Here is a 123,370-nt window from a genome sequence, read left to right on the forward strand (position 1 = left end):
TATTAATTCAATTATTAAAATGCGCTCTTAAAATAATCATTGTTCTTGAGACATTTCCCAATTGCATATTACAGATATAAGAATGCATGTAAGTATTAGAATACCATACAACTATTGTAGTTTCTCATATTTAGTTTATTTAGGTAATCAGGTAGTTTTTCTCCTTTAGCTCTTGTTTTCGAGATATTCAAGAAAATTCAGCTTTTGGAGTTTCCACAGTTTTACATCGAATATTAGATTTTCTCCAAAACGTTTTTTAAAACGATACGATAGATTTTTGGACACTATATGACAAAATGTCGAAACCGAATGTGAGTTCCTTCACTTTTCGAACTGGCTGTTCTCTAATTAATTGATTAATTAGATATAAACTCTTCTTGAGTGTAAGTCCTGACAATAGTAACATAGGTTGAATTCAGTGATCGGCACGACCCATTCCCCTGACTAGGGCCTAGCTCTGCCGCAGCGCTGCCGTCTCACATGCACTGTAAACGCTCGTGTATGTTCGGCAACTTAAAGTTAGTTTGTAAATGGTAGTTACACCTTCTTGATTCAAGTCCTAACAAATCCAATTAATTTTTAGACAATTTCAAACATATTTATTGTATCGTAACCAACCAATAAAAATGTCATAAGTATTTTCTTCAAAAATGCTGGGAAACGGAAACAATTCATATCATTTCCATTGCTATGGCATGATTTTTTCGTACAATTTTCGGGTTTTCTTGCTAATTTCTCTAATTTTTTTTCAACATATATTTAGAAGAGTAAAGAAAACTATTTAGAAGCTGTAACATCAACATATTACAAAGAAAATTGCAACTACTTTTCATTTCACTGACTAAAAGTCAACTGTTTTAAAATCGAGAAATTTGGCTATGCCAACAGTGTTATTCGATCAAGATTCTAAACTTAACAATGTCTTCTGTTCACTGTCTACTTTATTCGACCAAGTGTTTCATTTTCATATTTGTATAATTGCATTAGTAAAAAATCTAAATTCGAAGTTAAATATTAAGCTTACAGTGTACAGAACTGCAATTATATTTTTGTTAATTTTATCTTATGAAATCTCGAACTTCACTGAAATATATATGGCTGACTGGGTATTGTTGATCACTTCATAGGCTTTGAACCTATCTGTTATACTTATCTTGAAATTCACATCCTTTGCCAGCTTAAGAAGATATTCTTTTTCGCAGTCAGTAACTAAGATCTTCAGCAGACTGAATGGATCCCATGACTGCTACATATACAGATGCATATACGTACCTATAAGAGTGTACAATGTATTTCCTAAGCTCATTTAAGCAACTTAAGTTCACTTCTCACTCCTTTGGCGCCTGTCAACTTAAAATATCAGAACTGAAAAAGAAAAAGCCAAAGTTGTCCGAGCGGAAGAATTTTTTTTTTTTTTTGTATTCTTACTTACCTTTTTTGTTGGCTGCTTCTTTAATATTCTGTTGCTTTATAGCCAGATCCACTTTGTTTTTATCTGATGAACGTTTGCACATTTAGTGCATCATATTTCATGTGCAATTTTTGTGCTTTCATGAGATGAGACAACCTGTCTGAGTTGGGAGTTGCCGACTATCATGGACTATGCAAAATGCCTTGGGAACTTAGCAGAAAGAAAAAATAAAATATTTAAAAGAGGTGCTCATTAAAATTACATGGGCCTCTTATATAGCCCCATATAATATAATTGATTTTCAAACACCTTGTGGCTTCAGCTGCGTGTTATGGGTGCGTTCAGGTTCTTAGTTTCAGTTCTGACCATTAGATAAATGATAGTGTTAATCGGTGTTCCACATCGTCCATAAAACAGGCTATAAGAATTTTCTACTTATCATGATTTTTTTCATCTTCTTTTTTTTTATGTATTTAATACAATATAATAATTAAGCCATAATAGTAAACTACCGTTACTTTCTAATTTAAATGAACATTAAAAACTAGAGCTAACCAGTTGCCTACGGGCAAACGGAACAGCAGGCAACATTCAGCAGGCAGCAGGCGTCCCATCATTACTATCTGTCCTCCTCGTCAAAGTCACAAAGTCTTGGCGATCTTGGCGACAAAACCACAGAGCAAAATAGCCCGGGGGACAGGTTCACAACTGAGATTTAATGATGATGCCAGCCCAGTTGACTAAACTAAACTTGAGTCAAGATGAGTTGAGTCCAAACTGTTAGTCTATGTCTGGAGACATAGACGCAGTTAGCGTCTCGCAAACCTGTGAGTTTGAAAAATGCAACACCATTTCCAAACGACGTTGATATGGAAAAAGTACATAAACTTTATCGCTAAACTGGTTGGTCATATCCTCCCCGCCCCTCCCTAGTTACTCACTCCTTTTTTCTGATTTTTTAGTTGAGGCCGTTAATTACAACGTTTTTTGGGGTAAGAGATTTAATAACAATTCAACAAGACCATAAAATATGCCTTGCCTTGAATAGTTGTTATTGCTGCTGTTCGGACAAATGTGTAGGGGAAAGAGGAATGAGGAATTTAAATTGCTTTCTAATTTTACAAGCATCGTTTTGACCATTTATGGCCTCTGTGGCTCATTAGGCTTACACACACTCACACACACCATGTGTGGCCACATACACAGACAGGTGCATCCATTGAGCAACATTCTATTTGGTAGCAAATTGCTTTGTATTTGGCTTCTAATTTTTGCTCGCAATTCCTCGCACTTTGGGTCTTTGGCATTTTTCCCACCAAAACCTCAAAGAATTACAAAAAAAAAAACAAAAAAAAACTCATCACGTTTTTTGTTTCGTACTCTGTCTGTTCCTCCTGCTCCTTTCATTTCCCGTCCTTATGCTCTTGAACTGAACAATTTTCATTTCTTTTATCGCACATTAAATTTACAAAAAATAGTTTTAACACCTTTTAAGCTCAGCAAGCATGTGTTGTTCTGCTTCTTTTAACGTCGACGTCGACGTCTTCGTCGTTGATTTATCCTTGCTCTCGGTGCCTGACTGCTACATGATCTTTGCTGTAGACATGCCAAGACTCGTTGTTCTGACCATGGCCAAAAAGACACCACCACCACCAACAACAACAGCAACAACGTCGACATGATTCGTACATAATCCAGCCATTATTTCTTTTGGTCTTCTCCCTCTCTCTCTCTCTCTCTCTCTAGCTGAATGGCTGACTGAGTCTTACTCTTGGACTGGGAGCTGTCGACTTATCGCAAAAAATTGCGTCAAGATGTTTTAATGCCATGCCGCGGACCCGGGCCATAAAAATGAAAGCCCAAGGATGCCATGCCGAACATCCTTTTTAATTTAAAAACATTATCGTAAATTCTCTGGCAATTATGCGCTTGTTCAAACGTTTTCACATTTGCATTGCCATTGTCAGTCGGAGCAGTCACAACATATGAGGAGAACGAGCCACAGAGTAATGCTAATGAATGACTCTGGGAATCAGAGAATCATTTTCCTCTCGTTTCTCTCGTCTCTCGTTTCTCTCTCTCTCTCACTCTATCTCTCTGTTGGTCTGGCGTGTTGCCAGCAGATTAGCGTAAATTTTCTCAACTTACCACCTGAAGGCCAGGGCCAAGTGCATACATACATAGCTTCCTACCTACACATATACATACAAACATAGGTATATAAGTTTAGTTAGCTGGCTCTGACTAAATAGACAGGGCATATCTTATCGCCTGTTGGCCTGTCGACACGTCGTTTTGGGCCCAAAAGATATCACACAATATAGTTGGCAATGGCACTGCCAATGCAATTCCGTGTGCGTGCCTTCATGTTGTAAGTCATGTACGCAGAGTGCAGCCTTTAACATAAATCGCAGACACACGTCCAAGGAGGTGTAGATGAGTAACAAAATAATCAGTAACCCAGGCAAAAAAATAAAAGACCTTAAAGAATCGAGATATGGCATTATGACCTTTTAAGGGTTCCTACAAACAGACAAACATGCTTGGGCTAACAACTAAAGCCAACAAGCATAAGATAAAATAATGTGAATTATTTCCAAAGCAACTAGTTATTAACAACAACTTTGAGGTTAGTTATCATCAATTGAAAATTGTAAAATGTCGATGAGCTCTACTCCTATGGGATTTTGATTTACTACCCATAAAAACTCATTAGTTTTCTATCCCAAATGCTCTTTAAGTATTGAGTTCTGGCTTAATAGAAAATTTAATGTGAATTTTAAAGATTTTAGTAACTAGTTAGTGAATGGATTTGGTTCATAATCGTGTGTTTGGTTAAGAGAAACCAAGTTTACTTGCCTATTAAACATGCGAACAATTTCATTTGGAACTTCTATAGACATCAAAATCTTTGATTTGTTTTTACGACTCAGAAAACTATGCAGGAACTAATTTTCTTTTCAACTTCCGATTTATTTTATAATTCATCTCTGATTAGAACTATACGACTATCGTTATAAAGTATTTTAAGCATCCCTTTCAAGTTTTAACAACATTTATTTAAGAACATCCCTTTCCAGTTAATTTGAGCATCGCCTTCTAGTTTTGGGAAAATATGCCTCTCTAAAAAATATTAGGGTAAACTTTTCTTTGTGGCATAAAAAATAAAATTTAGTTTGAACTAAATTAGATAAAGTAAAGTTAAAATCACTAAATAGTTGATTATTTAATTAATGCTAACAAATGTTTCCAACTTGCAGGTCATGGCAATATAATATGAAGTTTCTCTAATGAACAGCAAATTGTCCTTGCTAAAGCAATTAAAGTGGCCAGCTGAGCAAACAAAAAAAAAAAGTTGTGGAAAACTTTTTGTTTATCCTTTTCCACTAATGTGTTTTTTCTACTCATTTTTTTTTCATTCACAATTTTTCTTTTGCAATAGCTCGACGACTGAGTGCAATTTTCAATGGCATTTTCCATTTATTTCGCACTTTGCATATTTTACGAACTGCAAAGTAGACAACTTTTGTTTTAAAACTGTCAACGCCTACAATGCGCCTTATAAAAAACGAAGGGAGAAAAAAAGGGGGTAGAAAATTGGAGAAAAAAGGGGGAGCAAAGGCAATTGATGCTGCGTTTCAAAAGGGCAAGGGGAAAATCCCTAATAAAATAAATTGTTTCAATGCACGAAAAGTAATCCGCTTTACGGTCTCAGTCTCCCATTCGCAGTTGTTTCATTCCTTGCGGTTTAAGATTTATGCACTGCAAAGACTTTTCTTTTCCTTTTTTCTCTATTTTCCATTTCTTTCAGATTTCTTTCGTTTCGTTTTCGCTTGGTGAAAGCGAAAGGGGTAAGAGCAGGGCCATTATTTTGGGATGGGCCACCGACACGGTGTGCCCATAAATTAGCTACACGGAATGTTTTCTTTTTGCCCTGTTTTCTTTTTGTTCTTCTCCTTTTGTTGCCTTGGAACTTAAACACAGTTAATCCTTGCATTGCTGGCAAAACAAAGTTTGGCAATTTCTTTGGGCCTTCCTTGCGGTTTTTATTCTGCCTAAATTTTCAATTAAAGTGTTGAAAATTTAAAGTCTCTGTAGCTTAACGGTATGCGAAACACATGACAAATTAGCTTTCTAATGAGCTGAGACATAAATCTTGACATGTTTTCAGTCGCTTTCCTTCTCCTTCTCCCTTTACATATCTCTTTGTGTGCGTTGCCGCGACACGTGTTCCTTTACCTTGATGTTAGGCATAAGACATTAAGACTTCATTACAAGGACATGTCGTAATTCCACCCTGTATTATGTTACCCAAGTGTTACCCAGGCCTGAAGTGTTAATACAAAAACAAGTGACTCAGAATGTTTAAATAGTTGAAGTGATTTCACTAATGATTCAAAGTAAATTTCAAGAACATAAAATTTACTTTGGAAACTTGAGCCAGTTTTTGTAAAGTGCTCAAACTTTTACCGAATGAATATATTTCTGATTTCATTTCAGGATTAATTTGTCAAGCCAAGGTGAGGGTTCAGGATATAAAGTATTCTGAAGATGTGGTGCTCTCACCAGGAAACATCATAACAACACTTTCTACTCACAGGTTTCAGAGTCGTTTTCGCAAAAAAAACGGATTAACATGATTAAATTAAATAAATTCTTACTTATTTGATGTGGTTTTCTATTTCATTCTTGATGAAACTTATTCCCAACATTTTTTTTGCTGTATATGCATAACACCCTTTACTTACATCTCACCTAGAAGGTTTCAACAGTTGTCTGGCTAAAATAAGGAAGAAAAGTCATATAAGATGTTACTTTTTTTAAAAATGAATTTGATTTTGTTATGTTAAACATTGATTTTAGTTAAATTAAACGAAATCTATCGCATATTTAGGACTAAAGATAATCAAATCAAAAACAATCTTGTTAACTATACGCTAAAATATTATGACTTAAACAGTTCGACAAAGATTTTCTCGGCTGGAAATAACATTTATCATGTAATCCTTATTCAATCGGTTCTAATCAGTCATTTTCCAATTAAAATTTTCTTTTTGAAATGGTAGCATGAAGGTGTTATCTATTTAGAAATTGTCTATTATTAAACCACCCACTAGGATAAGTCCACTTCCTTTACAACGTAGTAGCAAAACATAGCAAAACCAAATGCCTCTTATCACTTTTCCTACTCTTACTTATATATTTTCCAAATGCACCTAAAAATGCTTAAAAGGGACTTACCCCGTCCAAAAAACGAAACTTAAGCTAAAATTATGAGTTTTGCCATTTAATATTCATCATTTTTCCCATAAAATCTTTTAAAAGACATTTTCAGTTTGCAAGTTATATATATTATATATAAAACCTCATCTAATTGAAGTCAATGACGCAACTCTAGACGACTTAAAGGTCAATGCCGTGAAATAACTTGTAAATATTTTAAAAGCCACTTGAATATGCCCACATAAATCTGTGAAGCAGCTGTTATAAATAATAAAAGAAATATATATACATATACATATACATATACATATACATACATATATGTATTGTGTGCATACATATATTTATATTTAAATGCACATAAATTTGACTTAAGGGGACTGTTGGTTATTAAACTGTAGTAAAACTGGCAACAAAACTGGCTCAAATCGCTGCCTACTTCTTGGCGGCATAGCCAATGAAGTCAAAGCTAAAAGTTGAAGCTCATGCTAGGCAGTAAAAGGCCTAACACTCAGACTATTATTAGCATAATAAAAATACTCACACACACACACACATGATGGCAATGGCCAAACGGAATGGCAATGGCCATGACTACGATGATGATGACGATGATGATGAGGGCTAAGCCTAGAGGGGATTGTCAGAAGTCAGTTACAGTTCCAGTTACTGTTTGCTGTTCTTTGGATGGACAATATAATTTTATGGTCACAATTTTTATGATTGCTGAAAAGGGGCGGTTGGTCTCAATCTGTATCTGTATCTTTTAGGTAAGGCGTTGAAAGACTAAGGCTAACATAAAATTTAAATGTTATGGTCAATGATTTTCCCTACACGTGTATGGATAAATGCACAAAACAAATTTCTGCCCGTGTTATTCCACATTAAAAAATTTTTCAAAATGGCCATGGAAAATGCAGATGATATTAAATGATTCCCAACCTCCCGCATTCCGTTTTTAGACCATTCTGACCGCAAATGGCAAATGGTGTGCGTCTGGTTCGCCCTCACTTACCTGGTTACAGGTGCCAACTGCTGTTACGGATGCCTTTGTCTGGGGTGCATGTTTTAATTAAATATTCCATTTGCCTAAACCTCGAAAACCAGCAAACCAGCAAGAGCAGTTAGTTCCCAGTTAGAGGTGGCATAGACTGAAGTGGACTCTAGTGCATAAATTCCAGCTCCATGGGCGCCATGTGCTGCTATATTCACATATGCGTTTGCATAAAGGATTAAATTCTGAATCGCAGAGAGTGATTGAGAGAGCATTGGGCATTGCTTTAATATTGTTAAAGTTATATCAACTCATCATATATCGAATTTCAATTAGCCATAAAAATCACAATTTTTGTTCATTCCAGCGGAAATGTAAATGCATTTTGAAATGCCATGGCCAATAATGAACCACAAACATTTTAACAACTGAATAAATAAAGCAATGTTTATTGTATGCCATTAATTGCCGTTGGCCATGTATTTAATGTAATCTTTTAATTACGTATACGCCGCATTGTTTCCATGACTCTCTCTCTCTTTCTCTCTCTACATTTTAAAATACAGTTTTTGGCAGTGTTTTTAATGACTTTATTTGATTTTTTGTTTCTTCTTTTTTGGTAAATTAATTTTCCAAATATTTGTAGTTGGCTAATGAAATGTAAAAATAACTTTAAATATTATTTTAATTAAAAGAAGCTATTAAATGAATCGTTGACTTCTGTAATAGTATTTTTGGTATATTTTAATATTTATTAAAAAGTTGAGTTTGTAATGTCAAAGTTGTGGAAAACTCTAATTGAAATACCTTCACATAAAATATTCTGCGTTAATTTTTTAATTTATTTCTTTGTTTGTCATGTAGTGATATGATATATCAAACAACAATAAACTTGGTTATAAATTATAAAGCTTTATATGGGAATATAAGAATTATACCAACTTGAAAAAGTAATTAACAAATTTGTTAGATAATATGTCATTCACAAAGGAAAGGATTTAAAATTTAGTTGTCTGCATCTCCTAAGAAACAGCTGGAAAATTGCATCAACAATACGCAAAAGTGACATCGACACTTTTAGAAATATGCAGTCTGATAATCCTGAATAATTTCTTCAAATGACCTTGGAGTAAATGGCAATTTGATTTCCATTTGTTTTATCCTTTCTTTTTGAGAACTATCTTTACAGCTGTAGGTAAAATAGAAATTGAATGATTAACCAAAATATAAATGAAGAACAGAATATACTAAAGGATTAAATAAATACATATATTCAATCCTTTTTAAAACATTTTGACAGACAAACGGGTTTGCCTGGTTCATCTCGACTTAAGTCAAGAATGCTGATCCAGTACATTTATTTCTCAAAAGATTTCAAAAACTTCCTTCTGCCTTTTACAAAAATTTTGGAGACCTTAATATACCATTTCACCATCTGGAGCATGGTATAAGGATAACAAAAAAATATTGCAAATTGTATATATTTTTGAATACTTCTTTAGCTCAATAAAGGACTCTATTCTATAATTAGCATTAAAATTACAAATTCGTTTAGAACTTAATTTCGTGGAAGGCCTTTCAACATTTTCGCCGATATATTAATGGAAATCAAAGTCATTAAAATTCAATGAAATCAAACATAAATTAAAATTATTCCAATTTACATTTGAGTGTAGGCAAGGCAACACAACGTGACACATAATTCACTTTGCGCATAAAAATTTTTAATGAAAAAAATGTCAAAAGAAAAGCGAAAAAGTTTTCCACGAGTCCTGTAACCCCGAGGGGGCAAGAAGGTGTATGAACAATGGGACAAGGCGGCAAGGGAAGCGGAAGTAATGCCAAATAGGAAAACGAACCCAGGCGCCAACACATAATAATGCCATCATCATCTCCATCATCGTCATCATCATCATCGGGGCCATTGATGGCAAGAAAAGGAAACCGGCAGGAAAATGGAAAAGGAAAGAAAAACCCCCAAACAAATAACAACAAAAAAAAAAAAGAGCAATGTATCGACAAGAGAGTGAGCAACAAATGATGAAAGATGCTTTAAATTAACAAGAAGCACCAAGGACATCGACATGGACACGAGGCTGGCAAATGCAAATACAAGTCAGGCAAATAAATTAGATTCCTGGGGGCAACAGGAGGACAATGAGCCACAGCAGCCACAGCACGCGCAGGATTACGCAAAAGAAGAAGAATAAGACGAACAGCCAAAAAGGACACTAACCATTCCTTGGCTTGAACTTGTTCAGTCTTTCTTTTGTATTTTTGCTGGTTCGTTAGCCATTTTGGTTATGTTTTTTTTTTGTACATTGGGACCGTCCTCTATTTTGAAGGCCAAATGTCAATAAGTTAAGTGGGCATGGTCACAGTTAACGCCCACAGCCAAGAGACTATGTGTGACTGGAATGAGCAATAACAAAAGTCTTTGCCTGGTATCCCATAAATATGATTAAAACATCTTTGCCAAAGCGCCAAGTGATAAATGCTCAAAGTTTTGTCTTTCAGCTTAAAGTTATATATCTCTCTCTTACTCTCTCTATCGCTATCTCTCTCAATTTTTAGCCCTTAGCCTTAGAGATGCCTGATATAAATCCAATTTAGTAGAGCCCATAAAATTGTGAGGAGTTTCGCCCACTTAACTATTTGCATGATAAAAATCTTTCATCAAGTCGAAAACAATCTCAGCGTTCAAAACGAAACTCAAAGTCAGCTTCTGCTGCATAATTCGACAATTCCAGGATTTCGCTTTTGTGTGGTAAACACCTAAAGTAGTAAACTGGGATTTAAGCATCCACACACACACACACACTGAGACACACACACAAACACACTGGGTTGAGGGGAATCTCTTGGTGCTCACCTACGTGTCTATAAAAATTTTACGTTGTTGCCAACAAACGGCAGGGACAAAAAGTTTCTCTACAGTAGCAACAGCAGCAGCAGCAGCCAATGGGTTTCTTCTTTTTTTCCTGGGTGGAAGGGAAAAACCTTATACTATATACAGGATATGCCTTTTATTGCTATGCGAGCATGGGAAATTGTGATGCCCGAATACATACATAAATTGTTCGTTATATGCGGGTGGCTAAGGAGAAAAAGAGAGAAAGAGAGAGAGAGAAAAGACGAAGGGCAACAGTTTGGTTGGTTGCATCCATTGAAGCAGCTAAAACCCAATAGGGACATTATGTCGTCAGAAAGAATCTATAGAATATGTAAAATACTTTTGCCAAAAAAGATTAAAAAATTTTGCAATTTTAATATCCCAAGCTCAGGCAAAGAAAAGAGAAACAAAAAGTAAATGCAAAATTGAAAGAAAACCTTAGCCCAACTTGGCTTTGCCGAACAGACAAAGTCGCTGAGCAAACAAACAAAATAAAGTTACTTTGCAAAAAAAAGAAAAAAATCGAAGGGTTAGTTTTGTGATGGGATGAAATACCCCATAATGTTTGCTTGTTTGTTTGTTGATCTCTGCTGGGGTGCTGTAATTGTTTTTCACAGAAAAAGTTTACCAAAAAAATGTCCCAGCTGGTCTTTAGGAAAACTATATAATTTGAAAAAATCGGACTTTAAATTGAAATTCACAGTATTTAAATATGAAACTAGGAAATAAGCATCAAAGGCCTTAGGTATTCTGTATATACCATTATCGTAAAGAATTTTCAAGTTTCTTTTACTACGTTGAAATCTTTTCTAGGGGTTAAATTCAGCTATTAAATTGTTTTACAATTTATTGTTTCATTTATAAAATTATGAAATGAATTAAGTACACACTTACCTGTTTTGAAAGAATTAACATAAATGTATTGCAATTCAAAAACAATCTTATCACTCTATATCACTTTACGTCTGAATTTATTTCGAATATCTTTTATAATGCTCAGAGCTAGTCCACAAATGTTTGTATTCGTTTCGCTATCATTTCAAAAACTTCGTACTGTCAAAAGACACGACTTAGAATACTGAGATCAAAAAGATATAAATTCGGTCAAAAGTTAGATAGGGGTGCCCGAAACCAGAACGTGCCCACAACAAGTACACATACCCTATATAAACTCTAATCACTTCTGAAGCTAAGAAGGCCATGAATAGAGATACGTGGTTCAAATGACACTTATGATTATTTGAATGTAACTTCAGATTATAGGCTAATAAAATCCTTCGGAACTAGATTCTACTGACTTCAACATCTTGATTTTATATAGCGCAAAACTGTTATCAAAATCGAGAAAGAATAATTCTTTTTTCTATAAATTTTTCACATAAGTTTACCGAAAAGTCGAAGCTTCTTAAAATTTGTGTGGGATATCTAACCAAATTTATTTTAAAAATTCAAGTAACAGGCAATTTGTTTTTCTATGCTATATAAGTTCTTAAGCATTCTTTGAAGTGGAGCTACATTTCATCAAATTAAATTTCAGAATTTTTCATAAAAGTATTTCTTACAATGCTGATTATTAAATGATCTAAATGACAAGTGACTTCATACCCATTTCCATAAAAATAAGCAAAAATTGTAAAGTTCTTAAATTCAATATTTAGTCAACAGCACTGGGCAGTGTCCTGCCAAAAAAAAAAGGGAGAAATGAAGAAGGAAAAAAGAAGCCCATAAGCCCCTTAGTATTGTGGCGTCCATTAGCATTCGCTTATTAGGCAGCCCGCGTGCACCTTGCCAACCAACAGGAACAACAGCATCTTCCGGTTACCCCGAGAAACCAAGACAAAGACGAAGCCCCAAGACGAAGAGGTTGTAGGTTGCCTAGCCAAAAAATACATAATATGATGGGAGGCACCCCCAACTCTTAGCCAGGCAAACGGGAAAAAAGAAGACGTTAGCACACACACAAGGAAAGGAACCCCAACCCTAGGATAGGTATCCATGCCTTGGCATTTAAGATAAATGATCGCCTGCCAACAATGCACAAAGAGTCACAAAAAGTTTGGTCACGTTTGTGCTATTTGGCGGCCCGGGCATATGCTCCAAATGCTAACTGTGTGGGGAGTGGGCGATTGAGATGGCCGAAATGATGGGGATGGTTGGATGAGGGTGTTGTCTAGCATCATGCATTTACCTTGGCGCCATTTTAATATATTTCGGTTTAAAATTCAAGACACATGCAGCAGCTTAAACGTTTTAGAAATCTATTTTTCAAAAAATACCAAGGACACCGTAACGGGGGGAGTCTGCAGGTTGACAGGCACGAATGGAACAGTCATCATGTGTGTGTTGTGTGTGTGTGTGTGTGTGTGTTTATATTATAATTGAAACGTCTGGCACGGTCTGGTCTATTTTGCAGGTGAAAGCAAAGTTTTCGCTTTTCATTCCATTCGATACAATAGCAACAAGAAGTAGCCCAAAACTAATATTGCCGTATAGTGCAAGATTAATCCAACATTTATGTCGGATGGCAGACGCATGTGACTCATTACTTGCTGGGCCATCTTCATCTTAAGGCACTGTTCATAGAGATAGATATTGTGCTCGATTATCGTATGTTCCACCCTTTGCCAGTTCTGCAGTTGCTTATAGAACTTTTCATAGCTCAATGTAATCGCTTGCTCATAGATTTGGGCTACTAGATGGGGCGGTATTTTTGAATCCAAATGAGGGAATGTGATTTCAGTCAGAGGCTGCAATTGGCCCAGTCCATGTTCACCGTTGTCATTCTGCAAACGTAAGACTATGCACCGCAAGATGTTCTCCTGAAGCGGTGGCAAGGATATATTATTCAATTGTTTCGCTAAAGTCATCGTTCTTAATGCATCGATATAATTTCCACGAAATATTTGTAATATGACTGTATCGGCCAATTTGCGTTGCTGTCGTGTCAAACGTATGGATATTGTGGACATGACTAAAAGAAATTGAAGAAAACTAAAATTATTCAAATTTTCTTCTATTTGGTTTTCTCAAATTTTAAATTTACATTCATGGAATGTAAGAATTTTTTCAGTAAGAATTTTTTGTCTACGCTTGCTTTATTTTAAAAGTTTTTCCTTTCCTATTATAATTTTTTTTTTTTTTTTTGTCAACATAAATCGAGTGTAGCAGCCACATATGGTTGCAACATTACAAGTGGCGTCTGCCTCGGCAATTGAAATGGAAATCAAAGTAGGCGTTCATGAGTTAAACACTCGAGAAGCGCACAGCGCACATGGAACACAAAAATGGCGAACGTAAAACGGAACGGAAGTAGCAATGTGACAAAGTCGCCTGCCACCAGTGAACACTTGTGGTTTACGACCTGAAGGCTTTGGCTCTAGCTCCATCTTGCGTGGAGAAATAAAATCACAGGACGACTGCCAGGACGAAAGAAGAGTGCTGTTGCCTGCTGTTTGATACAGAGCGCTTCTAGCTCAAGTGTTTTTTTTGCCATTTTGATGCCCTGTCTTCGGAGAGAAGCATGAAGAAGGATATATTAAGTTCTTCAAAATGCATGAGTATTAGCAGCAGTGAGAAGTATTTCCGGCTACAAACATAATTTACACATGTACATACATTCCAACATTATATATTTATAACCAGATATTCTTATTCAACAGCATGACTTATGTTTACAATGTGAGACCTTCGACTGCTTGTGAATTTAATGGCTAAGATAATCAGTTATAGATTTATTGTAGATCAATTTATGGAGAACTTGAATCCATTGAACCATAAATATCACTTTACATAGCTTTTGGCAAACTTTTAGGAAAGGTTGTTTAGTTGACATGTTTAACTGTCGTTGAATCAGATTATTTCCTAATTTTGGAGCTTAAATAATCTAGTATATAGACATGTTATAAATTTTAAAACTCTTTCCAAAATTAGTAAACAAAAATCGAATAAAAAGTTATACATTTTACTTAAGTTGTAGTTTATCTCTTATGAGAGAAGTTTGTATCATACCACTTTTTTACCAATTGCTATTGAAAAAAGTGTTTAAAGTTGGGCACTTTTAAAGGAAACATTTCAAAATAATAATAAAAAATAAAAAATAAAAAAAAATTATAAAATAATGAAGAATATATAAATACAAATCTTCCCTTTACAAAATATGAGTTTCTGCTGAACAAATGCTTTACCAAAAAAAATATATTCACATCTAAGGTCTGATAGTCCCAATTGTTATTATAATTGGGTGCTCAGATTGAAGCACAATCTAATTAGTTTTATAATGATTAATAAAAACTTAGATTTAATTAAATTAGGCACTTTGGTCTGTTGAACCTTTTCCTTATTGCTCTTGATAAACTTTTACTGCAAGGTGTAATAAAAGCGTCTACTTATGGTCTTCCTATTGGAGATCATGCTAAGGAAGAGTTGCCTTTTTGTAGATCCACCTTAATAAAGCTTCGTTTGCAAAGGTAAGATAAATTTGACATAGGCCAATGCGGAAATTAAAGAAACTGAACTCTAAAAGATCGCATAAAATATTCTGCGAATGCAAGTTATAGATAAAATTGTATATAAGATGAAATTAAACCAACTAAAATGGCAAGCTTCACATAAATGAAATTAAAGATTTTATAGATCTAATAAATAAGAAGATTTTACACCGATAACTCAAATTATATATGGCACTATGACTACTCCCTCTACTAGCCAATAAACATCTTGTAACATGGGTAACCTCCAGTCGAATAATCCTTTATTTTTTTGTTTTTGCTTTTTATGATATGCTGCATCACTGTGCTTTTCGCATTTTTCGCTCTGCCACATTGCTCAAAAATTTATTATTCTCGTCTAGATGAGTTCATTATTCCAGCAGCGGTTGTCGAATGCGAAAACAATTTAATTTTATTGTTTTGCACATAAATATAAATTTCTGTGAAACGGAATTATGCATTGTAAAACAAAAGGAATGAAATATCATATGAAATTTTCAAAAGGACAAACACACACACAGACGCACACTCGCACACACAGACGTATGTGAGGAGGATTGCTTGGCCATATAATTGAGTCACGTTTGCTCAGGGATTATTCTTGTTTGCCTTAGAGAAATATTCAGATTTATGCCGCGTGGGAAATTATATGAAATTGGCTTTTTGTTGTGATTTATGCTAGAAGGATAAAATATGAAATCGATGCGTGTACTTTTAAGCCAGGTCAATATATATTAATCGAGTGCTTTAACGAAAAACTAAAACTATATGCAAACCAAAACTTTAACCTGCATTATGAACACAAATAAACGTATTTTGTATGATATTATATGAAAAGGGGGGGGGCGCTACGTGTTTATAATGCCAATAACCTTTTCTATCCCCTCTTTCACTCTCTATCCCACTCTTTTTCTCTTGTCATGTCAACAGGAAAGAAACTAATACAGAATGAAGGACACGAAACATAGAAAAATCAAAATTCGTGTTGGCATGCAAGTTCAATGCCTTCTTCTGAGCTGGCAACTGACAACTGCCCTGGCAACTCTAGACCAACTTGTAAACAGGCAAACGAAAATTTAATTTATCTGTATCAGTTCACCCAGAGTAACATTGCCACTCCCCCATTTTCCAATAGGACAGAGGCAAGTGCCGTCAGCTGGAGAGTTAGATAGACAGAACACATGTTTCAACAAATTCATCTGCCATGTCACAATGCGCAACGGTATGCAGAAATATTTCTATGAAGAAGGGAAAAAGGACTTTACTAGGCAGCTAGAAATATGAAGGGAGTCGGTAAAGGAATGGAGTTTCTACCCAGGCTGCTGCTGCTGCTGCACGTGACAAGACTCTAGGAAAAAGTGAAACTGGGCAAAAATGTATATGTTTCTTGGAGTCAGCTGGGCGGGCTTTTAAAGTGAAAGATGATCCCACCCCCAAGCTCCTCCCTTCCCATCTCCTGATGCATTAAAGATGGGCCAGTCCCTTGTGCTGACGGCTGTCAGCGCTTGAACGAGGCAAGTGTCATTAATCAAATGATGCCCAATAAGTTTCAACCCCTTCATTCTCAGCACCTCCTACTCTCAGCCATCTCTGTTAACCCATTTTTGAAATATGAACTTTTTTCCCGTTTATTTTTTTTCTTCTTGTTGTTGTTGTTGGTTTTTTGGTTTTTGGAGCCCGGCAGTCATTAATAAATTAGGGGTTAAAATGCCATAACAACAGGAAGAGCGGATGAAAAGTTATTTATTTAATTGAAAGCGAAACCCAAGCGAAAGGATTTGTTTAACTCAATTAAATTAGTGGGCACGAGGGAGACAGAGAAGGAAGTTAAATTTAGATTTAACTTTGATTTTACGATCCAAACAGTTGGCTTCTCGTATAATGTTTATTTTCAGTTTTGATTTCATTTTGATTATACTACAAAAAGTTAATAAAGTTTCTATGAAATTTAATTTAGAATATGTGGAATTCTGGAAAATGCTGCGCCTTGGGTTTACCCAAAATCCTTGAGAATGAGAGTGAAATACTAACAGTTAGCGAATTGCCAGCAAATACTAGTTTCAATGAAGAAGAGGAAACCGATTTGGATTCCATCTATGATGAACTAGAGACTATGAAACAGAAGTTGCTAACATTACGCAGTAAATTGATAATAACACCAATGGACAAATGTCAACAAAAGATGGAGAAGGAGGAGCAGGAGGAGCAGGAGGACAGCGTAGATGAAATGCTCACACCTGTTCAGCAGCAACTCAATACATTGAGGCGCCAAAATTGTATCCTTAGATGTCAACTACACGAAATGGCTAAGCATCTGTATGCCACACGAAAGGACATCGAGGAGTATAAAGCCTTGCAATGTCAACTCACACAAAATTTGCAAAAATTTTGCAAAGAATTGAAGATCTTTGATGCCTTTAAAGCAAATGCCATACATCATTTTGGCTTATGCATTGAACGTTGGGAACAGCATAAAAATAGTAAAATCTTGGCGAAAACCTTTATGGATATGATGTGCAAATTTCGTATATCTTCCACGGGAATGCATCGTGGTCATGTGACCCTAAATTGCCATCAGCAAGTACGTAATGATGCGATAATGGAATTAGTATTGATTCGTGTCTTGCTATGCCATATATATGAGACTCTGATGGATAATTTCAATTTCTTTGCCAGGCGTATGAGTTCAAAGTGTGTTCCTAGCCCCTAGGATAGGAGAAACGTATTTAAACTGTGATCAACTAATGAAATCTCTATTAACAAATGATTAGTTGAAAACTGTTTGAAAATGCTTCCCCATCTCCCCCATTTACATATATATATATATTTTAAAATACTTTTGCAGAATGACTGACGATAGCTGGAACTCCTTTTTGGACCATGGCAGCATGTATATTAAATCACCAAACAATTCTTTTATATCCCATTATTCCCTTTTGCGCGATTAAAAGAAATCTCTGCACTTGGTTTAATTTATTTAGATTGCTTTATTTTTAATTACTTTTGAATTGTGGCTCAATTAAATTGATGGCCATGATTTTGTTGGTGGTGGCATCAATTTCAAAGTCCAAACAGTATTAAACTTCCTATGTATGTACATTCGAAATGGCTTTATCAAATTCGTTGCCAAATCCGACTTAGTTACAACAAATGTGCACGCATTCCCACCAGGATAAGAGGCAAAAGGCAGGCGCCAAAGCAGCTAAATACGAAACAGCATCAGATAAAAACAAAAGCAGATTTGTCTTTTAGCCTGCCACAGGAATATATATCCTCCATACAGGAATGAGAGAAATAGAGGAAACAACAAAAAATCACAAAAAAGGAGGATGTGGAGCTGAGCGGATGACAGCCCAAGGGCTAAGCGCCAGCAGTCATAGATGACTTCCATATTATCCTTTTTGTTGGTGTTTTTTTTTCTCCTCTTTTTCGTTTTGTTTTTGGCGGCGAAGTTGTCGAAATGCGTAAAAACTCAATTGCTGCTCTAGGATGCCAGAAAAATCGACGGGCGACCTAGCTTGGGGTTGGGTTCAGTCAGATTGAGATAACTTGGGGCAGAAACGAATTTATTGGAGTCATGTGCTGATAAGCGGTGGCCTCCCAATGCCAAAGGCAATGGCCAAATTACAATGTAACAGCCTTAGTTCAAAGCTAAACTATTAACGACTTTGAAATACCCTTTTAAAGCGTGTTTGAGACTACATTCGTAGGAAAGAGCAGTAGGTGGAGAGAGGCTTTAAAGTGACTATTCTTTTAATTTACTTTCCACAACATCAAAAAACAGAAATGAGTAAGAAAATTGAAATGTTAGTGAAAAATTATCATTCATGATGAGCTTTTCAAAGTGGTAAAGCAGATTAGAGTCTCTCAGCGCTTAATACCTGAATAGACGCTTTACTTAGAACACAATTTAGATTTTTTATTAGTAAAATATAATTTTTTCTTTAGTTATTCGAGACATTTACATTTCTTATGTTACTTTTGGTAGAGGTTCTTGTCTCTCATATTTTGTTTGCTTATCGATTTTGCGCTACGAAAACGCTAAGAAAATCTAATTAAAAACTGATTACTCTGTTACTTTAAAAGCTTAATAACATCAAATTAAATTAAAAGTTTCCGAAATTAAGAAAATGTGTGAACTTCACGTACGCAAATATAATTAACTCAATATTTGGCTATCGATTCTCAGTTTACAGCGGTTAAAACACTTTGGAATTGGCTTACACTTAACCAACTTAAACAAGAACGGAACTTTATCCTCTCACTTCTGGTAGGGTATGAGATCTATGGTTAGAAACAAGTAGAGATACACGACTACAACACTCATACAGCGACCTCCGCTACATGGCTAAAAACACAGAAAACGCATTAGATACTTTGGCTGATTCGCTGGCAGGCCACACTTTAGTACAAGGAGATGGAGTTGGAGTCAGAGTGGGAGTTAAAGTTGGAGTTCCACTTTCATCCACCTCCAACACACACAGACAAACACACACACACACACTACTGATTCCCTTCTCCAATTGGGATGTGCGATAAAAATCTGCGTAAAATGATGCGGCAATTTGATGAGCAACTAAGTTCGGGCAATTAGTTTGGTAAACGTTTTCAACTACACGTTGTTGTCGTGCGTGTTGCTGTCGACCAAAACTGTTGCACGGTCGGGGCAAATATTCTGAACGAGGGAAATGAGCAAAAACCAAGCTGAGGTTGATATGGGTGGAATGTGGGGGTCCTGAATGATGATGCCGAAATGGCATTTAGTGCTAATGTGTTTAGTGGGGCTTGAAGTTTCGGTGATTTATTGGCTTCTAGCAATAAAAGTTATCCATGTATGATTCCAGGAGCAAATCCCCTTACTCCTTTTATGATTATCAGCAATTAGCATTTCCAATTCACGTGCCTCAAACATTATTCAAATGTATATGTATAACGGCATTCAAGATTGGCTTTATTCTCCTAGACTTCTAAGATTATTCCATGGCGTTTTTCTTGTTTCTGCTTTTTCTCTGTGCTCCACTGAACTCTTTGACAACTTGGAAAACGTTTTTCCCCATCTTGCTGCTAATAAGCCAATGTCTCTAACCAAAAAGGAACAACAAGGCAAGAAGAATATTGCCTTTGGGCTGTTTTCTAGCAATTTCAAAGATACATTTCAAGTGCCTAAGTTTTACGTCGACCGCAAAAGTACAAATAATTTCCATTTGTGCCAAAGCGGCAACATTTGCATTTTTCTTGATTTTTTTTTTTTTTTTTTGCCTCTTTTTCTTTAGATTTAGACACAAACATGCCTGCCAGGCTGCCAGGCTGCTTAACTTTAACTGTAACTTAACTTGGAACCGAGTTTCTCAATCGGAGTTGGAGTCACAGTCGTACAGTTTGAGATGAAGACAAAGTCTGTTTGTATTTAAACAGCATAAGAGCGAAAGATACTATTGTATATATACATATGTATGTATGTATGTGTCTATCTACTTATAAATAAGTAGTTTGTGGACTAGGCACAAGTTTAAGATAAATATGGCATAGAATATGCTACATACATACATGAGTAGTTCTTGGGAGCACATTGCAAAAGATACAAGAAGAGTGTATACAAATACATATCCCATATTTGCATTCAAAGGGAGGTCTTTTCAGTTGATTCTTCATATGAGCAAAAGCCAAATAGCTTCAAGATATTCGCAAACAGCTGTTTTCATTCACAGATGCTTTCAGCTACAAATGTTTGTAGATCTATGGGAATGTAAAATTTTCCTTTTAAACAATTCTTATCATTGAATCATTTGACAAAAAGTGTATGAAGAAATTTAAAAAGAGTTTGAAGATTTAGAGTATCATTACTTACTTATTTTTCTTTAAGACAACTATTTATAAAGTTCAGAATGTAAAAGGAAATGACCATTCTCTTAATTAATGCTGCCAAAGTATTTGCTTTCTTCCATCCTATGACTTATTTTAGCATTAGAATAACATATAAGCAGATCAGTTTATCTTTAATATGAAAGATATTTTTATAGATTTAATTAAAATAAAAAATAAGTTTTTTAATAATACTTATTTGCAAATTTTTGAAATCTAATAATCTGTGAAGATGACGACCTCTTTAAAATGGAAATTAAACCTTACATTTAAGCCAGCTCAAGGTCTCTTCTAAAGAAAAGTTTTTCAAAGGAGGTCTCTAGGAGGAATCTAGACAAATAGCAATAATGTGAACCCTTTATAGGAAGATATAAAGGGTTTATGGGTTTATATGAAATTTTTAGACACATGTTTATGTATAGCTTTAAGTTCGTCATTGTGTCAAGATAATGTACCGTGAATTTTTGTAAGTCCCCCAATTTGAGCTAGACGAACGGGACATATTTTTGCAAACATTTGAAATTAGTTAAACATCTTTGAACCTTTAAAGAAAGTTGCAAATATGGCTGAACTAAGAAAAACTGTATAGCACAAATTTTAAATGAATTAAAAATTTAAATTTTGTAAGCTTTTTTAGATCTTTCAACTTAACGGTACTAATTCAAAAAAAATATTTTTGTTCAACTGTGCAAGAAAGTGAATTAAATTCCTCATCAAATGAGATAATATTTATAAGAATTAGATAGACTCCCTTCCCTTGTTGGAAGTTCTACTAAAATTCTGACAATACAGGAATTTGGTGGCTCTTGAAATAGTCATACGAAGGTGAGCAGTTTACCTGCGAGTCTCCTTGATGCAATATTTGATTTAATTTCGAATACCTTGTATTCATTTCGCTTGCACATTTAGAATACAATTAAGACTACTCTTGCACATAATTCGTTTCTCCTTAGATTAAATTTATCTGATAAATTTATCACAACTTAAAATGGACTAATTAATAATAAATTATGAAGATTCAAAGCAAACAGATTAAATAAAGATTTTAAGAGATAAGTAGGTAAACACAATTACGTTTGTACATTTAGCCTAAAGCAAAATGCCTTAAGCTACTATTTTTAAATGTTCTTAATTCAGGGCTTCTTTGCCTGCCGTAGGGTTTATTTATGCTAATATCGTTATTGTTAAACTTCCTTTGGTCAGTTCTTTTTACTAATTTAGTACATTGGAAGTTTAAATTAATAAATAATTTCCAAATTGTAGTACGCTTCTTAAAAACACTTTACAGCTTTATATAAAAGCAAAAATTTTCAATTTATCCTTTTCAGTAAAGTCCTCCAACAACTTGCCACTTAAGATTTCCCTCATTATCAAATATGATTTATGGCAGATTTTTAGCTGCTGCTGCCTTTGCCATTAGCCAGTTATTGCTGTTTATACAATTTGGATTGCCTGTTTTAACGTTTTGGTTAATTTGTAGCAGACGGCGCGGCGTTTGCCCCCAAAAACTCATTAACATATCTCAATTGCCGCAATAATTGTTTCAATAATCATTTAAATAAAGGCAATTGAAAGCTAAAGAAAAGCTTTGCTTGAGCTTTTATTTGATTTACAATTTTTCTGGATTTTCCTAAGATATTTCGGTTTCTAACAATTTTGGTTTTTCACACTTAAACTAATTAAGGTAAATAATATAGAAAATAAAGAGCTAAAATTCCAATTCAGGAAATCAACGAGGTTTATGCCATGGCTAAATAACGGTAACTTTCATGCAAGCTTTGTAAGCTCTCACAGCTTTTGCAATGTCAAAGGCACTCAAACACTTTCTCTTTTTTCACTCTCTCTCTTTCTCTCTCTTTCTTTCACTCTCAATCCTTGTGGACCAAATACAGGACAACAATCATAAAATATGTGGGACGCTCGAAAACCATTTGAGTGAAATTATCACGTTTCTCGTCCATCAGATGGCACATCCTCTGATAGATGCCCTGATTCTGTTTCTCCACAATCGACAGCAGACAGACAATGCGATGCCTGAATTGTGGGGGGGTAATCACTCATTATGTTAAATCACAATCAAAAACTACTCGCTTGCTCACCTTCTGTGGTTTAACTTCTTGACCCGATCTCGTATCTCGGCCGCCAGACCTTCAACCAATTGCAGGGCACGCCATGAATCATAATTACGGCTAAAACGATCCCACAGCAGACGCTCTTCGATGCAATCCTCAATGATTTTATGCGCACGTTCCATATTGAAATTGGTGTGAAAAAATTTCCAATCATTCTTGGGTTTCTCCTTGCAGTCAGCTCCTTCGCCACCACCGCCAGCTCCGCCCTCACCCTCAGCACTTTGTAGGGCACGCCGTCGACTTAGCATGGACTCCGAGAGCAAGGCATTCATACGATTTGTGGTTCGCACGGATGCGGTAATCCTATTGGAAGATGAAAACCAAAAAAGGGAAAAGTAAGATAACATGGATTTATTTTTTTCTAGGTTTTATTCTGGGATACTACCGCGTTTTCATAGCGCCCCAAGTGGTGGTCATGTTGTCCTCTTGAATAAACTTATGCGAACACTAGCCAGCCGCTATAGGAAAAAGGAAAACAAATTTCTATCGCTGCTATCTGTACACTGACAGGAACGTCAACTAACACAATATGCCGACACGAGGCGGCCCAGTCTATCAACAATGTCTACCTATGTACATACCCATAGACATACCCCCTATGGATATCCACACATCATCAAAAGTTCGTCGAAGCTTTGTTGATTTTTTCGCCCACACTCTTGGAGTTCACCCACACTAGAGATGGCACCGAAGAACATATAACTGAGGCATGTTTCAAAGATCTAATGTAAAGATAGCAAATACACTTACATTGGCAATTTATCAATGGGTTAATAACCCGATCATTAGGATATATTGCTAACATATTTGTTTGACTTTCATCACGTTCACATCGCTAATTGCCGCTTCAATTTCCATTTTTGGCCTTCCTTCCTTGCGTGCCGCTTATCATAAATCCAAAGCCAATGGCAGCGCGCTCCAATTGCAGGCATGCGGTGCCGGAGACGTGGGTGTCATCGCCACCAGCCATCGTCGGAGGAGTAGCAGCAGGAGCAGCAGCAGCAGTAGTAGAAATAGCGATTCGCTGGCAAAGTGTTGCCATATGGCAATACCTTCATTCTTCTACTACTGTTCCATACTATACAAAAATACTTACTGTACTCTTGGCACGCGATTCCTCTTTGAAGTTGATGACTTTTGATCGGTTGCCTTGCGCGACACCTGTAAGGCGGCAAGTAAGTCTCTATGTCTTGGTTACCATCGCAAACTTCAAGCACTTTGATTACTTTTTATCGCAAAAGTTTTCATTTTTTTTTTTTTTTGGAGTTTCTACTAGTTATCTAGTTTGCTGCAGCGTATATAAACTTCGGGACTGACTTACAAAATTGATTTATTTCTGAAGTTATTGAATTAAAACAACTGTCTAGTCACGTGAAGAGAATGCAGTCGTTCACCCATTGTTGAAATGGCCAAAACCCAAAATTGAGCATTAAATTTGAGTACAGAAGTTGTAGCTATCATTACAGACAAGGGCATTGTTATAACATCAGTTAAGAGTGACTAGAAGAAGTTGCAACTGTTTTTTTTTTAATGCATTTTGATTTCAACTTTAACTTTGTGATAATTATTATTATAGCATTTCATGGCATATTTATGTTGTTAAAATGTAGGATCCTTTCAATATTTGGAGATATTGAGGATCATAAAGACTAGAGCTAACAAATTCCGTACTCAGACTACCAAAAATTTTTCCCCTTCATAATTTTCAAATAACTAAAACATTAAGTACAACAGAAGGTTATTTATAAATCGTTTAAAGTTAAAAAATATGTTACTTTTATTAACTATTTAAATTAATACCCTGAAGAAGATCTTGTACGGAGTTTAACATATACATATATTGGGAAGCCAAAAAGTTCAAAAGGGACTTTGTGTTGAAATATTTATTGAACTCGAATCGGCAATCAAAAGGTTTGATAACACTTAACTTTATATTGACTGTTGGCATGAATTGGCGAATAAAAAATAATTAAATTTTTTGTTTTTTTTTATAAATCGGTTCAGCCATTTAGGCTTGACAAATAAATATTTAATTTAAAAATAGGAAAGAATCCCTAAAATTCTCGTGTTTAAAATTACTATAAGAACTGATATTACATTTTCTCAAGTATCAAGTAGTTTTATGAAAACCAGAAACCACCTGAAGCTAAATGCGGACAACAAAAAATTTCCTTTTTTCGTGAAATTTATAAAAATTCTTTAGTAAGAAATTTTTTATGACGTTAAATGACATTAAGCAACATCAAATAGTTGATAACATTTTTTGTATTTGACTATACCCAACATTTATAAGCTTGAGCAGGAATTATTTCAACAAAATTGAATCATTTGGATGTTTGTGGTTAGCCATTTTCAAACTTATTCTTAGATTAATTAAGCTATTTATATTTTAACAAACTACAATATATATCAGTTTGAAATTCTTTCAAGTGAGCCATCAAGAAAAAAATTCTGCAAAAGCAACTAGTTCACTTCAAATAAATAAAGGAAAAAATTCGTTTTAAACATTTTTTTAAAATTCGAACTTGTTCTAAAGTTATTGTCAACAATTCTTTGTTACATGATACTCCTAACTCTTTTCTTACCTCTTACACGTTGTTTTTACTTCGAATGTATTGTAGCTTGTTTATTTGTTAATATATGCCTATTTAAAAACAAATTGTTTTATTTTGCCTAAACCAAAAGTTTTTCTTAAGTAAGTACTTTAGGATGTAATTTTATTGAATCTTTTACATCATGTCAATCTTTGTATCACGACACAAAAGAACAAATTATATGTTCGTCTTAACTTCAAAGCCTTCCTTTTCTATATCTGCTATGTATGCTCGATTGGGAGAGCTAAAAGGTTACTTTCTATGTTGAGAAATCGATGTCAGATTTGATTGATCTATTTTATTTAACTCTAAATGTATTTTCTCATAAACTGTATTATGAATTAAAATTTATAAAAAGTGTTTGAAAACTAAAAGATTTAATTTGGCATTATTAAAATTTTAATCACTGTTAATCTCTGTATTGTAAAATATGATTAATTTATTATTTCAAAATCAATGGATAAAAAACAAAACAATATTGAGGTCTAGTAATATTAATTTCATTCTCATCTTGTTCTTGCAATGTTAGACTTTAACAAAATTATTAATTTTCTTCTTATTCTCCCCTGCACCTGATGGAATTTGATTTGGTCTCGCCAAATAATTTTCCATCTACCATCTTGATGTATTTTCCTCTTAGGCTCTATGACAATTTTTGTGCAAGCAAAAAATAATTTTTTATGACAAACAACGGAAATTGTACATATTTTTCCCCAGTCTCCTAGACAACCTGTTTTATTAGGGCCACAAAATAATTTTTTCCTTTCCGTTTTATGAATGGAAATATGTGGCAAAAATTAGAGCGTAAAGCTAAACAAATTAAGCAATTTGTAGCCGCACAATTCCGCCCACAACACCTTAACAACCGAAACAGGTATGAAACTCATTAACACTACCAATGCACGAACGGTGAACCGAAAAAAAAATAACAGGCATAAACTTACATTTGCATGCGACTCATTTTGGGGCGCCTCAAAGTATGCTACAATTTGTTGGTTACAAATGGAAATTATTTCGTCGGGCAAAACTGCACGTAAGCTCGTCACAAATGAAACTGGTCTGAGACTTTTGGCTTTTCGGGGATTCCACAAAACATGAAGGCGTAAAAAAACAAAGGGGTAACACACACACACATACACCACCCACACTCCCACCCAATTTGTATGGTGTACACACATCCATATGTAGGACTAGTTAGTTAGCTTTCGACTTGATTGGGTTAGCATGTCTGAAGACAACTCTGCAACGACTTTTGTTTAGGCTCCACCAAAATGTGTGCCAATGCATTCTAAATTGTGTTTATTTTGGCGTAATTTACTTTATACTGGACTCGCGTGTGCTCAGTGTGTGCCAGTGTCAGGATGTTTTGGCAATTAAAATTGTAGGTTGAAAACTGTCGACACGCCGGCATGCAAGACTATTTAGTTGAACTCAGTTGGAACCTTCGTTTAGAAATTGGCAAGTTTTCACTTTTGATATATCGCGTGTGTCATACATTTTTCACAAGTGTTGATTGTGTCCACTTATGGATTCCAAGAAAAAAGAAAGGAAGTTGGAGTTATGTTTGGAAAAATTTATTGCCAATTTTTTTGTTGAGTTTCTTCTTTTTTCTTTTGCAAGTCATACTTTGTAAGTGCTTTGATAAGGGAAAAGTAGAACGCACACGTATGTAAATATATTGCATTTAATTGTTACTATGAATAGTAGTAGGAATAGTAGGAATAGTAGTAGTAGTAGAAACTAATGTATAATAGAAAGCTGACTTGTCAAAAAACTATTCAATAATCAAGACATTAAAAATTAAACAGGGAAACAAAAATTATGCTAAACTCGTGATTACCACTCTCAGACACAACTGGGTCTATCCTAGGTGTACGAGATCCAAAATGCTGATTATTTTTTAGGATATTTCCTATAAAAATGACTTTATTCTGTTTAAAAATTTTTCACCTGATTATCAGTTTAGGTCACTTTTGGATTTCCTCTTAACACACCTCCGAATCGTGGTTTCTCAACTCTCTAACTGAGAGCTATCTATTGGTAACCATTTAGTTTTTTTTTTTAGGTAAAGTCATCAATTTGACTGAAAAAAATTAGACTGTTTATCGGGACTGTCCTTTTAGGAGAACGTTTTCGAAGGAACAGTAGCCACACGACCCATTCATAGATTTGGTTCACCTTGGTACACACATACACATCCTTTTTTAGTTTCATACACATACATGATTCATCATGATTTGTGTCGAATGGTCGAACTTTTTCATCATTAGTCCGATCGAAGCGGGCCTTTAAAAGACGTCTAAAATCAAGCATCTAAAATCAAGTATCTAAAATCAAGTATCCACATAGGTTTAATAATATATTAAGACATAATTTTGCAAGTTAAGATCTCTTTGGACAATAATATATAAAATTATAATATATTTATACATCGTTGGTTTATTGTAATATCTCCAATCACTTTTCCTTAGTATTTTTCTTGTATTAGTTTTGATTTAGACAAAAGCATGTTTTTGGGTTTCTAGTTCTCTTTATTTAAAGTTCTTAGATTGTATTGTACAGCTAAAGAAATACATTTTTTTTTTTTTGGTTTTTTTTATATATGTAGGTATATACATATAGTGGAAAAAATTATTTTTATGTTTTTATAGATCCAATCAGAAAATATATTGTAGATGAATTTTTTTTTTTATATATGTTTATGGTTTGGTTCTTATTCTATATATGGGCATACTTGATAATATATATGAAAAAAGTAAAATGATTACGAAATAAAAATTGTTAACCTATATTTATGTACTATTTGTTTTTTGTTTTTATTATTTAAAATTATTATGTTTTCATTTTCTTCGATATTTTCTACCTTAGAGGGCATGAGCTAGATATATTTAAAATCTAGCTCATGACCTGTAAATTTTTTTAGTAAAAACTCATATTTATTTAAAATCAAAATTTAAAGTGTTTTTGTCGTAATTAATTTTCTGTTTTTCTTTATTCGCTTCTAACATTGATCTAGCTCTCTCATTTGCCAGTTCTAGTCTAAATTTAGATTCTTTAGCATATTCTTCTACATTATAAAGTGGTTTTATGCTGTCTATGCTATTAAATTGTTTTGGCAAATTGGCAGTTTTACCAAATACCAACTCATATGGACAATAGTCATGTGCCATAGAGGGTGTTGTGTTAAAACAATATTCGAAGTATTTTAGCCATACATCCCAATCTGTTTTGTCGACTGATATGTATGAACGAATGAACTCATAAAGTGTTCGATGGCTTCGCTTGACGGTACCTAAGGACTGCGATGAAGTTATCTTTTTTATATTCAGATTTTTGCATAAGTCTTCAATTATGGAATTTTCATATTCTGTTCCCATGTCCGTAATTAACGTCTTCATTGGACCGTAGTTCAGAATAAAATCTTCAAAAATAGCTTTGGCTATTGTTTTTGCACTTTTATCTTTAGTTGATATTACTACCAGGTATTTTGTGAAATCGCAGATTAAAGTTACTGCATATTGATTTCCTTGTTCGGATTTGGGTAGTGGACCAATCGTATCCACAATTACCGTGTCGAAAGCCACTTGTGTCGTTTCAGTAATGGTCAATGGAGTTTTATTGTGTTTAGTGGTTTTTGATTTTTGACAGTTTTGACATTTTCTTACATACATTGATATATCTCGTGTCATGTTTCGCCAATAATAATGCCTTTTTATTTTAGCTAATGTTTTAGCTATTCCAGTATGACCTCCTTGTATCGGGTCGTCATGGAATGTAAACATTACTGCTTCTTTCTCTTTATCATTATTTAATATGGTCACAGGCTTGAGTAGCGCTACTCTTAAGTAGTGTAATATTTTGTTACCCATTTTTTTAAAAGATTCTATTGAGATGGTCTCAAAGATCTTTTCGCTCGGTGCCACTTTGAGTTGTCTGATATTAAGTATACCAGCTTCTGTCTCAAGCCTTAGAAAGAATTGACCTAGGTCAAGAACATCATTGGTATACATATCGCTAAAATCAATTCTTGCTATAACATTTTTTCCATGTTTTAGTGTGCATAGATAATCTGTTATTCGCAAGGTCACTACATTTCGTACCTCGTCATTTACAATGACTTCAAATACGTTGGGCTGAGAAGTATTTCGATCTTCTTCTTTTCCTCTATAATTTCCTCTATTATTATTTCTGCCATTGGCTCTATTAGTTCCTCTATAACTATTATTGTAGTTATAGTTATAGTTCTGGCCCTTATTACGATTATTGTTATAATTGTTATAATAACCGCGACCATTTGCTCTACCGCTATAAGTATTTCTGTAATTAGCCCTTTGGCCCCTTTGCGCAAACAGTACTGAGTTTGAATTTCCAGTCATTTCTGCACTGTATTCTAAATACTTTGTAACGACTTCATTCATAGTTTTGAAGTTTCCTGCCTCAAGAATTAATTTGAGTGTTCCATGCTCGCAATTTTTAATCATTGTGTTGATGGCTTCTTTGGTACTGAATTTTTCAGCATGTTCTGCCGATAGGCCCTCGTCAATATACGAAAACTTCAAGAGTTTTCGTAAATTTTCGATTTCTGTTGTAAACTTAACGGCCGTTTTTCCTTTCTGTGTGATTTTTGACAATTTTGTTTTTACTACATCGGATGTTTCACCAACTATAGTATCTTGCAATTTTTGTATGATTCCATCAATTGTCGTTTCATCTTGGACTGTGTATAGTGTTGAGCCAATAATTTTTGATTTTATGACCTCAACAGCTATCTCTTCGAATGTGCCTTTTGTCAAATTTACTAACTTCAAAGCGCTTACAAATCTTTGAAGATGTAATTTTTGTCCATTGAATTTTGGAATCATATTCGAGATATCCCCTATGTATGCCATTTGGTCATTTATGTCTGCCATTATGTTTTCTTTTGTTTCTATTATACTCGTGTTTGATTATAATTTTTCTGTTCTATTTCAAATCAGATCGTTTAGATATTCTTCTATGTCTGGTCCTTTGTCTTCCTCTAAGCCTATTTCTTACTTATCTACCGATTCCTGTTATTCCCAAAGGTCTATTGTTAAGGATGTATTTGGGATTGTTGGAATAAATATGTTTAGCTGATATCTTTTTTGAATGGCTATTAAATTCGAATGTAACTTGATCAATAGTTTTGACATTTTTGACCAGTTCGTTTTGGTTATTATTTCCTAATTTTCTAGCATCGTTAATAATTCTATTAGAATTATTAGAATTATTAACGATGCTCTGCCTGTTTAGTGTATCTTTCTGTAGTTTTCTATTTTGGTTTACGTATTGGTAAGATTTTTGAAAAGTTTCTTTAATTTCATGAACATGGAGAATTAGTTCTTCCCAATTATTATAAGCTATTTTAGCTAGGGCTCTAATCTGCTCTGATCATGCGGATGAAGAGGTCTGTATAACATATCTGCCAAAAACTTATCATATATCTAATTTAATATATTTTTTGTTTTGTTGTTGACCTTTGAATGGACAACTTGCTAAATACTTTTGAAGCTTGCAAACAATTAAATTTGAGTTGATTGTTTTTTTTTTTATTTTTTTGTTTTGATGATATATGTATATAATAATCTTTTTTATCATTTTTCCTATTGGATAATTATGTAGGATTAATAATCCATAATCCTTATAATATTTGTGTTTTTTTGTTATTAATTTTTCCCTATTCGATCAACGCAGTGATCTCCTGTCTATTGGGCGTATGGCTTTACGGGCCACACTCTATACCGGGCAACGCAATTGTCGCTCAGTTTAACAGTTTACATAATTTTTTTCAAACATAATTTTTTTGTTTTTAAGATGTAATAAATACCTATAATATAGTAGGATGTAATGGGACTGTTGGGCGCTCTTCGTAGCGCTGCCGGTCCTGACTCTGCTGGTCTAGATTGTAGCGCTAGACGGTGTCGGTGCCGGTCTTCTTAATGCCAGCACAGTGGCATGTGACAATCCGCTGGCCACGTCTTCTCCAGTTTGGCTTTGATTATCTTTTTGGGTTCTGGTATTTGAAAATCGTACGAGTTTATTATTTGTATTTTGTTGTGTTCTATTTTGGTAGAGGTTGAGCTTTTTTGTTTTAATTCTTCTGAATCGACTCGATGTTGTCGAGTTTAGCTTGTAGTTTCTTGCTTTTTTTTCAACCAATTGTTGCGTTGGTGGAAAATAGTAATTTTCGGAGTTCGACTTTTCTGTCTTTTAGCCATTAATTAACTCCGCTACGTTTTTCTTTAAGGATTGCTCATAACCTCTACTCACTCAGTACGTTTTCCGAATCCGTTTCAGACAAGTCCTCCAGTTTAATTAGAGTAATCGGCCACCACCTCTTTGTATATCAATGGTTCAATTTTCTCGCCAAGTTTCACTTGTTGCCCACTAATTCAACATCATTGCTTTCGGCCAAACGGGAGCAAGATGTATTTGGGTGCTGCTTAGATTGGTTTTAATTGATTTTTCAGTGTTTAAATTTTCATTTCTCTTTACTTTATCTCTATGCTTTTAATATTGTTTTACCATTTAATATCTCTCCTTTAGTTGGTCGTCCTCCTTCTTTTTAAGTAGTTTCCGTGTGACTATATAACGGTCGCCATGTAATATCTCCACTTTCACTTTTCCTTTGTATTTTTCTTGAAATAATTTTCACTGAGACCAAAGCATGTCTTTAGGTTTTGAGTTCTCTTTATTTAATGTTCTTAGTTCTCTAACAATTTTATTGTACAGCCAAAGTCGAGCGGTCTGCTTATGTATAAATGTTTACATATACATATGTACATATAAGGATGGTGAAGAGTCGCCACGGGAGGGAGGAGGTATCGAGTTAAATATGCCGACTCAGCACTGTCCAGTCCCATGCACTCATGGGTGGTCATGTTACCGAAAATGCATGGTACTTGGATTTGTGTATTGAAACCAAGTGCAAGTGAGCATTCAATATGTGAACATGCTACATTATATTTGATGGCTAACCACAATTGTTTCTGGGTCAGCTATAAATACTATATAAATATATATATATTACTCAATATTAGTTGACTAATATATCTTATAAATAAAGCTATTTGTAAGTATCACTGAGTCAATGTTTTACGTCAATAAATTTTGATTGACTAGAGCGTATTTGAAGTGCCAGGAGGAATCCGCAACAGATTGAACAGGCCTGCCAAATATATATGTCAATCAAAAATAAATCAAAAATAATCAATATTATTTACATGTCGGATACCTCAATAACTATCATGCCAATGGTGAATAGTTTTAAATGTTTATATTCGTTTACTTGTGTTGTCTCCAATTTCATAGCACAGCCATCAAATTTATTTCCAACTCTATCGAAACAACTTCCAGGCAAAGTGTAGCCGCTATAATCATTTATTCCATTAATTCCACAACATTGATTCTAAAGCCATAAAAAAAAAACCACAAATAGTTTAAATTTGATTAATTATACATTAAATTTCTTACCTTTTTTTGAAATTCCACCATTTTATCACCTTCCGAAACATTTTTTCCTGATTGTGTATATACTTCAAAGGCTTTTTCCAATTCTTCTTTAGGATTACTTGCATTTTCATGTATTTTCAAATAGACAAAGTTAAAATGGCAGCTGCACACTAATAGAATTGTCATTATGATAACAAACTGAAAGGTAAGCCAGGCTTCAATTGAATTTTCATATGTAAAATGGAAACTAATTTGTAACTTACCAGCCAAATCATGCATATATTTTCCTTACTATTACCTAAGAAACCAAAAATTGAAGAGACAATCATACCAGCGCCCAATACAATGAGTATTATAAATACGATTTGTGGTACAGAGTTAATGTGCAGTAACGCCAGCGAGAACTTTATTATAACTATTACACCAATTAACTAAATAGAAAATAAATAGTTAGTATTCATAATGGTAACATTTAAATATCATCATTATCATTTTAAAGCCACTATAGTGTTTCGGTATTGAAAGTGTGGTATGTCCATTATAATTTTTGTCTGCCAATCATTAACTTTAAGTCGAGTAATTTGAAAGTTTAAAAAACACATTAGATTTTAATTCTCATTTTATAGTTTGAACACAAAAATCACGTTCATGTTTGTATTCACATCTTATTCAATTTCTTTTTCAAGAGCCAATTTCTTTATTTTAAACACAATCACATCATTTTGCATTGAAGTTTTGAAGAACAATTGAAATATCTTCATTTTCATATTAGCGGCACAATTTTATATTTTTTTTAAAGTTGTTGAACGTACCGCACTTAGCGCACTCATACAATACGTCTCCTGACGCATGGCTTCGACTTTCCACTTGACTGTACAGACTTTACAAGAGGACTACGATCAGGCAATGTTGCACGAAGCTTATAAATCTTTAGTAACATATAAAAATAGATTTGTATATGAATAATTACAAGTTTGTCAGAGTTTAGGGAAAGTGTGAATTCAGAAGGAAAACGAAATACACAATGTGTAATACCCTGTATCACGTAACAACGACAATTCAAAATTCAGAGCGATAAATTTATATTTTAAATATTATACATTACATGTCGTAATTGCATGAACATGCCAACTAGCACTTTGGCGCACCTAGCGGCCAGTGTACCCTTTTTTTACTTCTAAAAGAAGTATTTTTCGTGTTGACGGAAAATTTTAAAGAAGCTTCTTTATTTTCAACGCTTAATTCTGAAAAAGTTATTACTGTATTGCTTATTTTTCAACAGAATTAGGAATGTTAGTAAATGATTAAATTTTTCTCTGATTTCTATCGTAATAGTAACCCACCCAGCATTTTTGAGTTTAACAGAGCATAAGCCAGTCTTGAAAGATTCGCGCGACGATTGAAAATAGTCATATTTGCTCTCATTTTCTGATCATAAAAGACTGTTCTGTCGGGAGATCATGATAGCCTAGCCGCGACTCATCTTGATGAGTCGCCTATGACTCTTTTTTTAATCGCACTTGGATCAGCCAAGCAAGCAGGATATGAGTGCATAGTAACAAAGCAACACCAAGCAATGATCATATTTTAATTACCTGCTTGCTCATTTGGCGATTGCTTTGCATATCATTTTTGTATTTCAAACCAATAATACTTTGAGCATATGGAAGGGTCATTTATCAGTCTTCTTTCGATCGCCCAGGAGATAAGTTGTTTTTTAATCGTCAAGGGTTCTCAAAAAAGACTCATCAAGACGATTTCTGTTAAACCAGTCTTCCAAATGCTTGCAGGGAAGCTATCACCAATAGTAGACAGTTTTTACTTTTTTAGAACCTACTGTGTGTGGGTGTGTGATTAAACTATTGTTTACTCTAATCTAAGATTAGTAAAACTGTCTGTGAAAAGAGCTCATGCCCATACAAAAGTAAACGACGCTGTTATCTAGAAATGAATCTGACTGGAGTACATTGGCTATTATATCTACCAAGTAAGCTGGTAAATACCCATATATACATACCCAAATTTCCAAATTTTCAATCCGATTATTGTGCGGGTTGATGTACATGAATAACATATATTTAAGTTAAATTGTTAAAGAATATGCCCAATTTATTAAAAAACAAGAACTTAAATTACAGACAACAAGAAGCTCCTTTTACAATCCAAGATATAATTTCCAAAATTTCCAATACTTTCGAATATCTTCTATTAAGATAAAAATGAGAAAGAGTTAATAAATCTAAAAACTCGAAATGATTGACTATATGTATATTGTAATTAGTTCTTCTTCCTGGTTTTACTTTGTTCTTTCTTTGTCATTAACACCAAGTGGCGTATGTTTGTTAAAACTGATAAAAAATATATATACTTTACGAGGTACCCTTTCAAAAATCCATTTCACAGTGCCGGATTACTCCCTTGGCAAGGTGGTAGCAAAAGGATTTGTACTTTCTGCATTTTATGTATCTTTTTGCATATCAGCAAAGTCAGCCACTCCAGCTAAATTCAACACTTGGCAACCCACATAATAAAAACAATATTGAGTAGGTTATGAGTTGTGAATTCAACTGGGAAAACTGTGTGTATTACTCAACTGCGATAAAGACCACGATTTTACGCAAACAGCTAATGTTTATCTATAAAATGGAAAGTTTTTGCAACTTTTCATTGTAAAATTTATTATTTTAATAAAACGTATGTATGTAACCGGAAGTACAAAGAATGCTAATTGTTTAATTAATATCTAGAGCGACGTTGTTCATTGTTGAATGATATGGCCAAAATGCTGCCACTCATGAAGGTTCCAGCCTGTTGAATAACCAACCAATAAATTAAAATCTCTAAAAAGGGATTCTTCTAAAAGCACTTTTGACTTACCTCAATGGCAACTAATATCCAACCGAATGCTTTGACCAATTTCAGGGCCTGCTCATAGAAGTCTTCCAGTTTGGTCAAACAACCGACAGTGTAAGGTGTAGTTGTCGTGGAATTGGTATAACAACTTGTCGGTACAGTCAAATGCGCATTAGTATAATCATTGGTGCCATTCACGCCACAACAATGGAACTGCATATAATATAAAGATGAATGAGATTTATATAATTCATATTAAACTATTGTTATCTACATACGTTTGTCTGATAGAATGACATGCCATCTGTGCCATTCTTTTGCTTATTCCATGCATCATCAAGAACATTTTTGGCCACTTGTTCACCATCAATGCGTTTGGCATAGACAAAGACCAAAATGCATGTTAGTATAAGCAGAACCAACAACGAGATGGCATACTGTAAAGGAAAGATATTTTATCCATTTGTTTTGTTTTTAGTTTTATGATCAACTCACTGTCCAGGATAGGCAGACACTCTCCTTGATGGCACCACAGCAACCAAAGAATGAGATCAGGAATATCACAGAGCCAAGCACAATAAAGAATATCAATATGGGACGTGTTTCATCGGCCGCATCTTTCAGTGCAAGCGAATTGACCACAATTACAGCAATGCCAAGTAACTGAAATTTCGAAAAATATAATTGAACACACATAAATATCCAATAGTTTACGTGGCCACACCCCAATCCTATCAGATATTTAGGTTATACCCATACATCATACGAATAGATAACGAAAAGCGATTTCGGTAAACTTATAAACCTTTGAACAACAAATGACTCATATTTTTCCGATCGCACTTACCGCACACAGGGAGTTAAAAAGAAACACCAAGTATTTAATAATTGCCGTTGTACAACCCATTATGTTATTTTTATTTCACTTTTTTATGTTCTAATATTCAAATACGTTTCAACTAGTTTTGAGTGCCAACTAACTACGACCACTTCGCACAATGACTTCCCTAAGACTAAAAAATTTATGAAAAAATAAAGGGAGACAAATTCGATTTCGTTCCGCTTGTGACTGGGCTAGTCGTGATAATAATTGGTTGGAGCAATTTGTGTTTGTTTTTGTTTATTTTCCCCTGACTTTTTTGGCGTTGGAAAAATAAACAATAATAAAGTTAATCAGTAAAACTACACTGTGAGAAATTGAACTTACCGCCACGGATCAATTGGAATTAACTTATCAAAAAAACCAATATTTTTAGCAGCCTGGCAACTGGTTGAGTCATTGATAACATTTCTATACGAGTTGAATCATTTCTGTTGACCTGTTATTCCAATGTATGGCTTTTGTAGTTGGCCACTTCCTTTTAGTTTTTTGGAAACCAAATGAGTAAATCACATTGACTAGGAAAAGGTGTCGAAAACTCATTACAACTTTTCCCGTGTTTAACCCTGAGATAATAACCAGGTAAATTTACTGATAAGTAACCTGAGCAGCACTCGTATCTAATGCTGGCCTAGAAAAAGTATCACAATCTTGTTAGGAAATAGATGATATTAGGATGGTCAGTTGTGACCATAGAGAATCAATAAAAACTTTAGAGTGAAATATGAGGATGGACTTTTTCATGAAATAACTTTTACTTACCCAAAAATCTAAAGAGAACCTAGTCAAATAATCATATTTATTAACTAAAATTTCAATAATATTTTTATGCGTATACAACTAGAATCTTGTATTTAGTATTTTCCCAACCAATTTTGTCCAATATTATATAATCATTTGAAGTAATTTTTAACAAATTTATAGCAGTTAATAATGTATTCATGATATTGATTGTATTCATTATGATAACATAAAAAAATAATTATAATAAACTCTGCTCCATGATTCATGTGTGAAATTCAAGAAAGAATTCCTAAAAGGTTCGGTACAGTTAATTTTGAGCTTAGGGTAAACATTTTAAAAAAATTACATAAGCCGTACAATAAAAAAATTTAAAAAAAGACACACACACTGCTTTTATAGTATGTGAGTCTTTTTTTCTTCAAACTTCAAATTGGTAATTTGTCTGCAATTTATCTGAAATTTTTACATAATATTCTCTAAAACTATACAGATTCATATTAGAAATTTAAATTATAAAAACTATATTTTTATAATATTTTTAATGTTTGACTTTATTAATTTAAAACTGTTAAACCCACATAGTTTAGGATTCTAGTATATCGAGCTGCCTTTTGACCACAAAGTAAACAGTCAGAAAGAATATTTTTGAAGAATGACTCATCGTAGATTAGAAACTATACGTTGAGTTTTACTAGGGACTCCAAGTCTTTTTAGGTTTTTAGGAGTAATATATTTCCTATGATTTGTATATTACCTCTGTCTGTATAAACATGCATAATTAACAAAGTGAAAAATTAATATATAGAATTATAATTATTATTCAATTTTAAAAAAAAACAAGGGTATAAAAAACTTATAACAACTACGGTTTCTTGAAATTATGTTTAACTACATTAAAACTTAAACTTAAGTGAAAAACTTGATTTTTATTCAGAATTTAAATATTAAACTAATTATTTTTCCAATGTGTTTTTTTTCGTTTAAAAGTGGGTTATAAATATGATAGCACTGTATGTATAAGACTAGTTTGTTTTTATTAACTTATTTTATATTTGTAGCTATATTTATAAAGTAATAGCTAACATTAAAGATCTTATAGAATAAAGATATATAGATACAGATCTTATACATATTTATAGCACAGTCATTAGCATTATAGAGACATTTCTTTTCTCATTAAAACATTTTGAAAAGCTATTTAATTAAGCTATTATATAGTATTATCTTTTAACAATAATAGTTTGTGTTCAATCTTTCAAATGAGCAGTCACAATGTTACTCAGTTTGTGTTATTTTTGTTTTAGTTTTTCCAGTGATTTAACAATACATATGTATTCAATTATTTACAAGTAGTTAAAAATGTGTTCATATTTTGCGGTAAAGACGCGTTTGTAATACTAAGTATTTAAAGTTTTTTAGTTTCATATGTAAGTATACACAGTATTCAGTCAATTTGATCGGTATATTTTGTGTTCAAAAAATTTCCAACCAAAAAAAAAAATCCATCCCAAAAGACTATGTTTAGATAGTTTGCCACATTATCTGTTTTGAAGGGGGGTTTCCTTCACACTGATGAACCCTACCTATATACATATATCTGTAAGTATATATGTATGTGGAAACATGCATTTATTGATGGCTCGGCTCGAGTGCTTATCAAACAAGTTGCCTAATTAAGTACACGGGTGGGTGAGAGAATTACAATCGTATTCGAAACATGTATTCATATTCAGATGGTTGACTCTCATTTATTTGAATCGAAAAAACTGTTCCCAGCATGGCCGGCAAATCTTATCAGTCAGCTGCCTTAGCTCCAATGGTCTTTTCGGGTAGCTTGTTGTCATTTCAATGTTTTTTTGTTTTTGCCAAGTTTCAATAGTTAACTGAAAGCACTGAGAGTGGTCGAAACGTAACGTTGCAGTCGAAAATGAGTTGCGGCACAAAAACATTAAAAATCTCCTCATTTATTTTGGACTTCCTTTGCTGTGTGAGCATTCTTATCAAACAATAACAAATCCCTGGCTGATACGCGAAATTTATAAAAAATAAATATAGTATATATATTAATTTACTTCACTCCACACGCTCTCCCCCGCTCTTTCGTAGGTACTTGGCGCTCTGTCCATAGCCGCTTGCTCTTATGCCTTGATAAGCTTTAGTCATAGTCTGGCCATACGAGTACCCTGTATTTTGGGCATTGTCCTGGGGGTTTTAATCTTTGGTGGCACTATTTTCGGATGCATAGCAGCCTTAAGGGAAAGCATACGATTGACATGGGTTGTAAGTTTTGAAAAATACATATTTGTGTTTATTTTGAATTCACTTCAATGTTTTTTCTTTGAAAGTATTGTGCAATTTTATTGGCCCTGATCTGTGGACAAGTCACTGTGATATTCGCTCAGCCAATCAACTTTCAACTCCTGGCCAATGAGACTATAAACAATGCCTGGCAAAATCAACTTTATCAAAGGGGTAGTATGTCCTATTATGAGATCAAGGTAAGTCACACTTTCCCACAAATGCATTCATTTTATAATATTTCCCTATTTTAGTATCATTGCTGTGGCATGACTGGATCTGTTAATTATCCTGACAGTGGATTGACTATACCTTCTAGTTGCTATTACAATCAAAATTCTACCATTGTCACCGATCTTTATACCGTGGGCTGTAATCAACAGTTGGGTGCTGCCTTTGTGAAGGGTACACGTTATGAGCGTATCACAGATTGGTCAATTGTAGGGCTGGAGGTGAGTTTAAATAAACTCATTTGTTTATCTAGAAAAAATTGATTTTTAATTCTTGTTTTTTTTAGCTACTAACCGTAATTGTGGCTGGTTTATTGGCCATAACATTGCAGAATGCCGAGCGTAGACGTCTTTATCGTTAGAAATAAATAGCTAATGCAATTTCCAACAGTATTAGAAGCTGTACAAAATACATTTACAAACCAGGCTGATGGCAGAGTTTTAATGAAATTTTAAATAATTTCGATAGGCAATAACAAACCGCCAACTTATCGGTCAACAGCTGTAGTAATAAGTTAGCGATGGACCTTTTCATCGGCTGTTTTCCGTTTGCATTTTTTAAAAAACATTTTGAATAGTTTAATCACGAACAACCGTTTACAAAATAAATCAAAAAAATAGTATTAAACCTTAAATAATAAATATTTATGTTTTCCTTTGTATTTATTTATGAAATAATATTAATGGAGAGACGCCTCGGAAGTACGTGAAAGAAACGCAGTCACTAGTAGCAGACAGTGTGAACGGCTTTTAGTCACCAGCGATTAACCAACACTGTTATCTGCTTGCCTATCGATAACAATTGTTTTAGTTTTGTTTTGGTGAAAGTAAGAAGAAAAGAATGTTGTTATTTATTTGGATTATTGCAAAGTAAACAATAGTTTGGCTTGCCGCGCACCTGCCATTCCCCGCTTCAACCCACCGCCCCCGTAACGACAAACGAAACAAGCGATATGTATTCATTAGGAATATTTGACACAATTTGCAACGCGCGTATTTGAAAGCTGGCAATTGTTTTTTTCCTCCAACAACCTAGCAGCCCGGAGAAGTAACAAAAACAACAACTAATAGCAATATCTGGTTTAGTTGCCGTTAAACAGAGCTGGCGTACAGACCAGATCCCAATCGGGCCCAATACGTCGGGTCAATAGCCACCAAGCGAAGTTCAGACCAAAATATTATATATACATTATCGAGTTAGTTAAAGACCGACGATGGGCTTGCCCTTTCAGAAACTAAAGAAGCTCTGGCTTCTCTATCTGTTTTTGCTGTTCTTTGCATTCTTCATGTTTGCAATTAGCATAAATTTATATGTGGCAAGCATACAGAACACGGACCCACAGCAAAGGTGAGTAAGAACCAAAAAAGATAATAAAAATGTGTATGTATGCGTATGTATGGGCCATGATAGTGATTAGGTATCTTACTTCTAACACATCAAAAAACTAAAGAAACAGAAACCACTCTGATGTGACTCTTCTTCAGTTTGGCATTGCATAATTTCCTTTAGGCCATGTCTGTCCCTCGTTCAAGTGATGTTGTGTCTATGTTGCAAGTGCCTTTTTGATGTTGCCACACTCGAGTGACTTGCATGAAAGCCCAGGAGCGCATTACCTCGTCCCTTCATGGAGTATTTGATTTTATTGATGACTTGCTATTCAAAAATTTATAGTCTTCTCTCAGCCCAACCACAAAAACGTGTTTTAGTCTTCAGAATCTCATTAACTAAGTGACGTATACATAAACTTGCCGATTGTTTTTTTTAATGGTGCTAAATGTATTTACATTTGGCTTACCATTTCTTAATTATAAATTAAGCGTTTGCAAAACGGAAATAAAGCTAAGAATGCAAATAATAACTAAACTCAAAGTCGTTAAAAAGCTGTAAACGGTTTAAAAGTCATCGAAAATATGTCATGGTTCATATGAATATATATTTTATATGGCAAAATCGATTCTTTAATGGTAATTCGTGTTAAAGAATAGATAAATGCTTATAGAATTTGTAGTACTTTATTGAAAGATGATTTCAGTCAATTGTGAAATAAAGAAATTAACTTAAAACAGATTTAGGTAAAAACTTCGAAATAGATTTTGACGTGTTTAAAGAACCCTTGAAACAGATTTTTATAAATCAAACTGTTTTAATTCTAAGACCCATGTATCCTTACTATAAGGATATGTATTCTTATAGAACTTAGCTATTATTTGATAATATTGTTAAAGAATTTGCTCTACTAGTTGAAAACTACCTTCTAGAACAAGTTCTAATCGGTTTTCAATTATTTTAAGTCTAATATCTTAAACATTGTGATTAAATACTCTAACTGAAAGTGCAATGTAACTTTCCAGTGACGATCCAAGGGTATCTTCTTCTTTAACTTAGGCTTGAGGGTGCAGTGCATAGACCGGCCCTGGCCTCGGCTTTTGATTTTGATTTAAACCACTTTGCATTTAATTTATTTTTTTTTGTTTTTATTTTATGCGTTTGGGCATTTCTTCTTATTTGTTTACCTCGTATACGCTTCGCCTCTTGCCAAGTCTATTGTAAAATGCTAAAAATGTATATTTACCTATATATTTTATTATTCACCATTGTCATATATATCTTTTGTTGCTTGCTCTTTGTGGATCACTTGCCCTCGTCTTGACGATTTCGTGCATAGTCATCCAAAGCCAGCGCCCAAACGTCGCTCACTGTGGCCGCGTAAAAACATTGTGGCTCATTATATTGGCAAGGGAGACATCTTCGGCAACATGACTGCAGGTGAGTAGCAGCCCCGCCATCATTCAATGACACCACCAAAATCGAAACGAATTCATTTGCAGACGATTACAACATTAACCAGTTCAAGCCCATTGAAAATGAGGGAGCCGATGGCCGTCCCGTTGTGGTGCCGCCTCGAGATCGTTTTCGTATGCAGCGTTTCTTTCGCTTGAACAGCTTCAATTTGCTGGCCAGTGATCGGATACCACTCAATCGTACGCTCAAGGACTATCGGACACCAGAGTGGGTAGCAAAGATATTGATGATGTGTTTCTTTTAATTAAACATTTTGTTTTGATTTCGATTTGCAGATGCCGCGACCGAAAATATACCAAAAATTTGCCCAACACATCAGTGATCATTGTATTCCACAATGAGGCCTGGTCGGTGCTATTGAGAACCATAACGAGTGTGATAAATCGTTCACCAAAACATCTGCTCAAGGAAATTATATTGGTGGATGATGCCAGCGATCGCAGTGAGTGACCTGAAGACAAACTCCAATTTCAATCGAATTGTAATTGAAATCTTTCTCTCACCTTCTAGCCTATCTAAAGCGTCAATTGGAGAGTTATATTAAAGTTCTGGCGGTGCCTACACGTCTGTATCGCATGAAGGAGCGCAGTGGTTTAGTTCCTGCCCGTCTAATGGGTGCTCAGCATGCACGTGGTGATGTGCTTACCTTCTTGGATGCCCACTGCGAATGCTCACGCGGCTGGCTAGAGCCTTTGCTGGCGCGGATTAGGGAGTCACGCCAAGTTGTCATCTGCCCCGTCATCGATATAATCTCGGATGACAATTTCAGCTATACAAAAACCTTTGAGAACCATTGGGGAGCCTTTAATTGGCAATTGAGTTTCCGTTGGTTCTCCTCGGAGAGGAAGAGATCGACCACAGAAAGTAGTGTCAAGGATTTAACAGCTCCCATAGCTACACCAGGAATGGCTGGTGGCCTCTTTGCCATTGATCGCAAATACTTCTACGAGATGGGCTCCTATGACAGCGAAATGCGTGTCTGGGGTGGCGAAAATGTTGAAATGTCATTCCGGATCTGGCAATGCGGCGGCAGAATAGAGATAAGCCCGTGCTCTCATGTAGGTCATGTCTTTCGTAGCAGTACCCCTTACACATTCCCTGGAGGAATGAGTGAGGTTCTGACCAATAATTTAGCTCGTGCTGCCAGCGTTTGGATGGATGATTGGCAATACTTTGTTATGCTCTATACCTCGGGACTGACGCTGGGTGCCAAGGATAAGATTAATGTAACCGAACGTGTGGCTCTGCGTGAGAAACTGAAGTGTAAACCATTTTCATGGTATTTGGAGCACATTTGGCCAGAGCATTTCTTCCCGGCACCTGATCGTTTCTTTGGCAAAATCATATGGCTGGATGGTGAGACGGAATGTGCCCAGGCCTATAGCAGGCACATGAAAAACTTGCCCGGAAGGGCTCTGTCCCGCGAATGGAGTCGAGCTTTTGATGAGATTGACAACAAGGCAGCTGAATTTACATCTCTAATTGATTTGGAGCGGGACAAGTGTCTACGTCCGCTCAGAGATGATGTGCCACGTTCCTCCCTGCAGCCGGTAACCGTCGGCGATTGCACCTCGCACGCCCAGACCATGGATATGTTTGTTATTACACCCAAAGGGCAGATTATGACCAATGACAATGTCTGTCTTACCTATCGTCCGCCCAAGCAGGGTGTCATAAAGCTGCTCAAGAATCGAAATGCCACCACATCTAATATAATGCTGACACAATGCGCCAGCGAACCAAGTCAATTCTGGAGCTACGATATGGATGTAAGTATCGATTATATTAAAAATACAAATTGTAGACTAATATTTACTTTTCCTCATTTGTGTTGTAGACACAACAAATTTCGCATAGAGATACAAAACTTTGCCTTACCCTGAAGTCGGCCACAAATACACGTAGTCAGAAGGTGGAGAAAGTGGTGCTAAGCATGCAATGCGATTTCAAGGATATAACACAGAAATGGGGCCTAATACCATTGCCATGGCGCTTGTAGATGACCAAAATGCTTATGCCTGCCGTTAACCTTAGCAAAAACATTTCTACATATATATCTCTCTCTTTAACATAATGTGATATTTATTGAAATTGTCTGACGAATGCCACTCGTTGTTTTTTAAACCCAAACACACACACCCACACACATACACACTCACAACGACACCCACACCGAAAAACACCCACAAGAATTGTTTATAAAACATTTTTACTTTGAATGCATTTCCCATTGAATGCATTGCGACTTGATAGAACTCTATGTGCTATGTCTATGTCATAATTATTAGGAATATATACATACAAAACATATATAGTTATATATATGTGGAAATATATATATATATATATATATATATATATATATAGAAAGTTAAGTAGCTATAATGTACTTACTACTTTTGAACATGTTTATATAGAGCACCCTCTTCAATAAATTTAACAATTTTTAACTAGACAAAAAAAGAAGGTCATGTTGATATGCTGCAGCATCTCTCTCTTTGTCTTATCACTTATGCTTGGGGGTTATCTTTGGCCATTTCACAAAAGATCAGTGCAATTTCTTTTAAATCACAGCAGCTCAGTCAAGATTGCATTATTTGCAAAATGATCGGCTGCTACAACACAATCAAGTGCACCGGATTACTCTCCAATCTGCTATATATGGTAAATTATAAATTTAATTCATATTTGCTTGCCCAATCTAATCCATATAATCCTCTTCGTTTCAGTTGCTGGCAATTGGCATTATATCTGCAGCAGATTTGGGCTTAGAAATGGCTGAGCCAAATACACCGGAACATACATATTTTGTGGAAAGTTTAGTTTTAGGTGGCACTATTTGCATTATAGTGATTTTTGGGTGCTATGGTCTGGTCTGTAATCTTCTGAGTGTTAATATTATAGTGAGTAGCCATTTATCACAGACATTTAGCACTTTGTATACACTCTTTTAATTTTCAGTTCACCTTGTTCATCTTGATTATTCTGGGCGTGGAGTATCTGCAGCTGCATAATTATGGCTATTCACCACTTAAGCGCCACTCTGTTAGTCCGTGGCATCAATTGGAATTGGCCTGGCATGGTCTCAGCAAACAAAACGATTCGGAAACCATGCAGCTATATGAAAGTAGTCATCATTGTTGCGGCTACAACAATGCTGATGATTATAAAAATTTACATTTACTGATCCCAGCAAGTTGCTATCGCTATCAACCTTATAATGATGCCAATGACACTGTCTCCGATAGGCAGATAATCTATCCACATGGCTGCCTGGAGACTTTGACTAATAGCCAGCAATATGTACAGCAACGTGATAAAGTCTTTATGTGGTCCATTGTTGGCCTTGAGGTAGGCATTTGACAGCAGAGTTTCTTAAATCATTAATCTACCATTATCTTTTACAGATCTTCATACTCGTGCAAACGATTGCCCTCAGTTGGCTACTGTATAAGCTGAAACAGCGTCAGCGCATCCGTCGACAGGTGCCACCAGGTGTGAGGCGTGAACCGCGTGCCAATCATATAGCCGGCTCACGAGCTCAGCTATTGCAAAATGTTTAATTTCATTTAAGCTAGCAAATTTGTATAAAGTTTATTTAAAGAAATGCATTCGCATAAATTTTATCGATCTAGGTTGGGTTCAGTAGTTGTAGCGACGTGTTTTGTTGGTCAATTGGCAGCTCAATGTGATGCCTAATATAATGCCCAGTATCTGTAAGCAAAAAAACAATGAGAGAATAATGTAAACAATTGACTAAACTTGATTAAAAATAGATAAATATAAGGTATGGCAATTAATGTTGAGGTAGTTTACGATTTTTCATTGATTATAGACTATTTACAATCGTATTTAATGGCTAGTTAAAGTTTATTATTATTTTTGAATTAATTATTTAAATAACACTGAAATATATTCTTCATAACATTACACATTAGTTCAAGCGAATATTATTATACTATGCAGTGGAAAATATTTCACTTAAACTAATACAAATGCACTCTACTAATTACCCTTGTACCCTGCATAAATTTCAATAAGGTTTGGTTTTCTAAATTAATTAGTTAAGTTTTTTCTTGTAAACTATCAAAGCCCTACTTTTTTGCATAAGCTTTACATCCATATACCGGCCTGGGGTTCTCGTTGTTCATTTGCTTTTTGAACTTGACTATTTAGACAACAAATCTAACTAAGACTGCTAGTTTGCCAAATATTTTTGTATTTTTTGAGATCATAATATAGAATATTATGAGAAATTTCTCTTTTTACAGCAGACTTTATGTTTAATATTTACTAATTTATATCTCGTAAAGTAGGTTTTTCGATCGGTATGTCAGCTACATCCAAAATATAGTACCCTGACTATCCGGGACGGTCGGACCAGATCCATCACGGAAAATCGAAAAGCCCGGAAAATCGAAAGCAAAATTTCCACGTATTTCGTACTATATTATAATATATTTTATGTTAACAGTGACTATGGAACAAACTCAACTTCATCCCGTAATAAAGGGGTGTCCGGTTAATGGGAGCCCTGATAATCGGAGTCCAACTGTACATAGTTTTGTCTAGTCGAAATCGAACAATTATAATATCCTCTACAAAACTTAAATATTAATAATGATGAATTATTTATGCCGACAAATTTTAATGAATATCTTCATGAGATCTATGTTTCGAAATAGTTTGAATGATAGTTTTCCTGTCAGTTTATTTCTTTAACAAGTTTTGGACTTTAAAATCGGGATACTTCGTTAACTGATTACTACAAACTTGTGTGATTGTACAAAAGGATGATTGATATGCTTAATCATTAATATTAAGTAGATATAACAAATTATTCCATTTACTCACCTCATAGATTATGAGACCACAATGTGCCCATTTTTCATAGCGATAAATTTGAAGATAGGCTCGCTTAACAGCTGCCATACAACCCTCACTATAGGGATACAATGCATGGAGACCTTCTTGGACATGGAAACAACTGGATGGCACTGCAATGCTCAGACTGTTATAGTCCGCAGCTCCCTTATCGCCACAGCATTCGTACTACAAGCCAAACAAAAGCATAATCTTCCTCTTAAATGGTTCAAACATATTACTTACAGTACGCTGAAGTGTCTGCATTGCTCCTGGATGAACCAATTCCTCCATCCAAAGGGCCATCACATAAACCTCTGTGGCATCCAATTGTTTCGATTCATTGTAATGGGCCAAACGCCAAATGTGAGCTCCAATCAAGATTAGCAAAAATATCAAATGCTAAAAGAATAAAAACCAATTTTTAATTTTAAAGTTAATGTCAATTATTCAGTTAATTAGTTACTTACCACAACCATAACCTTTATGGAACCCAAAAAGGCACCCAGACAACCGATCAGAGAGGTCACAATCAATGTGCCAGCGATGCCCAGTTGTATATACTTTTCCAAGTGCTCAGTCGAACCCTCATCAAACTTCTGCAATTCATAGACACCCGCTAGGGCGGCCAGGATGCCGAGTATCTAAATAATCCAAAAACGAAAGAAAAAAAAACAAAAATTAAACTCAAATTATTTTGTTAATGGTCTATAAAAAGACAAAAATGAACCGAGAAAAACCGCTTCAAAGGCAACGTCATCCGTTCGTATCCATAATAACAACAACAACAAAATGTGAAATATAAAAATAAATTAAATTACTTTTGCTTGTATTTTTAAATGGCAAACGCAACATTTTTAGCTTGTTTTTTTTTCTGGCAAATATTGAATATTGAAATTGTGAATTGTGACATCTTGTCTGGTTAAAAGTTGGGAATTTGGAATGTTTGTTTGCTGCCAAATTGGCCATATATTGTACATAAATGTGACGATCTTACAGGCGAATGTCAAAGTAAGATTTAATTGCCAAATACACATATATCAAAAGTCGTTTTCATTAGTCATAAACATAAATCACTCATACGCCGAGTATGCACTTGAATGAATCTTACCAAAGTGACTAAACTAAACACAACTGAAGTCCATTGCAGGCAAACTCGTATTGTTGGCATAATGCAAACTAAAGGATATTTTAATTAATATAATTTTTAATATTAAGTGTTTTTGTTTTTTTTTTTGTATATATATTTTTTATGAATTAAATATATTCAACACATTTAACGGCACAAACGCGGGAATGTCCGACGCACGCTTCTCGTGACCCAAACTGTTAATGTTTTCGGTGGCGTCTGATGGCCAACAGAGAGTGAGAGAGTCTCAGTCAAGAAAAAAATAAAAGAAAATACAAATTTGAAAAAAAAAAACGACAATCAGCTCCGTGAAAATGTTTACAAATCCGTTGAGTGGCCGCCCGTCTTCGGTTTGGTCTCGGCCAGCCCGTCCGCCGGTCATTACTCAAGAGACGGCCAGCCAAACATCGGGCCAAAACAGCATCTCCATCTCCCGTCGAGCGACAGGCCTTGTGGATATATAGTGGTACGTATTTTTATATGCCTCTTTAATGGCCAGAAATATGTAGACACATCTCTGATCTGATGTGAGAGTAAAGTACATATACCTACACATATATCTTATATAGTTTGGAAAATGCCGAAAGAAAAATAGCAAAAAAAATAACAAACACAATATTATTAAAACACAAAACAGTAGCGGATTTTCTTTTAACAACTGGAGGGCAAATTGAAATTATTTAAACTAAACTAAATGCAAATAACAATGCACATAAATAAATACATAGATATCTATCCTTAAAAGTATAGAGATTTGTGATCAAATTTGAAGTACGATTTGGCAATCTCGATTTTCTAATTAACTTTAATTATAACGTTACAATACAACTGAATAGGGATTTCGAGAGAAGGAAAATAACCCAATCTCTATTCGTTGAATTCAAAATGTGAACTGATTTTATTTAAACAAGTGTTGTGTATATAAATCAACACTTAGACTCTAGGCTCGAGGCGACAATTGCGGATGCATGTTTGTGTGGTTTTAAGCAATACTTGCCATATGAATCATTATGACTTATTTTTGTTTATGTTTCGTTTTGTATAATTCTTTGGACAATCTGATTTGATGAAGCCATTTCAGCTGACCACGATGTTTAATCTTAAACAACAACCCTTTTGGATATCGAATTGAAAAATATTGTTATTCACTTAAAGTGAAACGGAAGTCTAAGTACACGAGGACTTAACATCTGAAAAAAGCCACAGTAAATTTTTTTCCAATGCTAAAAATTGTGAAATATATATCTTCAAGAAAAGCTAATTAATACAAGTTTCGTTAGAAAGAAATGTTTATGAATTTAGAAATTTAGAATCGAGAAAGAAATATACATAGAAACAGTTTATCAACTTTCAAATTATTTTTCAAAATTTTGCATACTTTTTTGAACTTTAACATCAAAAGAACACATATAAATAAAACTTCTAACTTACAGTATAAAAGGTCATTTCATAAATTCTACAAATTATTGTTATCCAACTTCTTTAAATTAATAAAATTATGCTGCTTGTCATAATAGAATTTATTTAAAATAATAAAGCCTTAAAGCAAGTACTTATTTCTAACAAAATAAACCAAAAGTTATGATTTCTTAAGAAATTGTTTAACAAATTCAAATTTTCAGGGAAAAAACATTATCTTGCCGATTTTAGTATTACTTCAATTACTTGCTAAAACAAATCAAAAAACCATAATAGTCACATTTAATATTAAATCCGCTACTGTCTCCCTGGTCATTGCGAGTATATGGTTGAATTAGTTTTCCATCTGGCCAAATTAATTTAAGGTGTTTTTATTTTTTTTGGTTACTGATCATTTATTTTCTCAATTGAAACTTGGTGATGCTACATTACAATTAACTAACTGAGTGAGAAATTGTCTGGTGTGGTGCTTAATGCGGGGTGGGGGAGTGGGAGTTGGGTTAAACCTTTTTTAGAATCTCTCGCGACGCAATTTGTTGCGCACTGTGATGCCCAAGTATGTGGCGGCACCCAAAGAGGCAAGCTGCGAATAAAAAATGGAAAATAAAATATTATTAATACAATCTATTTCTAGTCTCCCATTGACCTTGACTACTTAAGCCATCTATAAATTATGTTATGATTTTATCTAATTCTATATACTCGATATATGTATAATGATTATGAAACTTACTTCCACGATGAGGAGAAGCCATTTGATAATTAGTCCATTGATTACATTATCGGTGGCATGGGCCTGAACAGCCTCCAGGCAACCATTGCTAAAGAGTTTATTCTGCTGACGTTCCAGATTTTCAAAGCAATTAATTGGAATGCCACCACCCAGAAGTATATAGTCCTGAGGACCACCCTGACCGCAGCAGGAATACTAAAATGAAAGATAAACAGAGTAAAGTAAACATACTCTAGGAAATTTACCAACTGTCACTCACCTTTTGCTCAATGTAGGACAATCGTTCGCTACTGCGTCTGGGATCCGACCATAGGGCTAAGAAATCATTTCTGGCACGATCTACATAATTTGTGGAATGAGCCGCCACTATGATATACACTTGCAAGCAGAGCAAGATCAATAGGCAAATGACATACTGATCAAATGAAAGAAACATATATTTATATATATCCTGACCATCATATTTTTCGCATTGACTTTTAACTTACACTCCAGACCAAGCCTAGGGAAACGCGACCAGCAGCAAAACAGCCCAAAAACGATGTCAATACCACAAATGAGCCGACAAAGATCTGTACTATAATGGCTATATGTTCGAATGTGCCAGGCGTTGAGCTATTCAACTCATATACGGATAAAGCAATTAATGAGACACCAATTAGCTGAGAATATAATAAAAGTTATTTAATAAATTATAAATGAAAATTTCAAATATTACGTATACGCACCGAGAGTAGCACATTTAATATGATAAGCAAGACTTTTAGAAATGATAAACGACAAGCCATGTTTAAAAAACAAATCAAATGAAAAAAATATACTATTTTAGAAATTTTCAATCAATAAACCAATTTAATTACGCTGTAAAATAATTGTTTAGTTTAGTTGCGTTGCGTTTCTTTTCGTTTCGACGTATCCTTGAGTAAGTGAGAATATTTTATCAGAATATTGTCTATAGTCCTAAGCATTGAATGGAATGCCAGCCCTTGTGCCATAAACGTTGACGAGCGACTAACGAACGCAACGCATTTCATTTTGAAATTATGGCGCCGCCTATAGAAAGGGCAAGGCAAGCAAAGGCAAGGCATGGCATGGCAATTTGGTGGGTTTCACTTTGTTGTGGCTCGTTCTCCATGTTCCACTTTAGTTAGGTGTTCACCCACTGGGCCATTCATATTGGGTGGTATGATGTCACATGAGAGCTTTCTCTCCATTGCCTTGTCTACTACTATGCATTGAGCTTTTCCATTGATAAAGTGCGCCACAAAAATAATAATACCAGCAAAAAAAATCCACTAACACCAACAATAATAAATAAACTGCGGTAATGGCTAAGATAACTGACAGAAGGATAACAACAGATGTGAGTAGGAAATCAGAGGAACTGACGTCACTTTTTTGGTTGTTTTAGTATGTGAAGGAATTTTCTTTCATTATACGCAACTGGCAAATTAATTAGAATTGAAATCCAAAACAAAACAGATGATCAACAAGTTGCTTAGCATGCAAAATATATTACCATATGACCAGGCAGAGACCTAATATAAAATTATCAAACAAAAACAGGGGTAGACGGATTTCATTAAAATATAACAATTTGATAAATAGAATTTGTATATGATTGTTCTATGTTTCATGGAAATTCTTTTATACAATTTCAGACATTGAATTCTTGTAATTTTTGTTGCATCAAGCTAAATTTGCTCCCAAAAGTATGCAAAGGGCAGTACAAGCATTCGTTTTTTAAAATAGTCTGTGAATAAAAACGAAACGGAAAAGAAAATTTTGGTTCTACACAAGATTTTGGTTTTGACCTTTTTGCAAATGAAAACTTATAATTTTGTTGCAAATAATTGATACTTTTTTAAACTATTGCATACCCTTGAGAGCAAATTTTCCTGATTTCCCCACTATATCTTTGTGAGCACGAGAAGATGTGCCTAGTAAATTTACTTTATCATTAAGTTAAAAGCTTTGTTAAGATCATTTGTGAATCGATTCCTTGCTAAAATACAATACAAGAAATAAACATTTACATCGAAAACACATTTGCCGAAAAGTATGCAATGGCTTCTTTATTCTTTTATGTTAACCCCTGTTAGTTATACAAATTTCTTGCCACTGTCACTGTGATATGATTATTTTCCCTTTCTTGCGCCTTTGCCCATGGACCGATGGTGCTTTTTCTATTTATAATGGGCCTAGACAAACAAAAATTTTTGTAAGCCATTAAAAGCTTTGTCGAAATTCATAATCCAGAAGGCTCGTCAGTCTTTGGTCTTTTGCATAAGTAAACAAAAATTTGTTCAAATATATTTTTGGAGACACGCACATACACAAAATGAAGTTCGTTTTTTATTAGGTATTTAAAAAATAATTATAGTTATACATAAATTAACTATAGATTATAATTATAATTGCAGTTAATAGTAATAGGCATTTTGATGACTCTCTTGAAAAATGATTTTCCCATTTGATTATTAATTTTAAAAAATGTCATTTCGAGAAATACTTTTCGGAGACTCAAATACTAAAAGTCTTTAAACATTTTGTACTTAAGCCAGCACTGGTTAAGGTTATTGACTCATTTAAAATTGCATCCGCCGTTGCTTATTGCGAAAACTGATGGCCAAAAATACGGCCAAGGCACAGCAAATCAGCTGGAAAATGAATTAAATTATTCCATCATAATATATTAATAAACTGTGCCCAAAAAAGGGGGTGTCCAAGTGACTTACCTCGAAGGCCACCAACACCCAAGAGACAATAATAAAACGTTGTTTGTCATTCTCATAGAAACTCTGAATATTCTCAATGCAGCCTTCGATATAGAGATGATCCGAGGTCTGTTGCAAATCCTTGTAACAACTGGGTGGAATCAATTGATTGAGATGTATGTAATCCTGGGCACTGTATTTGCCACAACACTCATATTTCTGTTGCAATCCGTCCATATTGTTGGCCTGCCAGGCCACATCGACAATCTGTTGAGCATTCTTCAACTCATGACCATGAAGCACCAGACAAGTACTGACAATTTGTGGTATGGCCAGAACTAAAAGGAAAACGGCACTCTAAACAAAGGATACAAAGGAAACCATTAATATATGATCACTTGTTAATTGGCATCAATATTTTGACTCACCGTTGCAGTCAGCACCACGGATTCCCTTATGGCCGCAAATATACCAAGAAAGGCGAATATAACAATGATTGAACAGGCAATGTAGGAGGCTATGACAAATTCCTCGCTCTCCGAATCGGCATTGAAAGCAATCCAGCCAATGGCCCCAAAGGCCAAAAACTATAATACAAACAAAGGCAATTGAGTATTATTACACTTAGCGAAATAAAATGTCATAAATTAAATGCCTTTTTGAATTAAAATGACTCAATACACAAGTTTTTTTTTAGAACTTTAATAAACAACTAAATCTAATTTAATGTACTTCCTTAAGATAAAATCCTAAAAGTTTTTTAGAACAATTTTACTTAGTTTAATGCTCATGAGACCCAAACGAAGTTTAGTTTAGTTAAATTTATAAGAACTGTTTCATAATGAGTAAATGAGTTTACTTCTATCAAAAACCCTCTATCTATGGATAAAGATCCAAAGCAATCTAGAAACAATTTGTAATATTGGTTTTTCGGAATTTTCTAAATGCTTTGTTATTGGTTGTTAGGATATACGAAATATCATAGGTTCGAATTGGTTCCTATGATATTTAGTATAATAAAACATGAAAGGAATTTCGAAAACCAATTTTACAAATTGTTTAGAGCTTCATATTGGTTATGAGAAGAAAAATATACAAAAGTTACGATACATCAAATGCATCTATTTATATATAGTTCAACTCCTAATTTGTTATTACCATAGCTACTTAACTTCAACCCCATATCCGAAACAAAGTCAAAACTAAAGTAAATACTGATGAAACTGAACCACAAAAACCACGAAAACCACAATAATACCCGGCAATAAAATGTCTATATTGGATATATTACACTTAAGAATAAATTTTCCAAGTGCAGAATTATAGTATATAGCTTATTCATATGATGCAACTGCAATTCATTTGTGGGGCAATTAACATTTAAAATGATATATGGAATAGTATAATCATTTCCTGTCAATGATGAATTTTGCTTTTGTCTGCTTGCTCATAGTCTTTTTGATGCAATTGGAAAGCCCTGGATTTGTGCACACATAAAAACACACCCTCAAGTAATCAGTATTGTATATGTATGTGTGTATGTCGTATGGCTGTTCTTTCCTTAAGAGTATATAGGTCAAACTATAAACCAGAAAGTAAGTAACTGAATGTATGACATCATCATTGTTCTCCCTTATTCCTTCTTATTTTAGGGGAACGAACTAACAATTTGGTATCAAATTGGGTTAAAGCACTTCCTCCCGGCCAGGCTAACCGCATATACATATGTTTGTCATGGTAACCACCAACAATTCTCTCACCATGTATATTTTGAAGTGACATTCATTCAGGTGTGATGTGAAAATGACAAGTGACAAAATTTATTATTATTAAGAATATTTAAAGTTTAACAAGGACAAGTGAATATATTTTCACTAAACTTGCAAGGCCTGCACCTAAACATATATACACATTTTATAGAGTATATATGTTTTCTGGTCTATTCACTTTGAAATGAACTAATTTAAAAAAATTTTGGTTGCGTTTTTGTTTGAAGTGCTATATGACATCATTTGCTGCCTGTTTTGTCTTGTTTTTAAAATATACTCGAATTACAATTTGCTTTATACATTTCGTATATTATATGGAAAACTTACCGCCAAAATGGCATTCATTATAATCGAGGTAATCTTAACGCTTGTCGTGGCGCAGCCCATTTTGAGAGATCTGTTAAAAAAACACACAAAAAATTAAATAAAAGTCATAAAGAAAAATTGATTACACAAAATGCAGGCACTTAATTAGCTGCTTCTGTTGTTGATTCAATCACATTAAAGTATGTTAACCTTTTGACTTTTTCCGAGATGTTTATTTTCAAAAATAACAATAATAAATTTCCGTTAAATATGGCCTCTCGTTCAACCGATTTTTAGGTTTTCAAATTTATTTGAACTTTCTCGTTCTGCGTTCGCGTGCAAACTGAAAGCGGGAAAGCATTTTTGTTTTTGTTTTTCTCTTTATTTATTTTGGAGGGGAGAGAAATGAGAGATAGAGAGAGAGCATGAAACAAATTGAGAGCGAGAATGCCATTGAGAGTAGGCCAAAACAAACATAAGCTCTCTTTTGAATCCCATGCGCTTGCTCAGGTCAACAGTTCTCAAGGCGCAACAACAACAATGACGTCAGTTTTTATACCCCAAGAGAATGCGCCGAAATAAAACAAATATTTCGAAATTTGAACACCAATTTTTTTATTGTTTTTTCTTTTGGAAAATGCTACTAAGAGATTTTTTTTCAATTGTTAATATTGAGTTTCAGTTTTCAAAAAAAAATCTTTTACAAATTACCTAATTGATGAAATCGACACTGTTTGGTATTAGTTTTATAGAAAGTCTCTTATATTAGGAGCAAAATATTCTGTTTTTATTAAGGTATTGATACAGATATGACGTTTTGTTGATAACTTGTTTTTCTGCCCACAAAAGGCAGTGGAAACCTTTTAATGTCTTGACGATGTTAGCCTTTCAGGAAAAGAGTTCAATCTCTGTCAAATAAAAGTTTTATGAAAATAATTAATTCAAGAATATATTTTCTGTGATTAATCTTTATTACATATATTTCTATTCGTTTATATAGATACATATATTTACAGTGGACCTTCGGTTATCAAGCACAATTCGTTGCAGCATCTTCTTCGTTATACGATACCACAACGTTTTAAGCTAAATACATGCAAAATAATTACAAGGAATGCTAAAACGGTCACACTGGACAGAAATGTAATATATATTCGGGGTTTCCCTTGTTTTCTTGCTAAATATGGATATAAATTTCACTTACACATAAAGTTTCCAAAGTTTTTGGGGGAAATTTGTTCGTAAAGCAATTTTTATCCTCAAAATATTTGTTTGTTTTGTGTAATGTTCGTTAATCGAGTGTTCAATGTACCTGACTTAAGCTCACTATTTGTTCTTATTTTTTAAAAATATTTTTTTTTGTTTTAATTTTGCGTACTTTTAAAAATATTGCTGGGGGTTCTCATTTAAAAATATATAACTAAATGTATGTATGTATGTAGGTACATCCATATATCAAAAATTAGTGTTTGCCTAGATGTTTTCTCAAGCATATTACGTCCCCTATCTCCATACCAAAAATTACTCTATTTATGTATATATATATATATATTTATATAGATATACATATTTAGATAGTGAAAAATTTCCTAAAAATATATAAAGATATGTTTTTTTAAAACATTTCCATGTCAGGAACTCAATTGCTGAAGCGGCTTATACCCCAAAATTCACGGCACGTCAGCAAATTAAATTCTTAATTGGCTGCTATTGATATTCCTTAATAGGAATAATTGAAAACTATACGAAAAATATGGAAATTTTTTAATGAGTTGCTGCCACAAAGCATCTGCTGTTGATAGCAATTTTCTAAGAATACTAATAGTACTGAGAAAAAGTCAATTTGCGGTTTAATATTTTTCCTGATACTTACATATACTTATTACATTTCGTTGATAGTGCTTTCCATAGAATTGAAGTCAATTTCGTAGAAATCTAGTGCGTTAAACACTAGAAAATCATCAGATGCACAAAATGATTTTATTTTTAAATATAAAAACTATTATTTTGATGTACTGGTAGAACCGTCCTCTCGTTATATCGCCAAAATTATAAATAAATAAAACTTACAAATTTCATTTCAGAACTCTACATTTCGTCAATATCAGGAACTAGAGTCAAGTAAGGCAAAAGATTTTATTTTTGTTTTGAATTTTTATTTCAAACCGAAAAAAATGTTCTTTTATAAATATTTGACTCATGTTTCTTTAAAATAAAACCTTTTAGAAAAATTTGTGAATAAATGGGACAACATAAAACATAAATTTATAGAATAAATACAATTGCTGATTTGGTACTCTTGAACTCATGCATTCATTCAATGCTCGAATGAATTTGTGTGAATAGATAACTGAATTAAATAAAAGAGTCAAAAAAATACCTAAATAAATAAAAGAGCTCTATAAAATGACTCAACTTGTTGTGAGTAAAGCTCAAATTCGAAACCCAACTTGCCAGTAAAACGATATATAAAACCATTTTTAAATAAGGAATAAAAACATGTTAATTATGCTTTAAGTGGCTTCTGAACTCCCAATTCTTCGTTCTAGTCCTTTTTCCCACGAGCTAGCAAACCACTAGTAAGTCACTGTTAATGACCCTGTATATGCTAGTAGAAGACTAAAAAGAAGTTATCCTTTACAGCGCCAAAAATTCTTAAAATGATTTCAAATTTTTCAGTCAATTGATATAATTTATTTGGTAACGAACTTCATCTTTTTAGAAATGATTTTTCATTTATTTATTATATATTTTAAGGCATATAATTTTGAAAAGTGTTTTCGCTCGACTCAAAGACTAAAAGTTTTTGAAACATTTGGTACTTAGGCCAGCACTTGGTAAGGTCCTTGGCCCATTTAGCATTTCATCGACCGTTGCTTTTTGTTAAAACGAAGGACCAAAATTGCCGCAAAGGCACAGCGAATTATCTGAAAAGAGATTGTAATTATTATATATTTATACATTTGGTCAAAAAGGTTGCCAGTTAACTTACTTCGGAGGCTATCAATAAACATGAGACAACAAAAAGATGTTCTTTTTCGTTCTCATAAAAACTTGAAATCTTCGCATTGCAGCCCTTATCGAAGAGGTTATCGGAAGTCCGTTGGAAATTCAGATAACAACTGAGTGGAACCATTTCATTTAGTTCTACATAATCCATAGCACCAATCTTGCCACAGCATTTAAATGTCTGCTGCAGAATATCCATATCGCTGGTCTGCCAGGCCATATAAGGATTCCTAAACTTATGCAGATGAGGCACCCAATAAGTGCAGGCAATTTGTATTATAATTAGAACCAGAATAAATATAGCACTCTACGAGATAGAGGAGGATAGTTAAATCAGTTAACCATTTGTTAGTTGGACACATTATCCACATTTTTACCTACCGTTTTAGTTAGCACTGCGGATTCACATATTGCTGCAAATATACAGAGTAAGGCGAACAAGACAATGATTGAACAGGTTGTGAAAGTGAAATTAACAAAATCCTTGCTCATCAAATCAGCATTAAAGGCAATCCAACCAATGGCCACTAGGGCTGAAAGCTATAAAAAAGAAATTAAATCTAAATAAAAATATTTATTGAAAGTTTTTGATTTTTCTTATATTGGTATAATCGTCCTTTGTAACCCTGAGAAGCAGCTTAATCTTTAGTTAAACAGGAACATACAAAGAAAAAACTAAATTTCTTTGATGATTGATCTATAAAAATTATTGCGATTTGTGAAGTGAATCAAATGATTTGAGTTTGGATTATTTTTGTAAAGAGTAAACTTTAAAGTCAAGGGATATATGTAGCTTATTCATAAGTTGCAACTGCAATTTATTTAATCATATCATATAATCATTTCCGTCCATTGATGAATTTTGCTTTTGTCTGCTTGCTCATAGCCTTTTTGATGCAATTGGAAAGCACTGGATTTGTGCACACATAAAAACACACCCTCAAGTAATCAGAATTGTATATGTATGTGAATGGCTTTCCTTTCCTTATGAGTATATAGGTCAAACTATAAACCAGAAAGTAAGTGACATGACATCATCATTGTTCTCCCTTATTCCTTCTTATTTTAGGGGAACGAACTAACAATTTGGTATCAAATTGGGTTAAAGCACTTCCTCCCGGCCAGGCTAACCGCATATTGCCAACATGCACTAGTTTATATATTTGCCATGGTAACCACCAATCACCATCTATATTTTGAAGTGACATTCATTCAGGTGTGACAAAACGTAAAAATATTTAAAATTTAACCCTGACTAAAATGTTTTCAAAACTTTATGTTTGATGCCCTTAATATGAAATCAAGTGTTGCCTGATTTCCTTGATCTTTATACATTATTTAGAAAACTTACCACATAAACCGCATTTATGATAATCGAGATAATCTTAACGCTTGTCGTGGCGCAGCCCATTTTGACAGTTCTGTAAAATGGGAAAAAATTTGATGACTTTCTCTTTGTTCGACCGAATATTCTTATTAGACGACGCTCCGTTTTTACGTGTAATGGTTTAACAATTGAAACGTTTAACAAATGTATTATAAAAAATAATAAACGTCCTTGGTCTAGAACTTGTTACCGATAGTTCCCATGATGAATGTATATAATTTTGTGGTTCAATCCTGCTCATTTAAGCTTGTCGGAAATACTTTCTACTATGTGTTATATATGATCAAAATTAATATAAAATTTTGGAAATGAATTAAAAAATGTATACATTTACATTAAGGGTTTTAAATATCGGCTTCTCTTGATTTAATAACCTGTTAACGTTCTGATTTTTATACCAGATTTTGATACTCAAAAATAAGAATAATAAAATAAAAGGATGTCTCCTCAGCGTTTTCAAATATTATTTTAACTTTCTTGTTTTGCGTTTGCGTGCAAACTGAAAGCGCAATAACCTTTTAGTTCTATTTTATTTTCAACGAAAGAGAGAGAGAGAATTAAGCTAAGAGCGAGATTAATCCGAGATAAGTGCAATTTCTCTTTTGAATCCCATGCGCTTGCTCAGGTCAAAAGTTCTCCAACAATAACACAACAATGTCGTCAGTTTTTGAACCCTTAACAAATGCGCAGAAAAAAATACAGTAGAGTCAGTATTTAACGACTCCGCTTATAACGTCCGTCCGTTCGCTTATAACGTCCGTCCGTAAAGTTCGATGAGTGATTGGTTGGTCCCAATACAAACTTATATGAAAGTGCCTCCGGTTAGTACGTCTTCCTAATACAACGACGAAAATCGTCGGTTTCTTGAGCGTCGTTATAACCGGACTCTACTGTATTTTCGAAATTGGAAAACAACATTCTTACATATATGTACAGAGGTTTTTTTTTATTTCTGAGTTGAATTTAGAGTTATCGTTTTCAATTGTGGATACATACGTATATGTACTTTAGATTTCGTCAATATATTGTTTATTGTATATGTATGTACATATGCATATCTATATAATATTGCGTTTCTATGGCTTTCCATTTAATTCCCTCTTAATTTTTGTCACATCGTTAAATTATACCCTCTAGAAATTTGGTAGAGTTGCATATTACTTTATTTAATTAATAAGTATTTGTTAACTGCTAAACTAAATCTGTGAATTGAAACTTTCAAAACTTGTAGAACAGACAATGTAGGCCAAATAAAATTAGCTTAAAGGTTCTGTATTTAATGAAAATATTCAAGAAATGCCGTAGCATAGTATGGTCTGTTGTTTGATTTCGAGTAATTAAGTTTTTATTATGTATTTAAAATTTGCTAGAATCCTAGCCTTTTGTCCCTTAATCCGTCAGGAATTCACATCCAATTTGCCCACAAAATAAATAACCAATACTTATTCAATAATTTTATTTTCAGAGGGTATCTCAAAGTCATTGCCATAAATGAATATCTGTCATTAAGTTTTGTGATGTGTGGGCTTAGCTTCAGAAATGTCGTTTCGTTGGAAACTCATTTTCCGCCCTCAGAAAGCACTTAAAAACTAGCAATAGATTGACAACGTTTGAATACTCTTTTCAATGTAAAAACACAGACAAAAATGTTTCACTGTTGTTTAGTATCATCTAAAATCGTAATTCCGTAAAAGCAATTCAGAAAAAAGCCTAATATACTGTTTAAATATAATATACCTGTGTATAAGAAAAAAAGCTTTAAAATCTAAATAATGTCAAACTGTCAAAAATTGATATTCAACAGTCACACGATTTGGCAGTTTTGAATAAGTATCCATAACATTCAATATAAAATATTTCAATCCCGAAACTAATGTAACCTTTCTTATATATGACAATATGTTGTGTGATAAATTTTATATATCACCGTTTGGAATCAACAGTTTTTCTGATAAGAATATTTAACAATTTTAGTAAGTACAAAATTCTATTAAATATTTAGCCACTTTATTTTTAGTTTGTTTGAATTTCTCATAAATTTGTTTTCAAATGGATACATGGTAAGTTTTTGGTAGTTCAAATGGCTTAATTTTACTCGAAAGTCGCACATTTTGGTAAGGGTATACATAAAACCCATAAACTAAAGCATCATTCAGCTCGCTTAATTATACATATTTGATTTCTCGTCTCCCTCTTCTTTCTCTTGATTAATTTTGAAGAGCTTTCCAATGACGCAAACTCCCTCTCTGAAGGCCGTTTCCGAAATTCATTGGACAAAATCATTTATAAAGTAAGGTTTAATAGAAAGGAAATATTGCCATATATGGGTTATGGCAAATAGTACTTTGGTGGGATTGAGAAAGTGTTAGATTTAGTTAAGTATTTAAGCTTCAAAGTTGGAGCGACGATTCCGATTAATATATCTTGCCAATATTTAAAAATTTAAAATTGATGTGAAAATAAAGATTCGGATTCTAAGCCCAAACTTCGCTAAAGAACAAACATAAAATTGCAAGTTCGCCGATTTGACCTCAGGCGCCAAAATGCCACGCAAATAGAACTGCATGGACATAAAAAGTCAGCATAAAAAGAGTGACAAACTAAGATACCAACAGAGTGGTAGACAGAGAAAGAGAGACCTAGTGAGACTCGCTTCAGCGAACTATGGTCTATGGCCCTAGCTTTTAGCTAACTTACACAGGGTCAACCATTTGTCTAGAACGAGTATACGTCTTTTCCTATGCTGTTTTTGATGCCGATCTTTTTTTTGTCAGTTATCTTAATTTTGTCAAGCCTAATATGAAAAAAATTAAAGTGCGAAAATAACAAATGTGTAAAAAAATTACATCCACTCTGAACATGTGTAATATTAATTTTTCCGGCAACCAAAATATATTTCAATATGAATCAAATATTCGTCAATTACGATATCACGAGTATTCTATTTCTCTCTTTTAGTTGCCCACACCCTTGGTTTTTTTTTTGACTCTACACTTTATTGGCATTTGTTGCAAATAATTTTACCCTTAAATGTTTCAATATTTACTTACTTTACTTTTAATCGAATGTTGTCCTTTAGTTCCCCTTATCATGTAGATAATGGGAATATAACATTCGATACAACCTATTGATATATAAGGTATGTCGTCATGTCGACTTAGCTTTACCATGCTCCAAGTAAAATAAATATTTAAAATTTATCTTTCAGCCTCATGAACCATCTGGAGAAAAACGTTTGCATACCTTGGCTATTTGCAATCCGATCTTGGCTCTAGCTCCGAGACCTAGGTGTTCATACGGACAAACATACATGGCTGGATCCACTCGGCTGTTGACGCTTGTCAAGAATATAAATTAGAATATAAAAAGCTTTCTTCTACATGTTGCATACATTTTGGCGACTTTAATATACCATTTCCCCCAATTGGTGCATGGTATAAAAATTACAGACTTCAATATTTGTTAATAAGATTTAAGTGATTGTTTTTCAAGATTACAAAGATAACCGATTGCTTCTCTTCAATTTGATAATATTTTGAAAATTTCGTTTGAAAAACGCATTTCCGTTTGAATCCGGATGCATACATATAACATTGGTAACCGTATACGAGATATACATATACATATATATACATATGTAAACACATGGCCAGCTTAATTATAAATATTTGACTTTCGGTTTAGGCATGTAAGCGTTTCCCCTCTTTGATTGATTTTCAATGACGCAATTTCCTCTCTCATGGAGTAATGTTTAATACAAAAATTTTCACAGTTTGCTTGGCAAGTGAACACATGAGTAAAGCAAAAGGTACTTGGGTGACACTTAGACATTGTGAGACTTGGTTTAAGTACTTAAGCTTAAATAACACTAAATTTAACGAAAGTTATTAATAATTATAGCGACGTCTGCGATTCGTATAGTGTACGGCCAGAATGAATGCCAGCAGAAGTATCACCAACTGAAAAGATGAAAATTAATTATAGAAGACATTGGATAAACTTAATTAAGTTAACCTACATCAAAACCAAGTACAGTCCATTCAAAGTAACGTGATGTTTTGGCCTCATCGTCGAAAGCCTCCTCCACTTTGGTCAAGCAACCGGTCGTATAAAGGTTCAAAGGATTCACACAATTGTTGTCCTTGCAACAACTAGCTGGCACACTATCATTCCAATGGCTGATATTAAGATAGTCCTGAGCACTATTGCGTCCACAGCAAAGATACTATAAAAAGAAAAGTACATATCTTAAATCCTAATCTGTAAAAAATCGTCTATTACAACTCTTACCGTTGACTGCACGACATCCATGCTACCAGGTTTAGTTTGTTCTAGCTCCCATTGCTTCTCCACAACATTCAGGGCATATTTCTTAAAGACATCCCTTGGATTCAGTATGATAAATGCCACAGTAAGACCCAATAAGATCAGCAAAAATGTAACATACTGTAATCGAAAATTATAATTTAGTTTCTACTTTCACTTGCTATTAATCAAATACCAACCGTCCAAAGCATTCGCGGCGATTCGCGTATTGCACCGCAGCAACCGAAGAGGGAAATCAATAGAATTACACTGCCAAGTACCAGAATGCCAATGGCAAATTCATTTGGCATGGCACCCCAACCGAGGCCACCGAATATTATGACCACAATGCCCAGAATCTAAAAAAACACAATTAATTTCAAATTAAAATAAAATTCTAAGCATTTAAATATAGTTTAATAATCATTTTATCATTTCATTTCTTGTAAGTTTTGAATGTTAATCATAAGGTAGGTAAAAAGTAAGCTGTACTTGACTTGAACTAAAACCATATAGATATAGACTAATATCATTATAGTGATTTAATATATTTCTCTAAGTTACCACGATATTAATGATGTTAATATTTTGCACTTTTAATTACATTGACATTAACTAAAGACTAAGGTGGGCATTTTTAGGGTCTTTCTCATTTTCATTAACCTTTTCACCAAATGCATGTATTCCTGAAATTATATATGTATTATCATTTCATGTGATGCGATAAAGTGTATCTAATTGCTCTTCATATATATATAAAATGCCTCATTCGACTAGAATATTAATTAACCCTAGTTCTAAGTTCATGTAAAAGTTTAAATACCTTAATAATACCCAAAGGAATACGTATTCGAATTGGCTTTAAAATCGATTCAAGGGCTTTTAGAAACTACCGGTCCGGATTGTCAGCCAAACTTTGTACTATCTTATGCAACTATTATCAAACTTAAAATTAATTACCACACATAACAAGCTCTACCTTTGTCGATTCGGATTAATATCCTATAACAATATTATAAAATTTTGCATGATATCTGGGACTCAGCTTAAGGTTAGAGTATTTTTTTTTAATACAGGTATTCTTTTAAAAAAGGCCTTAACGCCTATTAAAACCAATTTATTGTTTATGATCTAATAATATTGGAAGTCTGAGAAATGTATTCCATATTTAATATATTTTACAGCCAAAATATTAATAATTGAATTATTTATAGATTTTGCTCATACTTTTCATATAAGTAAAAGTAACTTAAGCTTAAAATGGTCGTAATGAATGAGTCAAAATCCCGTTTCAGTGGGCCCAGTTAGAGATCGCTAGTATTCTCAATGGATTCATTTTCAGAATCAACGGATTACATCTATGTATTTCAATGAGTCATTGCATTCGGTCTCACATGGCATATTTCAGACAAAAAGGGGCGTCATCATGGCATTACACCCATAATTAATGGGCTGAAGATGATCTAGACAAATTGTCAACAAACCCACTAATCACACCAGTGAATGAATGCTATTTATTTCTTAGTGTGGCATCATCTTTTTCTGTTTTTTTCGGTTTGACGGTTTGTCGTCATCATTTCTATTCCGGTTCTCGAAAATTAATTATAATGATATCTAGATGCATGACGCAGTTATGTTGCTTCCCTGAGCTTTGTATTTGGCAAAGCTTTCCTTGTGGCTCAAGAAACAGAATAAACTTAAAGTATACATCATAAAAAACCATTAACAATAGAAACACAAATACACACACACACAGACACACTAACACTAATGTGTTATATTCTGTCATAAGGTAGAAGATGATATCATCTACAAAAACGCTTTCGGAAATTTGCGAAATTTCAGTATTGAATTGAATCACTTTTGTCGCTCACGAATGAGTTCCAGGTTGGGAAACTTACCCCCCAAAGTATATTGAACAGAAACAAGGAGTACTTTATGGTTCCAGTAGCGCAACCCATTTTCAATATTTTTCGTTTTTTCCAATTACTTTAAATAGGTTTTGAAAGAAAACACAAGAAACTGAATTAACAACACGTGCAACAGTTTGTTGAGAGCCTTTTTAGAGATTTTTCAGAGAGTGCTGGTGGAGCAACTGCGGCCACGGTCACGAACGAACTGAAACTCTCAGGCCACAGACCCGGTATTCCAACCAGCTAGCTGCTGGCTGCCCTCTGGCAAATGAAAAAGCAAAGCAAAGCGTTTGCTAATGCAAACAACAACAGCGCATAAAAAACAAACAAATAAACAAACAAACATAAAGAGCAAAGGCAAAAATAACAACAAATTGAATATGGATAAAGAGACAAAGTTTTTGGGGAGAATAGGGAGAGACAGAGAAACACTCAGAGAGTCAGAGAAAAACATAGACAGAGAGTAGCTCTGAGATACGCTTGACAGAACTGAAGTGCACTGTGGTCTCTGGCGCTAGCTTTCAGCTAACCTAGGGGTTACCCATGTGTCTAGCACGAGTCTCCCTCCATCCACCTATGCCATTAGGCTCCAATACCAACAATATATATACGAAGCCGAACGTTTGAAACTAAACCGGTGCGATTATTGAAACATATTGCGTCATTCGGAAGCAAATGGCTTGGCGTATACAACACAAAATAGATAAGATGCTACAACAAATTAGAAAAGTGAAAGATCGGTAGATTGTTTTGGAATTCAGGGGGGGCATCGATGCGTAACGTAACGAAACTATAATAACAAACTGGGCGTAATTTTCGAATAACAGATAAGAGTAGTCGGTACAAACGATTAACGGCATACGGGAATAGTACGTAAGTTTTTTCAGGGGACTACTAAAGCTACACTAGATCTTCAAAGCCAACTAATAATACATAAGGGTAATATATATGCTGATATCGGCCAAACAGGTAATAAGCCTACAATAACAAGCTCGTCTTTATTTCGGATTCTTCTCAAATAAAAAGATAAGATAATAATAACTGAATAATACTTAAAACTTATGGTTAATAAATTAATTTCAGATTCAATATATGATTTATATATTAAATTTGAATTCTTACAATAAAGTAAAATATTGTCCAAATATAAGTTAAATGCCACGATTAAATAGACTTTCAGCTTCTCAGTAGATAAAGGAATATAATTAATAGGGACTCAGTTTTATATGTAGAAGCAGAAAGACAAAGAAATTTAGAATTTCAACAGGCTTGAAGATCAAATTTAGAAGTTGCAACTATGTAGAACACAAGAAGAGGTGACTGCCCATTCTTATATTTATCAAACACGTAGCCAAATTTTTGCAAACAGTTCCCCAATACAGATAAAATCATCAAATAACAAAGTGAATCAATTCATAAACATAGATATATAATGTATTCAATCTAATCAATGCAAATATTTATACAGTTTATCTACACCTTCCAACTCAAACTATTAGCTAAGCTAATACTTTGTTTAGTTCAAAATTAAATTTTCGCGTAATTTTTGCCTAAAACTAATTATAATACCTAGCAACCAGTTGTCAGAATATACATAGGTTTAAGTATTATTTTTAACTTAAGTAAATAAAAATTAAATTACTTTTTAAGAAGTACTAGAATATAAAAGCCCTCATGCATCCTTTTGGTGCACATTTCCCTCATAAAAATAATTCTACCATAAAAATCCTAAATACTTTGCTGTTTAAAAAAGAAATTCATAAAATTTCATTTTCGTTTTTATTGTAAAGTTTATTAAACCCAAAATAAATTCGTTGATTGAGCTTGTTAAATAAAAAATGGAAGATCACATTCAATAACGATAGCGTCTTCGGTCGTTCTGGAAACGTCTCATCAAACAGAAAGTACAGATGAACATCAGAGCCTATCAAATTTATAAGATAAGTTTAATTATTTATCATTTCAAAACGATAGTAAACCAATATGCTTACTGTAGAGACAAACGACACCCATCTGGTATCACTGGAGTAGTTATACAAAACAAGTAACTCATCCGTAACAGCCTTGGTGCAACCTTTGCCATAGTGTGGCAAACTAGTATTGTTACCCGGATAGCAACTGCTGGGCCATTCTACACCTCCCTTAATGGTAAAATGATCTTCGGGCTCATTTCGTCCGCAGCACATATACTAAAACAAAAAAAAAAGAGAAACGTGATGTATTCAATTAAGTGAATAATAGAGCATGAACTTACCATGGTTTCTATATAATTCATGGCACCTGGTTGCACTAACTCCAAATTCCAGCTATTTTGAACTTTCTCAGCTGCATATTTCTTGATGTACTCCTCATCGAAAATAGTGGCAAAGACGCTAAGAAGTTGCACCATCATTATGACCAACAATATAAAGCCATACTAGAGAGAAGTAAATAGATGGTACATACTTATAAATAAGTAAATATGTAAAATTCTGTATGTGTGTTTGTATAGGTTCATTACACTTACCGTTGCGGTCAACCACACACTCTCCCGGCAGATGCCACAGCAGCCGATAATAGATGATACAAAGAGCATACCACCAAAGGCATACAAATAGATTATATATGTGGTAGGTGCTTGGCCCATACTCATTGAGGCTATCCCTATCAGCAGAAGGCCAAAGAGCTGCCAAGAGTGTTAACTAGATTAACTTTCCATGTACACAAATACATACTTGAGTTTCTTATTCTTGATTGAGGTAAGAGTCAAAATTCATATTGGAGTTTAAATTTTACCTTTACTTTAAATATACTAATGAATTTTGTAAATTTTATCTTCTGAAGACCTTATCGTTTCCGTTGACATTGTATCAGAGTATTCAACTACAAGATGAATTTCAAATACATTTTGTATCTTTTATTTTTTTTAGAAAAATTTAAATTCCTATCGTTTTTTTTTCGCTTCAAGGAAATCGTTTTGCTAATATTTAAATTTATTTATTTTTTTGCAAACCCAAAAACGAATAAATTTTTCGGCCTCGTTTTATTAGTTTTTGTTTTGTTTGATCAGCAAGTGAGATATATACATATATAGAGAGATATATAGAGAGGGAGAAAGAGAGAAAACAAAAAACCCCGGCCGCATCTCATGAATACAAAGATTTTTAGTACACAGAAGTATAAACAATATGTAAATTTTATACATATATCCACCGATGTGCCCCTATATCTGCACATATGCAGCCAGCTTTAATTGTATATATATATTTTTGTCGGTGTCCAAATTATTTCAATAATCAATTGATCATCAATTATGATATCACACACATTGTGTTCTTCTTCTCACTCTTGGGGGTTTTTTAACGGGTTCTAAAAACATTTAATTTGATATTCAAATATTTTGTCGTCGTTTAATAGGAACTTAAAAACAATTTAAAGGTTATTGTGATTTTTAAAAGAATTTGGGAAAAGGGAGTTTATAAGTCTTAACTATTTAGGTGTTTTATTGTGTTGAGAGAACTTTTTATGTACTTAACTTTTATTAGTTTAAAGTTTAAACATAAGTTAGTTCCTTCTAAGTTTAATCAACATCGATAAACTAAACACCTTTTACCAACAACTAATTTTGAAAAGACTTTGCTTAACATTCTTTTTACGAATTTTTAAATAGACTGAGAGTCAACATAATTGCAGGGTATTTCAGTCTTTGTTTTGGTTTGCCTTTTTAGGGATAAATTCTTACCGCATTCAGAGTAGTGAGTATGTTAAGAAAACACTTCATACAGGCAGTGGTGCAGCCCATTGTGAGTGGTTTGCGGTGGCCGACACTTTAAATGCAAATCTCTAAACAATAAACAGATGTGGAGAACAGCACAGACACACCAAAATAAAAACCACAACCAGTCAGTTGAAAGTCAAACAAGCTAATGATCCGGCCAAACCGAATGGAATCCAATAGCTCTCTTAGGTCAGTGCTACCAAAATTTATGGGAATTCTTTAGCGAAGGCGCGAACAATACAAAGAGAATTTCATGGAACAATTCAGCAAATGCTGAGCGGGGTCTCAGAATGACAGATACGTAGTTTCTAATATTGTTTGTTTATTTTTTGTTTCTTTATTTCTAACTGCAAATCAACTAATTGAATTAATCAATTTGTTCTGGAATACATGTAATGGTGTAGTTATTCAATTTCTGTATATGGAATTGATTTAATCATCATTATTGATGGGAGATTCTTCGTCCTTGATTTTAGTTTTGGCATGTTTGCGGGCCTTGCCCATAAAGAAGGCAGTCAGTAGACCCAAGACCTGTAAAGAAATATATATATATTTCTTTTGTATATCAAGAAGAAGATTTTTCATACTCACCTCGAGGCAAAAAATGGCCACACAAGCGTAATAATTAATTTCCGCTTGTAATTTCAAATTTCCTGTCGCCTTTGTCGAGCAACCCTCTTCAAATACATGCGAAGGATTGGTACAATCAAAACTATAACAACAACTGGCTGGTAATGCTCCCTGCCCCTCATTCTGCTCGGACAAGTAATCCTTTGGCCCCTGTAGGCCACAGCAACGAAATAGACTGTGTATGGGTTGCATGGTATCCAAATGATGAGTTTTTGCATCGAACAAACTTTGAATCCGTTCCTCGAATTGTGTCATCAGTTGATCTTTGGTCGACGAGAATGTTAAGAAATATGTGGTCAGCAATCCCATAACTAATATGGTAGTGAGTAAATACTGGGAAACAACAAATTAGATCATATAATTTCTGAGTTCTTTATCAGTGTATTATTATACTCACATAAATTGAGTATTTATAGGACTCTTTAAGAGCCACATAGACACCTAGAAAAGCAGCCGCAAATACAGAGACACCGCATAAAGCAACTGCATAGCTGCCATAGACCGACGATGCTGACCCCCAGGTGACCACTCCACAGGAAAAGAAGAAAATGTTACAGCCCTGAAATCAGCAATCAAAGAAAAGTTTATAAAGAATTTATTCTGAAATGAAATTTGACTAATTTACTATTTAGGTATTAAGTATCTAGGTATGAAACAACTAGTCTAAGGACACTCATAGTCCTTCAGAGGCAACACACCTTTTTCAGAGTTTCAAGAAAATTATTAGGCATAGCTTGAAAATCACAGATCCAATATTCAAATTGGTCGATTTTGGGTTGAAAGGACACAATATCAGCCCATCAAACGGCATATTCCCAGTTACCAAAAGCTAAAGAAACTACAGCCAATAGAACTTGGAATTTAACAGTTTTTAAAATACTTTTTTCCCCGATACCATTCCAAATGATATCAGCGATCTTTTTTTGATAATGTTAAATAAGAATGCATACTTTTTTCCCTATCAAAAGAGATATTTTCTTTAAATATTAATTAAGAAATGGCAGACCTACATTATTTACTTAACAACTTAATGAAATACTGTTATAGAATCTAGATAACAAGGGAAACTATAATCTATAATTAATGCAATTCGCATATTTTATCGATGTTTATTCTTCTCTCTAAATCATTCTGGAGTGATTGTTAAATGATTATATACATTAAGGGTCTTAGAAACTTATTATTTTTACTTTCCTGTATTGAGTTGTTAGAATTGATTCATATTTTTTCGCTTAAAAGCTATAATAGCCAATGATACCCATATTTTAGCAAGGGCGAGTAAAACACGTCTATTTACATCAATTGTCACTCTTAAAATGTCTCTTTATTTGATTTCTGTCATGATTGAAGATTATCTCTCTCTTTGTGAGATCTATGTATTAAACAGCGGATATTATTGGAGTTCATCAATCGGGACAATTATACTTAAATATTACTACAAAATGAATAGCTAGTAATAAATTTACAGATAATCAAATTCCTAATAAAAACTTCCTGCGTAAAATATCTTCCCTCTAACATTTAAACCAACAATTAAAAATAACCGTTTGATAATTAAAGTTCACCTTTGAAAGCATCCATTACTTTGATAATAATAAATATGTTATGTCAGTTCATATAAATATGCTTGCCTTATTATCCTCACTAAAAACATCCGTTCTAAAGTTACCCATTGGGAGCATTCCATACAAAAATTTTATAAACGGAAACCCCTTTTCCTTTCATTATGTAGGCCATAGACACACAAACACGTAACAAATTAAAGCCTACCCTTGGGGGCATCAACTGCACAAGACTATCACAAATGTGTTGTGTGAAAAAGGTTATGTAAACCAATCGGCTTGTCCGTCAAAACTTAAATGTGAATAATTTCAGATTGCATTTACATCTCAATGACCTTCCCAGCCGGCTTATGTGTTTGTTTTGCATATATTCATTATCGCATTCATATTTATTTATTTATATTCGACAATATACTCGAGCTAATGGGGCAAATGCGGGAAAAGCCCAATTGCTGACAGCTGTTCATTGATATATAAATACATTTCCTCATGAATTTTGTTTATGTGAACATTAAAGTGTTATGATTCTGTTTCTTATCCAATATGCATTTTATTGATTTTATTTTGGGTAACTTACCACAATCAAAATGCATGTGGCAAATAGAGCATATTTCCAGGGAGATATTGAGAATGATTTCTCCATGTTGCTAATTAAAGAGGAAGAAGTTAAATTTGTTTTGTTAGTTATCTATTTTTATTGTGACAAAACAATCATTTTTTCGCTCACATTTCGCGTGACAATAACAAGAATCTATTTCCCGAGGCGTGTCCGGAGGTTTGGGTATTGTTATTTTCCTTTTTGTTTGTGTGTGTGTTTTTTGTTGGGTTGTTTACGCACGATTAGGTCAAATTCGATTAAAGCCCAAAACCGTTTAAAGGTCTGAGGTCGCAAAAGTTTGTGTTCCTCTATCACAAATGCTGGCAATGGACTAAAACGTATCTTCTATGTCAGACATCGTGGCTTTCGCTGAATTTGGCAGCAAAACTAACGCAGGCGCAGTACAGGGCCCACGCATACAGGGTGTCTTTCGTATGTAAGTGCATGCAATTTGAATTATAATACATTTTTAAACTAGAAATAGATGGGATTTGCTCTACACATTCAAATAAATAATATTTATATATCAATAAACCGGCAAATGGCAAAGTGACTAATTATAATTATAGCATTTTTAATATGCCTTGTGCATATAAAAGTATTAACAAATATATACGAAGGCAAAATAAATAACAACCTATTTTGAAATTATTTTAAAAAGGCAGCTGAAATTCAGCAATAAAACCTGTAAGAGCAAAGATCAATTTTTGGCCATTTCAAGACGCTCGGCAAGTGCAGAAATAGTTTCAGTCTGCTCTATGAACTGCTCTATTCAGTTTATAAGGATATAGGGGAAACGTTTTTGCTTTTTTGAGATATAAAGATTAAATAATTTTCACTCTAGTTCCTTATGCCTTTAATGGTCAAGGTTTAATGGTCGCTGGAGACCGTTTCTCTATGAGATCAATATAAAAATGTGAAAATTTTGGAGAAATCGCTATAATTCTATATTCAAAATGGTATTTGATTTTCTAGAAGGTCATACAAATATGAATCACATTTGTCAATATTCAGTAAGTTTTTTTTCTCGTTTAGTTAATCTTTAATAAAAATCGAATATTTTCGCTTTCGTGGAAAGTCAAAAACATAGCAATTAATAATGTGTTTAATACCGATGTATCGACCAAACTTCGGGCAAAGGTTTCTATGCTCTACTCACAAGTTGGTCAACCAAGAATGTAATCAGAATAGAGACAAATATACTTTGAGATTGTCAGTACTTAAAGAAAAATATGTTTGGTTTGTTTTATTATTAAAATTATTAAAATTATTAGTTTGATCAACAAGAAGTAAAAGTTACTTAATTAATACTTTGAACTTTGTTAACTAAAGTTACATCCAGACGGCATTATTTCGACGACCTTCATTCTTTAAGGTGCTAAACAATAGCCAGCCAAAGACAGCTCCCACAGCCTGATAATAAAGTTTAAATTAACAAATATAATTAAGTAAAATGTTTATATTTACTCACCTCGCCAATAATGAGCAGCCAGCAAACAATTTTGAATACCAACAATTTGTCATCCAAATACTCCACAAACTTAGCCTTACAACCTGATGGATATACACTGGATTTATCCACACACTTGTGATCGATACAACAACTGGCAGGTATAGCATGATGGATTATCCAATAATCCTCGGAACTATTAACTCCACAGCATTGCAACCAATTCTCATAGTAAGCCAAGGCTCCAGACTCAGTACGTTCGGCATCCCAGAGTTGATCGAATCCTTCATTGATACTACCCGATATGCCATCCTTAGTCCCATGGGATGCCATGCTAAGGAATAGCAGCTGGGCGAGTATTACCAAAACAACAGCCCCAACATACTGTATAAAAAGAAATAGAGTATTCATATAATATCAGCAACATTTACATACAATTTATGCTGAGTAAAATGAACAAATAAAAGCAAATCGAAAATTTGAAGAACATTTTTATGATGAATAAACAACCACTTTACACATCAAAACATTGAACATCTGGCATGTTTAGGCTTTTCAAATACTGAGTAAATTCAAAAATTGTTTGCTGTCATCAAAAAAAAATGTATTTTTGGGAAACAAGACTTCCATTGAAGTTTAAACAAATATGAGCTACAAGTCGTAAATTATGAATTTAACTACTTCAGAGCTTATCAGATATTTGAATAAAAAAAGTTGAAGGATTCTTAAGAAGAAGAAGAAGATACCATTTGTTTGTTATGGCAAAATTTTCAATCATCTTTATCCGTTGAGAGGTTTTCAATAATTCCTTAATAGAGTTTAAAACTTCGCGGCGGGTGAAACAAACAAATGGGTAACAAATAAAGATAAAGAAATAAAGAGATAAAGAAATCCTTTTTCTATGAACTGCATACCGGCAAACATCATTTTTGAGTATAATTAAAATAGTATAAGTAAAATTTCAATTTAACTTTAATTAGGATATCTTTTAGCTTTAGAAAAGACTAACTGAAAGTATAGGTGACTGGAATGTTGTCAATATTAATTAATTTTGCTAGGGCTGACTAATCAGCTTTACTATATACATACATATATCTATAGAATACGCCTTTAGTCTCTAAAAATGACTAAACTGTCAATAGACTTTAGGATTGGCTCACCTACTAATAGTAAGTTCCTGTAATCATGGAGTTGACAGTAACAATTACTATAACTATTTATTTAGCTCAGATTTTTCTTGTTTTTTACTAGATAACTGACATTCTTTTTCGATGAAAAAGCGCTGACAAAATGTCTCCATCAAAGTTAATTGTAATTGAATACTTACAATTAGTAATCGAACAGGTGCCTCTTGTATGGCCGCCAGAAAGCCAAAGATTGCAATGATCAGTATAACAATGCCCAGGCCAATTATCAGACCCCCAGCTACATTCTCACCGATGCTTACCGCATTCTCTGCGGCGCTGATCAAAAAGAATATGCCAAAGGCAATCAGCACTATGCCAAGCACCTGTAGAAAAAAATCGAAATAAAAAATATTATGGACACGAGTCATAAAGCTCACACACACACTCAGGTGATGCTGAGATACTCACACCGAAAATAAAATTGAGCAACAGCAGCAGATGCTTCACTGTAGTGACTGGCAGACCCATGTTGATGCCAGAGTGTTAAGAGCAAGACTGAAGGCCTGGACTGACTGGAGAGGCAATGCCTGAGGCTGTGGACTGGCTTTTGTTTTGGTTTGCCTATTTAAATCGGCGAAAATGTTCAAAATGCATTAAATTAAAACAATAACAGAAACGGAAACCAAAACAGAAAGAAAAACTGGTCCGTATAAGGCAATAGCAAGTTTTTTTTTTCCTCTTTTTCGTTTTTGTTTTGCGATCCGTGTGGCTTTGGTTGTGTGCTGACCGTTGCCTCTCAGTGACATGAATCAACTGAAACACTGTGTTTTTGTTTTGAAAATCGTTTTCAATATACACAAACATACATATTTGTTCTAGCTGTCTCGATATATACATTTATAGATGTTGAGCAAACAGAGGCGGTCTGAACAGTTTTTGAGCTAAAGCTATTTGTGGGGCCATTTAATTGATCGTTCGAAAAATTCTGTTTTTGGCCAATATACAAAAAGAAAAACTCTGTTCAGAGTTCAAAAAACATATTTTGGTTAGAAATTTGAACTTACTTGAGCTTTAAAGACTGAAATTACTATACAAACCTTTAATTATAGAAAATAAAGTAAAATAATAAAAGAAAAAGGGGAAATAAGTTATTGTTATACTCTGATTACACACTAATGTTTTAAAGACTAATTATACAATTTTATAGATTATGAACTTGAGTCGAAGGCCCTAGCAGCTAGAGCTGATTAAACAAAATCATCAGGTTTAGGAATTATTACTAGATTTAATTTGTTAAATAAATAAGATTATGAACTATTGACATTTGAAAAGTCCTTTCATTAGTATATTAAAGATTTTTTACTGACTAAGTTATCCAAAATACGATAAAAAAAAATGCCTCCAATATAATGTATCCAATCCAATATAATTTATTGTAAGCGATGATAATGAAATGAAGAATCGATATTAAATCATTAGATTAGTCAAAGAAGCATGAAAATAGTTTTTTTTAATTTTACTTGAATTTGTAATATTTTTGAATTTATCAATTCTGAATTTAAATTCAAGGCAACAACAATTAGAAAAGAGATTAAGTTATCATTAATAAGTAGTATCAGAACTATCAATGAAGAAACAGTACCTACTTTTAGATTGAATATGGGTGTAAAAGATAGTTTGTTCCTCTTTTTGTGGTAACAGCACCTACCATTAAGAAACGGAAGTATATAGTAAGAACAAATTTCGACTGAAGCTGAATTGTAAAACCCTTTACCCTTTAGCTCGTCCTGAATTTGTGTAGTATCTTTGTAGTAGTAAGTTTGAGCAATAAATTCGATTATTGCTTATCATTTGATTAAACGTGCAATCACTTTATCTGTATTCCCATTTTTTTCTTCTCTTTTCTGGGCCCCATACTAAAACCCCATGATGGTTTTATCACTTCACCATCAATATATCGCCCCTGTTGTGGGTATTTAGGAAAAAATGAGAGAGTATACAAACACCCACCCAAATATAAGCGTATATAAAAATGTGCGTATGTATGCCAATATACTATATATCTTATTTATCTTTGAAAAATCCTACTCAAAAATTTCTTGTTGTTTTCTTAATACTTTTTCATTTTTAGTATAGAAATTAGTCAATGGCAACAGGTTTACAATAGAAAATAAAATACGTCAAGGGGGCAGGCAGCATGTGGGAGGGCAAGTTTACAACATTCGAGTCGAGTGGTTTTCGTTTATTGCTTGTTTAGTTTTTTCATCAATGAATTTTTCAGTGAAGTTTTTTATTATAGGTACAATAAATAAATAAATATATATAAATATAGATAATCACAATGTCAGCAAAAAAAAACCTACTACAACTTACAATTAGCGTTATGTTTACAAAGAAGAAATAAAACTAATTATAGAATCGTACACGATCACGATGATTTCGTATGCTATCGGCCAGATAGCAGCTGATTACGGATCCACCAAACTGTAATTAAATTGTGATTAGCATAGAAATCTCTTTCATTCTCCTTGGTTGTTTTTTTTTTTACCTCTGTAATGATCAGCAGCCAGCTGAGTATATTGAAATTTGCTGTTTTATCGCTAACATATGCTTTAAATTTAACTTCACAGCCCGACATAAACAGATTTAGGACTTTGGTGCAATCTTTATCCAGACAACAACTGGACGGCAGTTCCTTACCCACCAGTACATAATCCTCGGCTTTGTTGCGACCACAGCAATGGAGCTAAAACATGGAAAAGAGCAAAAAACCAGAAATTAGATTATATTTTAGTGGAAGTGATATAATTAAATTAGATAGTTTCAGTATGACAGTCAAAAACTTGAATAACTTCTGCTTGGTATTTTTTATATATCTCAACAAATTTGAAGCTTTTTTAAACTAATTAATTTTATGATTTTATGGCAAGACTAAAATCTTTAATTTTTTGTATTTTTCCATTTCATACATGAACTCCAAAATGTTGGACAAGTCTGCAAGTATTTATCGGACCTTATTAGAGCTGAGCTATTAATCTTATTTTTCAGAATAAAATTTTAGACAAATCGAAGAAACTTTTAAGCAATTTTAAACTAATTTAGCCAAAACGCAATCAGGTAGATACTTTGTTGATGTTTCGAAGAATCTCTGAAAGTTTTTTAAGTGTATTTTATGTGTTTCAGAAACATTGACACGAAAAATATTCATTGAATTGGTAGGTTTACGCACTTAAATTTAAAAAATGTTGTGTTCTATTGAATGATTTTTTTGACATTGTGTGATTTTTCAATTATGTGATAAATTGATAGCTCGAGGTTGAACTTAAAGCTAACCAATGTCATTGACTGATCCCTTGAGATAACTACACTAACCTTTAAAGCAAAACAAATTGAAGAAAATGTAGAGTTTTTTCTTAAAGAAGTTATCTTATTTGATCAATTAGATCCATCAGTTATTGAAAAATTTTGATATGTATAATGAAAGTACCGGCTAGCCTGTTTCCCAAACTTAAATTCCAACTAATCTAACTATTGTATAAAATGTATTTTTTTTTTATCAACTTATAAGCCAATAAACTAAAACCTAGCATAGAATATCTAAAACTAAATCAATCAAACCTTAATCTATCTAATGTATATCACTAACTGAAACATTTATGAAACGTTTAGGCATAAGGAAACTATAACCAAGAGCAGTAGCCGAATGAAGTACATAACTTATGGCTCATTAGACAAAATACAAAATACCAAGGAAGTACTTATATAGACGACAATGTCAATACTCACCCACTCCTCGTATATATTTAGTGTACTGTTGCCCACATGTTGAACATCCCATAGTTCATCGAAGCCCTGCCTCAGAGTCTCAGGCAAAGCATCGCGGCTGGCAGCAAAACTAATGCTAAACATTATCACTTGTATGATTAAAAGTACCAATAACAGAACCGCATACTACAAAAAACATTTTTAGAAAATTAAAAAATACAAATTGCAAACAAACTTACACTTATTAAAACAGTTCTGGACTCTTGGCATACACCCACAGAGCCATAAATACTGCCCACTACGATGACAATGCCCAGGAGGATGGTTAAAATGGCTGCCAAATTCTCACCATGTTCGATTTCAATGTTTTGCGAATTGGTCAAATTATCCAATAGCCAGCAGCCATACCAGATCAGAAGAGATCCCCATAGCTGGCCAAGAAACAATCCATTTGATGTAAAAAACCACTCAAAATTTGAAAATGATGACGACACTCACCGCACATAATAGATTGATGAGACACAGTGTATAACTGAGCGTCTGACGCTTAGTACAGTACATAATGAACGTTTATTTCTCTTTTGATTTCGTTTTAATTATAGAATATATATTTTTTTTCCATCCACAACAACAATAGCAATCTTTTTAACGAAACACCTTGAGCGGCAACATCACGACTACGACTGTTTTTTGAAAATCTCTCATAATCTACTTTTGTTTGGCCACCAAAACGAAGGCAAAGATGACAACGATGACGACGATGGCATCTTGCTGACAGTTGGGCAACGATTAAACGCAATATTTCTGGGCGACAGACATTTGCCCCAATGCAATAGTCACAACGAGAAACAAAAAAAAAAAAAGAGATTTGAAAAACCAAATAGAAAACCAAACAGATGAAAATTAGCGTAAGTCGCCCACGCCGAAATATCATATAAAACACAGAAGAAACAGCATGTGCCTCATTTTGAGATGGGAGATGGCTGAGTAAGGGAAAAGGAGAGGGGGCGATAGAGAGCAGGGCAATTGCGGAAACTGCGGGCAGTCGTCACCGAGGGGCATTCAAAAATGATGTCAACACAAAGAAAAAAAAAATTATATCTTTCTTTTTTGATCTTGTTTAACATGGGAATTGCCTTTCAATCTCATAAATTTTACCCAAAGGTAAATTCTGGATAGATCATAACAATAAGATAAGTTGAATTGCCCTTTGGGTTAGCTCGTATCTTTTTCTTTACTCTTCTAGAGCACAAGAACCAATAAAAACCAATACTTTAGATCCCATATAGTATATATATTATTGATTTTTTGGCCATTGAATGAGTCGTTTTGCTTATTTTCGTTTTAGATGTCAAATCTCTTTAAATGCGAACTTTTTTTTGATACTTCTTGGGATCAGATCAAATATAATAGCATTTTATACTAGCAAGGCTAAGATCAAGATCAAGTACCTGTTTAGAAGTTCACAACTCCAGTTATCACATTAGAGACATTAAAACGATCATTCAAAATTAACTCCTGTAAGTTTTTTCAGTCGCTATATAACCAGCAGCTCTTGCCTATTCGGGTGCAGTAGTATTAATTACTCTATACGCAAGAGCAAAATAGCTAAAGCTGAATGACTAATTTCTAACTATAATCATGTCTAAGTGCTTATTTTTATACATTACCTACAAATGCTTATTTGTAGGTGCATTTCACACAACTAAATTTACATTTTAGTTACTATATACAGGTCTGTCGAAAAGGTAGAGGAAATTTGGGGTTTCCCTGAGAAGTATAGAGAAAAAAATATCAAAATATAAAAAAAAAAATAAACCTGCAGACATTCCTTTTATTTTACTATTAGAACTGCATACAGTATGACTTTTTTCAGAAAATTATTATTTGGTAGTTTTTCAATAATTTTGTTATATGCTGTCCTCGGTAGATGAGTTGTCTAAGTGGCCCAGTCATTTAAACAGTCACTTCTTAATATATGTGTATGTACTTTTAACTAAGAACAATCTTGTCTTGAATTAACCAAACAGATTAACACCAAGGCAACAAAATCCTTTTATTACTTTCCCTTACAAAACTAATTCCAAATGCTTTTTAAAGTATTTACGACATTTAGAGTACTGTAAACAATTCAAAACAATTTAAAACACTCAATGCTACTGCTACTGCTTATAATTATCCGTATAAACTGTTAAAGCAGATATTAGTAAGTAATTTTGGATACTGAAGTACTTTTCACCTAAACCAAATTAACCTTCTAATACGGTCATACAGGAAATAGTCAATATAAACGTGTTTCCTTTCTTAAAACTTTACACTTACGTTTTAGCTTTGGCCTAAATTTTAGTTTTTGCAAATTCGTCCCATTATAGTTAGTCTTGATAAGTGTAACAGTATATATCCAAGTCACTGCGTATTCAGGCATTTTATTTTAACTTTATTTCTTCAAACTTGACAAAATATTTGTTCTTAAGAAGATCTTAAAAAATGAGTTATAATATCATAAACTGGTAGTTAGATACAGTTTTCGGAATTTACATTTTGTTATGTTTTTATTGTTGAAAACTACCTTTTACCTGATTATGATTAACTTCGGCCTGCCGTAAGTTTGACAAATACAAATGAGTTTTTAAAATATATAAATAGCTTTATTAAGTAGGTAAGTAGACATCAATTGTGGCTTGAACACATTTCCCTTTTTTTTTTTTGGCACATTTTCTACATACAAATCGATTTAGTTATGAAAATAATGAATGATGAGGTAGCGACTAGTTAAATGTGTGGAAATTCTATTGCAATTGTTTGTTTTTTCTTTTTATTTTGAGAATTCTTTGGCCTTGAGTATGTAGGTATGTGACTTAGTTTTTAAGAAAATTATTATTTGGGAAAATATTTCGAGCGTCGCCAGCGATTTACGATGCTATTAGCCAAGACATACGCCAATAGAGCACAAATTAACTAGAAAAAAATAAAGAAAAGAAATTATTAAAATATAAAAAAAAATTATATAAAATGTTTATATCCTACCTCTACACCAATAACGATCAAAGAAAAATAATTAAACCATGTCCAACGTTCGGCAATAAAGTCCAAAAACTTTTGCCGACAACCCTCAATATTCAATTTATCTGTTTCACTATTATAACATGAATTCGGTGGCAAAATATAGTCCGTGGAGCCAACATTGCCACAGCAATCCAACTGGAAAATGGAAATTAAATTGAAGTTAACATTGGTAATATAATATTTATGTTTATAGATCGACTTACCCAACGTTCTATGCTGGCAATTTGACTTTGATTGCCCGGCTTGATAGGCACTGGCTGATCATGCCATAATTGATCAAATGTCTTATCCACATTGATGAGCAATGAATTTTGGAATACCCAGAAAAAGCCAACTGATAAAACTTGCAAGACAACCAATATCAGCAAAATGACAACAAACTGTAAGTAAAATACACAAAATTAATTCGATCTCGATGAAAGTATTTATGTGAGATATCGATTTACCGATTTATTCATATTACTGCTCTCACGCCAGGCAGCCAAAGTGCCAAATTGTGCGGCCAAGATCACAATCACACCGATGGCTATGATGACGAAGGCGGCGGTGTTGAAATGCTCGAATTTGATAATGATGTGCACACCAAGGGCAACCAGCACCAGACCAAGGAGCTGTAAAATGTTATAGAAGTTAATTTATAGTCTTAATCGATTAAAATCAGCATCATTTTACTTTTCAAGGTTATATTTTATATCTGGCTACTTAATATTCAGAAGGCATGGGGCCTATAACTCATATGCAAAGTTCTCCAAAAACCAACAATATACATAGTTGAGATTATATGGCATTCTCTGATCTAATCTAATTGGCATTTATTCCTTCTCCTCTCACTCTCTCTCTCTCTATTTCATTCTCTCTCTTCAAGTTAAGCATACGCCCCGTTGCCCCTTGGTTGATAAATTTTCCTTTCTATTTCACTCTCGTTTGCTCAGTGGCAATTGCATTTAATTTTGCATTTTAAATTTAACAATGACTCAGAGTATCACAAAATAACGCCACTTTTGGCACACTTTCGTTAAATGCAAACAGTTTTCATTTAAATTTGTATTTTGGCTCACGTCCAACATAGAAACTAAAAAACAAAAAACAAAAAGACACATTCACCTAAAATAAATTATAAACTGCGTAATAATCATATTCACATTTACATTAACATTTATTTTTCCATTCAACATTCAACAACTTGTTGACTCAAAACAACAAGTTTGTACAATTGTCACTTGAAATAGTCGCATGGACGGCGACAGGTGGAAGGGGGGGAGGTTTCAATGCTTAGTGTCATAGGGTTTATGAAAATATTTTAAAAATGTTACGACTTTTTTAAATCTAAAAGTTATTTGCATAAAATGACAGGAGATGAGACAATCTTTTCTAGATTTGTTTAGTTTTTAAAATCTAATAGACAATCTACAATTCTAACTACATAATGAACAAAGATTAAACAAAAAAGACCAGGAAACTTTAGTCTATTAGTCTAACTATATAATACAATTTCATACATATTAAGATTGAACAAAAAGGACCAGGAAACTTCACTTTACGAAACTTTGGATGTAGAAATGTGAAAAAAATACAATAAATACAAAAAAACATAAAAGTAGTTATTAACCAATATTAATATGTTCCTAAAAATTGTACAAGCTTTGCAGTATTGACTTTATACAGAAAACATCAAAGTCTTACTATTAAACTTTAATACTGTGGGAAATTCAAAAGGATTTGTGGTCGAAGCAGTCAAGGAAATTGAAATAAGATTATCTTACGTTACTTCTGACTAGTATTTATGTCAAGCAAAGGCAAAATCATTGTTGTAAAAAAGAAAATCGTGTCCTTCAATCTAAACATCCAAAAATTTAATGTCTTTAATGATTTACATTAAGTTTTCTAAATATGTGGACAGGACTTTTGTGTAATAACTTAATATTGCTAAGATTTCTAGGATATAATTGTATTGCTTTATCAAAAGGCAAAACATTTAAACAAATATATAATGTCGACTTATAAATAAAAACTGTCGACAGCCTTAAAATATATCAATAAATATATCAATTAATAAACAAGGATTGATATCTCTAAAAATATTTAGTGAAAAATTTTAATTTCTATTTAAAATGCTCTTCCCAAATTAAGAAAGTCTATCCATTAATTGATATTTAATGAGTTAATAATTAAAAAGCATTTACTTACAAGGTGAACCATACCTAAAAGTTTCGATCATATACCAATTGAATGTTTAATCATATAGATTTATTCCAATTTTGAATTGATAAAGATTTCCGGTTACAACTAATCTTTATCTACACCCATGTGGAAGTGTTTATTGAATAAGGTAAAGGTGACGTCTTAACATCACGTATTCAAGTAATATATTTTCCTTTGATTTTTCTTTTATATTTATTTATACAAATGTGTGTAGACGATTTGGTCAATTAATCATATGGCATTTTTGCTGTAAATAATAATCATTATACCAAAACTGGTTTCAATGTCTCTAATATTCTTCAATTTTGGCAGCCAAAATGTAATTGAATTGAGGTCAAGCCTCTTAGCGGGTGATGGGTAGAGGGAGTAATCATCATTAGCTTAAGGCAAGTCAAATGTCTAAGGTTGTGTCTTGTCTGTGACTTTTAATGAATTACATTTATGCAAATGCGCAATGCTGTCTAAATATAGGCAGTAAAATCTAACAACTAAACAATATTTGTAATATTGACAGACTTGTTGATGTAGTTGCTGTTGTTGTTATTGTTGTGGATGATGTTGTATGTTGATGTTGTATTTCCTCACCCGTAAGACAAAAATAAATTAATTGACGATTAAGTGTTTACGAGACATGAAAGTATTTTGAATTGTTTCGGCATCTGGCAAAGTGGCAACGCCATTTAATTGTTATTTATTAGGCTTGGCGCCTCCGAACGAAACGAGAAGAAAAAAAAACAGACGCAAATTTTATGGTAGGCTCATAAGTAGGCGCTGACAAAATAAAAAAAAAGGGCCGTAAACCAAACAGATAATGCCTAAGATACGCAATAAAGTGAGGAGGGTTGGGGACGCATAAATCATAAGAATCAGAACACGTGCTATGTAATTTTGAAGGGAACAACTTAAGATCCGAGAGCAGCATGACAAATATCTTAGGAATTCCTAATTTCATAGTTCTCTCATATCGAATCACCCAGAAAACCTTCGGCTTAGTCAACTTTAAAGTGATTTGAAACATAAAGCAAACAAAAATTTGCATAGAAATATATCATATTTCCATGAAGCTCAAGTTTCTTTTTGAAGATTTAAGCCAATATTTAGCAAAACTTACATGTTTTGTAACAAAATGCGTTAAATCAAACCGCATCTACGGTTTCTGCGCATTCAATACAAAGACAGCACAGATCGCATAGATTGCATAGACAGCTTGATTCGTCTAGGCAGCACTCCCTGATTAAACATTTGCAGATTTGTTTTTTTAACTTAAAGAAGACAGTTGTTAAGTATTCATTATTACATAAAGTAAAGAATAATAAGCTTGAGTATCTTTTTTTTGCTATTTGTCAAAAGGCTTGAGAGTATCTTCTTTGTAGTTGTTAATGGAGGTTTATGTTACCCTTCCAATTCCCAACATATAAAGGGCCAAGATATCTCAGTTTATTCACTTTACATAAATTTATAGTGTTCTTTTTGTTTTTTGTTACATGGCGAACATTTAAACGAAGATATGATTCCAATTACAAGAAGCCTGGGAAAATCATAATCAACAGCGAAACCAAATTGTAAACAAATGGAAATGATCAATGGAGATGCATATACTGACAGAAATAAGCCAATATTATGACCTTCTACCCATTTCTTTGATTGACCAGCTTAATAAAATTAAGCCAAGTTACATTTTCTTTATTTTGCCTCAAATTGAGAAGTTTTTGAATATGTACTTATTTAAAATAATCTGTACCAAACGTTTCACTAAGCCAAACATTCTTTACTATACATAAATAGAGGAGATGAGTTTCATGTAATTCAAAGAATCAGAATTGTTAGAATTATTTAATCCTCTTTGGTTGCAAACATAAATATCTCTAATTTCGAATCGAATTCTTAGAAAATGGGTAAATACTTTTAGATTCGTTATGGATAGAAGCAATTGGAAACCAAGTAATTTAGTTCATTGTTTATACCGATCATTTCATCTTCAATTCTCAATTTCCTCTTTAAAAAAATTGTTATTTTCGAAAATGAGAAAAGACTTATATATTCTTACTGTTTAAACTTTATAATTTAATTTATAATTCTTGAAATTTAATAAAAATTGCTACTCATTTTGTATAATTTGCCCCTAAATAACAACTTTATATCTTTTATCTTTTTCTAAACTTTTATATCTAACTTTATTTTCATTAAAAAAGAAAGAAAAAGCATTAAAAAAAGGTAGTCAAATGTCCAAATTACTTAATATTTTTACTCGTGGCCCATTTTTCACCCCCGTTTTAACGTATTTCGCTAGACTTTGCCTCTTTGTTTTATTGAGTTATTGCCTGTTACTTAACAACATATGTACTTAAGTGTCGGTACTTATCGTAAGCAATTGTCAACTACCCTAACAAAAACTTGAATGTCACATGAGTATGTAGTAGGTTCTGGAGGGTATTTAAACAAATGTCTTACAGTGAGTTAAAATACCGACTGGGAGATACCCTGCAGCCAATTAAAATACACTTTAAGCGAGTATATGCAAATATCTTTTCTTTTGTGTTGTGTATATACTGAATGTTAATGTATAGACGATTTGGTCAACGTCATATCTATCGAAGTGATAGATATGGAACATTTACAAATATGTCTTTCAATATTTGCCGGTTATTCATATTTGTCTAATTATAAAAACAAACTTGATACACCCACTCCATTATACACTTGCCAAATTTGGTAGACCTAACTTAGTCACTGAATATGACACAAAAGATGGTCAGACATACACTTAGACATGATTTGACCAGTAACGACTATATATGGTGGATCTCAAATATATATATATTTTATGGATATGCAAATGCAATAATATGAAAATAGACCCCTTTCCTCATAGAGTAGAGTAAGAATTGACTTAGAAACAGTGCAAATTTATTTGTTCTAATTTTTCTTTGTCGACAGTAAAATAATTAAGTAAATACAACAATATAAACGATGACAAGGCCAATGTGGTTTATGTAGTAGCTAATTTGACTACAGCTGATAAGATAAGTGAGTAGAGAATGGACTGACAGCGATTGAGCACAGACACCTCCAAGTCTATGGTCCACGACAAAACTAGAATAACAACCCAATTACCATTGAGCTTACAGATTTATGTGGGTTTAAAAAAACAATCAACAAAAGACAGAAAAAAAACACAAAGGTAGCCAACTAGAGAGGGGGAGGTAGAGGAGAGGGAGCCCTACCTTTAAATGAAGTAAGCAAATAAGTAATTAAAAACTGTTGTTAAAATTACTCGCTTGGAACCAAAAATGCGGAAAATTGCGCATACGCCATGTGGACGTCAACCCAGAAATATTACGCGCCATGCGTGAGTGTGTATATCGAGTGTATTTCCAGATTTTCGCCAAAATGTCTAAGAAATGACATCAACAAAGAAAATACACATACATATGTACATATATCAAACAAAATTTTCTATATTTTTATATGTTTGTCTGTTTACATGCCTCTGGCTGCCTTTTTCATGGGCAAATTTTTCTAGCTGCTGTTGTTTGTCTTGGCGTGGGTGACCAAGTTTTGCCAGCAAAAAGCTACTAAAACAAATAAGCAAATAAACAAAAAGCAAAGAAAAAAAATTCTTATTAAATCATTTCAGTTAAGCTAAATATATCCCCACTCAAACATCAAGCAAGGACAACCTTTTAGAAAGTTTTTAAGCGTATACATACATAGAATGAATTGCTCTCCTCTAGATATAAAATAATTTGCATTAAAATGCCATGAGTCTGGTATTATTTTTCCAAAATAAATACATACGCAACAACCTTCAAATGTAATTTAAAGCCTAATTATACAATCAAATTGAAAATGTATCCAAAAACTGTCTAGCCCCTCAATTACAATAAATACTAAACGCATTTATTTATTTAGGTTCTAAGAGTGGGAAGAGTGAATGAATGATGTGAACAGGTCAAGGTGTATTATATTTTATGTAAACAATTCAGCGATATTTTCATTTATACAGTTTTCAAAAACTTAAAAGAAACACTTCAAATAGTTTGGTTTATAACAAAAAAAAATTAACTAAATTATTGATTAACTTTGAAAGATTTCAACATCTCAATTACCATGAAGCACTGTATAAATATAACGTGATGTTCCCCATTTGTTTAAATAATGTGATGTTCTCAGCCAAGATTTTATCAACATTTTGAAATTTTATCTAATTAAATTAAAATTAACTATCATTCCAATAAGATGAATAAGAATAATATACCTATATATCTATGTATAGTTATAGCTGTAGGAATTGAGTTCACTGGAGCTCGAATTAGTCAATTTATTTATTGTCTGTTATAAAACAGATCGCAAATAAAATCATCCTGAGGATTAGAGAGTTTAATAATGTAATCTAAAAAATTTCCAAAATTTTACAGATTTGTGGAAGTGAGTTTTCACATATTATAGGCAAATTAAAATCCTTTGGCAGAAAATTTTCTAGCACATTCAAAAAGTATTCTTTTAGAGGAAAATCTACACCTTTTCATAAATAATTAAAAGAAGATCATAAGATCATTTTCATAATATTGTCTCTTTTTCTTTTGTGTTGAATAAACTAGACTTGATGAAGAAATTAATTAAACGAATAAAATTTAAGTCACTTGAAATTTTTCAATATTGAGTTACTTTTTAAACAAAAAATTAATAATATATACATATGTAACTACACTTGTATGGTTTAGTTATACACTTTTACTTTACATATACCAACTAAGCATTAACTAAAGCATAAAACTTATATTTTCATGCATTTGCTATTTGCAATTAGCAATAAGTAAATAGATCAAATTTGTACTAAGTATATGGGATTATTAATTGTTTAACTAAAATAAACATCAATTCAAAGTCGATCTTTAATATAATTCTCATAGTATTGTATGACATTCTTCTAAAATTTAATCAAATTAATAATTTTCAGGCACCTTTACTACAAAAATAAAACTTTTAAAATGGCTAATATACATATAATATAAAATATATTTTATAAAATATAATGTGACAAAATTTTTTAACATTTTTCTAGTTTGGTTTGAAACCCAAGGGAATTTGAAAGTTTGATCAAAATAAGAAATAATTGTGTAGTCAAAATAAAGAAAAAATTATTCATTTTTTTGTTGAATCCTTAAATTTTTTTATCATTTTTTGAAAATAGAGAAATACAACTCATAACGACAGTTTTTTTGTCTAAGTTTTCAGATATATATCGACATCTTCAACATATTGTAAAACTATAACTCTAAGAAATGATACCACATGACACTTGGAAAACAGAGAAAAATTGTATACTTAAGCCTTTAAATTCACCAAACCAAAAAAAAAATTATAGAAATTGGATTAATTTATAGCATTTTATAAAATTTGCATAAATATTTCTATGAATTCCTCTTTACTTAGGGATGTCCTGACGATTTCGACTGCACAGTATTTCTTACTTTGACAATACCTTCAAAATCCCTTAATATGTAAAAAAATGTATCACACAATTTTACAAAAAAAAAGGAACTTTCTCTAAACTCTTCTAAAGCAAATTACATATTTTTTCAAACTACAAATAATTTAAAGAATATATTTGATTGAAAATATTATTATGTTTTCATATTAATGTATATAAAAAAGCACATATACAACTTCTGTATTCTTTGATAAATAAAGTGACAAGAAACAACATTTTCTAGGAAATGTTTTTCATCATCAATATATAGATATAATCGTCCTAGCTACACTTACCGCATATATAATATCCCATATTATGGATAACACTTTCAAACAACATGTGGAGCAAGACATTTTGTTTGCCTTATTTTTTGCACTTGTCTATATGATATAATATAGATTTAGATAGCTATAGATCTAAATCGGTTTTATGCACATATATATTTTTTATTTTTTGTTTGCACTTGCTTGGCAACAACAATAAATAAACACTTGCACTTGCTTATTATTGACAAATTCCAAATAGAAATATATAAAATTATTTGTTTTTACCGGTCGCTCGGGGAAACCGCATCCAACATGTTCACGGCACGAATGTTAACTGAAAACTGAAAAGCGTTTTGTTGTTTTTGGTTTTTGTTTTTTTTTTTTGTTTTTTTTTTTGCTTTACGTTTGTTGATAGCAAAACTAAGAATCAACAGCAACAACAACTATTTTGTTTTTGGCGAGCGGAACGAATGAAAAGTGAAACAAAGACCGATGTGGCTGGGTGAGCGAGAGTAGCGAAACGCGTGGAAAACTTGTCGGTGATTTGGCCATGAGCGTAGTATTCAAAAGGGGTTTCAATATTAGTTCGGCTATGAACAGTTGCGCTATATTTCTATAGCTACCAAGTATATATTTTTGGGTCTAAGAGGGTATATGCATTTATGTGAAATTATTCAATTGATTAAAATTTAATATACAAATAAAACAAGGACTTTTCTTTAATAAAACAAAGGATACGCTTCTTCCATGAACTCATACTCATCTTAGTCCCAATCTTGGGCAATGAGGTCACCCCTAAGGGAAGGGATAAAATTCTTGCTTTCATGTCTAATATGTTACGTAACAAGGAGATGCTTCAAGGTCATGTTGAGTAAGATGAAAACAACTGACCTTGTCAAGAAAACTACTACAGAGCGGGCAGAGGTTGCCACCCTGGACTTAATAGCATTAAATTTATTCCCAGTCCTTGATCTAAATTAAATATTGACAAAGCATGTTGGCGCCAATAAGTGAATGGAAGTATTAGAATTAATGTAATAGCACGAAATTGGACAAACAGGGTAAACTCAAGGTCGACTCTTTTATTCACTGCTAATTGCCAATTTTTATGAATTTTTTTAATACTTTCTTTAGATTTTCCAAAACACTTACCATTTGTTGAGTATTCGATGAGTGATCGAATGTTATTCATATCTTTAAAAGGGTGCAAAAGTTTCAACAACATAATATTTCTTTTTTTGGCCAACTTGGGGCCAACATTCCAGATATTTTTTAGTCATGCTTAATATGTATTTTTATATTTTGTTTGTGTATATAGTAGCTGAAGAATATATTTAGTTGCTATACAAATATGTGGACCACGGCCAAATATTTGTCGTGTTTTTTTTAGAATTTGTTTATATGTAGTAAAGTTTTTTTTATGCATGTTCATAATTTGAAATTACACGCTAGTCACCTGAACGATAAGAAAACCCATAAATATGATATCATAGGTATAATGTCAAGTAGCTGCCCCTTATACACGCTAATAATTTTAGATTCGACATGGAAATTTAAGTAATACATAAAGATAAAAGTGTTTGTAGAAACTGACTAGTTCGAATTTTCCTTTAATTTATATGATGATTCAGCTTACAATATATAAATTTTGTTTGTTTAAAAATAAGAAATTGTGCTTTTTCATTTTATTTTTCTATCAACAACAAAAAAAAGGCATCGATATCTCATCAGTGATCACGTAAGAGTATTAAAATCGACACAATTCAAATGTTTTATTCTTCTAGCCATGCCTGAGTTTTTTTTTTAAACAAACTTATTTAATTTGAAAAAATTTCAATTCATGCCTGGAGTTTCCAATTTGATAACCAAAACAAAATATCAACAATTGGAAATTTGTCTAATATTATTTGAAATGGACATCCACAGTGAAGGTCAAAATCTTATTCAGAGCAAAGTCAATGACAAACATAGCAGCCAATATCATTTGGGCGATTTTTCAGTATTATGCTGATCTCATGGCCACCATTATGATATTCCTTTATCCAGGATATGGATCCTGCCATCAACTTTTCAAGTAAACTAAAAAGTTAAGTGCCTTTTGTTACGATATGGTAAATATTCCGATCCTTAAGGCTTTTACTTCAAGTGGCCAATGTCTCCTAAAAAGTGTCTCTTGAATTTGCTTAAAAGATTTGAATTTACTGTTAAAAAATTTACTTTACTTTATAAAAATCTTTGTTTTATTAAAAATTCTTTGAATAAATAGTAATTACACAATCAATAATTAACTGTTTTTGTTCTCGAGTTTTGAGCGAGAATATACTTAAAATTCATCAATATAATAGATTCGTGTTATGTTACACCTTTAACAAGAATTTCAAAATTATTTTAAAGCTTTTCATTAATATGCAAATAATAATAATATATATAAATTCCGAAACATCAATAACTTAATGTATATATAACCATTTATAGACATACATATAGCACAACTCGCAATTGTTTCTTATTTCTGAAGTCAATTTTCAGAATCAAAAAAGTGTGAGAAAACCTGTGAGAATATTTGGCGTAGAGAAAGCTCAGTCGATAAAAAAGAGAACTTTATCTAGTTTTTAAAAGTATTGTCGACGACGATCATTTCGAATTGTAGTACACAGACGACACGAAAAGAATATGAGGACAAGCTGTAAAAGAAAAGGAAAAATAAGTATAGAATGTCGTATTGTAGTTTAAAAAGAAACTTTACCTCTAGAGACACCAAAACGCCACTTAAAATATTAAATATTTGTATCAAATTGAGCCAATAGTTTTCAAATTCCACCCGACATCCATTATTGATAAGATTTTCAGCTTTACTCGTATCATGATTGCGGAAACATGTCGCTGGCGGCATACGTTCATTGACAATATAGTCATTGGGACTGCCGCGACCACAGCAATTAAACTATATAATTAAAGAGTATGAGAATAATTTGCTCAAGAAGCAGATGTCACATTTTATAGTCATACCCAATTCTCATAGAGGGACATGGCGCCAGGACTGTCTAACTCTTCCTCCCAAGTTGTTTCCAAAGCATTGGCGAAATTCGAGGCCACCGATTTTGAGCTATTTATTAAAAAGTATAGGGCACCCACTTGAGCTATGATTACCAGTAAGAAGAATACAATAAACTGGAATATAGAATTATATCAATTAATTAATATATATTTATTACAATTTTGTTTGTCATTATCAAACTTACCGTAATTGTACAGCAAACATTTTCTCTCCAAGCAGACAAAAAGCCCCAAAGTATTAAAACTAGAGCAGTTGCCCCAATGGCCACATAGGCATATGCGGCTATAGTTCCAATTTGATTTGAATCATAGGATAATAGCACATAAGAGCCAAATCCTATATCAACAAATGCCAGTAACTGTAAGGAGAGAGAAAAAAAATGGGCTTATTGTTAGTAAAAAACACAAAAAACAACAAACTATAAATAATCAAATTACTGTGTTTACTCGTTATGTTATGTAGTTAGTTATACATGTTAACCCACTTGAATACTTTCAACCTCAGACAACGCGCCTCAAGGGCTAGCCTGTCTGGCGTCAACATCGACAACAATAACAATAAACACAAAATGGGAATATGAGAAAACAATGGAAGGGAAATTTTGTGTCGTATAAAGGTCAAGTTGACTTTTGTGATTGCTCTTATCATCTATCGCTGAATATGAAACATTTAAGTAGTAATTTACACAAAATCTCATACGAGGCTTGAGGTGAAATATATATATTTACCTACATACATTTATTTTGTCACAATAATTAAACATTAACCATTCAATGTATTAGTTTAAGTTCTAAAGTTTAATGATAATCATATAAAACAAAAATGAACTTTAAAAAGTTCAAACAAATTTCCTGTCTACTCTAAACATTTCAAAAACTGTAACTTTATCTACCTACTTCAAATGTTTGTGTTATAGAAAATTTCTGGATTCAAATTGGGGTATGCAAAAAAACCACGACTCTGAGTCAACAAAGGTAATGTTTGTTTGTTTTGTGTATTTATAAATGAAATCAATGAATTCGTCAGAGTCCAGTAACAAAGTATCAAAATGGTTGATGTCATAGATCGATTAAGTCACAAATCTTAAAGCTGATTCATCATTTAGTTGATTCATCAAAGTTAACATCAACAAACTATAGTAGGTTTTGAGACTTTGAGCATCTGCCTCTATAAAACCAATGTAAAATATTAATTACATGAAAATCGCATCGCTGGTAATGTATACAGATAGAGTATGTATGTATGTTTATACATATTGAGTAATTTGACTATACACAATAATGAGAAGCAACGTGTGGTTACACTCATTCTGCGGTTTGCTTATAATTAAAAATTGTGTTGAACTAACAAACCCGTTTGGCAGGAATTCCTTAGCAGATCAATCTGAACATTGTGGAAATATTGAATTGTAGATTTTACCACATATTCAGAATTTTAGATTTTACCACAATTTCTTTGCCACAAATATTTAAAGATGCGGTGGAAATGTACTATAAAAAGAGACCATTCATGAATGTTTTTAATTAGAAGTCGGTCGAAATGTTATGAATTGTGGTTTTATAGGCTTATCAATAATGAACAAGAAACCACTTAAATCAACATTTAATACATTCAATTCCATTATGAAACAAATAAATGATGCTTTAAACTAAAATGAATTGACTGATTAGAGAAACGAATGAAATTAATGACTTAGCTGTTTAAATTTTAGTTTCTTAAGAGATTATTGTTTATATTTGAATTTCTTGAATTATTTTAGTAAGTCGTTCTAAATAAAACTGTTTGTAGAGTTCTATTAGAGTAAAATCGATGCCTTAAGATCTAAACTTGCATGTTGTTACAATTTCCAAGTGGTATCACTAGAATTTATTAATAAAATTTTAAAATAAAACTCAAAACTTTTATCGATCATGAAAAATACCAAAAATTTATCGAAAATTAGAGATGAAATGCTTAACTTAGCTATTTAAAGACTAGTTTCTTAAAGATATTCACAAAATCGCTGCCTTAAGATCTAAACTGACGTGTTTTTACAATTTCCAAGAGTTATCATTTGAATTTGTTCAACAAATTGTAAAATTATACTCAAAACTTTTATCGATCACCAAAAATAGAAAAAATTATCGAAAATTTGGGAGTTGTGCGACACTGCTTAAAATCAATGTAGTTGACGGTTAATCAAAACATTTATTAATTTTTTTGTAACAGGAAAGTTAAGAAAACTATTTTAAGAATAATTTATATTTAAGAATATCTGGCATGTCATAGAAATTGAAATGTTTTATTTTGATTTCCACTTTATTAGTACGTCAAAGTTGTGAAATAACAATTAATGACCTGTCCCAACAAAAGAAATTTTTGTTGATTTTGCGTTTCAGATCGACAAAATATTGATTTAAAAAGCTGTCATATAGAAAGATAACGTATTTATTTGTTTTCAACGAATTTTTCAAGTGACAATTGTAAAATGTGTGCTAAATGATCAGTTTACATTAATTGAACTCTATTGGCACAATTGCGGAAATACATGCACAATGTGGGCACAGTTAGTGATAATTGTATTTGCTTACCGCACAAATTATGTAGAATATATAGATAAAAAACTTCAGACAACTTGTGGCCGACATTTCAACGGATTTTTGACCTCCTTTTTTGTTGTGGTTCTTTTTTTGAGTTTTATTCGAATTGTAGCTTAAACCGTTTTCTTTCGCTTTCGTTTTTAAAAATTTTTTAGGTGTGAGCTACATTTGATCCCGCTTCCATATACTGGTTTTTGTGCTGTCTTCTTTGGATCCACTTTCTTATGCTGTGAGCACGAGCAGAGTAGTCAATTTTTCTGTACACTGATGAGAGCACCAATCTATGACATCATGAAATTGTTGTTTTTTTTTTGGTTTTTATTCTATTAGATACACATTCGTTTATATTAGTACATTTATTTTGGGTAACTCAAAAAATCTATCTACATAGAGGAAATTGGTCCTATAAATATAATATATGGAGATAGCGAAAATATCTTGGCTTTCTTTAACTCTCTAAATTTTTTTTTTTTTTTTTTTTATTATTGTAGAACGCTCGTAGCGAGACGCTCTTCTGTTGACGTTTCAAAGAGAACTGAATATGTATGCGGGGGGATTTGGCCAGCCGGTGAAAGCTCTCTCAAACATGTTTATAGAAAGCTCAATTTTTGTTGTTATTGTAGAGAAGTCTCTGGCTGTTTAGGTGCTATGGTTCATATGCATTAACCACATATAAAGAACTAAAACTGAAGACTAGAGGGTTAGGCCAAAAGATTAGATAAAATCGTTTATCAGATAGTGATGAACTTACCCTCTAGAAACAAGCAAGTAATAACCATCCAGAGATCAAAATCGTTTGGATAGTTTATAGCAAAAAGTATATCGTACAAAATTGATACGACAGTCAGCGTTAATGAAAAGAACATCCACGAGAGTAATACTTTATTATCCTAAAATTTATAAAAAAAAAATTACAAATAAGATATAGGACCTCCTAGTAACTGCTCACCTTTTGCCTAGAGCAAACCATGATTAGACCATATAAGCCATTTACCATTAATAAAACACTTTGCATTAACCAATTGTTAGCAGTATCTTTGGTTGCAAAAATCAGTGAAGCAGAAAAAAATAATATATTTTCTCAATTGAAATTCATACCTTCCATTTTAGATTTTATCGTAATGGTTGAATGATGCAATGCATCATTCCAGGAAATCCAAAGACAATATAAATTACAAGCACAAAAACAAATAAGCCATAATTTTTTGGAAGTTTGGTTAGTTAAAAGCGTTAACTTGTTCATCTTGAGCGAATGTAGAAACTAAACTACGGAAAAATATTCCTTGCAGGCGAAAATAAAATGAAATTAATAACCTCATTTTCATCTTATAATAAATAGTCTAATATGTGTTTCAGTTAAAGGTCAATATATTGAAGTACATACATATATGTATTAAGGTAATTATATTAATGTGGGAATGGATCGAAAGACGAGAAGCGGTCGATTGTATTGAACTAGTTCAGAGGTGTATAAATCAAAAGGTTTCAATGATTTCGATGACAAACAATCGAGATTATAAGTGAGAGAGTTTTTTGAGAATGTGCTTATGTAATAGTTAGGTGACAAATGTATAATTAATTATATTCAATAAAACTGTATGGAATATTGAGTTGAAAGGTGTTCGATATTAGCGCCAGCTGTTTATATCAAAGTGGCAGTCTGGCATCGCTAGTATTATTAAGGAGATCTGGCAGCGCCTTACAGAGATAGCTTTCTTGTTCTTGGCATTGTACAGACGTGTAGTTAAGTTCTAATAAAGTAACATACATATGTATATTCGCAAATGAATGTATTGTTCTTTCACTTTATACATAGCTGTGCGACCAAAATCGCGGGGTCTCTCGGAATCATATTTTCCAACAAAAGGCCTACGAATTTGGTGAAAAAAGGGGGATTACATTTGCGTTCCCACATTAATATTAATCCAAAATATGTCTGAATAAACAGTTATTTGTAGTTAAATACCCAATTTATCCTCAAATTTGTATTTCATTTACTTTATTTTCATTAAATTTCATATTTTTTTAAAACTTTAACAATTAGTCAAATTAATCGAATGCCTTAAAACAATACCCAAAAAATAAATGAGTAAATACTGCACATTTAAGTAACTTAACAATCCTTCTCGGGTTTTGTACTGATCTAGACACCTTAGTGTTCGCATCATATTCGTATACCTAACTTCCCCGAGAAAATTAACGACAAAATTAATGATTTGAATCATAAAAGGCGACATCGTGTATCGCAATACTACTTTTAAAAATGAATTATTGAATGAGTAATTAAGAATTAAATAATTCTTCAAATTATAAAAAAATATATAATTTTCATTTCCAATTGCGAAAAGGAACGTTGTAGTAGATATGATCTCTTGTTGAAGGTGAATAAAAGATTTGAATATGTGTGCGACAGGATTTTCGCAAAATCCTTTTCAACCATGTTGATAGAGTGCTCACTTGTTGTTGTTGATGGTTTTTCGGCTCTTTAGGTGCTACGGCTCATATGCATTAACCACATATAGAGAACTTAAACTGAAAACTAGTTGGAATAGCGAAAATATTATTTCAATCGTTCATTAGTGAGTGATGGACTTACGGATCCTAAGTCCATCCATCAGTGAGTGATGGACTTACCTTCTAAAAACACGCAAGTGATAACCATATAGTTATCGAAATCGATTGGATACTCCGAAGCAAAAATAAAATCATAGTAAATGGATAGGACAGTGAGTGTTAATGAGAAGAATATCCATGTGAATAACACTATTTTATCCTTAAATTTTTAAGAAAAATACAAAAATTTCATATTGGATCTCCAGGTAACAGCTTACCTTTTGCTTGGCGCAAACCATGATTAGACCATATAAGCTATTTGCCATTAATAGCACACTTTGCATTCCCCAATTGTTACCAAGAGCTTTAAAACCTGGAAATATTAATACTATTTCTTAATGGAATTGAAATTCATACCTTCCATTTCTAGCTTTTCCGAATCGTACATAAAGTCCAATAGATCCTTCCAAGAAATCCAAAGACAAAATAAATTACAACCACAGAAACAAATATGCCATAATATATTAAAAGTTTGGCAAATTTGAAACGTTAACTTATTCATCGTGGCGGAATAAACATACTAAACTAAAGAAAAAACCATTTATTTCCAGCGAAATAAATGAAATAAGGAAGAACAGTTGGGGCCTCATTTTCGTTTCATAATAATAATAAATAGTCTAATAAGTGTTTGAGTTAAAGGTCAATATATTTAAGTACATTGAGGCATATTACAACGTATCTAAAAACATAAATTGACGACTTGCAGTTTAATAGGCGATATCGAGCATTCCAAATTTAGCTTTAGAAATGAATTAAATATTCCATATATGTAACTAAAAGTTAAATAATTCTTCCTTACGAAAGTGAACACCCTTAGGAAAAGATCTTTTGTTGACGTTCAAAGAGGCAACTGAATATGAATGCGTCTGATTATGGCCATCCGGCAAAAGCTTTTTCAAACATGTTTGTAGAAAGCTTATTTTTTGTTGTTTAGAGAAGTCTCTGGCTCTCTGGCTCATATGCATTAACCACATATAGAGAACTAAAACTGAAGACTAGGTAAAGTGAGAGGATTAGATAATATCATTGACCAGTTAGTAATGAACTCACCTTCTAGAAACAAACAAGTAATAATTCTATAGATACCGAATACTTCTGAATAAGCTTCAGCAAAGGCTATGTCATAGGAGATGTATAAGACAATCAATCCTAATGAGAAAAACATCCACGAATATAACACTAAAAAACTCTAAAATTTATGAAAATTAAAAACGTTGTGTACATGTCTAATTGTTTATGAGAGCTCCGAATAACTGCACACCTTTTCTTTGGAGCACACTATTATAAGACCATATAAACCATTCGCCATTAATAGCACACTTTGCATTCTCCAAAGGTCTTCAGTATCTTTAAAAGCACAAATCAGAAAAGCAGAAAATGGGGATACGTTTTTTTAAATCAGTTTAAATTCTTACCTCTTAGTTCACCGATATCCATATGCATATTATCGTAAGAATTCCAGAAACAAAATATATTACAAGCACAAAAATAATAATGCCATAATATATTCCATATTTGCCATATTTTAGCCGTTAACCTACTCATCTCGGGCGAATAAACAAATACCATGAAAAAACATTCACTTCAAGTGAAATGAAAAGAAATTATAGAAAGTGCTTCATCAAAACGGATTACTTTAATTATCAATAAGCGTCAAACAATATAAACAATACACGTGTGTCACAGCTATATGAGGTAATAGTTAGTATCAGGATACTGTAAGATTAATATAACAACAAACCCAAAAACATACATACTTAAATCCAAAAGAGGTCTGCATATTCCTTATTTAGGTGTTAAATTTAAACTTTGTCTTTCAATGACCGGAAATTTCTTCTTTTAAGTAATATTTTATATAAGTGCATATATACATAAATATGTTATATTTATACAGATAAGGAAACATTTAAAATATGTACTCCGAAGCAGAGAAATAAATTAAAATAAAATCGCAAATAATAATATTTGCAAAAGCTATCTCCCTCAATTTGGGAACTCTTTTTCCGATTTTGTCCTATTCTGGTTGTTTTATTGATTATTATGGACATCATACTCGCATTCGGATGATTCGTTGTGAATTTAATATATTTTATTTCCATAGTTTATAAAATGAAATAAATATGGAATTAAATAATTTTTAAATTACTATTATATTAAGTTATCCTTCTTGAGGTGAATATCACATTTTTTAATATGATTGTAGTAGTCAAGAGATATTAGACGAATGGCTTACCATGAGCATTTCAGAAAGGAAAAGGGTATCAGCGTTGTCTCTCTATTTGTTATCGATATCATAATATTGATATCGATACAACTTTATTGCCATCGTAAAAAAGGTATCTGTTGGAGAGCTGCATGAATGATTTAAAAAGCAATGTGAGTTAACAATATTCTAAACGAAATTGAATCTAAATAAATTGAATGACTTTGAAAACCGATTTCAGTTAAGTAATATTGAATGCTAGATCCATCGGGTATATGATGGATTATTGAATAATATTTAATTTCTATTTGATAGATAGCTATATATTTATGTTTTCTGTGTTCGTTGCAATTAGGAAATCCTTCTGAATAAGATTTTCCAAAATTTGTCCGAAAATGTCCACTTCAAAATCGAGCACTAGGTTTTTGGTGTATTGGGTATTAATAAATAAATAGCCTTCATTTCACCACTATTTTTCCCTTCATTTTTGATAAACAAAGATTAGTTCTTGTTGTAAATTCGAATGATTAGAGTATCTTATTGTTAGTTCATTTCTATTCTATGACACTCAATTCATTGCTTTTCATTAAACAGAGTTACGAATTTTTGGAGAATTGACAAGTATTTATATTCACACTCATGCATTTATTCATTCATTTACATTGATTTTTCTATTATTCATGCAGCTCTCTAGTATCTGTATGTACAAAGGGATTATTTTATCCGTATGTAGTAGTAGATTAAAGTTATTGTTTAGCTAAATGTATTAAGAATATATATATCCCCAATTGCGAAGAAACTTTCTTAGGAGAAGATCTTCAAAGGAAAATTGCAAGTGAATGAATCCGCAGGATTTGGCCAGCCCGCAAAAGCTCTCTCGCCCATGTAGTTTTAATAGTCAGTTCTCTGGCTTTATTAACGCTATGGCTCATATGCATTAACCACATATAGAACACTAAAACTGAAGACTACTTTGCAATAGAAAGATATTAAATACAATCGTTGCTCAGTTAGTAATGAACTTACGTTCTAGAAGCAAGCAAGCTAAAGCCATATAGTTATGGATATCGTTTGGATACTCCGACACAAACATAAAATCATAGTAAATAGATAAGACAGTTAGTGTTAATGAAAAGAATATCCATGTGAATAACACTATTTTACCCTAAAATTTATATGAAAAATACAAAAATTTGATATTGGACTTCCAGGTAACAGCTTACCTTTTGCTTGGAGCAAACCAAGATTAAACCATATAAGCTATTTGCCATTAATAGCACACTTTGCATTCCCCAATTGTTACCAAGAGCTTTGAATGCTGGAAAAATTAATACATTTTCGTAATAGAATTGGAATTCATACCTTCCATTTTTGGCTTTTCCGAATCGTACAAAAAATAAAATAGATCCTTCCAAGAAATCCACAGACAAAATAAATTGCAACCACAGAAATAAATATGCCATAATATGTTGAAAGTTTGGCATATTTTAAGCGTCAACTTGTTCATCTCGAGCAAATGTACATACTAAGTATAGTTTCCATAGTTATGGATAAACATACACTTCAGGAAAAGCAAATTGACATTACGATCAGCAATTAAGACCTAATTTCCATCTAATAATAATAAATAATCAATTAAGTTAAAGGTATAGGTATATTTAAGCATATATGTATATTAAGGCATTCATACTACACTGAATCTAAAAACGTAGTTCAAATCCAAATCGATGTAAATAAACAGTTGTTCCTAGTTTAAAAACTTTTTTTTTTTTTTGTATATATAGGTAATAAATTTCTTATTTAAGGTAAGTATATATTTTCGTAAAACTTTTAATAAGAATTTTTTCTCAATTTCGTATTATTCTTGTCATACCGGTTATTCGTCGTAAGCTATTATATTATTAAGCAAATTACCATCCACATTGATGCCATTTATATCAAGCATTAACATTAAAAATCCAGTTCTAAATTTAATATAAGTAGTAGTTATATAAGTAGTTAAGACCTATGGGTATAATACAGGGTGCAAGGTTCTCATAATTATTTGTAAGATATTTGGGTTTCGCTGATTTAGTTTTTTTGTTGAGATTTTGTTTTTGGAATATTTAAGAAAAGCCTAAATTTAATTTCCCCTTTAAATATTTTAATACTTAAATTAAATTTTCTTTACATTCGGTTTAAACGGTGTTATTCGACATTTATCTATATTTTGTTTTATAGACCAAAGTTGTGACTGTGAAAATTGTGAATTTTTGAAAATTATGTTTTCATCAAATGTTTGACACATATTTGTTGGAGAAATGTTGAATTTTTTAAAATGTTTTTTCGACCAAAATTAACAGTCTTGATTTAACTGAATTCATATAATAATATATAAATCAATTGCATAAAAATTAGCTTCTAACATGTCGAAAATGTTTCTTTAGTTAAGGATTATTTTAAATCCATCTTTAAATCTATGAAAGTTTACACGATATCATTTACTCCTGTAAGCTCGTGAATACGAAAACGATACTAACTAATCTGAACTAAAACGAAAAATAAAACTATTTTGGTTGCAGGTGATAAAAAGAGCAATTGGCCATGGTAAAAATAATGTTGTGCAAGCTCGTGGCAACTACTTTCTCATCACCTTATCCTATAACTTTCTACACACATGCAATCTAATCTATACAATAATGTTCGTACGCATTCTTGGCATCAGCAGATTTTTATTTTATGGTATTTTCAAAAATTGCGTACAGAATTACCAATCTATTTAATAAAACGCGGCTATATATAAACTAAAACTTTGTACTTGATATAATCTTGGTTTAATTGAATGTCTTTATCAATTTTCACCCATCTACTTAAAAGAAGTGTTGGAGTCAATAGTGGGTTATCAGTCACTCAACTAATTTGATTGTGTTGAAATGGCAACTAAGGTACTTTTTCCCACTTTCTACAATGAGGAGAATAAAATTTGGAGTGGTGCAGAACGAATTAAACTCTACAATGACAATTGTTCAGTGGGTCAAATAATATTTAACAACCTAAAAAATTGGCCAGACAATATAATTCAGGTGAGCAAAAAATTACTTGACCTGGTAAATGGTTTGGATATTTTTTGTCTTTAATCCCAAAAAACGTAGATTACTCATATGGATGACACGGTTGTAACCAATGCCGAATTTCTCACCTGGTCCACACGCATTGCACTATTTCTGAAAACCGAAGGATTAACCCATATGGACGTTGTGGGCATTATTGCCAATTCCAGTACATATTTGGTTCCTTTGACTGTTGCTTGCTTCTTCAATACAACTCCATTTCATGCTGTAGGGTATTCACAAGATCCGAAAGTAATATATGGGCTCTACAAAACGACCGCATCAAAGAGATCACTAAGGAATGGTCGCCAAAAATTGTGTCCCTTACGGGTCATGTGGATGGTGTGCTTAGTATTGATGATCTGCTAAAACCAAATCCTGCCGAAAAAAATTATCGGTGAGTGTGAGCCAAACTTTTGCTCATGTTAATGTTGTGTCTCTAATTTACTATAGACCATTAAAACTGGCTGTGGGTCCTGATCAAACAGCGGCATTACTTTGTTCTTCCGGGACTTCCAGTTTACCAAAAGCCGTGACGTTATCCAACAGTTTTCTTGCCGCCACTTCTGCGTAAGAGAATTTAATGATAAAGCTTTCATCTGGACATATGTATATAGATGATTCTCTTTGCAGCCTAAGCACTAGTACCGATATATTATACACTAGTGCTACCCTGGATTGGTTGACTTGCTTGAGTACTATCATTATGAGCCTTTTTAGTGGTATGACACGCATTGTTTCCAATGAACCCTTCAATGCTAGCCATTTGATTGAAATCATCAAAAAGTACAAAATTACCTTCATTGTGTTAGCTCCTTGGCAAGCCTATGAATTATTCAACAATCCCCAAGCAACTTTGACAAATTTGCAAACGTTAAAAATTTCATTTATTACCGGCGGTTGGATATCATGGGCATTGCTTCAAAAGGCTCGAAAAATTTTGCCTAGTTGTGCGATAATGTTTGGCTATGGAACAACAGAGACCGGCTTAGTTACAATTAATATGGACCACCAGTTGAAGGCTTCGGTTGGTAAAATTGCTCCCGGTATAAGAGTAAAAATTCTTGATGATCAGGGCAAACACTTGCCACACAATGAGGTCGGTGAAATTCTGATTGATATTGGTCTAGAGTGGAAAGGCTATGTGGATAATCCAAAGGATACTGCTTCAACACTGCAAAACGGTTGGATAAATTTGGGTGATTTGGGATATTTTGATAATGATAACAATCTGTATGTTGTTGATCGTAAGAAGGATCTACTCAAATATAAGTCCAGTCATTACTGGCCCAATGAACTCGAACAAATCATCGCTGAATTGCCTGAAGTACAGCAAGTTTGTGTCGTAGGGGTTCGTGATGAGAGAGGTGATGCTGCTGGTGCTTTGGTGATCACCAAAGAAGGCACCACAATTAGCGAGCAAAAGATTATCGATCATGTGGCTCAACGTGTTGGCGCCGATTATAAACATTTAAATGCTGGAGTACAGTTTTTCAGCGAATTCCCCATGAATGCCAATGGTAAAGTAATAAGAAATCAGGCCAGAAAAGCATTCGAAGCACGTCTAAAACAAATTCCATCAAATTCGATTAACCATCCGGAAATAGATTTATGTAATTTAAACATTTAGAAAAATAAACTTGGAAATTAAACTTGTTAAACTTGTGTGAAGAAGCTGGTCCAAAGAATCTTCTTAAAGACTGTTTGCTAGCTGACAACGAATTGTCTTACTCCGAAGTCGACCTTCTTTTGGATCAAGGATATTCTTTAACTAAGGGGATATACATTCTTGATTAATTTCTTGTTTTGTACATTGCATATCTTTTTCTATTTTTAATTTATAAGTATACTGAAAAAGTTGGAGATATATGTAGTAAGGAATGAGATGGTTACAAACGGGTTTTTCCTCTACCCTCTACAAAGTTATAAAACGTGATTCCAAAAAAATGATAAATGCTATATAAAAACTACAACAAATGGACTTAGGAAAAAGCTAAAGAGCTCTTTTATTAGTGTCTTTGAAAACTGCCAAAAATGAACATTGACCTTAAAATCGATAAAAGGTTAATTGAAATGTGTCCATTGCGACAATTACCAATTAGGTTTAATACTTACCGAATCATTCGATTCATGGAATTGAAAAAAACTACCTAATAGTCCATTATCAAAACTGCAACAATGTGTTGTGTCTTTCATGTGTTTATTAAAATGAATACAATTTGTTTCATATTAGTTATGTATTTCGGGATTTTCATGGCGTTCATTTTCGATTTGCATTTGTTTTTTAAAGGGGAATATGGTAAATATTTGTATCGCTTTAATAGCTATCCATTATTAAATGCGTACACATTATTTTGTGAACAAATAGACCTCGAGATATTTTTGGGTTACACTCAAATTTTTGAAATGTGGATCATTCTTAGCATTAGTGCCACTTGCTTGACAATTGTCAAGTTTCAGGTAAAATAGTTTGTCATGATTTTTGAAAATGATTAATTTCCTATGATTGTTAATTTTACTAGGATATATGCTTTCTGCAATGGTGGCTATTCATAACAGGATTATACATAATCTTTGGATTCATTTTGTTGATATCTGTATTTAATAATACCAATTGGAAAAACGATAGCACAGGACTCGCTTCGAAAAGTACATATGCCTTGGGTAAAATACATCTCAATACATTTTATTTGAATTTAATATTAACATTATTTTTTTATATTTTAGGTTATTTGTTTGTTGGCTGGTTTACAGTTGCTGTTTATTTAAAAAAAAATAGTGATTAATTTCGAAAACGAAGCCGTCCAATAAATGAAATAAGTTTTCTAATTTTACAATAAAACTTGTGCTTCGTTTGGTAAGGATTGAATGGATAATACAAAAACTCCAACTTTCCAAGTCCTTTCGTGATCGCACGTGTATCAGCAATGCAATAAGTGGGTCCGAAGAGGCTGCCAGCATTTTGAAAAGGTCTTCATTTTGTCTAATACGAGATGTTTTTAATGTATTAGTGTATTTTAACCATTTGTAGTCCTTGTTTTTACATTCCTGTGTTTCTTCGGATAGCTCTCCAATTGGTAAACACTGATATTCTATTAAATCCTTTCCGTGAGCCAAAATCCTAAGTACCGTCGCGACGCTCAATAAAGAAAAACGTTAACAAATTAAGCGAAAAAACAAATAAAGCAAAAGTGTTCCTTTAAAGGATTACTGGTTTTTAAAAGTGTCCAAGCTTGACTACCAATGCCCAACCCTGACTATATTCAAAATCGTTTTAATGACGTTATTTTTTCCCTTTTAATTTATTAATTTCATATTAATGGAAATATTTTATTATTTATCCTTTCGAACTATATACCCGATATAGACAAAAGGCAAAACTGTTTCCAACTCTAACTATATATTTCCTTAAATATGTATCCATACTTGAATTATGTCTATAAGCACAAATTACAATACTTATTTTAAAAGTGTCAATTAGGACTAATACATACCATAACAATCGATTTAGGAAATTGCAAAAGAGCTCCAAAGTAGTACAGTATCAACTCTAAGCAATAATGTGTTCTGTCTTTTGTTTGTTTATTAAAATTTTCACAGTTTCCCTAGCATTCATTTTATATTTATATATGTTCATAGAGTTCTTTATCGATTTGGTAAATGTGTGTGGAGCGTCAGAAGGTGAAGATTTTTAATCACAGCGATCCATATAAATTTATATATTTTGTAATCAAATAGCGTGGTTGCATGGAAGCTCTTGGACCATTCCACGGATTTTTTATATATGGGTCATTCATAGCACAGCTGGCCTTTTTATGACAATTGCCAAGTTTCAGGTAAGAAAACTAGGTAGCAATGATTTTTGAAAAGAATTTATTTTTAATTTCCTAAGATTTTTTACTTGACTAGGATAAATGCTTTCTCCAATGGTGGCTAACTATAACAGCTTTATACATAATTTTCGAATTTATTGTGTTGATATATACATATAGTTATCTCAATTTAATGGAAAATAACCCTAGGATCGATGTTAAAAATATCTATGGCTTGGGTAAAATATATTTTTATATCTAATTTATTTTTATTTCACATTTATATAATATTTTATAATTTAGGTTACATGGTTGTTGGCTGGTTCACAGTTGCTATTTATTTTAGAAATTTAGCGATTAATTTCGAAAACGAAGGCGTCGAATAAATGAAATAAATTTTCGAATTTTAAAGTATAAAGTTTTTTCCTTTGATGCATGCGGATAAAAAAAATTTTAAAAAGTCAATTTAACTTGATATCTCATACTCTTTGAAGAATTTTGTAAAAGTAAAGAACCTTAATACATGCCAATTCCAAATAAAACAAAACATACAAAAAAAATAAAAATGATCGGAACCTACATTTGTTTGATATATCACTCAAAAAGATTCGTTTTCATAATTGAAATGTATCCATTAGCATAAATTAAGTCAATTATTGAAAACATGTTAATTAGAACTAATGCATACCACAACATTCGATACAGGAAATCGAAAAACAGCTTCGAATAGGACAGTATCCACTCTGAGCAAAAATGTGTTGTGTCTTTCATATGTTTATAAAAATGTTCACTGTTTTTCTAACATTAAATTTTTACCTTTATTTATTCCTCTTTTCTTTTTGCGATTTAGCCAGATTATGCTTTGGCACAACTGGTAAATATTTTCAGCCGTATAAAAATGATCAATAATTACAGAGTTTTATTATGTTTTGTAATCAAATAGACTGGGAGCAGACTTTTAGCGGTACATACATTTTGTTTTCATTATGGATCATTCATAGCATAACTGGTACTTTTATGACAATTGTCAAGTTTCAGGTAAATCTAGGTAGCAATGAAAATGATTTATTTTTAATTTCCTACGATTTTTTACTTGACTAGGATAAATGCCTTCTCCAATGGTGGCTAACCATAACAGCTTTATACATAATTTTGGAATTTATTGTGTTGATCTATACACATAATTATCTCTATTTAATGGAAAATAACCCTAGAATCGATGTTAAAAATATCTATGGCTTGGGGAAAATATATTTCTATATCTAATTCATTTTTATTTCATAATTATATAATATTTTCTAATTTAGGTAATATGGTTGTTGGCTGGTTCACAGTTGCTGTTTATCTTAGAAATTTAGTGATTAATTTCGAAAATGAAGGCAACGACTAAATGAAACAACTTTGCGAATTTTAGAATAAAAAGTTTATTCCCTTTTAATGCCTGCAGTTATAAAAATTGGAATCAGCCAAGTTAACTCGATATCTCAATCTGTGTGAAGAATTTTGGAATAAGAAAGAAACCCAGAAACATGTCAATTCCAAATATAACAAAACTTAAAAAAGTAGAAGTTATTCGAAACTTTATTTCTTTCATTACATAATTGAAATGTATCCATAAGCATAAATTAACATAATTATATAAAACATGTCAATTAGGGCTAATGCATACTGCAACATTCGATTAGGGAATTGAAAAGAAAAAAACCTCCGATTAGTACAGTATCAACTCTCTGAGCAAAAATGTGTTGTGTCTTTCATACTTTTGTAAAAATTTACACTGTTTTTATAACATTAAATTTGTATTTGTATATATTTCTTTTGTTCTTTTGCGATTTAACCAGTTTATACTATGGCGCAACTGGTGAATATTTTCCACCTTATAACAATTATCTATAATTACAGAGTTATATCATGTTTTGTAATCGAATAGACTGGGACAGGTCATTTAGTAATTCATACATTTTTTGTTCATTATGGATCATTCATAGCATAACTGGCACTTTCATGACAATGGCCAAGTTTCAGGTAAAAATAGTTTGCCATGATTTTTAAAATGATATATATATACATATGTATCTTATTATTTTTGATAGGATATATGCTTTCTCCAATGGTGGCTAATTGTAACAGCTATATACATATTCTTTGGATTTATCTTGTTGACATGGACATATAATCATCCTTATATAATAGAAAACCACAAAAGACTTGATATGAGAAATGTTCATGGCTTGGGTAAAATATATTTATTTACTTATATTTCGTATTAGCAATGATTTCTATTTTAGGTTATTTGGTTGTTGGCTGGATCACAGTGGCTATTTATTTAAAAAACTTTATAATTAATTTCGAAAACGAATAGTTGGTCGATTAATTGTTTTAACGCTTCAGCTGTTAAGAAATAAACTAACTTTGTATTTAATAAAGGAGATTACTGATTACTTTGATATTTTTTTATACATAAATCGGGTTGTTTCTTTGCCAGATTATAGTCCTTATTGTCTGTGCTCGACTGTCGTTATCGAATCTAAAAAGAAATGTTTAGAAAACCGCAAAGACAGGACTTTCTCACTTCTTAAAACAGCAAACATCTTGTGAGTCTTTCAAAGGTTTCAAAACAATAACATTGTCAGAAAACTTCTTTAATGAAGGACTATCCCGTTAATTTAATTTTACATTCCCCTAGAATGGCAGATTGTATTTACCATGGAAGCCTATTGTTATCTATGGGTTATTCACAGTATAATTGGCACAATTAATGACAATTGTCAAATTAGGGTAAGAGTTCACTATTAAAACAATTTGATTTCTCGTCTGCCTGGATATTTGCTATCTCCAATGGTGGTTACTAGTGACAGGTATATTCATTTTCATGACAATTATGTTTATGGGATGTTCATTTTGTCGTCCTGACTTGCTACCTCACAACATGAAGGCAGATGTTAAAAATATCTTTGGATTGAGTAAGTTTTTTGTTAATTGAATTATTTCATATATATGTATATAAATATTTCACTATATACTAGGCTATTTAATTCTTGGCTGGTTTACAGTTGCTGCTTATATAAAAACACTAGTGAATACATTAGAATGTGAAGCTTAATATAATTAATAATCTTGACCAAACTTACAAGAAGTCTTAAGTCCTTCGTGACGAATTCGTTCGAATAATAAATTTTTAGAGCGTAAAAATACTAAAATGATCCAAACACCTCAAAATTTAATTGACGAAAAGCAGAAGGTCGTTCAGGTGACCTAATGGATTTATGGACTACAACGAGGATCCTTGAAATCACATTTGGAAATTACGAAGACAAATTAAAAACCCCGCCTAAACTGACCCAACCCAAAAAGGTCAACGTTTCCCTTCTGTATGATGGTTTTTGGTAATTTAAAAGTATAAATAAATTTTTGCAGTCATGATAAAGTTTAAATCTTTATTTTCGATATAAGCGTGAGACGCTTTAGGGCGTGAACAAAACTTGCAAAGGTGATACATATTAATATATATTTATTTTGGCCCAAAGCGTCTCCAATTACTATAACTGAAGGGAATTACATACTTATACAAATTTTAAAGCAATTTGGTTACTGATCTGGAGCTTTGCTTGAAATTGAATGCTTGAGGGCGTGACAATACTCGACAAAAACTATTATCCACACAGAAACTACAAAAACTAAAATATGTAGAAAAGAAATTGAATATTAAAGCAAAAACAAAAAGAAAAATATTACCAATAGTTGATATAGTCGAATTTAGCATCTCAATCTTTTGCGAAACGATAACTAAAATCCAAACATAGATTATCCATGCTGCAGATGTAAAGAACAACCAACAAAAGAGAAACCACTTTACCTAAAAGATTTATAGAAATATGAACATAAAAAAAATAAAATATTTTTTTGTAATATTTACTTCTAATTTGGAACAACGTATCAAAATTCCAGAGCCAGCAATCACACACAAGTAGAAATTTATTATATACTCATAACGTGTCTCTAAAAAATGAATGCAAAATTAATATAAATTTTAACTTATGTATGTTTATAATATATTTTACTATAATTCGTCGCTGGGGGAAACATTTCAGAATATTTTCCTTCAATCACTGCAAATTCTACACCAAACACAACTATAATTGTTATAAGAAAGAACAAAATAGCGAAAATCTGTAATATCGGCTGACACATAATGTTCGTCATTTAAAAAGCAAACTCAAACTGAACTATCCTCATCTTTATAGTTTACCTATTAAGTTAATTGCAAAATAAAATTAATAGGAAGATGATTTAACTTAATGTGCTGAATACACCATTGAGAGTAGACAAAAAAATTGCCAGCTTTAGCTAAGGCAGGCAATTTGGCAAATTGAAACTTCTGAAACAAACTTCTCTTCAGAAATTTTGACGTATTAACTATGTGGAGATAGTGTGGTAGCGCTGTAAGGCCAGATCTTATTCCCGAAGCAGCTGATCGACGAGGTGGCAAGGAAAGCAGACATGACGGTGTGGCAAAGTTGAAAACGAGGAGTCTGGAGAAAACTACGAACGACGGACGACATGTGTGTAAACGCTTTTAAATCTAAATGATATAGTCACCCAATCTAGTTTTCCGAATTCATTCAAATTTGGCACATTTAATAGGTATATTAAACTTACTAATATTCAATTTCACAACAATACCTCAGAAATGAACGAAGCTATTGAGAAAAGTCACTGTTCGTGTATGGGAGCAATAATTATATACTGATCCGATCCGGCTGAATCCGAGGTAAACAAACCCTGTCGGAGATGCTTCCTTCTATGCGTTTCACACTTCTGACCCAAGTACCATTTGATCTCTTGAATTAGAAAAGTACTCAACAGTCTTTGTGATGCACTTTTCAGAGAGTTTTTTAATAATCGTGATGTTTAAGAGTGTTGAAAGTAATCTGCGTCATTAGAATAATTTGTGTGTTAAAAATAGTTTGTAAAAAAACAAAAAGAATTATTTTTTAAGTATTTGTATTTTTCTTTTATATCAATGATATAAAAGGTATATTCATTTCGGCAGAAATGCGTATAGAAGGAAGAAGTTAATTTAGCCATATTCATATAGGCCATACTTAAGCGGACGCCTAGGTAAGGGATGAATAACAAATGAATTTCCAAGGATATTCAATCTTCCTTACTACCAAAATTAGCTCCGGCCCACCGTATATAACCAATTAATTAATTTATTTATTACATATATTGGGTACCCGTTGGCTGAACTTTACTATTTGGGAAGAATGTTAAATTTTTATAATTTGCATACACTAAAATAGATGTAACGGCTTCAAAAACTATAAAGATAAGAAATGTAGAAGTTAGGGTTATGCGAAAATGCAGAGATCATTGAGAAAACTTACTCAAAGGAAGACAATCGAGTATTTGTAATGAGCCACGCGTCCTTTGTTGAATCAGAATGAGAGCTATAATGGCTCCCAACATCGTTGTAATTATCCAAACAAAATAGATTATAAGCAGAAATTTAATCTAAAAATATAAAGTAATATAAATCCATATCTGCTACGCAAAATTTGGTTATTTGTATGTCCCACTCTCAAGTTTAAATAATAGACATATACGCCTAGGCAGCCAATTACAATAGAATAAAAATGTATTACACTAATGGTTTCTCCGGCATCTGGAATCAAGATACATTAATATATTAAGTACATGCATTAAGGAAAACTATAACTGACCACATTCGTATGAGTAGTGAGTTTGGAATAAGTAATCCCAGATAATCAGTGTATCCACGAACAGGGCCGTTACACCGATCAACAAAATCAAGGTGAAAGTGAGAGCGTTGCACATTTCAAGACAGTTTCTCGAGGAGCTTCCCACTGAAACTAAAATGGAAAAACTTCCATTTCCATCTATAATGTGGCATACATTATGTTAGGGAATATGTTATTAGAGTCAATAAATATTAATATGGTCGATATTACATAGCATAAGCTAACTAAAAGCATTGCATTCCACCTTAGGAAACTACATAGACAAAAAAAAAATTCAACATTACCGTGTTTTTTAGGTCAATTTTTTATACATTTGCATTGCTCACTTACAATTGGATACGAGATATGTACATATGTAAGTATGTACATACATATATATGTATGGATAATACAATTAGTCAAATTTCGGCTATAGTCCACCCTTTTCAAGATAGAAGACTAAATAAAGTCGACAATTTTTCTCTTAACTTTTCAATACATTCGACTTGTAATCTCTAAAAGTAAGATTTGGATTTTATTTTTAAATATAATGAGAATACAAAATAAAACTTACTCCATTTCACCTGGTATCTGTATCTGTACTCCAATTATTTTACTTTGGATGTTTTCGTTAAGAATTCATTATATCGCACATCAGGAATACAATTATCCCATTACTTATACATATTTGAAAGCCTTTGGCTTCTGCATTATATACATTGTATGTATGCAAGGCAAATATTTGTGATTTATTACCTAAAATATCTATATCCTTTCCATTTAGGAAAACTTAAATTATTTTTTATGCATTGTCTGATCCGTACAACCATGGGTACAAATCCGGATAGCAAAATAAAATAGCAAATCGAATTCGGGGTTTCCCCTTTTTGATGAGCAATCAACGAAAATCATATACATATGTATGTGTATGAGACATCTAAATAAACATTTGCGTATTTTTTACACAAAACTACTTCTTTATTCGTTTTTTAAGTGATAACTTGAAACTTAATACTACATATGTATGTATATTATAATTTTTTATTTTTATATTCGATGCGTTATGAATCAAAGATTGGTATAGTTTGATAGTTAGACAAAAGAAAAAAAACGATTTTTAGATATTTGCCTAATAAATAGCCACGCTAAAAAAAATTCTAGATAAAAGCAGCGATTAGAGAAGATGAAAAATGTACAAAGAACATGCTACTGCATGCAACAAAGTGTTGCTGATAATAACTTTGGTACAAGAACGATTTTTTAAAAACTGTTCAAAATGTATTTTTTCTTTATTCATGTGAACCGAAATAGGTAACTTTGGAGATTTTCACACAAATATAAAAGTAAAGGTTTTCTAACCATAACTATCATTTATGAATATGTTTTCAATACCAAATTGTCCAATTTTGCTATTAAGAAAGATATATGATAGAAAGACTAACGTCTTTTGGTTCGTTTAGAACATTTTTAAAGTTGTTGCCTCTTCTCAGTTTCTCTTCTCTCAACAGATTCCTATTGTTAATATTTTACGCATAACAAACAGTTGTACCCTCTGTAAGGGTATAACAAATTAATAAGACAACACATATCGATTTCTAAAACAACTTTTTGGCCTTAATAATGCCTATACATCACCTCTTACATATACATAGATAGAAAATATAGAATTAGTAGCATATTAGCTTATATCTTTTTGGAAAGTTAGTTGATTCGGTCATATGTTTAGATATTCATTTCAAGCAAAATGTGTGCCAGTGTTTACACTTATTCGGCGTTTGCATTGTATTTTTTTTTAAGCATAATTTTAACCATTTTATTATTGCCCTGTGTTCAGACCAGTATTTTATTTTGTGAGTAGATTTTAAAACGGGATTGCATTTTCAGAATTTAGTATCTATATATTTTTCTAGACACTTGGAACGAGGATTGCAACGATTCGGTATCAATCTTTTCTCTAGGATCATTTGCCTTGCATGGCTTAACGGGAATAATGCTAATTATAGGCAATTATAGAGAATCTCATATGCTATATCATTGGCTGATTATAACCCTAAGCCAAATCGCTTTAATGCTAACCTATATAGTATATGGCCTGCTCCTGACTGATATGTTTAATTGGATTTGGTGTCTTGTGACTTTTGGTGAGTGTGAAAAAAAATTGACCATGATCTCGGCAGATATATTGTTGTTTTTCTTTTTCTTTTCTAGGAATACTTCTGATTGGATTTTTATTGGTCTTAGCCCATCTTTTAGTATTAAAGAAAATAATAACAAATGAATTTATAAAAAAAAGTTTGCAAGTAATGTCAGCGCCCATTAGAAAAGTTAGTCAAATGGAAAAAGTCTGAGTTAATAAATTATGATGAAAATAAAATATTGTACCGCAATTATATTATATGGGATGGGATCAATTTGACAGCTATTAGTCCATGACACTAGAGTTTGAGTCAATTTCATTGGACTTCAGTTGTTTGTTGAAAATGGTTGGAACTCGTGATATAATCATTGTTGTTGCAGTTTTCCTAATAGTTTCTTGTCCTTTCATTATACTCTGTTTATTCGTATTTCAACTTTCTTTTATTGGTGCTTTGGGTGAGAATTTCGAGCAAAGAGTAAAAGGAAAGTATTTAATTATATATGCCGAACCGAAAGTCTTTAGTCTAAAGTCATAGTTATCTATTTTGCCTTTAAGTTTTTAAAATTGTTGTCACTTTATACTTTGTCTATTTGAAATTTAATATCTTACAGAAAGTCTAGAATCACCAGAACAACAGTTCAACCTAGGTTTTATGGTAACAAATATTTTATTACTTGTCCATGCTTTTGCCGCCCTCTTATTGGTTTATGAGAAAATTAGGGTATGTATGGTATTCAAAGTTTCTTTGATATGTTAACTAATTCTTGTTTTTCAATCCTTATCAAGAGTGAGTTTAATATCTACATGTGGTTCATATTGACTTTTATTTATGTCTTATGCCTTTTAACAATCGCAATAAAATGTGGCAATATTCTTTCAATATCAATCACACTTGTCACAATTTTTGTGTTTGGTAAGTGAATGGAAAAAGTTTAAAAGCGAATGGAAAAAGTTAACATAAGCCCTAACAATTTTGAACTTTTTTAGGTATACTTTGCAAAACATTCTTAATTGTTTATAATTATCATAAGCAATTTCTGAAAATTGCACCCGAGCAACTAAATCGTCAGCAAGAGAATCCAAACACATGAATCAAACTGAGACAGACAGTTATATTTTGTCAATTGTTTATCAATTATTTATTTTACTAAAAAGGATATTCTTTATTTTGCTTTGGTTTCATTTGGATGATTGCCTGGAACAAGTCTAAACTAAACTAAATTCTTAGAATGAACAATTTCCAAAAGAGAGTCAAGAATCGATATCATAAATTGATGGCAGAAAGATAACTTCAAAACTAATAGCGAATTTTACTCACGCTTTTCTCTTTACTGCACAATATCAAGTGATCGCTTTTCTACACTAGCCTAGTGTCTTACAACACTAATAAATCATATACAGCTAAATTATATGTAACCTAACACTACCAAATTCAATTTTGAATTCAATTTAAATATTAACAGCTTTCAGTAGTTCGTCACGTCACAAGTATGCTATGGTTTTTTTTTTACATTTTAGGTAATACTAAGTAACTACTAATAAAGAATTTGTTAGATGCAAGAGATACCATTAATGCTTGAAAATTAAAAACCAAAAAATTCTTCGACTCTCTAAAGCATACTTTTGGGTCCAAATTTTACTTATTTTAGATTAATATCAAAAGTGTAAGTTACATATTATGCATTAGAGCAAAATAATTCATTATAAATTAATATATGTAAATAGTCTTCAGTTGTGTGTTGTTCATTAAATTTAATATATGGTACATACAAAAACAACAAACAAATAAATTAATTAGAGAACTATCATTACACAGAAACATCAAAATGATTAATTTCTTCCGTTTTCAATTAAATAATTAGCTAGTTTATCGTTTCTTTAACACATTTGGGTAATTTACGCAATTCCATTTATTAATTTTAGTTCTTAGAACAATTTCCTATCAGAATGTTACGCAGCTTGTTCATATTTTTGTGTATATTACTAGATATTCTAATATCCACCATGTCGTGGATTTCGACTTTTTACTTATTAAAATTCTTAAGGCTGGCAGGTCGGTAATTAGAAAAGCTAAGAATTCCTTTTTAATATATATATATAAACTTGAAATATTTCAGATTACTTTGATGAATTTTATCAAAATATAAAGGAAGTTGCATTTTTGGGATTATTTGTCCATAGCTTCATGGGTCTTTATTTAAAACAATTAAATTTTCGGGTATCAATTGCCGGGATTTCAAAAGTTGCGCTGGAAATATAATTGTATTCAATCCAATTGCAGCAAATATGGTACCTAAACTATTGGTTAGCGATCACCATAATAGACGTATCGGATCTTGGAAAATTTTTGGCGTTGAACTATGAGGAAATATCCAAAAAGACATTTGTCTGTTCCATAATAAGTCTAGGTGAGCTACAACATTGAATTAGAAACAATATTAACAAATTATTTGATATTACTTTTATTTTCCTTCAGTTCTCTGTGTTTTAGCGAGCAAAGAAATTCTTGAGCAGAGAATTAATTTGAACGCACCTAGAGATGAATAATTGAAAAACGGACAAGAATATTAAATTAAAACCAAAACATATAAATTAAGCAAAAATTTATGAAAATGTTGTGGATAAATGACTCATTAGGGCTGTTCTCGTTTCCGAGTCGCTTTTAAACAAGTTAGAGTCGGAAATTAGCCTGTAGGACTCAAATATGATCATCATTAATTTGTATCACATGTACCCAGATATTGTCGGTTTTTGAGTGAAAACAATAATTCAAAGAAGGATACCTTATGGATACCAATCTGTCCTACCGTAAGTCTTCAATTGGCTCGATTTTAGTAGCAGTAAATCTGGCTTACTGAATAGACGTCTTATCTTCAATATTGAGATTTGTGGACTTATTTTGTTAATATAATACAACGCAGAATAGTGTAAATTTTGTCATCTACGCATGCCATTTGGTTTTTTAACCTGACCATAATAGTCTTTGGATAAGCTATTAAACTTCTTGTTTTATTCTGTTTAAAATTGAATGCATGGAGTTCTTATATAAAAAGACTAAAAAACAATGCCAGAGTGCCCGTAATTAATTAATATAAATTATTAATTGGAGTTTATTATTTGTGCATAATGGCATTAACATAAGTACTTTTTCCCATTACAATTTACGACTATATTGAATTAATTATATGTATATCAATGGCTAACAAATAGTTACAAACAATCAATTAAGTTTCATTCTTCAGGCGGAAGTGAAAATGATTCAAACACGCGACTTCATCCTTTTTGTGGGTTTTTCATTATTTATATTTTCCACTTTGTTCATATTTATGACTATATTAAACCAAGCTCAATTGGTTGGGTTTATAGGTGAAAAACAAGAGGAAGTTGAGAAAAGTAAGTAATTTTTAATTTTTAATTTTTTTTCTTAGAAACTAATTTTGTAAAAAAATGAAGTAAGTAAGTCGTCTCGCCGACTTTGGTATACCATACACCAGTAAAGCAAATATTTCAAGCATTTTCACATGCTTCTTACAAGCATATCTTAGTATCTCGCTCACTCAATCATACGAGCACCCTAGCGCCCCCACCAGCCAACGGCCAACTCCGGCCTTATGGAAAAACGTTTATATGCATAACTCGACTGTTTTTTATCCGATTTTGATCAAATTTGGTATTTTGATAGATATTAGTATTAAATTTAAGTGTGCCAAATTTGATTGCATGAAGTAAAAAAATACGGGAGATAATCAAGTTTTTCAAATTATGGGGGCGGAAAGGGGCGTGGCAAAATTTTTATACATACAAAATGTGTGCATTTACTAAGCGAATATACATACCAAATATGGTGTCTCTAGCTAGAATAGTTTTTGAGATAAACGTTTTTTTTAAATTGCGGGGGCGGAAAGGGGCGTGGCAAAAATTTGAAATAAACTTGATCACTCTACATACTACACGAGTCTACATAAAAAATTTGGTGGCTCTAGCTCTTATAGTCTCCGAGATCTAGGTGTTCATACGGACAGACGGACAGACGGACAGACGGACGGACGGACGGACAGACGGACATGGCTAGATCGACTCGGTTGTTGATCCTGATCAAGAATATATATACTTTGTGGGGTCGGAGATGCTTCCTTCTGCCTGTTACATACATTTTGGCGACTTTAATATACCATTTCACCCTATGGGTGTATGGTATAATTAAGAATGAAAGTTTGTTCCCTTGTCGGATCTTTACTTTCTGTTCAATAATTATTTTTAATAAAAATACACTAATTAACACTAATTTATCGATGGATTTGATGAAATTTTCTTATTTCAGAAACAAATGAAAAATTTTTTATAAATGCAAGTTATTATTTATTTGATTTTTTAATCATTCTTCATGTATTTGCTGTCACTTTGTTGGTGTATGAGAAGATCAAGGTATGTGCGATATAAATATATAAGGTTTATTTTATTTCGAACAAATTTTAATTTTAACCAATGTAGATTAAAATTATCCTTAATGCCTGGTTGAAATTAACTATAATCTATACTATTTGTGAAATATTCATACTAATAAGATCTCTGAGAAAACTAGAAATTGCTACCGATATTGTGACAATTTGAGTTTTCGGTAAGCAAATGTAATTTACATTAAAAATATATTAATCTTATATGATATTTTTAATTGTAGCGCTGCTAGGCAGAACATTTAAAATGGTTTACATTTATCATTGGCATAATCTAAGAATTGAACCAGAGCAACCAAATAATGAGCAAACGAATACAAATATTTCAATCGAAGTGAAGCAAATTAGTTGAAATAATGAAACCATTTTGGTAATGAATTGTAATAATTTGTGTTAGATGAACCCATTACAAATAATTGCAGGGGCAGGTGTTTTCGTTGGTTTTACCTATAGTTTTATTCCGTCAGAGGTTCAAAAGGTTCAAACTTCGAAAATGTGTGTAACTTGGAAACTCGTGGGTGTCATTTCTATGGGACTTTCCCTTTGTTATAGCACTTTAATACTTTTTGTGGTGGTGCCCTTTGCCCTGCGTTGCTATGATGATTGCCAGGAGAAAGAGACAGGTGAGATATTAAGAAAAATAAAGAAAATTAAAGACTCAATTTAATTATTCAATTAGAAAAATATATAAAAGAGTGTTATGGATCAGCGGCGCTTTACCAGCTTTATTTTCTGCCAGCCTTAGCTGGAATCTTTATAGTATTAACGGACTATCGGGTAAGTTAAAGTTCTAAATCTTCGAATCCAATCCATTTGATTTTTCCAGGATAAATATTATTTGGAGTGGTGGCTTCTTTGTCATGCCGTTGTCATGATTTGTGCAATACTGAATTGCGTTTGCTATAGCAGGTTCTACGATGACTTGGATATAAAATTCAATATCTCTAGCATAGGTGTGACCCATTTGTAATTCTTTGAAAACCCTTTAAATCTCAATACTTTCTTTCTTACAGCTTCACTCTGCATTACTTATGCATTTGTGGCTTATCATTATATTAAATTACGCACTAGAGTAGGAAATGTAACTGCTAATTAAATTAAGTAAACATATTGTTTGTAGTATATACTACAGCTAGTAAGTAGATAATAGTCTCCAAATAATTTACACCTTTCTCTAAATAGTAATAGAATATGCAAATTTATAATAGTCATATATTTTCCTTGCAACGAAACGTCGCACAGTGGAACTTAGGTAAAACTTTGGTGCAAATAATTATAAATTCCTATCTATTTAAAAAATACAAATTTCTATTTATTTAGCTTAAGGAGAAACAGTAATAATAGACATATTACCAAGAAATCTTTCTAAAAATCAAAAAAAAATCCTGTTTTCTTTATTTCAAAATTAAAATTTGTTGTCAAAACTGTTTCTTTTATACTATTGCAATGTATTCTAATAAAGCTTATTCGTTATACACTGTAATCCAAAAATTGAATCGCCATAAATAATGTTGCCTAAAAAACTTTCCAGTATGTTTTTTACCTGTTGTTTCAGGCGCCCCACAAATCCAGTGTGTTTTTTAAATGCGTTATTAAAATAGCTGTATTGCGAAAATTAACAAAAATTTCTTATAATTTGCGTAATATTTTTTATGGTGGCGAATCCAAACTCGGTCACATCTGGTATATATCTGTGTATATATGAACTATAATGATATTTTCTAGAACTCAATCGAAGCCTTTTTGAATTCCGATAGAAGTTTATATTTTTGTATAAACAGTTTAAAGACACAATGTTATGAAAAAATATATTTTTTTTAGTTTAAGAAGACAAAAGTTTTGCCAAAATTTGATCTTTTAAATATTGCTTAACTAATTTTAATTTTGATCATTTTTTCAACGTAATCCGTGTTGTTTCGTGATTTTACACGATCCATTTCAATCATGGTTACCGCAGAAAGGTTACTCTTAGAAGTATTTAATACATAAATACTGCTCCAAGCTAAGTATAAAAATTCTTCAAATAATAAATATACAAGTTTTCTCAGTGAATTTTTAAACTAACTAAATATGTAGTAGAAGAAAGATAAAAAAACCGTTTATTCAATTTGGAGGGATATGTATTTTTGAATTTCCCTGTGTAAATGAATTTGAAAAATTAGTTCGAATCACAACTTTCTGTTCGCTTAAATAAGTATCTTTATCCATATAGTTTTGGAAATTATATTTTCTGGAGTATTATCCAACAAATTTTTAGTCCTTTTATATGTGATATCATTACACTTAAACACCTATTATACAAAATTTATTACGTAGAAATTAAATAAATAGCAAGCCAATATTTCAACATTTCAACATAAAAGTTTTGAAAACTCTCACTAACTTCATAAAGTGATACGAGCTCTAGTCAGAATGTTGCGCAGTTTGCTTCTTTTTTTATGTATTTTGATTGATATAATTATATCTATCCTAATATGGATTTTTATATTGTATTTTATAAGTGATATAAGATTGTCGAGAGCCCCCCAAGAAAGTAACTACCAAACCCGAATAAGTCAATTTATAAATAACTAATACCACATTTGAACATTTTCAGATGATTACCCTCTAGCAAATCCCAAAGATGTGATTATTTTCTTAATTTTGGCAATTCTTATTCATAGCTTCATTGGGGTCATGTTACAACATTTAAATGTTCTGGTGCGGATTAAAATCATTTCCAAATAAGAAGACAAGTAAAAATGTATTGAATTCATTCCAATTGCAGCAAATTTGGCCTTTAAACTATTGGCTGTTAGTTACTTTTATAGCATGTATGGATCTTAGCCAAATGGTGGTCAAAGGTTATAAACTTATACCTGTTGCATCGATAGTCTCATCCTTCATCAGTTTTGGTAAGTAGCACATTAAGGTTTTGAATAATTTAAAAATGCATCGTATTGATTTGCATTTAGTTCTTTGTTTATTAGTGAGCAAAGGAGTCCTTGAGCAAAGATTTAAACTAAAAGATCTCATGGATGAAGAGTACGATGAAAGTGAAAGCATTTTCTAAATCATACAGTAATACATTTTGGTGAAAATAAAATAAGTAAAGTAAGATTTTTTGCAGAAAATAATGCTATAATAATATATATAAGGACCTCCTTAGTAATCCTTATCCGTAAGAACATTATAACCTACGGCTCAGTAAATCCAGTTGGACTTTAACACCAGACGTAAAGATTACTTTCGTTAGCCAATTCTGCACGGTCTAGCTGTCCCTTCAGAGGCTTGTATTGGGTTGTATAACTTATTTTAAAGTCAGATGAGATTCATCTAAGATACCATAAGTTTGTGGGCTTAAAATAGGAGTTTTTGC

The 123,370-nt window shown here is 32.6% G+C and overlaps 17 protein-coding genes and 1 pseudogene across 20 annotated transcripts; 5 read left to right on the forward strand and 13 right to left on the reverse strand.

Annotated features, from left to right (window-relative positions):
- Positions 1-16,894: 16,894 nt before the first annotated feature.
- LOC6640355 lies at positions 16,895-17,984 on the forward strand. Its single transcript, XM_002063139.4, has 2 exons — positions 16,895-17,699; positions 17,854-17,984. Exons 1-2 carry the CDS (start codon positions 16,969-16,971, stop codon positions 17,954-17,956), a joined length of 834 nt encoding a protein of 277 aa, XP_002063175.2. The 5' UTR covers positions 16,895-16,968; the 3' UTR covers positions 17,957-17,984.
- Positions 17,985-22,580: 4,596 nt separating this feature from the next.
- Positions 22,581-26,566, reverse strand: LOC6640121 (dynein light chain Tctex-type protein 2B). 2 transcript variants are annotated; one of them, XM_023174883.2, is made up of 3 exons: positions 26,541-26,566; positions 22,970-23,305; positions 22,581-22,904 (listed from the first exon to the last, which is right to left on the reverse strand). In XM_023174883.2, exons 1-3 carry the CDS (start codon positions 26,555-26,557, stop codon positions 22,739-22,741), a joined length of 519 nt encoding a protein of 172 aa, XP_023030651.1. In that variant the 5' UTR covers positions 26,558-26,566; the 3' UTR covers positions 22,581-22,738. The 2 variants fall into 2 exon arrangements, with proteins under 2 accessions (XP_023030651.1, XP_023030650.1); XM_023174882.2 differs by lacking the exon at positions 26,541-26,566 and adding an exon at positions 23,388-23,435.
- A 9,126-nt stretch (positions 26,567-35,692) lies between these two features.
- Positions 35,693-36,953, reverse strand: LOC6640120 (protein late bloomer). The gene is made up of 5 exons (XM_002063137.4): positions 36,767-36,953; positions 36,415-36,582; positions 36,198-36,356; positions 35,944-36,132; positions 35,693-35,874 (listed from the first exon to the last, which is right to left on the reverse strand). The coding sequence occupies exons 1-5, from the start codon at positions 36,824-36,826 to the stop codon at positions 35,803-35,805; spliced, it is 648 nt and encodes a 215-aa protein (XP_002063173.1). The 5' UTR covers positions 36,827-36,953; the 3' UTR covers positions 35,693-35,802.
- Positions 36,954-39,430: 2,477 nt separating this feature from the next.
- On the forward strand, positions 39,431-40,502 carry LOC6640119 (protein late bloomer). The gene is made up of 5 exons (XM_002063136.4): positions 39,431-39,530; positions 39,650-39,823; positions 39,889-40,041; positions 40,096-40,293; positions 40,359-40,502. Exons 1-5 carry the CDS (start codon positions 39,471-39,473, stop codon positions 40,431-40,433), a joined length of 660 nt encoding a protein of 219 aa, XP_002063172.1. The 5' UTR covers positions 39,431-39,470; the 3' UTR covers positions 40,434-40,502.
- A 378-nt stretch (positions 40,503-40,880) lies between these two features.
- Positions 40,881-45,126, forward strand: LOC6640118 (polypeptide N-acetylgalactosaminyltransferase 3). Its single transcript, XM_002063135.4, has 6 exons — positions 40,881-41,419; positions 42,738-42,838; positions 42,901-43,081; positions 43,150-43,316; positions 43,385-44,643; positions 44,712-45,126. The coding sequence occupies exons 1-6, from the start codon at positions 41,286-41,288 to the stop codon at positions 44,871-44,873; spliced, it is 2,004 nt and encodes a 667-aa protein (XP_002063171.1). The 5' UTR covers positions 40,881-41,285; the 3' UTR covers positions 44,874-45,126.
- Positions 45,127-45,478: 352 nt separating this feature from the next.
- Positions 45,479-46,444, forward strand: LOC6640452 (protein late bloomer). The gene is made up of 4 exons (XM_002063134.3): positions 45,479-45,538; positions 45,604-45,777; positions 45,836-46,225; positions 46,282-46,444. Exons 1-4 carry the CDS (start codon positions 45,479-45,481, stop codon positions 46,435-46,437), a joined length of 780 nt encoding a protein of 259 aa, XP_002063170.1. The 3' UTR covers positions 46,438-46,444.
- Positions 46,443-48,974, reverse strand: LOC6640451 (protein late bloomer). The gene is made up of 5 exons (XM_002063133.2): positions 48,849-48,974; positions 48,208-48,381; positions 47,984-48,139; positions 47,729-47,926; positions 46,443-46,588 (listed from the first exon to the last, which is right to left on the reverse strand). Exons 1-5 carry the CDS (start codon positions 48,906-48,908, stop codon positions 46,517-46,519), a joined length of 660 nt encoding a protein of 219 aa, XP_002063169.1. The 5' UTR covers positions 48,909-48,974; the 3' UTR covers positions 46,443-46,516.
- Positions 48,975-50,371: 1,397 nt separating this feature from the next.
- LOC6640450 (protein late bloomer) lies at positions 50,372-52,032 on the reverse strand. The gene is made up of 5 exons (XM_002063132.4): positions 51,747-52,032; positions 51,507-51,680; positions 51,278-51,433; positions 51,019-51,213; positions 50,372-50,868 (listed from the first exon to the last, which is right to left on the reverse strand). The coding sequence occupies exons 1-5, from the start codon at positions 51,804-51,806 to the stop codon at positions 50,797-50,799; spliced, it is 657 nt and encodes a 218-aa protein (XP_002063168.1). The 5' UTR covers positions 51,807-52,032; the 3' UTR covers positions 50,372-50,796.
- A 1,324-nt stretch (positions 52,033-53,356) lies between these two features.
- LOC6640449 (protein late bloomer) lies at positions 53,357-56,136 on the reverse strand. Its single transcript, XM_002063131.4, has 5 exons — positions 56,021-56,136; positions 55,832-55,901; positions 54,164-54,322; positions 53,757-54,092; positions 53,357-53,678 (listed from the first exon to the last, which is right to left on the reverse strand). Exons 2-5 carry the CDS (start codon positions 55,889-55,891, stop codon positions 53,607-53,609), a joined length of 627 nt encoding a protein of 208 aa, XP_002063167.1. The 5' UTR covers positions 55,892-55,901; positions 56,021-56,136; the 3' UTR covers positions 53,357-53,606.
- Positions 56,137-58,481: 2,345 nt separating this feature from the next.
- Positions 58,482-60,633, reverse strand: LOC111519847 (protein late bloomer-like). Of its 2 annotated transcripts, none has more exons than XM_023182088.2 (5): positions 60,541-60,633; positions 60,171-60,240; positions 59,201-59,359; positions 58,803-59,126; positions 58,482-58,737 (listed from the first exon to the last, which is right to left on the reverse strand). In XM_023182088.2, exons 2-5 carry the CDS (start codon positions 60,228-60,230, stop codon positions 58,666-58,668), a joined length of 615 nt encoding a protein of 204 aa, XP_023037856.1. In that variant the 5' UTR covers positions 60,231-60,240; positions 60,541-60,633; the 3' UTR covers positions 58,482-58,665. The 2 variants fall into 2 exon arrangements, with proteins under 2 accessions (XP_023037856.1, XP_046866144.1); XM_047010188.1 differs by having other exon boundaries at positions 60,581-60,630.
- Positions 60,634-63,934: 3,301 nt separating this feature from the next.
- LOC6640448 (protein late bloomer) lies at positions 63,935-66,616 on the reverse strand. Its single transcript, XM_002063130.4, has 5 exons — positions 66,413-66,616; positions 64,712-64,870; positions 64,497-64,652; positions 64,225-64,431; positions 63,935-64,165 (listed from the first exon to the last, which is right to left on the reverse strand). Exons 1-5 carry the CDS (start codon positions 66,470-66,472, stop codon positions 64,094-64,096), a joined length of 654 nt encoding a protein of 217 aa, XP_002063166.1. The 5' UTR covers positions 66,473-66,616; the 3' UTR covers positions 63,935-64,093.
- Positions 66,617-68,194: 1,578 nt separating this feature from the next.
- Positions 68,195-70,310, reverse strand: LOC6640313 (tetraspanin-18). The gene is made up of 5 exons (XM_002063129.4): positions 70,146-70,310; positions 68,931-69,089; positions 68,679-68,840; positions 68,416-68,613; positions 68,195-68,348 (listed from the first exon to the last, which is right to left on the reverse strand). Exons 1-5 carry the CDS (start codon positions 70,203-70,205, stop codon positions 68,277-68,279), a joined length of 651 nt encoding a protein of 216 aa, XP_002063165.1. The 5' UTR covers positions 70,206-70,310; the 3' UTR covers positions 68,195-68,276.
- Positions 70,311-70,483: 173 nt separating this feature from the next.
- Positions 70,484-73,309, reverse strand: LOC6640312 (CD63 antigen). Its single transcript, XM_002063128.3, has 5 exons — positions 73,101-73,309; positions 72,951-73,020; positions 71,209-71,370; positions 70,773-71,144; positions 70,484-70,712 (listed from the first exon to the last, which is right to left on the reverse strand). The coding sequence occupies exons 2-5, from the start codon at positions 73,014-73,016 to the stop codon at positions 70,614-70,616; spliced, it is 699 nt and encodes a 232-aa protein (XP_002063164.1). The 5' UTR covers positions 73,017-73,020; positions 73,101-73,309; the 3' UTR covers positions 70,484-70,613.
- An 887-nt stretch (positions 73,310-74,196) lies between these two features.
- On the reverse strand, positions 74,197-76,351 carry LOC6640311 (tetraspanin-7). 2 transcript variants are annotated; one of them, XM_047009938.1, is made up of 5 exons: positions 76,336-76,351; positions 76,017-76,169; positions 75,749-75,931; positions 74,443-74,805; positions 74,197-74,384 (listed from the first exon to the last, which is right to left on the reverse strand). In XM_047009938.1, exons 2-5 carry the CDS (start codon positions 76,074-76,076, stop codon positions 74,304-74,306), a joined length of 687 nt encoding a protein of 228 aa, XP_046865894.1. In that variant the 5' UTR covers positions 76,077-76,169; positions 76,336-76,351; the 3' UTR covers positions 74,197-74,303. The 2 variants fall into 2 exon arrangements, with proteins under 2 accessions (XP_046865894.1, XP_002063163.3); XM_002063127.4 differs by having other exon boundaries at positions 76,017-76,350.
- Positions 76,352-77,821: 1,470 nt separating this feature from the next.
- LOC6640310 (protein late bloomer) lies at positions 77,822-80,081 on the reverse strand. The gene is made up of 5 exons (XM_002063126.4): positions 79,812-80,081; positions 79,553-79,744; positions 79,335-79,499; positions 78,097-78,294; positions 77,822-78,032 (listed from the first exon to the last, which is right to left on the reverse strand). The coding sequence occupies exons 1-5, from the start codon at positions 79,872-79,874 to the stop codon at positions 77,955-77,957; spliced, it is 696 nt and encodes a 231-aa protein (XP_002063162.1). The 5' UTR covers positions 79,875-80,081; the 3' UTR covers positions 77,822-77,954.
- A 1,632-nt stretch (positions 80,082-81,713) lies between these two features.
- On the reverse strand, positions 81,714-90,645 carry LOC6640309 (leukocyte surface antigen CD53). Its single transcript, XM_002063125.4, has 5 exons — positions 90,351-90,645; positions 82,826-82,990; positions 82,583-82,759; positions 82,341-82,514; positions 81,714-82,271 (listed from the first exon to the last, which is right to left on the reverse strand). The coding sequence occupies exons 1-5, from the start codon at positions 90,408-90,410 to the stop codon at positions 82,191-82,193; spliced, it is 657 nt and encodes a 218-aa protein (XP_002063161.1). The 5' UTR covers positions 90,411-90,645; the 3' UTR covers positions 81,714-82,190.
- Positions 90,646-92,761: 2,116 nt separating this feature from the next.
- LOC6640660 (protein late bloomer) lies at positions 92,762-96,482 on the reverse strand. The gene is made up of 5 exons (XM_002063124.4): positions 95,952-96,482; positions 93,566-93,739; positions 93,333-93,494; positions 93,070-93,267; positions 92,762-93,007 (listed from the first exon to the last, which is right to left on the reverse strand). The coding sequence occupies exons 1-5, from the start codon at positions 96,006-96,008 to the stop codon at positions 92,936-92,938; spliced, it is 663 nt and encodes a 220-aa protein (XP_002063160.1). The 5' UTR covers positions 96,009-96,482; the 3' UTR covers positions 92,762-92,935.
- Positions 96,483-103,688: 7,206 nt separating this feature from the next.
- On the forward strand, positions 103,689-105,495 carry LOC6640659 (annotated as a pseudogene).
- Positions 105,496-123,370: the final 17,875 nt, after the last annotated feature.

This window comes from Drosophila willistoni (genome assembly GCF_018902025.1).
Source record: "Drosophila willistoni isolate 14030-0811.24 chromosome 2L unlocalized genomic scaffold, UCI_dwil_1.1 Seg196, whole genome shotgun sequence".
Lineage (NCBI taxonomy): Eukaryota > Metazoa > Arthropoda > Insecta > Diptera > Drosophilidae > Drosophila > Drosophila willistoni.

Excerpts from the sequence above, each read along its gene's own strand:
- LOC6640355 (XM_002063139.4), top strand. The coding sequence starts at position 16,969 with ATGTGGAATTCTGGAAAATGCTGCGCCTTGGGTTTACCCAAAATCCTT. Across the intron at positions 17,700-17,853 it reads GCCAGGCGTATGAGTTCAAA|AATGACTGACGATAGCTGGA; the intron begins GTGTGTTCCTAG and ends ATACTTTTGCAG.
- LOC6640121 (XM_023174882.2), bottom strand. The coding sequence starts at position 23,419 with ATGACCACCACTTGGGGCGCTATGAAAACGCG. Across the intron at positions 23,306-23,387 it reads TGGGGCGCTATGAAAACGCG|GATTACCGCATCCGTGCGAA; the intron begins GTAGTATCCCAG and ends ATCTTCCAATAG. Across the intron at positions 22,905-22,969 it reads AAGAAGTTAAACCACAGAAG|GCATCGCATTGTCTGTCTGC; the intron begins GTGAGCAAGCGA and ends CCCACAATTCAG.
- LOC6640120 (XM_002063137.4), bottom strand. The coding sequence starts at position 36,826 with ATGGGTTGTACAACGGCAATTATTAAATACTTGGTGTTTCTTTTTAAC. Across the intron at positions 36,357-36,414 it reads GTGTCTGCCTATCCTGGACA|TATGCCATCTCGTTGTTGGT; the intron begins GTGAGTTGATCA and ends TTTCCTTTACAG. Across the intron at positions 36,133-36,197 it reads TGTCATTCTATCAGACAAAC|TTCCATTGTTGTGGCGTGAA; the intron begins GTATGTAGATAA and ends TATTATATGCAG.
- LOC6640119 (XM_002063136.4), top strand. The coding sequence starts at position 39,471 with ATGAGTTGCGGCACAAAAACATTAAAAATCTCCTCATTTATTTTGGAC. Across the intron at positions 39,531-39,649 it reads TTTTGGACTTCCTTTGCTGT|GTACTTGGCGCTCTGTCCAT; the intron begins GTGAGCATTCTT and ends GCTCTTTCGTAG. Across the intron at positions 40,042-40,095 it reads TGTCCTATTATGAGATCAAG|TATCATTGCTGTGGCATGAC; the intron begins GTAAGTCACACT and ends TCCCTATTTTAG.
- LOC6640118 (XM_002063135.4), top strand. The coding sequence starts at position 41,286 with ATGGGCTTGCCCTTTCAGAAACTAAAGAAGCTCTGGCTTCTCTATCTG. Across the intron at positions 41,420-42,737 it reads AACACGGACCCACAGCAAAG|TCATCCAAAGCCAGCGCCCA; the intron begins GTGAGTAAGAAC and ends TTTCGTGCATAG. Across the intron at positions 42,839-42,900 it reads CTTCGGCAACATGACTGCAG|ACGATTACAACATTAACCAG; the intron begins GTGAGTAGCAGC and ends ATTCATTTGCAG.
- LOC6640452 (XM_002063134.3), top strand. The coding sequence starts at position 45,479 with ATGATCGGCTGCTACAACACAATCAAGTGCACCGGATTACTCTCCAAT. Across the intron at positions 45,539-45,603 it reads TCTCCAATCTGCTATATATG|TTGCTGGCAATTGGCATTAT; the intron begins GTAAATTATAAA and ends TCTTCGTTTCAG. Across the intron at positions 45,778-45,835 it reads TTCTGAGTGTTAATATTATA|TTCACCTTGTTCATCTTGAT; the intron begins GTGAGTAGCCAT and ends TTTAATTTTCAG.
- LOC6640451 (XM_002063133.2), bottom strand. The coding sequence starts at position 48,908 with ATGCCAACAATACGAGTTTGCCTGCAATGGACTTCAGTTGTGTTTAGT. Across the intron at positions 47,927-47,983 it reads TGCAGACACTTCAGCGTACT|TACGAATGCTGTGGCGATAA; the intron begins GTAAGTAATATG and ends TTTGGCTTGTAG. Across the intron at positions 46,589-47,728 it reads GTGGTCTCATAATCTATGAG|ATACTGGGCATTATATTAGG; the intron begins GTGAGTAAATGG and ends TTTTGCTTACAG.
- LOC6640450 (XM_002063132.4), bottom strand. The coding sequence starts at position 51,806 with ATGGCTTGTCGTTTATCATTTCTAAAAGTCTTGCTTATCATATTAAAT. Across the intron at positions 51,434-51,506 it reads CCCTAGGCTTGGTCTGGAGT|TATGTCATTTGCCTATTGAT; the intron begins GTAAGTTAAAAG and ends TCATTTGATCAG. Across the intron at positions 51,214-51,277 it reads TGTCCTACATTGAGCAAAAG|TATTCCTGCTGCGGTCAGGG; the intron begins GTGAGTGACAGT and ends CTTTCATTTTAG.
- LOC6640449 (XM_002063131.4), bottom strand. The coding sequence starts at position 55,891 with ATGGGCTGCGCCACGACAAGCGTTAAGATTACCTCGATTATAATGAAT. Across the intron at positions 54,323-55,831 it reads TAATGAATGCCATTTTGGCG|TTTTTGGCCTTTGGGGCCAT; the intron begins GTAAGTTTTCCA and ends TTTGTATTATAG. Across the intron at positions 54,093-54,163 it reads CCGTGGTGCTGACTGCAACG|AGTGCCGTTTTCCTTTTAGT; the intron begins GTGAGTCAAAAT and ends TCCTTTGTTTAG.
- LOC111519847 (XM_023182088.2), bottom strand. The coding sequence starts at position 60,230 with ATGGGCTGCGCCACGACAAGCGTTAAGATTATCTCGATTATCATAAAT. Across the intron at positions 59,360-60,170 it reads TCATAAATGCGGTTTATGTG|CTTTCAGCCCTAGTGGCCAT; the intron begins GTAAGTTTTCTA and ends TCTTTTTTATAG. Across the intron at positions 58,738-58,802 it reads GTTTATTGATAGCCTCCGAA|ATAATTCGCTGTGCCTTTGC; the intron begins GTAAGTTAACTG and ends ATCTCTTTTCAG.
- LOC6640448 (XM_002063130.4), bottom strand. The coding sequence starts at position 66,472 with ATGGGTTGCGCTACTGGAACCATAAAGTACTCCTTGTTTCTGTTCAAT. Across the intron at positions 64,871-66,412 it reads TGTTCAATATACTTTGGGGG|ATTCTGGGCATTGTGGTCAT; the intron begins GTAAGTTTCCCA and ends GTGTTTTTTTAG. Across the intron at positions 64,653-64,711 it reads CGCCGCGAATGCTTTGGACG|TATGTTACATTTTTGCTGAT; the intron begins GTTGGTATTTGA and ends TTTCGATTACAG.
- LOC6640313 (XM_002063129.4), bottom strand. The coding sequence starts at position 70,205 with ATGGGCTGCACCACTGCCTGTATGAAGTGTTTTCTTAACATACTCACT. Across the intron at positions 69,090-70,145 it reads TACTCACTACTCTGAATGCG|CTCTTTGGCCTTCTGCTGAT; the intron begins GTAAGAATTTAT and ends CACTCTTGGCAG. Across the intron at positions 68,614-68,678 it reads TGAATTATATAGAAACCATG|TATATGTGCTGCGGACGAAA; the intron begins GTAAGTTCATGC and ends TTTTTGTTTTAG.
- LOC6640312 (XM_002063128.3), bottom strand. The coding sequence starts at position 73,016 with ATGGAGAAATCATTCTCAATATCTCCCTGGAAATATGCTCTATTTGCC. Across the intron at positions 71,145-71,208 it reads CCTATAAATACTCAATTTAT|TATTTACTCACTACCATATT; the intron begins GTGAGTATAATA and ends GTTGTTTCCCAG. Across the intron at positions 70,713-70,772 it reads TGGCCATTTTTTGCCTCGAG|GTCTTGGGTCTACTGACTGC; the intron begins GTGAGTATGAAA and ends ATTTCTTTACAG.
- LOC6640311 (XM_047009938.1), bottom strand. The coding sequence starts at position 76,076 with ATGGGTCTGCCAGTCACTACAGTGAAGCATCTGCTGCTGTTGCTCAAT. Across the intron at positions 75,932-76,016 it reads TGCTCAATTTTATTTTCGGT|GTGCTTGGCATAGTGCTGAT; the intron begins GTGAGTATCTCA and ends TTTTTTCTACAG. Across the intron at positions 74,385-74,442 it reads GGCTGCTCATTATTGGCGAG|GCTGTGGGAGCTGTCTTTGG; the intron begins GTGAGTAAATAT and ends CTTTATTATCAG.
- LOC6640310 (XM_002063126.4), bottom strand. The coding sequence starts at position 79,874 with ATGTACTGTACTAAGCGTCAGACGCTCAGTTATACACTGTGTCTCATC. Across the intron at positions 79,500-79,552 it reads CCAGAACTGTTTTAATAAGT|TATGCGGTTCTGTTATTGGT; the intron begins GTAAGTTTGTTT and ends TGTTTTTTGTAG. Across the intron at positions 78,295-79,334 it reads TAAATATATACGAGGAGTGG|CTCCATTGCTGTGGTCGCAA; the intron begins GTGAGTATTGAC and ends TCCATGTTTTAG.
- LOC6640309 (XM_002063125.4), bottom strand. The coding sequence starts at position 90,410 with ATGTCTTGCTCCACATGTTGTTTGAAAGTGTTATCCATAATATGGGAT. Across the intron at positions 82,991-90,350 it reads TATGGGATATTATATATGCG|CTCCTTGGTCTGGTGCTGGT; the intron begins GTAAGTGTAGCT and ends AACATTTTACAG. Across the intron at positions 82,760-82,825 it reads GCAGTAATATGAATAAATCG|TTTGTTGTCATTTTGCTGAT; the intron begins GTAAATCGATAT and ends TTTTACTTACAG.
- LOC6640660 (XM_002063124.4), bottom strand. The coding sequence starts at position 96,008 with ATGTCGGCCACAAGTTGTCTGAAGTTTTTTATCTATATATTCTACATA. Across the intron at positions 93,740-95,951 it reads TATTCTACATAATTTGTGCG|TTACTGGCATTTGTTGATAT; the intron begins GTAAGCAAATAC and ends CTCTCCTTACAG. Across the intron at positions 93,495-93,565 it reads ATGTTTGCTGTACAATTACG|TTTATTGTATTCTTCTTACT; the intron begins GTAAGTTTGATA and ends TCTATATTCCAG.